Source organism: Crocuta crocuta, unplaced genomic scaffold, assembly GCF_008692635.1.
Source record: "Crocuta crocuta isolate KB4526 unplaced genomic scaffold, BGI_CrCroc_1.0 scaffold267, whole genome shotgun sequence".
NCBI lineage: Eukaryota > Metazoa > Chordata > Mammalia > Carnivora > Hyaenidae > Crocuta > Crocuta crocuta.
The window spans coordinates 2707682-2851860 of NW_027531899.1; the positions used below are offsets into that span (position 1 = coordinate 2707682).

The following is a 144179-nucleotide window of genomic DNA, read 5'->3' on the forward strand; positions in this document are numbered from 1 at the left end:
GTTTCCTACATGATGAAGAAGACAAATGCATAAAATAATAATTCTAAATCTGTCAGTGGGCATGTGATATATAAAGATGTGATTTGTGAAATTTCAACAAAAATTTGGGATGGAGCTGGACAGGAGCAGAGGTAATGTGTTATCAAACTAATTTGGTATCAATTCAGTGTAGATTGGTATAAGTTAGAGTGTTAACTACCCAAAGTAACCTCTAAGTAAATAAAGAATAGACTAAAAAGAAATAAAAAGGAATAAAAATGGTACATTAGAAAAAAAGTATTAGAAGAGTTGAGGAACAAAGATCATATGACATATGGAAAATAGCAGAATGAGTCCTGCATTATCAGTAATCATTTTAAATGTAAACGAACTAAACTCACAAATTAAAAAACAGGAATGAGAGGGAGGAGCCAAGATGGCAGAACAGCATGGAAGTATTTTTTTGCATCTCTTGTCCCTTGAAACACAGCCAGATCAACACTAAACCATCCTGCACACCTAGAAAACTGATTTGATTAACTCAACAATCTGCACAACCTGAACCACAGAACTCAACAGGTACTTGGTATGGAGAGGTGAACCGGGGGAGAGAGAAGCTGTGGAGGGCAGGGAGCTGTTTTTGCTTGTGGAGAGAGGATGGAGATGGGGGAGCAGAGAGTATGGGAAAAGCACCCCCCCCAAAAGCAGCTGGAGACAAAGTAGAAAAGTGGAAACAGTCACAGGGACTGAACTAAAAAGGGAGAAAGGAGAGGGTTTAAATTCCATTAAGACTCTATAAATGGGGATCGCAGAGTCTGAAACTCCACAGCTCGATACCTGGTGGTGCTCTGGTGGGAAGAGTGAATCCCCAGGAGCAGAGTGAAGTCCAGGGACTCCTCAGGCCACATGGGGAGAGGCGGTTCCCCTACTGGGAGGACATTTGGTAGAGGGTGTGAAGCCACCCCACAGGCAAAGGTCCCAGCAGACCCCAGAGAACAACCATATTCTTCTGGTGCTGGAACAAGATTGTTAAGGGTGAAGCCTGGGGCCAGATGTGTGTTGTGATTTTTCATAATCCCTGAACTGCTGTTGCTACATTATCATGTGTACTTTTCTGGGTTTAGCTGGCACCCAGCTGCAGTCTTTTGGGTATTGGCAGCAGCACAGTCCCATGAACATTCCTGGGTATGGCCGGCACCCAGCCATTGCTCAGTGAGACCCTCCCACAGAGGGTCAGAAGGGGTCAAAGCTGCAGCTCCTCAGAAGTGAGGGATTGGGAAACACAGCCACATCTGAGATAAAACTCAGGAGGGAAGTGCCGCCTGGTGACCTGATGGCTTGATCATGGACAGTGTAAAAATGGGGAGTGGATGGAAGCCAGAGACAAAGGATGGGTGCACAAATGCTGATCAGGGAGAAGAGAGTTGTGATACTATAGACTGGAGAGTTGGGTGATGCCATTTTCACCCCTCCCACACATACACATAAACACCTACAAGTACCACAACAATCCACCACAGTAAGCTAAGTAGCACCATCTAGTGGAGAATAGAGCCATTACACTAAGCCCCACCCAACTGGGCCAACCCTGCTCTACAGGAACAAGTCTGTCTGCCTGCTTAGTTTATGGACTATAGAGTGCTTCATAGTTTGACTTCTAGGGGAAAACGATGTACTTTCAATTATATTTCAGGCTGTTCACTGGTCCATCTATTCAATTATCTTCTTTTTTGTTTCTTTTTCTTGAATACAGAGAAAAAACTTATTTTCAGTTTTCATTGAAAATATTTTTAATTTTTTAAATTTTTTTCTACTACGTTTTTGTGAAATTTTCAAATTTTATTTCACTTCATTTTATTGTATTCCATTGTATTCATTTTTTCAAGTTTTGAAAAATTTTTTTTCTTATCTCTTTTTCCCTTTTTTCTCTATCAAGCTCCTTTCCATACCCAGACCAAAACACACGTAGGATCTAGCATCATTTATTTGACTTTTTTGGGTGTGTGTTGTTTTTAATTTTTTTAATTTTATTTTTTTACCTTATGAATTCCTTTTCTTCCCTCAAAATGATGAAACAAAGGAATTCACCCCAAAAGAAAGAATAGGAAGGAACAACAGGCAGGTACTTAACACAGATACAAGGAAGATGTCTGAACCAGAATTTAGAATCATGATAATAAGAATACTAGCTGGGGTCCCATATAGATTAGAATTCTTTTCTGTGGAGATAAAAGAAGTAAAACCTAGTCAGGGTGAAATAAATATGCTATAAGTGAGCTGCAATATCTAATGGATGTCACGGTTGCAAAGATGGATGAGGCAGAGCAGTGAATCAGTGATATAGAAGACAAACTTATGGAGAATAATGAAGCAGAAAAAAAGCGGGAGACTAAAGCAAAAGAGCATGATTTAAGAATAAGAAAAATCAGTGATTCATTAAAAAGGAACAACATCAGAATCATAGGGGTCCCAGAAGATGAAGAGAGACAAAAAGGGGTAGAATGGTTATGTGAGCAAATAATAGCAGAAGACTTTCCTAACCTGGAGAAAAACACAGACATCAAAACCCAGGAAGCCCAGAAGACTCCCACAAGATTTAACAAAAACCCACCATCAACAAGGCATATCACAGTCAAATTCACAAAATACTCAGGCAAGGAAAGAATTATGAAAGCAGCAAGGGAAAAAAAGTCCTTAACCTACAAGGGAAGACAGATCAGGTTTGCAGCAGACCTATCCACAGAAACTTGGCAGACCAGAAAGGAGTGGCAGGATATATTCAATGTTCTGAGTTGGAAAACTATGCAGCCAAGAATCTTTATCCAGCAAAGCTGTCATTCAAAATAGGAGAGATTAAAAGTTTCCCAGACAAATAAAAATTAAAGGAGTTTGTGACCACTAAACCAGCCCTGCAAGAAATTTTAAAGGGGACTCTCTGAGGAGAGAAAAGATGGGGGGGAAAAAAAAGAAGAAGAAGAAGGGTAAAAAAGGCTAAAAGCAACAAAGACTAGAAAGGACCAGAGAACACCACCAGAAACTCTAACTGTACAAGAAACATAATGGCAATACACTCATTTCTTTCAGTACTCACNTCTGAGTTGGAAAACTATGCAGCCAAGAATCTTTATCCAGCAAAGCTGTCATTCAAAATAGGAGAGATTAAAAGTTTCCCAGACAAATAAAAATTAAAGGAGTTTGTGACCACTAAACCAGCCCTGCAAGAAATTTTAAAGGGGACTCTCTGAGGAGAGAAAAGATGGGGGAAAAAAAAAGAAGAAGAAGAAGGAAAAAAAAGGCTAAAAGCAACAAAGACTAGAAAGGACCAGAGAACACCACCAGAAACTCTAACTATACAAGAAACATAATGGCAATACACTCATATCTTTCAGTACTCACTCTAAATGTCAATGGCCTAAATACTCCAATCAAAAGACATAGGGTAACAGAACGGATAAGAAAACAAGATCGATCTATATGCTGTTTACAAGATATCCACTTTAGACCTAAAGACACCTTCAGATTGAAAGGAAGGGGATGGAGAAAATCTATCATGCTAGTGGCTGCCAAAAGAAAGCTGAAGTAGCCATACTTATATCAGACAATCTAGACTTTTATTAAAATAAAGACTGTAATAATAGGGCATTATAATTAAGGGGTCTATCCACCAAGACCTAACACTTGTAAACATTTATGCTCCAAATGTGGAAGAACCCAAATAAAGAAATCCATCACAAACATAAACTCATTGATAATAATACCATAATAGTAGGGGACTTCAACACCCCACTTACAGCAATGGACAGATCATCTAAACAGAAAATCAACAAGGAAACAATGACTTTGAATGACACATTGGACCAGATGGACTTAACAGATATATTAAGAACATTTCATCCTAAAGCAGTGAAATATACAATCTTCTTCAGTGCACATGGAATGTTCTTGAGAACAGATCACATACTGGGACACAAATCAGCCCTCAATAAGTACAAAAAGATAGTGATCATACTGTGCATATTTTCAGACTACAATGCTGTGAAACTCGAAATCAACCACAATAAAAAATTGGGAAAGGTAACAAATACTTGGAGACTAAAGAACATCCTACTAAAGAATGAATATGCTAACCAAGAAGTTAAAGAGGAAATTAAAAAGCACATGGAAGCCAATGAAAATGATAACACCACAGCCCAAAACCTCTGGGACGCAGCAAAGGCAGTCATAAGAGGAAAGTATATATGATTCCAAGCCTTCCTAAAGAAGGAAGAAAAGTCTCAGATACACAACCTAACCTTACACCTTAAAAAGCTGGAAAAGGAACAGCAAATAAAACCCCAAACCAGTGGAAGACAGGAAATACTAAAGATTAGAGCAGAAATCAGTGCTATTGAAACAAAAACAAAAACAAAACAAAACAACAACAACAAAACACCAGCAGAACAGATGAGAACAGGAGCTGGTTCTTTGAAAGAATTAACAAAATTGATAAGCCACTAGTCAGTTTGATCAAAAAGAAAAAGGAAAGGACCCAAATAAAATCATGAAAGGGGAGAGATCACAACCAACACAGCAGAAATGAAAACAATAATAAGAGAATACTATGAGCAGTTATACGCCAATAAAATGGGCAGTCTGGAAGAAATGGACAAATTCCTAGAAACATATACACTACCAAAACTGAAACATGAAGAAACAGAAATTTGAACAGACTCATAACCAGTAATCAAATCAAATTAGTGATCAAAAATCTCCCAAAAAACAAGAGTCCAGGGCCAGATGGGCTTTCCAGGGTAATTCTACCAAACATTTAAGGAAGAGTTAACACCTATTCTCTTGAAGCTGTTCCAAAATATAGAAATGGAAGGACAACTTCCAAACTCTGTCTATGAAGGACAACTTTCCAAACAGCATTACCTTGATTACAAAACCAGACAAAGACCTCACTAAAAAGAACTACAGACCAATTTCTCTGATGATTATTGATGCAAAAATCCTCAACAAGATATTAGCCAACTGGATCCGACAATACATTTAAAAAAATTATTCACCACGACCAAGTGGGATTTATACCTGGGATGCAGGCTGGTTCAATATCCACAAAGCAATCAATATGATTCATTGCATCAATAAAAGAAAGGACAAGAACCACCTGATTCTATCAATAGATGCAGAGAAAGCATTTGACAAAATACAGCATCCTTTCTTGATAAAAGCTCTCAAGAAAGTAGGGATAGAAGGATCATACCTCGAGATCATAAAAGCCATATATGAAAGTCCCAACACTAATATCATCCTCAATGGAGAAACACTTAGAGCTTTCCCCCTAAAGTCAGGAACAAGACAGGGATGACCACTCTTGCCACTGTTATTCAACATAGTATTGGAAGTCTTAGCCTCAGCAATCAGACAACACAAAGAATTAAAAGGCATCCAAATTGGCCAGGAGGAGGTCAAACTTTCACCCTTTGCATATGACATGATACTCTATATGGAAAACCCAAAAGATTCCACCAAAAAACTGCTAGAACTGATCCAGGAATTCAGCAAAGTGGCAGGATATAAAATCAATGCACCGAAATTGGTTGCATTCCTATACGTCATCAGTGAAGCAATAGAGAAATCAAGGAATCGATCCCATTTACAATTACACCAAAAACGATAAAATACCTAGGAACAAACATAACCAAAGAAGTGAAAAATCTGTATACTGAAAACAAGAGAAAGGTGATGAAGGAAATTGAAGACCACACAAAAAAGTGGAAAAATATTCCATGTTTCTAGATAGGAAGAACAAATCCTGTTAAAATGTCAATACTACCCAAAGCAATCTACATATTCAATGCAATTCCTATCAAAATAACAACAGCTTTCTTTGCAGAGCTAAAATAAAGAAATTAAACAGTCACTACTTGCATATGACATGATAGTGTACATGAAAATCCCAAAGATGCCACAAAAAATTACTAGAAATAAGTGAATTCAGTAAAGTTGCAGGATACAAAGTTAAAACCTGGAAATTGGTTGTGTGTCTATATGCTCATAACAAAATAGATTGAAAAGTTAAGAAAATAATCCCATTTATAGTTGTACCAAAAAGAGTAAAACAGAAATAAATGTAACCAGGAAGATGAAAGACCTATACTCTGAAAACCCTAAAACACTGATGAAAGAAATTGAAGATGACACAAATGGAAAGTTATCCCATGCTTAAGGATTGAAAGAATTAATACTGTTAAAATGTCCATACTACACAAAGGAAACTACAGATTGAATGTATTCACTATCAAAATGCCAACAGCATTTTTCACAGAATTAGAACAAATGCTAAAATTTATATGGGGCCACAAAAGACCAAGAATAGCCAAAGCAATCTTGAAAAAGAACAAACCTGAAGGTATCACAATCCCAGGTTTCAAGATATGATACAAAACTATGATAATCAAAACCATATGAAACTGGCACAAAAATAGATCAATGGAACAGAGAGCCCAGAAATAAACCCACACTTATATGGCCAATTAATCTATGATGAAGGTGGCAAGTATATACACTAGAGGAAAAGACAATCTCTTCAATAAATGGTGTTAAGAAAACTGGACACCTACCTGCAAAAAAATTGTACCTGGACCATTTTCTAAAATCATACACAAACTAAATGAGTTAAAGACTAAAATGTAAGACTTGAGGCACCTGGGTGGCTCAATTGGTTAAGTGTCCATCTCTTGGTCTTGGCTCAGGTCATAATCTCACGACTTTGTAGGTTTGAGCCTGTGTTGAGCTCTGTGCTGATGGTGTGGAGCCTGCTTCGGATTCTCTCTCCATCTCTGGATCTCCCTCATTTAGGTTGTCTCAGTCTCTCTCAAAAATAAAGTTAAAATAAATGTAAGACTTATAAAAATTATAGAAAAGTACACAGGCAGTAATTTCTCTGACATTAGGCATTGTAACATTTTTCTAGATATATCTGATAAGGCAAGGGAAACAAAAGTAAAATAAACAACTGGGAGTACACCAAATAAAAGTTTTGCGCAGTGAAGGAAACCATTAACAAAATGAAAAGGCAACCTAATGAACTGGAGATGATACTTACAAATGATATATCTGATAAGGGGTTTATAGCCAAAATATATAAAGGACTTTGATAACTCAACAACCTAAGAACAAATAATATGATGAAAAAATAGGCAGATGACCTGAATAGACATTATCAAAAGAATACTTATAGATGGTCAAGAGACACATGAAAAGATGCTAATCGTCACTAATTATCAGGGAAATGCAAATCAAAACCACAATAAGCAATCATACACCTGTCAGAATGGCTAAATTTTAAAAAGATAAAAACAAGTATTGGTAAGGATGTGGAGAAAAAGGAATCTTCATGCACTGCTGGTGGGAATGTACATTAGTACAGCCACTGTGGAAATGTGGCCACACTATAGCTGTGGTATGGTGGTTCCTCGAAAAATTAGAAATACTGTATGATCCAATATTTTCACTATTGAATATTTACTGAAACATGAAAACAGTAATTCAAAAAGATATATGTATCCCTACGTTTATGGCAGCATTATTTAGAACTGCTAAAATGTGGAAGATGTGGAACATATATACAATGGAATATTATGTAGCCACGAAAAAGATAAGATCTTGCCATTTGCAACAACATGGAAGGAACTAGAAGATATTATGCTGTGAAATAAGTCACATTAAGAAACAGAAATGCCATATAATTTCACTTATCTGTGGAATCTAAAAAACAAAAGAGGGGCGACTGGGTGGCTTAGTCGGTTAGGCGTCTGACTTTTGCTTAGGTCATAATCTCGCGGTTCGTGGGTTTGAGCCCTGCGTCGGGCTCTGTGGTGACTGCCAGCTCAGAGCCTGGAGCCTGTTTCAGTCTGTGACTCCCTCTCTCTGACCCTCCCCTGCTCACGCTGTCTCTCTCTCTCTCTCCTAGAAATAAATAAAAAACATTAAAAAAATAAAATAAAAAACAAAAGAAATGAATAAAGAACAAAAATAGATTCATACCCATGAATACAGAGAACACAGTGATGAATACAGAGAACAAAGTGACAGTTTCCAGAGGGGAGGTGGGTTGGGGATATGCGAAAAAATAGGTGAAGGGGTGTGGTGGGAGATACAGGCTTTCAGTTATGGAATGAATAAGTCATGGGAAGAAAAAGCATAGTATAGGGAATGTAGTCAGTGATCATGTAATACCGTTGTATGGTGACAGATGGTAGCTCCGTTTCAGATGAGTATAGCATAACAGGGAAGTTGAATCAGTATGTTGTACACCTGAACATAATGTAACATTGTGTGTCAACTATAGTTAAATAAGAAAAGTATAAAAGTAATTGTAGAGTCAATAATGAGTTTCCCAGAGATGCAAAAGCTAAAGGAATTGTTTACCACTAAACGAGCTTCACAAGAAATATTAAGGGGACTTCTTTAATCAGGAAAGGAAAGGCCATATCTAGAAATAAGAAAATATATGAAAGAGAAAATGTCATTGACAAAGGTATTTAAGGTACACACACACACACACACACACACAAAGCCATCAAATATGACATAAAAACAATATATGGGGTGGTGTGTAAAAAAATGTAGTACTTATAGAATATGTTTGAATATAAGTGATCACCAACCTAAAATATACATAGGTCGTTATATGAAATAAACACAGCACTGCATCTTCTGGAAAACTCCTCATCACTAGAGATGTTTCACATGGTACAGAGGAGATAGTACCAGAGCACCGGAGTTGCCTTGATGAGGCCCAGTCTCCGTGAGGTAAAGTGCCTCCTTAAAGTGGAAAGAGTTTTGAGAAACCATATACCTGTGTAACCAACATTAGAATAAAGAGTAACATTTTTATCACAGAGCATTGTTCCATTTGCCCTTTCCCAGTTAATCCTACCCTAGTCCCAAGTAACCGCTTTCTGTTGTGTAGATTAGCTTTGCTTGTTGTAGGGCTTCACGTTAAATGGACCCATATGGTATATAATACTGCGTGTCTTAACTTACTTTGCTTTGGCATGTTTTACAGACTCACCCAAGTAGGTCTGTGTTTCGGTATCTCTGCTGAGTAGTGTCCGTTGTATGGACAAGCCATTTGTTATCCAATCGCCTGTTCATAGAAATTTGGGTTTCCAGGTTTGGACCTTACGAATAAAACTGCTATGAGCATTTGTGTAAAAGTAAAAAAAAAAAAACAACAACAACTCATGGTAATCACAAACCAAAAACATATTCTAGATATACAAAACTAAAGAGAAAGGAATCCAAACATAACACACAAGAAAGTCATTAAAAGAGGTGCCTGGATGGCTCAGTCAGCTAAGCATCTGACTCTTGATTTTGGCTCAGGTCAGGATCTCAGTCCCAACACTGGATTCTGCACTGCAGCCTGCTTGGGATTCTCTTCCTTTTCCTCTCCCTTCTTCCCCACTCATGCTCTCTCTCTCTCTCTCTCAAAACGAACAAGTCATTAAATCAGAAGGGAAGAGAGAGAAGAAATGAACTACTAAAACAACCAAAAACAAACAAACCCACACAACAAAATGGCAATAAATACAAAGTNAACAACTCATGGTAATCACAAACCAAAAACATATTCTAGATATACAAAACTAAAGAGAAAGGAATCCAAACATAACACACAAGAAAGTCATTAAAAGAGGTGCCTGGATGGCTCAGTCAGCTAAGCATCTGACTCTTGATTTTGGCTCAGGTCAGGATCTCAGTCCCAACACTGGATTCTGCACTGCAGCCTGCTTGGGATTCTCTTCCTTTTCCTCTCCCTTCTTCCCCACTCATGCTCTCTCTCTCTCTCTCAAAACAAACAAGTCATTAAATCAGAAGGGAAGAGAGAGAAGAAATGAACTACTAAAACAACCAAAAACAAACAAACCCACACAACAAAATGGCAATAAATACAAAGTTGTCAATAATTACTTTAAATGTAAATGGAATAAATGCTCCAATCAAGAGATAAGGTGGCTAAATGGATTAAAAATCAAGACCAACCTACATGCTGCCTACAAGAGACTTACTTCAGATCTAAAAGTTACAGACTAAAGCAGAATGGATAGAAAAGATTATGTGAATGGAAATGAAAATAATACTGGGGTAGCAATATTTATTAAACAAAATAGTCTTTAAAACCAAGGTGTGACAAGAGACGAAGAAGAGCATTATATGTAACAAATAGATCAATCCAACAAGATATTACACTTGTATATATTTGTGTGTTCAACATCGGAGTACCTAAATATATAAAGCTAATATTAAACAGACACAATGAGAGAAACTGATAACCATACAATAATAGTAGGGGTCTTTACCATCCTACTTATATCAGTGGATAGATCATCCATTTAGAAAATAATTTTTTTAAAAAAGCATTGGCCTTAAACACATTAGAACAGATGGATTGGCTTAAACACATTAGAACAGATATATACAGGACATTCCACTCCAGAATACATATTCTTCTCAAGTGCACATGGAACATTCTCCAGGATAAATCACATGTTAGGTCAGAAAACAAGTCTCAATACATTTAGAAGATTGAAGTCATATGAAGCATGACTTACCAACCACAATGGTATGAAACTAGGAATCAAGTAGAAAAGAAAACAGAAAAAACAAATACGTGGAGATAAAACAACATGGCCACTAAACAACCAATGGATCAACAAAGAAATCAAAGAAGAAATTTAAAAATACATTAAGGCAAATAAAAATGAAAACACAATATTCAAAATCTGTGGAATGCAGCAAAAACTGTTGTAAGACATCAATACAGGCCACCTCAGAAAACAAAAGGAAGGAAATCTTCCCAACTCATTCTATGAAGCCAGGATTATACTGATACCTAAACCAGACAAGAGGGAAAGGGGAAGGGAGGGAGGAAGGAAGGGAGGGAAGGGAGGGAAGGGAGGGAGGGAGGGATGGAGAAATGTTAGCAGTAATTATCCCTGATGAGCAAGGATGCTAAAGTCCTCAATAAAATATTGGCAAACAGAATTCAAAAATACATTATAAGAATCATAAACCATGAACAAGTGGATGGTTCCATATGTGTAAATTTATGTGATATACCATATAAGAAAACAAAGGATAAAAATGAGATTGTCAACAGATCCAGAAAAAACATCTGACAAAATTCATCATACATTTATGATAAAAACTCTCAACCAAGTGTTTATTAAACAGGGAATGGACATCAACATAATAAAGGCTATATATGACAGACCACAGCTAACACCATACTTAGTGGTGAAAAGCTAAAAGCTTTCCTCTGAGATCAGGAAAGACAAAAATGCCTCCTCTCACTTTAATTCATGATAATATTGGAAATCCTAGCCACAGTAATTAGGCAAGAAAAATCCATAGAAGGCATCCAAATCAGGAAGGAAGAAGTTAAACCATCATTACTTGCAGATGACATTATGCTATATATAGAAAACCCTAAAATTCCATCAAAAAATTAATAGAATAAGTGAATTCAGTGAAATTGCAGGATACAAATGAATATACAAAAATCTAAAAAAGAGGAGTATACAAAAATCTGTTACCTATCTATATGCTAATTATCAGAAAGAGAAATTAAGAATATAGTCTCATTTACAATTGCATGAAAAAGAATAAAGTACCTAGGAATAAATTTAACCAAGGAGGTGAAAGACCTGTACTCTGAAAACTGTAAAACAATGATGAAGGAAATTGAAGATGACACAAACAAGGGGAAAATACTGTGCTCATTGATTAGAAGAATCTATACCCAAATGTCAATGGCAGTTTTCACAAAACTGAAAGAAATCATTCTAACATTTGAAGAGAACCCCAAAACACCCCAAAACATCCAAAGCAATCTTGAGAAAGCTGGAAGTCTGCTGATTTCAAGCTATACTACCAAGCTATAGTAATCAAAATAGAATGGCACTGGCACAAAAAAAGACATATACATCAGTGGAATAATATATATATGTATATATATATATAGCCCAGAAATATACCCAAGCTAACATGGTCTAGGATAAAGGAGGCAAGAATATACAATGGCAAAACCTCTTTTATAAATAATGTGGGGGAAAACTGGACCAGTTTCTTATATCATATACAGGATAAAATCAAAATGGATTAAAGACTTAAATTTGAGGCCTGATACCATAAAATTCCTAGAAGAAAACATAGGCAGTAAACTCTGAGTCTTAGCAATCCCTTTTTGGCTCTCCTTAGGCAAGGACAGCAAAAACAATACACAAATGGACTACATCAAAGCAAAAAGCTACTGCATTGCAAAAGAAACCATCAATAAAAAGAAAAAGCAATCCACTGAATGGAAGAAGTTAAATTTTCCAGTAGTATATCCATTAAGAATCCGTTAACATTCAAAATATTTAAAAATCTCATACAACTCAATACAAAAATAATCTGATTAAAAGAGAACAGAAAATCTGAATAGACATTTTCCCAAGGAAGATGACACATGAAAACTTGCTCAACACCACTTAACCATCAGAGAAATGCAAATAAAAACCACAATATTATTTTGTATGTATCTATCAGAAAGGCTTTTGTTAAAAAATAAAAAATAAAAAAGACAAGTGTTGACAAAGATGTGGAGAAAAGGGAGCCCTTGTGAACTGTTGGTGGGAATGTGAGTTGGTGTAGTCGCTATGCGAAATACTGTGTAGGTCCTCTAAAAATTAAAAATAGAAATACCATAAAATCTAGTAATTCTACTTGTAGGTAATCACTTGGAAGAAAATATACCAATCCAAAAACACGTTTTGTATCCCTATGCTCATCACAGAATTATCTACAATAGCCATAATATGGAAACAACCTAAATGTCTATGGATAGATGAATGGATAAAGAAAATCATGGTTTGTATCAACAGAATATTATTTGGCCATGAAAAAGGACAAAATTGCCAATTGTGACAACATGGACGAACCTAGATGGTATCATGCTATGAGAAATAAGTCAAGACGAAAAAATATTATTTCACTTCTGTGTGAAATATAAAAAACAAATTAAAAAAATTGAAACACTCAGAGAACAAACTGATGGTTAGTGGGCAGTATGTAGTTTGGACAAAATAGTGAAGGGTCTTAGGTACAGTCAGTTATAAAATAAGACGGGATGTAATGTACAGCATAGGGAATATAGTCAATAATACTTACTGAAAGAATTTTGTATTGTGAGAGATAATAACTAGATAACCGTGGTGACCATTTTGTTATGCATATATTGACTCACTATGTTGTACATCTGAAACTAATATTGTATGTCAGTTATTCCTCAATTTAATCAGAAGGGGAAAAAAGAATGAAAATATAAAACTAATCTTAGAAAACAGAAGTAAATCTTCCTGATGTTGGATCTGTCCATGGATTTTTATATCTGACACCAGAAGCAAAAGAAAGAAAAGACAAATTGGAGTTCATAAAAACTATAAACTTTTGTCTATGAAAGGACCTTATCAAAATGAAAAGAACATACATATTGGGAGATAATGTTTGCAAATCATGCATTTGGTTTGTCTTCTGGTTATCTTTTTGATTTTGATAATGAACAGGAAAATGAAGATGAATTAAAAGTATCTACTGAATGGGGCGCCTGGGTGGCTTAGTCGGTTAAGCGTCCGACTTTCGCTTAGGTCATGATCTCGCGGTTTGTGGGTTCAAGCCCTGCATCGGGCTCCGTGCTGACAGCTGGCTCAGAGCCTGGAGCCTGTTTCAGTCTGTGACTCCCCCTCTCTCTGACCCTCCCCTGCTCACGCTGTCTCTCTCTCTCTCCTAGAAATAAATTAAAAAAAAAAAAAGAAAAAGAAGATGGAAATTCTTCCCCCTCCTCCATTTTATTGAGATACAGTCAACATACTGCACTGTATTAGTTTAAGATATAAAGCATAATGATTTGACTTACCTGTGTTGTAAAACAACACTTCTATAGGTATGAAAAAAAGAACTGTGATAAGAACTTTTAGGATCTACTCTCTTGACTTTAAAATAAACCATATAACAGGGGCACCTGGATGGCTCTGTTGGTTAACTGACTTTGGCTCAGGTCATCATTTCATAGTTCACGAATTTGAGCCCCACATCAGGTTCTGTACTGACAGTGTGGAGCTTACTTGGGATTCTCTCTCCCATCTCTTTCTGCCCCTCTCCCACTCTCTCAAACTAAACGAAACGAAACGAAATGAAACCATACAGCAGTGTTAACCATAGTCCTCATGTACATNAAATTTGAGCCCCACATCAGGTTCTGCACTGACAGTGTGGAGCTTACTTGGGATTCTCTCTCCCATCTCTTTCTGCCCCTCTCCCACTCTCTCAAACGAAACGAAACGAAACGAAATGAAACCATACAGCAGTGTTAACCATAGTCCTCATGTACATTATATCTCTAGTATTTATAACTGGAAGTTTGTATTTTTGTCCCCCTTTATTCAATTTCCCTTTTCCCTATTTCTCTCCTCTGGTAACCACAAAATTGACCTCCTTTTCTAGGAGTTAGTGTGATCACAAAGTATTTGTCTTTCTCATTTGACTTCACTTAGCATAATGCTCTCAAGTTCCAGCCATGTTGTCGCAAACGGCAGGATTTCTCTCTTTTGGATTTCCTTTCTTATGGCTGAATATTCCACTGTATTCTTTATCCAATTCATCCATCTAATCTGTAGACACTTAGCTTGTCCCCTTACCCTAGCTACATAAATAATCTTTGTACGAACACAGAAGTGCAGATACCTCTTCAACACAGTGTTTTTGTTTCTTTTGGATATATTTCCAGAAATAGAATTGCTGGATTATATAGTTTTTGTTTTTTAAAGGAAACTGCATACTATTTTGCATAGTGGCTGCTCCAATTATGATATCACCAACAGTGCACAACTGTTGCCCTTTCTCCACATCCTTGCCAGCATTTATCTGTCTTTTTGATGATAGCCATTCTAACAAGAGTGAAGTATTATCTCATTGTGGTTTTGATTTACATTTCCTTAATTACTAGTATGTTGAGCATCTTTTCAGGTACCTGTTGGGGCATTCATGTATCTTCTGCTCAAGGGATTCAAAGCCTAACACAATTCAGCTTGGTTGTAGCTCTGCTCACTTCAATTAAGAAAAAAAAGCAATCAGCTTTTCACCCTCCCCTTTATCAGAGCCCAGTGAGGAACTAAATTTCTATTCCTACCCAACAAACTATAGCAACAAGGTGTGGTGCTAGCTATCACTGTTTCCTCTCCATCCTCCACACCTCTGATTTAGCTAGGCTGAATAAGGAGCTTAACTTCTATCCCTACCCACTGAAAATGAGGTATCAGTGTTCCACTTTTGCTTGGGTTGAGTCAGTGGGGCTCAGCGGGAACATCCACACCCACCTGTGCCCTCAAGCTATGCCTAAACTTACCTGCAGAAAGGAGGTTAAGTAGGAACTAGAGTCTCAGCACACAACACACAAAATATCCAGGAGAAAAATGAAAATCATTCATACATCATATTAAAGAACAGGAAAATCTAAACTTAATGAGAAGATGATTTCAAGACACGTCAATACTAAGGTAATTGTAGTTATCTGGCAAGGAATTTAAAGCAACCATCATAAAATGGCTCCAAATGAACAAAACATGTACATACTTGAAACAAATTTAAAAAAAAAACCTCAACAAAGAAAAATATAAAGATGAAATATTTTGAAAATTACAGTAACCAAAAGACTAAGTGTCCATCAACAGATGAATGGATCAAGAAGATGTGGTTTATCTATACCATGGAATACTTACTACATGGCAATGAGAAACAATGAAATCTGGCCATGTGTAGCAACATGGATGGACCTTGAGGGTGTTATGCTGAGCGAAATAAGTCAGGCAGAGAAGGACAAATATCATCTGTTTGCACGTATAGGAGGATTAGGAGGAACTTGACGGAGGAACAAGGGGGAGAAGAAGGGCGGAAATGGTGGGGGAAAGGGAGAGAGGCAAACCATGAGAGACTCTTGAATGCTGACAAAAACTGAGGACTGATGGATGTGGGGGGAGGGGGGGATGGGCATGGAGGAGGACACTTGTGGGGATGAGCACTGAGTGTTACGTGGAAACTAATTTGACAATAAACTATTCGAAAAAAAGAAAATTACAGTAACCAAAAGACTCAATGGATGTGCTCAGGAATAGAATGGAGAGTACAGGTTAAAGTATCAGTGAACTAGGGGCGCCTGGGTGGCTTAGTCGGTTAATCGTCCAACTTTCGCTTAGGTCATTATCTTGCGGTTCGTGGGTTCGAGCCCCGCGTTGGGCTCTGTGCTGACTGCCAGCTCAGAGCCTGGAGCCTGTTTCAGTCTGTGACTCCCTCTCTCTNGAAATAAATAAAAATATTTAAAAAAAGGTTATATAGTGTAGGTTCCATTTATAAAAAACTCTTGATATATTATAGAATATATATCATAATCTTGAGATTATATATTAGTGCTTGCCAAAGGTAAGGAGTGGGAAGCATGGAGGGGAAAAGGGTTATTGGTGTGACTACAAATGGATAGAACAAGGGGTTTTGTGGTGTTGGAAGTTCTGTACGTTGATTGTGGTGGTAGTAAGAGAAATCTACAGGAGATAAAACTTTAAAGAACTACACTGACACATAGAAGTACATGTAAACCAGTGAAATCTGATAACATGTACAGATTGTGCCACTGTAAAATTTAATATTGTACTATAGCTATGTACAATTTAACATTAGGGGAAATTGGACCTACGGTACACAAACTAAACAGTACTATAGGGTATTATTTCTGAAACTTCCTATAAACCTATAATTATTTCCAAATAAAAATACCTTTGGAAGTCCCAGTAGAAAATAAAAGACAAAATATATGAATGAGCTATTCACAGAAAAGTAAATTTGAGTTCCATATATATTTGAAAGGTCTGAATATATAACGTCTTATATATGTGGTACAGTAAGCTTTCACACCCACTGGGCACATACCCCACACATATAAAATCACCAGCATCTGCATGGCCATTTAAGGATTCAGAAACCAAATAAAGCTTTGTTGAGATACGCTAAAACTCCCTCTGGTCTGATGCAGGCATCTATCTTTGGCTTGACATGTCAGAACACTATTCACATTTCACAGTATATATGAATGGTCTCTACTCAATATGAAACCAAGCCAAACATAGGGGTTTCCCCCCAAGGGGAGAGCCAATTATTCCAACAATTAACTGGGGTTTTTTGTTTTAGCTTCTTCACTGCTTTCAGCTGAGGGAGAATTTGTGTTTGAAATAAACAATCTTAAGACTGGTATCCATACATACACACACACACACACACACACACACACACACAGGTTTTTATTACCTGAATTAACACTATGAGGAGAGGGTAAGCAAAGTATCATCTTAATTCAGGTTTGATTTGTGTATTAATAAAGAGAATTTCCTATAAATTTTAGTATTTGATCATAAAGAATCCATTTTTAAGTTGTTTCTATAGGTCGTGTTCCCATTTGATTTTTATTTTAGAGAAATTAGGAAAATAAGGAAAGGCAAGAAATACAAAAATAGCAACATAATCTTGACAACCTGATTTGTTGCCACCATTGTATATGCTTTCATTCTTTTTATTATAAAGAAATGTTACAGGTAAATATAACAATTCCATTTAAACCTCTCCCATTTCCTGAAAGGCAACCAATGTTGTAGGTAGATTTATGACCAATACACAGTACTGTTCTTTGCATTATTTTATTAAACTTATAGAAATGTTACATCTTTTCATTGTACATTTTCTCTCAATATTATATACTGTGATCTACGTAACTATATGTAACATTTGTACCCTCTAAATATTGTATTCTATCATAGCAGTAATTACATGGTATTAATTTATCATTCTACTGACGAGAACTTATGTCCAATTTAGTGTAATACAAACCACGATGCAGTGAACAGAGATGTATATCTCGTGCCCGTATGTGTGTGCCTCTGAAGCCAATACACCAAAAGAGAAATGACAGCTTCATATTTGTGTGTTCTTAGAGTAATCCTGTTACTCTAAAATAATAAATCTATTTTACTTTTGTCATAGTTTTAGAATTTTGCTTTTTATATTCTGGCCTTCAATCTATCTGGACTTTATTTTTGTATATGGTATAGAGAGCTATCATTTTTTGTTCATTTGAATCTTCCATTTATTGAATAGGCCATTCTTTCCAATGACTTCAGTAGCACTATCATACACAAAATTTCCATATCGCCCTTCTCCAATCCTTGTATCTAATTTACTTATCAAGAACACATTGTTCAGACACCAGCTTTAAATAAAGTGTGCAATGCTATCTAGCAGACCGTCTTCTCTTTTTTCACTGTTGTTTCTGCTATTTGTGGTCCTTTATATTCCTATGTAAAACCTTAAATCAGTTCGTGAAATTCCTAAAATTAGTGAAAACTCTGAGTGGAAGTACCTTAGAGATCTATGAGAGAATTTATGTTTTTAAAAATGTCACCTTTTCAGATAATGTTATTTTTTTCAAAATTTCAGGTGTTATAATGTGCCCTTAAAAACATTTTATAATTTTATATATATTCATGCCTTGTAATTCTGTGTTGTGTTTATCCTTAGACATTTTATATCAACACAATTTTGAATCAAATATTTCTTGTATAAGAGGTTATTTTTATAGTTTCTCTTCCCCCCGATCTTCTTAATACATTGGCTAGGAGCTCAACTGTAAATATTGATATGCTAATAGTAGATATCTTGTTTCAATTTTAGTAAGAATTCTGAGTAAGTATCAATAGATGTCTGTGAAGGTTTTTGATGTTCAGCTTATTCATTTCACAATTTGTCACCTTGGTAAAAATTCTCGTTTCACAAATGTGTGACTTCTTCAAAAAAGGCTTCCACAGTCATAGTTTTCTGTACTAGAACTGATTATGTGAAAGGAGGTGCTGAGTCTTTCTGAAGGCTCTTCCATATTCACAATATTCATAGTGTTCTACTGAGTATGAATTCTCTGGTGTCTAACAAGGTGTGACTTTTGGCTAAAAGCCTTACCACACTCATAACAATGATAGGGCTTCTCACCCGTATGTTTTCTCATATGAAGTGTAAGAGAAGAGATTTGAGAGAAGGCTTTTCCACATTTACTACAGTCAAAGGGCTTCTCACCTGTATGACCTCGTATATGTATAGTAAGGGATGAGCTTTGGGAGAAGGCTTTTCCACATTTATTACATTCATAGGGTTTCTCACCTGTATGGCCTCTCATGTGCACAATAAGAGAAGTTCTTTGAGAGAAAGCTTTTCCACATTCATTACATACATAGGGCTTCTCACCAGTATGACTCCTCATATGTAAGTTGAGCAACGAGCACTGAGAGAAGGCTTTCCCACATTTATCACATTCATAAGGCTTTTCTCCTGTGTGACTTCTCAGATGAAGAGTAAGGGATGCAATTTGAGAAAAGGCTTTACCACATTCATTACAATCATAAGGTTTTTCTCCAGTGTGAACTTTCTGATGTGTAATAAAGTTTTGCTTTTGGCTGAAGGCTTTGCCACATTCATTACATTCATAGGGTTTCTCTCCAGAATGAATTTTTTCATGAGCAATGAGATTTGATTTCTGGCTAAAGGCTTTGCCACATTCCTTACATATGTAGGGTTTTTCTCCAGTATGAATTCTCTGGTGTCTAACGAGATTTGACATCTGAATGAAAGCTTTCCCACATTCATTACATTCATAAGGTTTCTCTCTAGTATGAATCTTCTGGTGTGTAATGAAGTTTTTCTTGTGGCTGAAGGCTTTTCTACATTCCTTACACTCATAAGGTTTTTCACCAGTATGACTTCTCATATGTACAGTAAGGGCTGAACTTTGAGAGAAGGATTTTCCACACTCATTACATTCATAGGGCTTCTCACCCGTATGAATTCTTACATGTATAATAAGCATGGAAAACTGAGAGAAGGCTTTTCCACATTTATCACATTTATAAGGTTTTTCTCCTGTATGACTTCTCATGTGAAGAGCAAGGGATGCAATTCGAGGGAAGGCTTTACCACATTCATTACATGCATAAGGTTTCTCCCCAGTATGAACTTTCTGATGTGCAGTGAGGCTTTGCTTCTGGCTGAATGCTTTTCCACACTCATTACATTCATAAGGTTTCTCTCCAGTATGAATTTTTTCATGATCAATAAGATTTGATTTCTGGCTGAAGGATTTCCCACATTCCTTACATGCGTAGGGTTTCTCCCCAGTATGAATTCTTTGATGCCTAATGAGATTTGACATTTTAATGAAAGCTTTCCCACATTCATTACATTCATAAGACTGCTCCCTACTATGAGTTTTATGATGTTTAATGAGTTTTTCCTTGTGGCTGAAGGCTTTTCTACAGTTTTTACATTCATAGGGTTTCTCTCCAGTATGAATTCTGAGGTGTCTGATGAGGTCCAAAGTTTGACTGAATCCTTTCCCACAGTGATTACACTTAAAGGGGGTTACTACAAGATGCGCTGGGCTAATGACAAATGATTTCATAGGTTCATTATATTCAGAATGTTCCTTTCTTATAAAGATTCTATCATTATTGTGACAGTCAAAATTATTATGTTCTAAACACTTTCCAAATAAGTCATATTCATAGAGATTGTGACTGGAAGGAAAAAAGTCCAAGTTAAGAGGAAATGCACTGGCAAATTTCTTATGACATTCATTGACTTTTTCTTCAGTCAGTGTTTTTGTGAATTTATCTTCAGATTGTGTCAAAAGTCTGTCCTGGATTTTCTGATGCTCATCAATTCCCCATACTTCTCCTAAAACAGATTGCAAATAAATATCACTTGAAATATTTTCCAGAATTGTAACGTGAAGAAAATTTCAGAAAATATGCTATTATGGGATCGATTCTCGGTTTAAGACCATTTCCCGTTATAAAGCAAATTTCATGTGCATGTATCTCATATTTTCTAAGCTTTAGGAAATTCCAGGAAAAATATGAGTGGAGAAAGATAGTTAGGAATACAAATAACTTTGATTGTGTTTAAAAATGGGATCCGAAACAAAACAGGTAAACCGTTGGGTAAATAAAAGGGAGAATGCAGATATACAAATAAAGTAAGAAGTGACAGAGGAAAAAACAAAAACAGGAAGTTAAAAATCATAAAACTATTTTGAGGGCTCTATTAAAATATAATTTTATAAAGAGCTTGACATAAATAATTTTCTGAAAAATGCAAATTACCAAAACTGTACCTGTAAGAGGTAGAAACCTATATAAACCAACTTCCGCAAAATGAACAGAAAAATACAAAAAAGCAATCCCTCAAAAACAAAACACATCAAAAGGCCCAGAGAGGTTCACATGGGCATTTGAATAAACACTTAAAGGACATTTCCTTTCATGCTCTGCAGAATGTTATAAAAGAAAAAAAAAGAAGAATTCTCATTTTTGTGTGTGCAAAACAAACTTAATATTAACACCAAAATCTGACAAAGATGACAACCATAAAAGCAAACTATACACCAATTTTACTTATGAATATCAATGTAAAAATTCTCCCTAAACTATCAAAGTGACCCAGAAGGAAAAAAAAAAAGTGACCTAGAGCACATTAAATATAAGATACATCATAATTGAGTAGGTTTTTTTCCAGGTACATCCATATGTTTTGCTATTGGATAAATCTGTATCTAATCAGCAAATATATTAATAGGTCAAAAGTAAAAAATCAAGTAATCATTTCCAAAGATATTTTTTAAAGTGATAAAACTAAACATTTATTTTCCATAAAGAAGCCTTCAAAAAATGGGACTTATTTAACTTGAGAAAAAGTACAGTACAACTTAAACACTTATATATACTTAAATCACCATTTTTAATAAGAAAAATCTGCTGCCCCAAAAAGAAAAATCCCAAAGCACTAACATTAAAGTTAGTACTGTCACCACTACAGTACTGGATAGCACATTAACAGAAGAAATTATAGGTATATAAACTTGGAAAGTATAAGATTAACATTTTGGTTAACAGTAAAACAATTTACCTGCAAAATCAAGAGTAAAAAATCATTATAAAAGATAAAAACTTCATTATATTCACTATAATAGGAAATTAATATTTATTTAGTTTCAATAACATTCATATATATAAAACTATTTAGAAAACGTAAGACTCATAATCACAACAAAAAATATGAAAAATATGAGAACAAATTAATAAATGTCACAAAATTACAGAAAACTAAATGCACGCACAGATTTGACCAAATGGATAGGTGTTATGGGCCAATTTGTATGTATCACAAAAAAGATAGGTTGAACTCTTAATCCCCATCACTACAGATGGAATTAGTTAAAATGAAGTCATACTGGAGTAGGGTAACTCCTAATCTACTATGACTGGTGTTATAAAAAGGAGGCAATGTGAAGAGACAGAAACGCAGAACACCATGTGAAAATAAAGACAGAGATTGGAGTTACAGTATCACCAGCCAAGGAATGTCTGGGGCTACTAGCAACTAAAAGAGGGGAAGGAAAGGTCCTTCCTCTACAGGCTTCAGATGGTGCATGGCCTGCCAACATCTTGATTTAATATTTTTAGCCTCCAGAACTGTGAGAATAAATTCCTGTTATTTAAAAACAATTTTTTTTTAATGTTTATTCATTCTTGAGAGACAGTGTGAGCAGGTGAGGGGCAGAAAGAGAGGAAGACAGAATCTGAAGCAGTCTCCAGGCTCTAAGCTGTCAGCACAGAGCCCGATGTGGGGCTTGAACTTGTGAACCATGAGATCATGACCTGAGCTGTACTCAGACACTTAAAGACGCTTAACTGACTGAGCCACACAGGTGCCCCTAAAGTCCTGTTATTCTAAGGCACTCAATTTGCTACACTTTGTTATGACAGTTCTAGAAAGCTAAGAATAAAGGAATTATCACATTGCTGGAAAAGAACATTCAATGGTAAAAATGGCACTTATTCACAAGCTAACCTAATTTCAATTAAATTTGTTTGAAAATATATGTAAGTAACAGCTCAAAGGAAAATGAAGATAGCAGTTGTCACCTTAGAAATGAGATGTGTAAGAGAAGAACTACTTTTCAATATGTACTCTAAGCATGTATATGTATCTTAAAAAGTACATAAAGTTGTTCTGAATACTGCAGTAATAAAGTGAGAAGAAACAATGGGCAGGCAAAAATTGGATCAAAGAGCTGGAACATAAAACTGGAAAAGCCATGATTGGATAGGGAAAACATATGTACTGTGAGCAAAAGGGAAAACAAAGAGTGAAAATTGAGCTTAAATATGGTAGAAGAAATACATGAATTTATCTCATCTCACCCCAAAGCACACCAATGTGAGGTAAAGAAAGAAAAATGTATAAACTAACAAAGACAAAGACCATTCTGCCCTAAAGGAGACAGAGGATATCTTAAGAAATGAAAGCAGAGGGGCGGCTGAGTGGCTCAGTCAGGTTAGGCGTCCAACTCTTGATTTAGGGTCAGGTCATAATCTCACTGTTGTGGGATCAAGTCCTGTATCAGGTTCCATGGTCAGTTTGGGATTCTCTGTCTCTGCCCCTCCCCTGTTTACTCACTCTCTCTCTCTTACAAAATAAACACTTAAAAGAGAAAAAAAAGGAAGCAGAAATGCTACAGAGTTGGGGACCTGAGGCAGAGGAATAGAGAGAAAAAGAACTGGCTCAGCATAGAGAGAATAAGTGCAACTCTACATACTGAAGGTTAAATTTAGTTCCTTGTTGCTTCTTAGTTCTGAGATGGGAAAATGGAGACTTTTCTCCCTCTCTGCCAGACTAAGAATAAAGGAAGGGAAAAATTACTGTGAAATTGTAAAGCAGATAAAGTTAGAAACTTGGTTGCAGATTACAAATATAGAAAAGAAGGCAGAATACTAAGCTTTTGGGCCACTTCAGTTAGGGGGAAAAAAAGCTTAATTAAGCAAAAGATTTTGAAGAAGGTATGACTAGGTTGCCAAAGTACTATACCAACAGACATGAAAGGGCCAAAAAGATGTAGGCAAAAAGGCAAAAACAAGGAAGAATTTCTAAAAGTACAAAATACTGCTACTGAATTTTTTTTAAAGCAAATGAGTTAAAATTTTGAGAGCTGAAGAGAGAATGAGTAAACTGGAAGATATATCTGAAGTAATTACTGAGAAGGCCACAAAGAGAAATAAGGAAGCAGAAAGTAGTAAAGGAAATGAAAAAAAATATGGAGGGAAAAAAGATCTAGCTTCCATCTTTAGGAGTCTTAGAAGGAGGGTGTTGAGAAAATGAACGAAAGCAAATATCTGATGATGTTGGCTTAGGAATGTGCAGATTTAATGAGTACAAAAATAAGAGAATACTATAGGTAATTTTATACCAACAGATTGGAAAATATGGATGAAACGAGTTGTTACAGACTACCTTGGAACATCAGTATATGGTAAACCTTTACAGATACAGAGAAAACTTAAATATTTATGGAAATGACATTGTTCAACTCTGTGAAAATTAATCTGAAAACCAGAATTAAGTAGTTTTCTAAAACAATATAACCTGTTATGTCAAAAATTAATGCCAAAAGAGACAAAACATCTGCATGAAATTCATAAAGTAATAATTGAAAAAAGTTGTCAATGCACTTTCCCTTGATAATCCACAAGGTCCAAATGGGCAAACAAGTAAGATAAACCAAAACTTTTTTTTTATGTTTAGTTTTTTGAGAGACAGAGCATGAGTGGAGGAGGGGCAGAGAGGGAGACAGAGAATCTGAAGCAGGCTCCAGGCTCTGAGCTGGCAGCACAGAGCCCGATGCAGGGCTTGAACTCATGGCCCACGAGATCATGACCTGGGCTGAAGTCGGAGGCTCAACTGACTGAGCTACCCAGGTGCCCCAGATAAACCAAAACTTTAAGGGAGTTATACACCAATACTACTGCAAGTATTCCAGAACAAGAAGAAATGCTTCTAAATTCTATTTAGGAAACCAGTGTAAAACTGACTTCAAAGCCTGAAAAAGTTGGAACAATTAATTAAATTCATGGCAAATATGTGAGGATGAGTAATTACTAAGAAATATGTAGACATAATTCGTACATATACACAAAAGGAAAAGATCATAGGATAATCTCCTGTAACAAAAGATTGTTGTTTTAACTAAATGAACATTAAAAAAAACTTAAGGTGGCAAAAACTACTTCAAAGAGGAATGACCAACTGTGAAAATATACCGGAAAAAACATACAACAGATAAAAGACTAATCACATCAATATATTCATAGAAATTAAGAATTCAACAGAAAAAAGGGTAGAGGACATAAACCATTTATAAAGAAATCATTTTTAGCATATGAAAACATCCTTGACAATACCATAATAAAGGAAATACAAATTCAAACTATAATAAATTGTTTTTTACCTATTGGCAAAATTTTTTAAATGCTAGGACTGTATTGGCAGAAATTGTTGGTAGAAATAAAAATGTTAGTTTCCTTGGAAGGCAAAAAAAGACTTGGCAATACCTACCAAACTAGAAATATACGTATAAATGTATATATATCTATTGTCTATAGGTGTATTCATATATATATAAGTATTATGTATATATGCGTGTAACAGAAATGTGTGCAGAAATACATGACAAATATAGCAGAAAATGGAAGCTAGGAGAAAAGTATCACAGGCTTTAAAACTTACTGAGTAAAAGGGTTGTAGCCATTACTAAAGTATGAGAGCAAAAGCTAAAAATACAGTGGCAAATGTGACTATGAGTACAAAATACAATGCTGAGGCATTTATAATGAAAGGAGTAAGATAAAGTAGAAAGGCCTATGAATGTCAACAGTTTATCCAAACAGCTACAATTCTGTGAATATGTGAATGCAAAAGGAAAGGATCTTATGTAACAAGGTGGGCAGAGAGACTGAAGATGCTAATAACAGAATGACTGTCAAAGTAAAGCTGGATATGAATTAGGAAATATTGATATCTAGCACGCAAGTAAAAAAGCCAACTGGTCCTTTAAGTTCTGTGGAAAGAAGAATGTTATCTAGAAAAGACATCTTAGGTTAGTAAAGAATTCACAAATTCACACAAATTATCACTATTAATGTCTACAATCTTTAGGAAAATATTTTTGAAGAATGTTTCAGAGAGCTCACAGGTCATGGATTAACCATTAAAGGGTCCTGGCCCCTCCTTACCTGTCTGGTTCCCTCCCTGACTAACCTGGACAGTGTCTCCTTAACACTTCTTCCTCCACCACCCAAGGTTCTTCTTCTTGTTCCAACTTGAAAATCACATCAGGTTTGGTAAATGGACAGCCTGTCAAAGGACAGTAACATAACATTTGGGCATAAATACCAGGAACAAAAAAATCATTCAAGAATTGAGGCTCACTCAGACAAACCAGGCTTTCTGAAGGACAAGAAGTGTGGTTTAGGGGATGCAGCCCCTGAAACATAAGCAAGGATGACCTTTTATTTTAAAAGCTGCAGCATGCACATTCTTGCGAGCAAAGGCACCTAAGGCCAAACTCACTCTAACATTGAAAGGTTCCACAAATTTTAGAAGTCTGAGGGAAAAAAGGTACTTTACTCCCAGAATTTGAGTTATACAGGACAATAGCCTTACCCACTGTGATTAAGTTGTTGTAGTTTTCTAGCATCACATTCCGGTACAGGTTCCTTTGAGCAGGATCCAACTGTTGCCACTCTTCCTGGGTGAAGTCAATAGCCACATCTCTGAACGTCACCGTCCCCTGTAACAACATACTCTTGCTCAATCTGAAATCATCCATCTTAAATGACAAAACAAATTGAACCATATAGTATGCAAAGGTAAGAGGTTATTTAAAATTTTTCCTGGTTTTGCTATTTTCTAAAAGAAAGAACATATTAGTAACATTCTGTCAGTTTATGTTCATTCACAAAATTAGCAAGCACGTATCTTTAAATTTTTTTAATGTTTATTTTTGAAAGAGAGAGAGAGAGAATGAGAATGAGTGCAAGAGCAGGGGAGGGTCAGAGAGAGAGAGGGAGACAGAATCTGAAGCAGGCTCTAGGCTCTGACTTGTCAGCACAGAGCCTGACACAGGGCTTGAACTCACAAACTCCAAGATCATAACTTGAGCTGAAGTCAGATGCTTAAGTACCCTGGCACCCCAATAAGCACATATCTTTAATACCTACCATGAGTTAAAGAGATCCAGGGCACCACTTTATAACTGAGTATGGAAAATGGGGGAATATAAAACTTTACTCAACTGGTCTGGGAACTCACTGGATGCCTGTGACTCACTGAGGCAGGAAAAAATGAAAATGAAAACTGGTTTGGACGGAAGCAGAAGCAGGTAGAGAATGGTATGCACAGTGTAAGTACAGTAGCAGTTGGAAGTATGGTTCATTAGAAGAAATCTAGGAAAATGAGGATTTATTGTTCATAAGCCTAAAATAAGGGCCTGCAGGAGTGAAAATAGGATATGATTGCTAACAAAGTTCACATATATTGAAAAAAGAGGACAAAAGACAGCATCATACAAATACCAGCAGATAAATTTAAAAATTCATTAACGGTTTTTTTAAAAGGTCTAAAGCCATGAGAAAATAGTATCAAGAAAGCTTTAGAAATACGTTCCAGATATGAGATACTGGTGACAAGTTTTTTGAGAGTAATATCTGAAATGTTCAAAAGAGTATAAACGTAAGAAAAACATCTTCAACAGCAATAGAACAAAGAGAGCTATCCAAACTTCCTGCCCTTTGAAGAGTTTATGAGAGACTGGGTAGGGTACAAAGGGAGCTAATTCACAATCAGTGTTTTTAGCAATTTATTTCTAGGTATAAAAGGACCCAGTGAATATGAACATCTACTAACACCAAGGGTTCAGAGTAGGCTGTGCGGCCGATAGAAATCCTCTTTTGGAATCCTTCCTAATAAATATTAAGGCCTTTGAAAAAAACAAGTTTAAGAAACCAAAGGCCATATGGCTGAATAAGACAGCCCTCATTTGTTTCCCTGCCTCAGCAACAATTTGGCCTCCACCTATGGACATGAGGTGCCTTTGTGGGAGCTGCTGGATAGAGCACCATATGTCAAGACACTCAGAGGGAGACTCGCCTACTTATGCAGTGGGTAACAGGCATGCAAGACCTCAGCCCCATATGTGGCCTCTGAAGTGACCCATAAACCAACGCTAGCCCCTCCTGGCTGTGGTCCAGGACTCCTGGAAAAAACTATCTTAAATCTGAGTGCCACTCTGAGTGCAGAACGAGGAGAGACCACAAACATGAGCTTTAGTGCTACCTTTTGGGAAAACAAAATAGAGGCTGTCAGCAAGCATCCTGCCTGGTGTGCGGACAGGGTCAAGAGAAGGCATCCAAACTTAAGAATTCTGCTACGAGAAGGAGCAAGAAGAGCGGAGCAAGTATATCCATAGAAGGTCTGAGAAAGCCTCAGAATCCCTAGCAGTGCTGACAGAAGTTGTATCTCTCCTGAAGGTAAAGACTGGAGAAGGTGACTGCTACTTCAAATGTGAAGACAGCAATGCAAAACTTTAAGGAACATGAAAAAACCAAGGACACATGATAGCCTAAAAGGATCAAACAATCTGCCAGAAACTGATCTCAAAGACATGGAAACATGCAATTTACCCAATAAAGAATTCAAAATAGCTGTTTCATTTTTATTTTTAAATTTTTTATTTAGTTTTGAGAGAGACAGAGTATGAGTGGGGGAGGGGGAGAGAGAGAGGGAGACACAGAATCTGAAGCAGGCTCCAGGCTCCGAGCTGTCAGCACAGAGCCTGACATGGAGCTCAAACCCACAAGCTGTGAGATCATGACCGGAGCCGGAGTCAGACGTTTAACAGACAGAGCCACCCAGATGCCCCATTATTGATTTATTTTTTAAATGTTCATTTATTTGAAGTGGGGAGAGAGAAAGAGAGGGGAAGGACACGAACATGAGGGAGAGGGAGAATCCCAAGCAAGCTCCATGCTCAGTGCAGAGTCTGACACAGGGCTCAATCTCAAGACTGTGAGATCATGACCTGAGCCGAAATCAAGAGTTGGACACTTAATTGACTAAGGTACCCAGACACCCCTCAAAATAGCTGTTTTTAGGAAACTCAAAGAGCTATAAGAAAACACAGAAACATAATGTCATATCAGAAAAACATACATGAACAAAATGATAAATTTCAGAGAGAAATCATAAAAAAGAACCAAACAAATTCCGGAGAAGAATACAAAATATGAAATAAAAAATGCACTAAAGAGCATCAACTTAATGAACGACATAAATGACAAGCCTACAAGTAACACACAATACTTAATGGTAAAAGGTCAGTAACAAGGTGAAGGTGCCCACTCTTACTACACCTATTCAACATAGTCCTGGAAGTCCTAACCAGAGCAATCAGGCAAAAAAAGGAAATAAAAGGTATAATGGGGCACCTGGGTGGCTCAGTCAGTTAAGCATCTGACTACCATCAGGTCATGCTCACAGTTTGTGAGTTCAAGCCCCACATCAGGCTCTGTGCTGACAGCTCAGAGACTGGAGACTGCCTCAGATTCTGTGTCTCTCCCTCTCTCTGCCCCTCCCTCACTTGTACTGTCTCAAAACTGAAAATAAAACATTAAGAAAAAAAAAAGAAATTAAAAGTATCCAAATAGAAAAGAAACAAATAAAACTGTCTTTGTTTGCAGATGATATGATCTTACATATAAAAAAATCTCCCAAAGATTCCACCAAAAAACTGTTAGAACTAATCAATCAATTCAGTAAAGTGCAGGATACAAAATCCACACACAGAAATCAGCTACATCTATACACTAACAACAAATATCTGTAGCAATATGAAAGAAAACCCCATTCATAATACCATCAAAAAACAATAAAATACTATGGAATAAATTCAACTGATGACATGAAGGATCTGTATAGTGAATATTACACTTTGATGAAAGAAATGGAAGAAGACACAAATGGAAAGCTATCCCATGTTCATGGATCAGAAGAATTAATATAGTTAAAGTGTCCATATTTCCCAAAACCATCAACAGATTCAATGAAATCCCTATCAAATTCCAATGGCTTTTTTCACAGAAATAGAAAAATAACCCGCTAACATTTGTATGGAGCCACAAAAGACCCCACATAACCCAAAGGAATCCTGAGAAAGAACAAAGCCAGAGACATCACCTTTCCTGATTTCAAACTTTAATACAAAGTTAGAATTATCAAAACAGCATAGTACTGGCACAAAAATAAACATATAGGCCAATGAGAATCAAGAATATAGAAATAAATGCATGCATACAAAGTCAATTAATATTTGACAAGGGAGTCAAAGGACAGTTTCTTCAACAAATGATGTTAGGAAAATTGGATAATCACATGCATAGAATGAAATTGAACCCCTAGTACAACATCCACTAAAAACGGGTTAAAAACTTATACATTAAGACCTGAAACTGTAAGTCTCCTAAAAGAGAACATAGGAAAAAACCAAAAACTACTTGACATTACTTTTGACAATGACTTTTTGGATATGACCTCCAAAGCACAAAAGCAAAAATAATTGAGACAACAATAAAATAAAAGCTTCTGGGGTGCCTGGGTGGCTCAGGCTGTTAAGTGTCCGACTTTGCCTCAGGTCATGATCTCACAGTTCATGGGTTCGAGCCCTGCGTCAGGCTCTGTGCTGACAGCTAGCTCAGAGCCTGGAGCCTGCTTCAGATTCTGTATCTCCCTCTCTCTCTGACCCTCCTCTGCCCATGCTGTCTCTCTCTCTCACAAATAAATAAAAACATTTAAAAAATTAAAAAAAAAAAACAAAGGAAACAAATAAAGTGAAAAGATGATCAGTAGAATATGGGAGAAATTATTTGCAAAACATATATCTGATATGGGGTTAATATCCAAAATAAATAGAACTCATACAACTCAATAGCAAAAAAATCAAACAATCTCTTGGGGCGCCTGGGTGGCTCAGTAGGTTGAAAGTCTGACTTTGGCTCAGGTCATGATCTCATGGTTCATGAGTTGAAGCTCTGCATTGGGTTCGCTGCTGTCAGTGTAGAGCCTGGTTTGAACTCTCTCAAAAATAAAAATAAACATTTAAAAAAATACACACACACACACGTATAAATAAAAATCAGACAATCTCATTAAAAAATGACTGGAGGACCTGAAAAGAGACTTTTCCAAAGAAAACCTATAAATGGCCAAAAGGTATGTGAAAAGATATATGACATCACTGGTCATAAGGGAAATGATGATTACCTCAAAACTACAATGAAGTATATCTCACAGCTGTTAGAATGGCTATTATCAAAAAGACAATAGATAAGAGTTGATGAGGATGTGGAGAAAAAGAAACTCTTATTCATTGTTGGTGGTAAAGCCATTATGCAAAAGAGAATAAAGTTTCCTTAAAAAATTAAAAATAGAACTGCCACATGACCCAGCATATATTGTTCTGAGCATACACCCAAAGGAAATGAAATCAGGATCTTGAAAAGATACCTACACTTCCATGTTCACTGCATTATTCACAACAGTCAAGATATACAAACAACCTATCTATGGATGAATAAAGAAGATGTGGTATACACACACACACACACACACACACACTGTAGTATTATTCAGCCATGAGAAAAGGAAATCCTGCCATTTGCAAAATGGGTAGACTCTGAGGGTATTATGCTAGACTCTGAAGGTGAAATAAGTAAGACAGAGAAAAACAAATACTCTATGATCTCACTTATATGTGAAATCTTAAAAAGCCAAACTCTTAGAAACAGAGTAGAGTGGTAGCACCAGGGACTGGGGAGTGGGGGAAATGGGAGGAGATGTTGGTCAATGTTAAGAATAGTGTATTATATACTTGGAAGTTGCTACTTGGAGGAGAGTAGGTCTTAATGTTCTCAACACAAAAAAGAAATAATTATGTAACAGAATGGAGAGGTTAGCTGATCCTGTGGTGGCATAATTTTGTAATATACAAGTATATCAAATCAACACTTTCGTATACTTTATTTTTTAAGGAAGCCCTGTGCCCAGTGTGGGGATTGAACTCACAACCCTGAGGTCAAGAGTTGCATGCTCTACAGATGGAGTCAGACAGCTGCCCTACCGCTGTACACTTTAAGCCTAAACACAGTATTATATATAAATTATAGCTCAATAAAGCTGAAGAAAGAAAGCAAAGTGTCAAATTTTTAACACCCTGAAATTCAGGGAGTTGTTGGCAATTCCCCTTAATTGGGATAAAGCCCTAACTAAGCTTGAACAAAACACCTGGTTAAGAAGTAGTGCTGAAGAGAAAACAAAATGTAGAAAGCTGGTCCTAATTACTTCAATAATCATATTGAAGCACAGGAGCATAGAGCATATAAGATGAATTCTTGCTAATACTGCCTCAGCCTCAGATTTCTCCTCAGGAAGATGGATCAATAAACTAGTAAATAAAATTTAAAAACCAAAAGATTTGGCAAGAAAATTCTAACTGCTCAAGAGTGAGAGAACTCAAAAAGTAATTATTAAAACTAAAAAATATTTAAGAAAAACAATGTAGTAAATATGAAAATATAAAGTCTTAAAATGAGAAATCTAGAACTTATATACATAAATCTCCGTATTTAAAAGTGATATTTTAAGCATAAATAATACAGGCAAATGTTTAACAATTTTAATGATGGAAAGTGAAATTAAAAACATACAGAATTAAAAAGTACATATAGAAACAATCTCAATGAAAAAGTTCAAGGAAATGAGTAATTTCGAAGGTAATATGGGAGGAAGGAGGAAAGATGGCAGAGTAGGATGATCTGAGCTCACCACTTTGTCACACAGACACACTGAGGTAACAGCTACATACATCTCTGCGACTAACCAAAAACAATCTGAAGACTGGTGGAGACAGACTGGTAGAATGAGCCTTCCACAGCTAATCATAGAGAAAGGGCCACTTTGCAAAGGGCCCTGGTGTGAGCTAACCACAAAATGGAGGGACATCATAAGCACGGAGAAGTGTGAGGATCAGACCCCACACCAGGCACACCAGGCACCGGAGACCTGCACTGAGAAGATGAGGCCCCATAAGGCCTGGATTTGAGCCAGGAAGGCTTATTTCCAGGATCTTTAAAAATCAGTGGGATTAACTCTAGCAGAGCTGAAGGGAAACAGGAAACTGCCCTGAAAGAGCCAGCATACTAAATAAGTTGGCCTGAGACAAAGCACAGAAACAGCAGTCTAAAAAGCAACTCAGGTATACGTGAAGAAGATTATTGACTAATCTTAGCAAGTGCTTGAGGGATAGGGAACAAAAGAGCTAGCGGGAGCCATTTCTTGTCTCCTTCCCCAATCCAGATAGCCAGGGGCTTGCAAAAGCCAACACTAACACGCTCCATCTACCTGCTAGCACTGGTGCCCCAATACAATGTTCCCCTACTGACCTCCTCCATCCAACTCATCTACCTCAGAAAGCATTCCTCCAAAGTAGCTCCTATTTCCTCACCCTAGTAGGCAGCTCTGGATAGACTGGTGCCACTCCAACTGATTCCTGCCCTGGGGACGGGGACAGATAACCCCACACACCCACGCACATCAGTTTCTGCAGCAGGGTCTCTCAGTTGTGTGTGCAGGGAGCAAACCCTGCCCTTTAGTGCACCTGCAGCTGTAGAGAGGCTTATTGTAGATAAGTAGGCTAAAAGCTGGCCCTATCCACCAATAAGCCCATGCTGGTGGCAGCCAGACCTCTCAACAAATCAGGGAGCAAACCCTGCCCGCTGTGCCCACAACAAGCAAAGCAGGTCACAGCAGCTGGCTTGGCTTAAGACAAATGCAGCAGCTCAGGCATCAGCATGAAGCATACACAGAGGACACCACTGGAGTACCTGGTTCTGGTCACCAGTGGGGACTGCATTATAGGGAACCACAGGACCTCTTCTACATAAGGCCTCATATTTCAAGTCCAGGAGATATAGGTCACCTACCTAATACACAAAAACATACACAGAAAATTAGACAAAATGAGACAGAAAAATATGTCTCAAGTGAAAGTGCAAGACAAAATCAGAGTAAAAAAGCTAAATTAAATGGAGATAAGCAATATGCCTGATAAAGAATTCATAGAAATTATCATAAAGATTCTGACCGGACACAAGAAAAGAGTGGATGAACTCAGAATTCAGCAAAGGGATAGAAAATATAAGAAAGAACCAATCAGAGCTGAAGAATTCAACAACTGATATTAAAAAAATACATTAGAGGAAATCAACAGCAGATTACAGGATGCAGAAGAACAGATGAGTGATCTGGAAGAAATGAAACAAGGTGAAAAGCAAAAGAAGGAGAAGAAGGAGAGGGAGGGGGAGAAGAGGAAGAAAGAAGAACGAAGAAGAATAAAGTAACAGCAGCAAAAGCAGAAGAATAGGTTAAGGGAACTCTGCATCATCATTAAGAGAAATAACATTTTGGGGAGCCTGGGTGGTTCAGTTGGTTAACCATCTGTTTGGCTAAGGTCATGATCTCACAGTTCTTGAATTTGAGCCCAGCATCGGGTTCTGTGCTGACAGCTGAGTCTGGCGCCTGCCTCAGATTCTGTGTCTCCCTCTCTCTGTGCCCATCCCCCACTCATGTTCTGTCTGTCTCCCTCTCAAAAATAAATAGACATTAAAAAATTTATATATTAAAAAAAGAGGAATAACATTTGTACGATAGAGATCTGAAAAGAAGAAAGAGAAGGGGGGGCAGAAAACATATTTGAAGAAACAGTAGCTGAAAACTTCCCTAACATGGGGGAGGAAAATAGACATCCAAGTCCAGAAGTCACAGAGAGCCCCAAACAAGATGAACCCAAGTAGGTCCAAACCAAGACACACAATTACAATGGCAAAAGTTGATAGAGAATTTTAAAGCAACAAAAGACAAGAAAAGTTATATACAAGGGAAACCTCCTAAGGTTATCAGCTGATATTTCAGCCGAAACTTCGTAGGCTACAAAAAACTGGCATGATATATTCAAAGTGCCAAAAGGGAAAAACCTGCAACCAAGACTACTCTACCCAACAAGATTATCATTCAGAATAAAAAGAGAGATAAAGAATTTCCCAGACAAAAAAAAGTTAAAGGAGTTCATCACCACTAAACCATCCTACCAAGAAATGCTCAAGAGAACTCTTTAAGTGGAAAGAAAAAACCAAAACTAGGAGTAAGGGAATTTTGTAAGGAAAAAACTTACATGTAAAAGCACACATATAGTAAAGGCAGTAAATTAATCACTAGGAAAGCCAGTATAGAAATTAAAGCACAAAAGCAGCAACAACAATTAAATCTACAAAAATTAGTCAAGGGACACTAAGAATAAAAAGATATAAAATATGACATCATATACATAAAATGTAGAGGATGAGTAAAAACTTAGTGCTTTTAGAATGTGTTCAAACTCAAGCAACCATCAACTTAATACAAACTGCTATATACATGTTACATATTGTCCCCAAATCAAAAACCTATAATACATACATAAAAAGGGGGAAAAATCCAAGCATAACATCAAAGAAAAGCATCAAACCACAAGGGAAGAGAGCAAGAGGAGAAAAAAACAGAAGAGCTACAAAAACCAGGATAACAAGTAACAAAATGGCATTAAGGACATAACTATTTCTAATTCTATTAAATGCATGTGAACTTAATGCTTCAATCAAAAGACACAGGGTACTAGAAGGATAAAAAATCCAACATCTATCTATATGCTGCCTATAAGAAACTCACTTCAGACCTAAGGAAACATACAGACTGTAACTGAACACATGGAAAATCATATACTATGAAAAAAATGCCAGGGTAGGAGTACTTATATCAAACAAAATAGACTTAAAGACTGTATCAAGAGGGGCACCTGGGTGGCTCAGTTGGTTAAGCACTGATTCCGTATTTTGGCTCAGGTCATGATTTCAAGGTTCATGAGATCTGCTCTGCTAGTGCAGAGCCCACTTAGGATTCTCTCTCTCCCTCTCTCTCTGCCCCTCTCCTGCTCACTCATACACGTGCTCTCTCTCAAAATAGATAAACATTTAAAAAAATGACTGTAGCAAGAGACAAGGAAAGATCCTACATAATTACAAGGGGATAAGTCCAATAGGAAGATATAACAATTGTAAGTATCTATGCACCCAATACAGAAGCACCTAAATATATAAAAGAAATTAATGGACATAAAGGGAGAAATTGATAATATAATGTAGTGAAAGGGTTTAACAGCCCACTTACATCAATGGATAGATCAGACAGAAAATCAACAAGGAAACAGTAGCTTTGAATGACATATTAGACCAGATGGGCTTAACAATATATACATAACATTACCTCCAGAAATACACATTATGTTCAAGTGGACATAAAAAATTCTCCAGGACAGATCACATTTAGGCCTCAAAAGAAGTCTCAATAAATTTAAGAAGACTGAAATCATGTTAAGCATCTTTTCCACCCTTAACAGTATGAAAGTAGAAAAAAAAAACTGGGAAAAACAAATACATGGAGGCTAAACAACATGTTATTAACCAACCAATGGGTCAACAAAGAAATTGATGAGGAAATTAAGCAATATATCGAGACAAATGAAAATGAAAACACAGTAGTCCAAAATTTGGGGGATGCTCCAAAAGCTGTTTTAAGTGGGAAGTTTACAGTAATACAGGCCTATTTCAAGAAACAAGAAAAATCTCAAATACATAACCTAACTATATACCTCAAGGAGCTAAAAAAGAACAAAAAAGGAAGCTTAAACGTTTATAGCAGTGCTATACATAGCCAAAGTATGGAAAGAGCCCAAATGTTTATCCACTGATGAATGGATAAAGATGATGTGATACAAACACACACACACACACACACACACACACACACACACACACGACTATTACTTGGTGATCAAAAAGAATGAAATCTCGCCATCTACAACAATGTGGATGGAACTAGAGGGCATTATGCTACGTGAAACAAGTCAGAGAAAGACAAAGATCATATGATTTCTCTCATATGTGGAATTTAAGATACAAAACAGATGAACATAAGGGAAAGGAAGCAAAAATAATATTAAAACAGAGAGGGAGATAAACCATAAGAGTCTCTTAAATACAGAGAACGAACTGAGGGTTGCTGGTGCTGTGCTGGGTGGGAGGAAGGGCTACAGGGGTGATGGGCATTAAGGAGGACACTTGGGATGAGCACTGGGTGTTATATGTAAGTGATGAGTCTTTAAATTCTATTCCTGAAATCATTATTACACCATATGTTAACTAGCTTGGATTTAAATTAAAAAAATAAATAATTTTCAATAACTGATTTTATATTCTGTGAATTTCACCTTAAAAATGAATATGAAATATATTTCCAGATAAACAAAAACAGAGAGTTCACTGTTGGCAGGCTGGCTCACCAGAAATAATAAAGGAAGCTCCTCAGATTCAAAGGAAGTGACACCAAACATAAATAAAAATCCTCATGAAGGAATGAGTAGCTCAAGGAAAGGACTGAGACTCATGCAGAGCACATGGTAGGCTTGTCAATTTAATTTTCCTAGACACTCTGCTCTATGTTTCTGGAGAAACGAGCCTATTAATTACAGATGAAAAACATATAATATGGCAAGAAAAGCACAAAATGGGGTATTCTTCCTCTAGTGGTTAATTTTCTTACTTTGTATAGATGCATCTTGTCATCAACAATATCCTGAGACTTTCTATGGCCTTCTTTTATACTATGTCAGGCCTCATACTGGCACTCACAGACTCCAAATATGTGTGACTTAGGTTTCCTTATTCCTCACGCCCTTTCTCCATTTTAGTTCTACTGAAAAGAGAGGGTAAGTTGGCAGAGGAAAACCACCTCCTTCCCCCTGGAAGTCTAGGATAGAGAAGAAAGACCATGGAGGTATGGAGGTAGGCAGTTAAGTGTGTGCTCAGAACTCCCCACACTCTAGAACATTAATGTGGAATGAGAGAGGCAGTAGTTAAGAAGGCAAAGTATCATGGTCAAGTTGGGAAAACTTTTAAGTAGCCTTTGGTTCCCACTGCAGCACAAATTATGAGTAGGGTGTGATAGAACTCTTACAGAAGACAAGGGGGTCCTAGAGATTGTGTGATATATGGAATCCAGACACTCTTTGAAGGACATGACAGAGACTCAAGAGATCTATGGAGGGAGCAAGATCCAAAGGAGGATGGTTGAAAAAGGGAGGACTTTGGGCTATGACTGAGCTGAAACATAACACAAATTCATCAGCTACAGAATGCCAAGAAAAAGGAGCCAGCTAAAGCAGATTCAGTGGATACCAGCCAGCACACATCCATGAATAATCACACGGGACCATCTTTTTCTCCAACTTATAAAGATCTTCTTCCATATTTCAGACACCACCTTAACAGACGACAGGGGTACAGAGGGGAATCTGAATGTGTAATTATTCAAAGGAACAATTTACTGATTGTGCTCAGTTTTGAACCAGATTGCTTTAAAACTGTTTTTTTCACTCTATTAAAAAGAACTCTTAAAGGACATCAGAACATACATTTTTTAAATTTTGTTTTTACTGTTTTTTTAATTTATTTCTTAGAGAGAGAGACTGCATGAGCAGGGGAGGATCAGTGAGAGAGGGAGACACAGAATCTGAAGCAGGCTCCAGGCTCTGAGCTGGCAGTCAGCACAGAGCCCGACGCAGGGCTCAAACCCACGAACTGTGTGATCATGACCTGAGCCGAAGTCGGACGCTTAACTGACTGAGCCACCCAGGCTCCCCTCAGAACATACATTTTTAAATAAAGTATAGTTTTAATGCACATCTTAGTGTAGTATGAGTAATTCTGTGATGCTTACACATACAAAATCGCTGAATAAAGTTAACAGACAAAATAATGGAATATGATGTGAGGAGGTAAATAAGTTTCAGACAATGTTCAAATTCTCTAAAGAATTTATAATCGCAAAATTTACTAGAATAGCACTGGCACTGGGAAAAATTCATCTTCATAGTTTTCGACAACAGCATTCACTGAGCACTTGTGATAAGCGCTAAAGAACTCTGCTAAATAACACAGATTTGCAAGGCACTATATCTTGGTTCCACCCTACCTTCTAATGCCAGAGGTCAACCTACAAAAATCCATTTACAATAAAATTCTAATGTCTTATTATAAAGAAATGTATTAACTCTCCAGAAAATAAAATACCCAAGTGGATATACCAGGGTTAAAGAGTTAGTTTAAAAGGGTTAGCTTTGTAATTGACCAAATTAAAAGAAAAACAGAGAAAAGTATATAAGAAAGTATTTGACAAAATATCAATTTATGACAAACACTCTTAGTGGGCTAGGAATAAAAGGAAATTTCCTTCAATCATAGAAGTATTTGGGGGGGCGCCTGGGTGGCTTAGTTGGTTAAGCGTCCGACTTTCGCTTAGGTCATGATCTCGCGGTTCGTGGGTTCGAGCCCCGCGTCAGGCTCTGTGTTGACTGCCAGCTCAGAGCTTGGAGCCTGTTTCAGAGTCTGTGACTCCCTCTCTCTCTGACCCTCCCTCCCCTGCTCACGTGGGCTCTCTCTCTCTCTCCTAGAAATAAATAAAACATTAAAAAAATAAAAAAAAAAAAAAGAAAAGTATTTGGGGTGCCTGGGTAGCTCAGTCAGTTAAGTGTCTGACTTCAGCTCAGGTCATGATTTCACGGTTTGTGGGTTCAAGCCCCGCATCGGGCTCTGTGCTGACAGCTAGCTCAGAGCCTGGAGACTGTCTTAGGATTCTGTGTCTCCTTCTCTCTCTTACCCTCCCCTGCTCATGCTGTCTCTCTCTCTCAAAAATAAAGAAAACATTTAAAAAAATTTTACAAAAATACCTATACCAAATATACTTACTCATGAACCCCTAAGACTTGAGAATGGGACAAAGATGACACACCACCACATCAATCCAACATTATAAACTGCATGTTTAGCAACTGTAATTAGGCAAGAAAAAAAGGGGGCATGAGGATTTAAAATGAAGAAACCTGGGGGCACCTGGGTGGCTCAGTCAGTTAAGCGTCCAACTTCAGCTCAGGTCATGATTTCACAGCTCATGGGTTCGAGCCCCGTGTCAGGCTCTGTGCTGATAGCTCAGAGCCTGGAGCCTGTTTCAGATTGTGTGTCTCCCTCTCTCTGCCCTCGCCCACATTGCACTCTCTCTTTCAAAGATAAATAAATGTTAAAAAAATTTCTTTTAAAAATTAAAAAAGCTGTTCATTTGCAGGTAATATATTTGTTAATTCAATTCAATGTAAAAATCTCAGTGGTTTTAATTATGGAAATAGACTAATTCTAAAGTTTACACAGAAAATATATATAGCTACAAGTAGCTAAAGCAATGCCAAAGAAGAACAAAGATGGAGGATTCACTTGCATTATCAGATCAAGATTTATAATACATAGTAATTAAGACAGAGTGGGATTGACATAAGGAAATCAAAACAATGGAAAAGGACATAAAGTCAAAGATACATATAACATGAATAGGTCTGAAAATACAATGTGGAGTGAAAAAAAGGAGCTGCAGAACTGTTAAGTCCATTATGTTCTCAGTTATTTAACAATCTAGAACACAGAGCAACATAGGTAGTGTTCACATATACAAATCTGTGTGGTAAGAATATAAAACCATGAACTCTATGGATATAGGTAACAATCAAGAGAGTGCATCTGGGGAAAAGTATCTATAATATTCTAATTATTCTGTTGAAAAAAATCTTGAGGCAAAAAGGACAAAATACTAAAATATGCTATTTGGGGAGCTGGATATGTGCCTGTTTATGCCACTTCTCCCTCCCTCTTCTAGATTTTTTTTTCGAAGAGAGAGAGAGAGAGTGCACACGAGTGAGGGGAAGGGACAGAGGGAGAGAGAGAATCTTAAGCAGGCTCCACACTCAGTGCGGAGCCTCAGGTGGGGCTTGATTCTATGACCCTAGGATCATGACCTGAACTGAAATCAAGAGCTGGACACTCAACCAATTGAGCCACCCCATTGATTTTCAAATAATAAAGGAAGGGAGGAAAAAGAGGCAGAGGAAGAAGCAGCTTTATTAATTATACCAGTTTGTGTTTTTCTAACTCACTGACTTGAATTTTATTCTTATCAATTCCTTTATTTTCTTACTTTGTTTCTAATTACCAGAACTGTGTATTTTGCTCAATTACTTTTATTCTTGTTTATTAACATACTGTTTTCAGCTTGTAGGTTTTCTTCTGTTCAGTGCTTTATTAAAAATTTTTAAAAAATTTTTAAATATTTAGTTTTGAGAGAGACACAGAGACAGAACATGAGCAAGGGAGGGGGAGGGGCAGAGAGCAAGGAAGACCCAGAATCCGAAGCAGGTTCCAGGCGCCAAGCTCTCAGCACAGAGCCCAATGTGGGGCTCGAACCCACAAGCCATGAGACCAAGACCTGGGTGGAAGTCAGACGCCCAATCAACTGAGCCAACCAGGCACCCCTAAAAAAATTTTTTTAAATGTTTTATTTTTGAGAGAGAGAGAGAGAGAGAGAGAGACAAAGAGAGAACGTGTGTGCACACACACAAGCAGGGGAGGGGCAGAGAGAGCCAGAGACACAGAATCTGAAGCAGGCTCCAGGCTCTGAGCTGTCAGACCAGAGCTCGATGCGGGGTTCTTACTCACAAGTGGTGAGATCATGACCTGAGCTGAAGTCGGACGCTCAACCAACTGAGCTATCTAGGCACCCCATGCACTGCTTTATTTTTTAAGGTGTTCTGTAACATAAGGTTTTATGCCTCTGTCGATTTGAGGTGCTTATCCTAGTTTAAAAATGTCCATGTAAATGTTTTTCTTTTTGAATCTTTTATTATTAACTTCATATTTAATTGCATTGTAGAACTATCACGTGTGTAGCTTCTACTTTGAAATTTATTAAATTTTACTCAGGCCTAATACATGGTCAGTTTTCAGGTTATTACATATCCAAATAAGGGATAGTAACTATTTCCAGGCTATAAGCTATCTTAATATAGTAGCCCAACCAATTTTTTTTTTTACCATTTTTAAAAAACTTTTTATTTATTTATTTTTTTGTGTGCACATGAGTGTGGGGAGGAAGACAGAGAGAGAGGGAGAGCAAGATCCTAAAGCAGGTTCTGTGCTGTCAGCACAGAGCCCAATCCGGGGCCCAAACCCGCGAACCATGAGATCATGACCTGAGCCAAAGTTATGCTCAACTGACTGAGCCACCCAGGTGAGGTGCCCCAACTCTATCAAATTACTATTGGTAAATACATTTTTTTCTTGGTCTAGTTTATCTAGCATGAGCTAAGACAGATCAATGAAAGTTTCCTACGGATACGTATTTTCTTATTTTCAGTGTTCTTTATAGTAAGTTTGCTGCAGGTTATATGATAAAGAAGCAGTCCTAAGCCATTTATCTTTATTAGCTATTGCACTCATCATTTTATTTTTTACAGTTTATTTATTTTGAGAGAGAGGGAGAGCATGTATGCGTGTGAGTGGGGCAGGGGCAGAGAGAGAGAGAGGGAGGGAGGGAGAAAGAGAATCCTAAGCAGGTTCTGTGCTGTTGGCACAGAGCCCAATGTGGGACTTGAACTCCTGAACCCTGAGGATCATTACCTGAGCTGAAATCAAGAGTCTGACACTTAACTGACTGAGTCACCCAGGCCCCCTGGACAACCACTTTGGAAAACTATTTGGCTGTATCAATAAAAGGTGACATATATATATAAAATAGCAATTCTAGTTTTGGTTTATATGCAAAGGACTGGGTACATATGTGCAAGGAAAGACATCTATAAGACAATTCTTGGCAATAGTATTTGTAAGTGTCCTGAAATAAGAACTACCTAAATGGCAATCAATAATAGAATGGATAAATAAAATGATGGCTTATTCACATAACAATAATATACAGCAATCTGAAATTAACCAAACTACAAATACATGCAATAATTCAACATGAAGCTGACAAACATAGTACTAGGCAAAAGAAGCCAGACACAAAGTTATACAGATTAACAATAGAACTAATCTGTGGTGATAGTAGTTGAATAGTGGTTACCACTAGGGTGGGAGTAATGACTTGGAAATGTAGGAAGCTCATGGTTTGTCAGATCTATTTCTTGACCTCTTGCTTATGCAGGTTACACAGTGTGTTCACTTTGAAAATTAACAGACTTTGAGGAAAAAACTAGATATACAGAGAAGCTGTGAGATAGGGGCACACAGTTAAAGAAAGGTGTATCTCAGTAGAAGAAAGCTTTGAGCTGCAGGTGAAAAGGCAGTAAAGTGAAATATGTTTAATAGCTAAGACTGCAGGATAAATCTGAAATAGAAAGATTCCAAAGGAAGCATAAAGAAAAGGATGAAGTTCTGAGGAAAAGGAATTATCCTTGAAGAGGAGGCAAACATCACTTATTCTAAGAGTAAAATAAAGAAAAAAAAAAAGGAACCATGGATTCAATTTACTAAAACCACAAATACTCACAAAAACAAGGTATACCAGGCACTGAATGATCTAGGGGCTGGAGATGTATCAGTAAACCAAATAAAACATACTCTCTGTTCACATTTCAGTGGACTAAAATTATAGGAATTTACCAGAAATTATTAGATTGTGGCCCAATCTATAGCAAATACTCATTGAAAAACATAATTGTGTAGGGTCATTTGAAAAACACACATCTTGTCTATTTCTTAGGATATTCTAGTATTCTTCTTTAACATTACATATGACACATAGAGAATAAATGGCAAAGTATACTAATCTTAAGTGCAAAGGCTGATTCATCTTTATACATTTATATATTTATAAATTTATATATACTCAGGTCAAAACAAGAACATTTTCAGCACTCCAGAAGATTCTATCCCTTCCTAGTAGATATCCTCTTAGGGGTAACTACTATTCTGATTTCTATCACAAGTAATTAGTTTTCCCAGCTTTTAAACCTCAAATAAATGGAACCATTATCTTTTGTTTGTGAATTTACCTATATTGTTGTGACTAACCAGTATCTGCCATTTTTTAAAATTGTTGTGTGGTCTCCCTTTGCATGAAAGAGATCATTTATCCTTTTTTCTGATAATCTTCCCTTCCATTCTTTCCAATGTTGGATATTTTAACATACATTCTTTGTTTTCTCTTTCATCAAAACAAACCATCAAAATAGCTCGGTTTCTCAACTACAAGAGGTCACACTATAATAAAAAAATAGATATATACTCACTGACCTATGACAATAGGTGCCAATGACAAGCATACTTCTAAGAAATGTTTAATTCTTATTTATAATGCAAATTATGTAAAGAGTTTCTGCTCTGGTTTGTTCACCCATAATAATGAAATTGAAATTGAAGCCCAACTTTAATCCCTCTAAATGAATGCATTTTGGTATTACCATATTTTAACTCTTTCTTGGTCTTAATCTTCCAACTCTGTTTCCTCTGAAAATGCCTTATGTATATAGGATTTTCCAATTTACTGTATAGATTACTGTATTCCCCTTAAACTACACTGTAGAATAAAGCAGAGAATAAATTATTTAAAATTTACCTGGGACTCAGTCATTTCCTCTTCTTTCTGGTAACAGACAGGGCTTAAAAAGGCAGAGCTGGGAAAGAGAAGAAAAGCCATTAGACCAGGTGTGCTTTGTGGTTTCAGAAACCTGTACCCACTAAGTGGATTCATGGTCAACCTGTAGCAAAATGATTCATGGATCCATCAGAAAGGCCAAGAATATTCACACCAGAGGTGCTGAGAAGTATAAGGATGACTGGTAAGATCATGTGTAGCTTAGGCATAAGGTGGGTAAGAATATGATTTCACATGTGGGAGATGTCCCATAAATCTGTCAATAGCTCTGTATTAGGAAATAAACAGTTCACACGAAGCAGGAAGACCTATAGCTTCATGAAAGCAAATAAACAAGGAAAATAGGAAACTGACAGAACACTTAAGGCATTCTAATGTATTGAGACATTACCAACTAAATGAGAATTTAACCAAAATGGTGATGTAATTATATCCTTTCAAGGAAGGAGTAAGAAGTTTGCATGTCTGAGTGATGTTTGTTGGAGATATTGGTGGTGGTAAGAGAGTTAAATTCTTATTTGCCATAGTAAAAAACATATATATATGAAATCACACTTAACAGCTGAAAGTGGTTTTTTTCTGGGAATAGGAATTAGAGATGGGGGAAAAACAGTATAGTTTTTCCTCTTTTTATTTCAAGTCTAGTAGCACTACTCCACTTTTTAAAATAAAATTCACATTAGGGTGCCTGGGTGGCTCAGTGAATTAACTGGGTGTCCAATTCTTGATTTCAACTCACGGTTGATGAGTTCGAGTCCTGCATCGGGCTCTGCACTCACAGCATGGAGCCTGCTCAGGATTCTCTCTCTCTCTCAAAATAAATAAACAAAAAAAGTAGAAGAGGACTAAATAAATAAAATTGAAGAGGACAGGAGAATAAGATGGTATCTCAGTAGTTCCCCAGCACCGACAGTACAAAATTCTGTGAATAAAATTTGATACTTCACTAAGGATAGAGAAGTAGCATACTCCTAAAGGCCAGATGTGGCAGATAATGTTATGAATAACAGCCATTGCTTTCACCTTATTCCTTGAAAAGTAAACCTTAATTTTTTCACATGGCAATATACCTTCTCCTAAGGATAAAATCATGATTGATCTAGGTCAATGAGGGTAATCTTATTTCCCTTTGCCAGTTACTAACTTTCCCAGCATCCTTTACAGCGATGAGTTACAATGTGACAAAATATTGACTAAGAGGAGATGAGTTATGGAAAAATTTGTGATATATGTATTTTTTTCTGCACGTATCTCTTGCACATAGCAGTCCCTTGGGCCTGAGGGTGGATACAAGCACATTCTGTTGTCAGGACTGTTCTGGCTCTGGTAGTGGGCATGGGTCTATGTGGGCACAGATTAAAAGAGGAATAATATTAAGAGCATTTGCTTAAGGTGAACTGAAGTCATCAACTAGCCAGACAGAAGATACCAATCAGGACTCCCCCTACTGTCTTTCTTCTTTCTCTGAATCATCAAATTTTTCAAGTACAGGCAAGAAATAGAAAATGGGGAGAAAACAACTCCATAATTTCTTTGAGGCACCTAATGATGGATTTCATCATAGAATTTCTAACAGTAGCAGTACATGAACTGGAAGGATGGTTCAACAAAAACGACTTTATATATTGTTAAAGACTTACAAAAGATAAAAAGAAATGAGAGCTATTTAAACAGGATTTTTTCCCCCATCGACTACAATGAAGTAGAGGTAAATACATTTGTCTCTTTCTGCCTTGCATTTTGGGTTCTACTTCCATCTTCACTGTTATCTATAAAAAAGATTGCTAAAAATTTGATTGAGATTATGTTTAACCTACAGATCAAATTAAAGAGACAGGAGTCTTCTGATCCATGAATGTAGTATATTTCTCCACTTATTTTTTTATTTCTTTCATCACTTTTTTTTTTTTTTTCATTTTCAGCATACAGTGCCTCCACATATTCTGTGAGATTTATTTTTAAGTATCTTTTTTGGGGGAGCGCTAATAAAATTTTTTACTTCAAACTCCCAACTGTTCATTGCTGGAATATAAAAATGATTTCACTTTATACACTGATTATATATCCTGCAACCATGCTAAATTCATGTAAGATATCTAGGAGCTTTTGCATAGATTCTTTGGGGTTTTTTTATTTAGATAATCTAGATTGTCTGCTAATAGAAACAGCTGTATTTCTTCCTTTCCGATTTATGTCTTTGTCTTTCTCTTTCTTTATTGCACTCACTAAGACTTCCAATACAATGGTGAATAACGGTTGTGATAGAGGACATCTTCACTTTCTTGCTAATCTTACAGGTAAAGCATTATTTCACCACTAAGTATGATGTAAGCGCCAGTATTCTGGGTTTTTGTTTTTAGATGAACTTCAGTAATGAACATTCCCTTCTGGGGGGCGCCTGGGTGGCTTAGTCGGTTAAGCGTCCGACTTTTGCTTAGGTCATGATCTCGCGGTTCGTGGGTTCAAGCCCCGCGTCGGGCTCTGTGCTGACTGCCAGCTCAGAGCCTGGAGCCTGTTTCAGTCTGTGACTCCCTCTCTCTCTGACCCTCCCCTGCTCACGCTCTCTCTCTCTCTCCTAGAAATAAATTTAAAAAAAAAAATGAACATTCCCTTCTGCTCCTAATTTGCTGAGACTTTTTTCATGAATAAACGTTGAATTTTGTCAACTGCTTTTTCTGCATCTATTGAGATAATCATACAATTCTTTTTTACTCTCTTTTGGTGAAGTAGAGTCACTGATTCTCCAATTATTTTCCAATAATGAACTTAAAATTCATCTTGCATTCCCAACATAAATCTATTTATCATGTTATATTATCCTTTTTATATTGCTAGATTCAATTTTTCAATTCAGTGTTGAGGATTTTTGTATCTAAGTCCATGAGAAATACTGGTCTGCAGTTTTCTTGTCATGTCTTTGTCTGGTTTTGGTATCAGGGTAAGGCTGGTCTCATAAAATGAGTTGGAAAGTGCTCAGCTTCTTCTACTTCCTGGGAGGGTTTATACAGAATTGTTATAATTTCTTTCTTAGATGTTTGCTATTTCACTTGTGAAATTATTTGTGTGTATAGTTTCCTTTTTTAGAAAGTATTTTTACTGAGGTATAACTGACATATAACATGTTGGTTTCAGGTGTACAATATGATGATTTGATATTTGGGTACACTGTGAAAAGGTCATCAAAATAAGTCTAGTTAATATACATCATCTTACATTGTTACAAGAATTTTTTTTTGTAATAAAAACTTTAAAGATCTTTTCCCTTAGCAAATGTCACAAATGCAATACAGTATTGTTAACTATAGTCATTCTGCTATACATTATATCCCCAGGACTTGTAAATAGAAATTTGTACCTTTTGACCACCTTCACTTATCTGTCTTATCCCCTCCAATCTGGCAACCTCCAATCTGTTCTCTTTACCTATGACCTTGGTATTGAGGGGGGCATTTATTGTTTTAGATTTCATGTATAAATGTAATTATACAGTACTTGTCTTCCTCTGATATTTCACTCCCCCTAATATTTCACTTAGCATAATGCCCTTGAGGTCCATCCATGTTGTCACAAATGGCAAGATTTTATTCTTTCTTATGGCTAAATAATATCCTAATGCATGTATGTATGTACACGCACACACACACGCACACACGATTTTCTTTTTCCACTCATCCACAGATGGGACATTTAGGTTACAACCATATCTTGGTTATTATAAATAATGCTGCAAAGAACATGGGTGTACATATTTCTTTCTAAATGGGTATCTTTGTTTTCTTCAGAAAAACACCCAGAAGTGGTTTTGCTGGATCATATGGCATTTCTATTTTTAATTTATTGAGGAATCTCCATACTATTTTCCATAGGTGCTTTACCAATTTACATTCTGACCAACAATGCATAAGTGTTCCCTTTTCTCCCCATCTTTGTCGACATGTGTTATTTCTTATCTTTTCAAGAATAGCCATTACAATAGGTGTGAGGTGATACCTCATTGTGGCTTTCATCTGCATTTCCCTGATAAGTGATGCTTGAACATCTTTTCATGTATTCATTTACCATATGTATATCTTTTTTTGAAAAATGTCTATTCAGGTCTCCTGCTCATTTTATTTACTTTTTAAATGTTTTAAATGTTATTTTTGAGAGAGAAAGACAGAGTATGAAGTGGGGAGGGGCCGAGAGAGACAGACAGACAGACAAACAGAATCTGAAGCAGGCTCCAGGCACCGAGCTGTCAGCAGAGCTCGATGCAGGGCTCAAACCCATGAACTGTGAGGTCATGACCTGAGCTGAAGCTGCACACTTAACCAACTGAGCCACCCATTTTTTTTTTTTAATATTTTTATTTATTTCTAGGAGAGAGAGAGAGACAGACAGACAGACAAACAGAATCTGAAGCAGGCTCCAGGCACCGAGCTGTCAGCAGAGCTCGATGCAGGGCTCAAACCCATGAACTGTGAGGTCATGACCTGAGCTGAAGTCGGACGCTTAACCGACTAAGCCACCCAGGCACCCCTGAGCCACCCAGTTTTAAAACTGGATTGCTTTGGGTATTTTTACTATTGAGTTTTGAGTTCTTTATATATTCTGGATATTAACTCCTTATCTGGTATATAATTTGCAAATATTCTCTCATTTAGTAGATTTCCTTTTCATTTTGTTGATGGTTTCCTTTGCTGTGCATAACCTTTTTAGTTTTATGTAGTCCCACTAGTTTTAATTTTGTGGTTTTGCTTTTGGTATCATAGGTTTTTAAACACAAATTCAATTTCATTAATAAATATATAACTATTCAGGTTATTAATTATTGAGTAAATATTGGTAGTTTGTGTCTTTCAAAAAATTTACCCATTTATATAAGCTGGAGAATTCATGGACTTTGAGCATTTGTAATATTCCTTTACTATCCTTTCAAGATCTGTAGGATGAGTGTGATACCCCATCTTTCAATTCTAGTATTGGCAATTCCTATCTTGTCTCTTTTTCTCATGGTCAGACTGTCCAGAGGTTTAACAATTTTATTGATCTGTTCAGAACACTAGTTTTGGCTCATGGATTTTCTCCATTATTTGTTTGTTTACAGTTTTATTGAATTCTGCTCTAGTCTTTAATATCCATTTATTTTTATTTGATTTGGTGTTAATTTGCTCCTTTTCTCCCACAGTTCCTTAAAGCAGAAGTTAATACTGATTTGAGCTTTTTCTATTTACTTATAGCATTTTAGTGCTATGAATTTCCCTGTAATTACTGAGTTAGCTGCATCCCACATGATATATATTGCATTTTTGTTCAAAGTATCTTTATTTATATTTATTTATTTTTTTACTTTTGTTGGGAGAGGGGAGAGAATGAGAATGAATCCTTAGCAGGCTCCACATCTAGTGCAGAGCCCAAGGCAGGGTTCAATATCAGGAGTGAGATCATGACCTGAGCTGAAAGCAAGGTTCGGACAATTTAACCAACTGAGCCACCCAGGTACTCCCAAAGTATTTTTTAATTTCCTATGAGATTTCCTCTTTGACTCATGGGCTATTTAGAAGTATGTTGTTTAATATCCAAGTATTTGAAAATTACCCAGATAGCTTTCTTTTTTTGATTTCTAGTTTTATTCTGGTATGATCTGAGAGCATATTTTAAAATACTTCTATTGCTTTGAAATTGCTAAAGTTTGTTTTATGGCCCAGAGTATGATCTATCTTGGTGAATGTCCATGTGTACTTGAGGAAGACACATATTTTACTGTTGGTGGGTAGAGTGTTCCATAAAGGTCATTAACATTTGAATACCAAAAAATTGACATTAAACACTTGACTGTAGGCTGATAAATGTTTTTTCAGGTTTTCAAAAACCTTACTGACTTTTTGCCTCTTTTCTTCATCAATTACTGAGAAAGGAACTTTATAGTCCCCAATTATAACTGTGCATTTGTCTATTTCTCCTTTCAGTTCTATCAGGTTTTGTTTCATATGTTTTGAAGCTCTGTTGTTAGCTGCATATACATTTTGGAACTGTTATAGCTTCTTAGAGAACTGATCACTTTATCATGATATAATGTCTTTCTTCATCCCTGATAATATTCCTTGTTTGAAGTCTACTTGTTTAATATTAAAATTGCTACTCTTTTTTTGGTTCATATTTCTGCAAGATATTTTTCTCTATCATCTACTCTCAAGGCATCAATCTTTATATTTAATTTTTTTTTTTGTAAATAGCATTCAGGAGATCCTTTATCCAATGGGGGTAAACATCTTTATCTTTTAACTGGTATGTTTAGATCAATAATATTTAATATAATTACTGATATAGTTGGATTAAAATCTACCATCTTCTTAGCTGTTTTCTATTTGCTCCACTTGTACTGTTTCTTTGTCCCCTACCCACCCTCACCCCTCACCTTTTCGGCTTTGGCTTGATTTAACTAAGTACTTTTTATTATTCCTTTTTTTCTCCTGCATTAAATTATTATTTCTACCTCTTTAAAAAAAAAGTTAGTGGTTTCCCTAGGTTTTACAATATACCACACAGCTTTACTTGTACTAGGGGGAACTTACAATAATATATTCCAAATTCCTCCCTCCCATCCTTTGTGCTACATTTGTCATAACATCTCAGACTAGATGTTCTATTCATTGCAAATGTTATTTTTCTCCCCCTATTTGCAAAGAACTTACTGTGATATATATATATCAATTTGTTCAATTTCTAAACTACTATGTGTTATTACCTCCTAAAATGAACTCTAATATACTTAAAATACACATAACAACTTTGGCATTTCCACCACCACAACCACCACCACCACCACCATCATCATCATCTCTGCCTGCTTGAATCCAAAGTTTGCCAAAACCCCCAAAAATCACTGAGAGCCCTATCCTTGGCTTCAAATACATAGCAAATCTCTAGATTGCCTGAGCTAACTTACCCCCTAGAATTCGGCTCTATGGTAGATAACTGAGCTTTTTTTGTTTTTTTTTTTTTCACCACCATTCCAACTCTTCCCCAGTCTTCTCTCCCACTACTCCCATGTGTCTGTGGATTCCAGGTCTACTACCTCACTTGGCAACAAATGTTCAAATCACAAAATGGCACAGGATGTGCCATTTATGTCCTTCTTTAAAAGCAAAGAGTACTTATCAACCATATTCACATAAAATTTTTTTTAATTAAAAACCTAAAATCAGAGCACCTGTTCCTTTAAAAGACACTGCAGAAGTGCCTAAATGGCTCAGTTGGTTAAGCATCCGACTCTTGGTTTCAGCTTAGTCATGATCTTATATTTGTGGGTTTGAGCCCCACATCGGGCTTCATGCTGGCACTGCAGAGTTTGCTTGGGATTCTCTCTCTGCCCCTCCCCTGCCTGCACTCTCTCTCTCTCAAAATATATAAATTTTTTAAAAAACCTAAAAAGAAAATAAAGACACTGCATACCCCACTACCTGGAAACCATCTCCTTAGTAGTGATCAGCTCCATCAGACCACTGCCTTCTTGTCCTTAAAGAAGTCAAATTAAGAAACTACTTTATCTCTGATTGAGATATGTCTCTGTTTGGATCTACTTTACTCCCAAATTCAGGATATTCAGAAAACATCAAGCAGGGTAAATACCAAGAAATCCATACATAGGGATATCATACTCAAGGGAAGTCAAAAAAAGAAAAAACTTAAAAGAAGCCAGGAAAAAAGAACACCTTATGGATAAAGCCACACGGATAAGAATTACAATAGGATTCTTATCAGAAACCATACAAACAAAAAGACAGTGGAGTGAAATATTTTAAAGTATTAAAAGAAAATCCTACCAACCTAGAATTCTCTAACCTGGAAAATTATCCTTCAAAAACAAAGGAGACTAATATTGTATGTTAACTAAATGGAATTTAAATTAACACTTAAAAAAAAAAGTTTCTCAAATGAACAAAAACTGAATTCTATCACCAGTAGACCTGACTTGCAAAATGTTAAAAGTTCTTCAGGAAGAAGAAAAATGATATAGGTCAGAAACTTGGACCTACACAGAGAAAAGTAGCATAACAGAAAAGCACAATGAAGGTAAAATAAAATCTTCTGGCTCTTTCATTCTTAATTTATCTAAAAGAGAAATGTTTATTTAAGAAATAATTGTATTAGGTGATTTTATGTATTGGGTGATTTTATAGCACATGCACGAGTGAAATGAATGACAAGAATGTCACAGGAATGAGAGGGAGGACTTGGGAATACAGTTGACCCTTGAACATCACAGGTTTGAACTATGTGGGTCTACTTATACGGGTATTTTTTTCAATAAATACAGTACAATACTGTAAATATATTTTCTCTTCCTCATGCTTTTCTTAATAACCTACTTTTCTCTAGCTTACTTTCCTATAAGAATCAGTGGCGCCTGGGGGGGCTCAGTCGGTTAAGCGTCCGACTTCAGCTCAGGTCATGATCTCACGGTTCGTGGTTTGAGCCCCGCGTCGGGCTCTGTGCTGACTGCCAGCTCAGAGCCTGGAGCCTGCTTCAGAGTCTGTATCTCCCTCTCTCTCTGACCCTCCCCTGCTCATGCTGTCTCTCTCTCTCTCACAAGTAAATAAAAACGTTAAAAAAAATTTGTTTTTAAATGTGTTAATTGACAGTTTACATTATCAGTAAGGCTTCCAGTTAACAGCAGGCTATTAGTAGTTAAGTTTTGGGGGAATTTACAGTTATAGGTGGATTTTCATTTCATAATGGTTGACATCCCTAACTTCCATATTGTTCAAGGGTCAACTGTTCTGTTATAAAGTTCCTTGCACTTTATCTGAAGCACTATAGCATTTTTTGAGAGTGAACTCAGATTAGTTACAAATATAAATTGTAGGGCTGCCTGGGTGGCTCAGTCGATTAAGCATCTGACTTCAGCTCAGGTCATGATCTCACAGTTCTTGCGTCTGAGCCCCACATCGGGGGCTGGCGCCTGCTTCGGATTCTATGTCTCCCTTTCTCTCTCACTCTCTCTGCCTCTCCCTTGCTTGTGCTCTCTCTCTCTCAAAAATAAAAAAAATATATTTAAAAAATTGGACAAAAAAGCATTAAAATATATATATATTGTAAACTCAAGAGTAATACCAATTTTTTTTTTTACAAGGATATGATACAGTAAAAGAGTGGACAAAATGGAAACATACGAAATGCTCAATGAGAAACAGAAGTCCAGAAGGGAAAAAAAGAAACAGATGGAACAAACAGAAAAGAGTTACAAAAGATGACTGATATTAATTCAACCATATAAATAATTGCATTAAGTATAAATGGTCAAAACATAAAAATGGAAAAATAAGTTGTTACAGTGGGTAAAAACATCAAGACCCAACTATATGTGCCTACAAGAAACACATTTCAGATAGGTTAAAAGTAAAGCCAAAATGTAATAGTAAGAAATTCTAGGGGTCCATGTCTGCCCAGAAACTGGAAAAGCTGTCAAAACCAGTCAGAATCAGCCTGACAGTAACTCTGGAAGATAGTCAAAGGATACAAACTGTAAGTGCTTAACCAGGAGAGAGGTGAATTAAACATAGTAGGAGATCTGTGTGGCATTTTAACTAACCTATTCACAATCACAAAAGCAAGAAAAACACTAAGGTACTAAGAATAAGGCAAACAAAAGCTGTGTAAGAGCCATTTATTCGATTTACTGATAAAACGGGCTTAAATAAAGATCATGCTTAAGAATAGAAGTGAGCATGGTAAAGATGACACTTTTCCCAATATTATCTATAAAATTAATAACATTCCAGTAACAACTCAAAAAACATTTTCATTCAACTTGTCAAGTCAATCTTCAAATTTATAAGATGACCTGAGAAAAGTGAGATTAAAAAAAGGAACATGGAAATGGTAAGCTACAATATATCTAAGGATGGCATGAATATACACGTCAAGCATAATTGCTCATATTAAAAACTGGAATGGAACCCCAAAAGACTAAAAAAAAAATTTTAAAGTTACTAATAGGTGTAGAGAGAAAAAGGTGATAGAAGCACAAACAGAATATAAACAAGACTTCTTTATCTTTTCTGACCACAATGCTATCAAACTAGAAATTGATCACAAGAAAAAATCTGGAAAGACCACAAATTCAGGGAGGTTAAACAACATGGTGCTAAACAATGAATGGGTGAACCAGGAAATCAAAGAGGAAATACAGAAAAAAATACAGGGAAACAAATGAAAATGAAAACATGGCAGTTTAAAACCTTTGGGATGCAGCAAAAGCAGTCCTAAGAGGGAAGTAGATAGCAATACAGGCCTACCTTAAGAAGTTAGAAAACTCTAAAATAAATGGCCCAGGGGTGGCTGGGTGGCGCAGTTAGTTAAGGGTCCAACTTCGGCTCAGGTCATGGTATCACGGTTCATGGGTTTGAGCCTTGTGTCGGGCTCTGTGCTGATAGCTAGCTCAGAGCCTGGAGCCTGCTTCAGATTCTTTGTCTCCCTCTCTCTCTGACCCTCTCCTGCTCCCGTTGTCTCTCTCCCTCTCTCTCAGAAATAAATTTAAAAAATTTTAAAAACTTAAAAAAAAATAAAATAAACAGCCCAATCTTACACCTAAGGAGCTAGAGAAAGAAAAACAAATGAAGCATAAAGCAAGCAGAAGGAAGGAAATAATAAAGATTAGAGCAGAAACAAATGATCTAGAAACTCTACTCCTGAAACTAATATTGCACAGTATATTAAGTAACTAGAATTTAAATAAATAAAAATTAAAAACAAAAACCAAAAATCAAACAATAGAAAAGACCAATGAAACCAGGAGCTGGTTCTTTGAAAATTTGTAAAATTGTAAACCTCCAGCCAGACTTATCAAGAAAAAGAGAGAAAGGACTCAAATAAATAAAATCACAAATGAGAAAAATAACTAACATCACAGAAATACAAATATGGATGAATAAATGAGCAAACAGAAGATACATGAATAAAACCAAAGTAAAAACTGGGTATTTCTGAATTTTTAAAATTGGAAATAGCAATATGAACTCATGAAGCCCATTCTGTTAAGAATATACTTCCCGGGGCGCCTGGGTGGCTCAGTCAGTTGGGCATCCAACTTCGGCTCAGGTCATGATCTCACAGTTCGTGGGTTCGAGCCCCACGTGGGGCTCTGTGCTGACAGCTAGCTCAAAGCCTAGAGCCTGTTTTCAGATTCTGTATCTCCCTCTCTCTCTGACCCTCCCCTGCTCACACTCTCTCTCTCTTTCTCAAAAATAAATAAAACATTAAAAAGTATATATATACTTCCTGCTACAATGTTAATAAACACTGAAAACCTGCCAAGGGAAGGAAGCCAGTCACAAAAGATAATATATTGTATGATTTCATTTACATAAAATGTCTGGAATAGGCAAATTTATAGAGACAGAAAGCTGATTAGTGGGTTGATTGGACTGGGATGAGGGAGGGGAATAGAAGACTGATTGCTAATAGGTATTTCTTTTAGGAGGGACAAAAATGCTCTAAAATTACATTATGGTGATGGGTATGCCTGTGAATATAGTAAAAAAACAAACATTGAATTGTACACTTTTAATGGATAAAATATATCAAGCTATTAAAAAAATAAAAGAGTGTATTTCCTAGCTCTGTCCATCAAAAAGGAAAAAAAAAAAATCTAGAAACAATGACCATGGCAGTAACAATAAGCACTCTAACAGTGGTCTCAAAATATCATTTCCTTATCATGCCCCTATCAGGGCACCAGGAAATGTTCAAAATGATCTTGGAATAACCTTTCACACAGAAATGTAGGACACTATCAAAGACTTCCAGAGATGTGTTAAAAAGACTTAGAAGACATCTTGAAAAGATAACCAAAGATGGGAAAATTTGAGTTTCACAGAGAAAATAAGCACAATGGTTTGAATCACATCAAATATGCTAAAATCTATTAGTATATAACAGTAAAATAATAACTCCTTGGGAAATGCTAAGGAACCAATTCAATAGCCTGAAAACTTATAAAGGGAAAGAATCAATTTATTTTGCTTTTCCTATAAAATCTTTCATCAAGGTAACCAAAGAGTTGATAAAGGAAATTTTTTTCTTTACAAAAATATTCCAGCTAGTAAATGAAGAAGGAATGTAGAACTCAAATACCATTTATACCAAGTATCATTTTGTAATCCCTACTGGAACATAGCTGATAATCTCCCACGTTTTCCTGAACTGGTATGGTGGTAAAAAGAGGGATTGTTCTATTGTGAAAACATATGACAACAAAAGGAATAATATACCCCTATCTCTCTACCTTACTTTCTCTAGTATTTCAACCCAACAGTCCTTCAACCCCATCAGGAACTTCATTCATTCCACCAATTTTTCACTGTCCCTCATTCCTATCCTCACTTTTCTACTTACCAGGCCTAAAGTTCACAGTCAATTCATATAATTAATTCCTGCCAACTTAGACACCTTTGTCTCACATTAGTCCTAATTAGTTCATGATACCAACACTCTGGTTAAATCCAACTCCATCTATCCCTTTATTTCACTCCTTCTTCCATTTAAGGAAAAACTTGAAGAATTATCTATAATAGGGTACCTCTAATTTTTTTTCTCCATTTCTCTCTTTAGCTCCATACTCCACTGAAACTGCTCTTCAAGGTCACCAATGACTTTCATGTTGCTAAAGTCAACATTCTTTTCTCAGTCTTCATTTCACTTGGCCTATCAGCGGCACTGACACAGTTCTTGTTAACACACATTTTCCCTTTGGTTTCTAGGGTATCAAACCCACCCAGTTTCCCTCTAACCATTCTAGCTAGTCCTTTGCAGTCCTTTTTGTTGGTTGCTTCTCATTTCCCAGGCTTTGTCGGAGTGACCCATAGATAAGTCCTTTATCTCTACCTTTTTCTATCTACCCTATCCTTTAAGTGAGCTCATTCAGTCTATTCACTTTAAACATCATCTACATACTGACAATTCCCAAATTTATGCTCTAGCCTAGATGTTACATAATGTTTTTTAAACATGTTTCCTTTTTGAGAGAAAGGGAGAGAGAGCGTGCACATGTGAGCACACAGCCATGCACGAGAGCAACAGTGGAGCAGAGAGAGACAAAAAGAGGGAAATCCCAAGCAGGCTCCATGCTCACTTAACCAAGTGAGCCACCCAGGCACTCCTCTTAGATCCTTCTTTTGAACTTCATAGTTGTATATCCCACTGCCAACTTATGATCTCCACTTGAATGTCCAGAGGGCGTCTCATGCTTCATATACTATATTCCAAATTGAAATCTCACTATGTCCCTATGCCCCAAGTCAGTTTTTCCTACTCTCTTTTCTTTCTCAGTTAATAACTCTGTTCTTCAAGTTTCCCAGATTGAAAAATACTGTGTCATCTTGTCACACTTACACTCCACATAAGTTCCTTCAGAAAATCCCACCAGCTCTATTTTTAAATTATATCCATGACTACTATCACCATTTTTACTACTCTGTTCCAGGTGATGGACATCTTTTCCCTAGATTATTGTAAAGGTTTCTTATATGGTCTCTGTTGCCCTTACCCCCCAACCCCCAATCCTTCCTCCTATAGTTCTCTTATCAAGAGCAGTCAAAGTGTGATCCTCTTACACTGCAGGCAAGATAATATCACTCCCATGATCAAAACTCTCCAACAGCTTCCCACCTCATTCACAGTGAAAGCCAAATCATAATATGGCCCACATTATGAACCTGATCTGCCCTCCTTCCCTCCAATTACCTTTCTTCTCTCATTCCCCACTAGTCCCCATCTCATTTGCTCTATTTCAGCCACATCAGTCTCTCTGCTGGAACAGGCATCTTCCCACCCCAACTCAGCGAACTGTTGTTCACTCTGCCTGGAATAACCTTCCCTCAATCACGTGCATATATAGCTCCTTTACTTTCTTCATGTCTTTTGTTTTTTAAGTTTATTTATTTTGAGAGAGAGAGAGAGCACATGCGCGTGAGTAGGGGAAAGGCAGAAAGAGAAGGAGAGAGATGATCCCAAGTAGGATCCGAAATGCCATCATGGAGCCTGACTTGGGGCTCAAACCCATGAATCAGAGATCATGACTTCAGCCAAGTGAGCTGGATGCTCAACTGACTAAGACACCCCGGCGTCCCCCTTCCATCATATCTTTATTATAACCTTTTTAAGATGCCTTCCCTAGCTACCCTATCTAAAACTCGAATTCCCTTCTCTCTCTATATCTTTCTGTTTTGCTTTTTCTCTTAATACTTTTCACTACTGAATGTATGTTATATTTAACTCACTTATCTCACTTATTATCTGGCTCACGACAATGTAAGTACCATGACAGCAGAGAATTTCTTTTGTTCAGTGCTATATCCCAAGCATCTAGAATTATTCCTGTCACATAGACAGCATTCGGTAAAGGGAGTGTTGATGAATAAATGAATTAATAGCTGAAGAATCTAGAAAATAAATTTGAAAACAATACTGCTTCAGAAAAATATTTTAGGAAACACATAACTCACAAAGATTTTTAAAATGCTTGACTTCAATAGTAACAAAACTGCAAATTAAAGAGATTTTACATCTATGAGGTTAGCAAAGATTACTAATAGTGGATAACCTTTGTTATCAAGGGTGTATGAATACAGCAATCTTAAACTATGTCAATAATACTGTAAATTATTGGAACCTTACAAGAGAATAATTGGATAGATTAAAGGAGCCTTTAATAACCACATATATTTTGACCTATCAGTTCCCCTTCTAGAAGCCTACCCCTTTGCCTCCCCCCCCCCATTAGGAAGTGCATTATAATATATGACAACTAACTGTGATAAACACATTGTTCATAATGGCAAGAAGCTGGAAAAAACAAATTACCCATCAGCAGGAGTAAATGTACTAAAATATAGAGCATGAAAAACTTTAAAATGACGACATAAATTTATAAATGTTTAACTGGGAAGATACTGTGTACTGTTAAACGACAAAAGTAGGTTACAGAATTGTATGTGTAGTATTATATCAATTTCTAAGCTACTATGCACATATATAATAATATAGCAACGCCTGTATGTATTCACAGAGGGGTGAAAGGATGGGAAGTAAATTTTGATAGTGGCTGGCAGAATTATGAATGTTGTCTTCCATGACCTTTTCTGTATTTCGCCACTTGGGGCGGGGAGTCGGGGGCAAGGGGCATGAAGTTAGTATGCACATAAGACAATGTGGCTGTGACACAAAAATAAAATTTAAGATAAATAAATACTAAAAGTGTTGGGGCTATTGCCATCTCACTTAAAGATACATTTCCAATTATCATAACCAAAGAAATGAGGCACTGGTGGGGCGCCTGGGTGGCTTAGTCGGTTAAGCGTCCGACTTTCGCTTAGGTCATGATCTCGCGGTTCGTGGGTTCGAGCCCCGCGTCGGGCTCTGTGCTGACTGCCAGCTCAGAGTCTGGAGCCTATTTCAGAGTCTGTGACTCCCTCTCTCTCTGACCCTCCCCTGCTCACGCTGTCTCTCTCTCTCTCTCCTAGAAATAAATAAAAATATTAAAAAAAAAAAAGAAAAAAAGAAATGAGGCACTGGTACAGTCGCACAAACCTACACACACAAACCGTGCTCTACCACCTTTCATCCACCGAGTTTATCATTCACTCCCGATCCCACAATCACGCACGTTCGCACCCACACTCATACTGAAACGTAAAAGGAAAAGCACACCCACAAAATCCGCTTACACACACGTTCTCACGGCCACAGTCCGTCACAGACAAATGTCTGGCAAACAGTTCCATCACGCGCCACTCCCACGGCCTCGGGAAACCACTCGCACCGGCACAGCCCTGCCGGCATCCTCCTCCGACACACAGGCACCGGGTCCGCAGGCCCCTACTCCCAACCAGCACAAAGGGTCCAGACTCCGAGCTCGCGGCCTCCCGAGGACTCACCAACGAGCCCGCGGATACAGGCCCAATTCCACAACTCAACGCCGCCCAAGTGGCACAACCGGTGCGGGCAGAGTCGCAGGCGTCTGTAAGGTCAGCGTCGGCTCTAACTGAGGGCAGCACGAGCCTCGGTCCGTTAGACGCCGGACAACACTTCCCAGAGGCCCCTGCGGCTCACGGGAGGGGCGGGCCCGCTTTCTTGCTGTCGAGTAGCGGGAATAACCTACTGCGTTTAAGGGCGCCCAGATCTGCCCAGGAGGCTCAAATGAGTTTTGCTGAAGCTGCTTCTCCTGAGCCCGGCACTCCACTAGGAGCCTGGAAGTGCAACTTGGTGCTGACAAGAATCTGAAAAGGCTGGCAACTTTTCAGCCAAGGACTACGTTTCCCAGAGGCCTTCATGGCCAAGTCTATTTTCTGCGCAAAGTCTCTTCCTCCTTTCGGTTGGCTGGGTGTCCGGGTTCCCGGTGTTATATTGCCTGATCCGTGACGGAAGCACCGCTGAGTGGGTTTAGTTCCGTCTGATACCGGCCTCGCACGGACTTCAGTGGGGTGACGGCGGGGAAAAGTCAGGGGCTCGTAGCGGGACGAGATGGGGCAGCTTGAGCCTCAAGGTCCTGGCAGGCAGGCAGAAACGAGAGGAGTGGTGTTGTGGGGGGGAGATTTAGGCCGTGGAACTAGGGGTGGGGGGTCTATGGAGTGGAGAGACTGAGGTCCAGTGACTGAGGGTCGTGCGACTTTGCGACCATTTGTATGACCATGGGCACGTTGTATGTTCTTGTGGACTTCTGATTCTGACCCTGCGGTTTTTTCAGATACTGTGTGCTTTTGTCAGTTCTGTGTGTTTCTGCTTTTCGGACCCGATTCCGTTACAATATTGAAACTTACAAGGTTGCGTCTATAAACCAGTCACCAAGATATTAAATGGGAGGAACTTTAGAGGTTTGTGAATCCGTGTAACTGAAACACTTTTTTATTCTGTTACTCCACTACTGCCCTAAAGATTTTTCCTTTTTTCCAGCATTTCATATGGGTTCAGCTCTGACTTAAGAATTTAAAAAAAACATTGACAAAGTTGAAGACTGCAATAATTCTGCAGAAGAGACTAAAATGGAGAAAATGCCTATGAAAAACACTAGCCCGATGCTTTTCTACTATGATATGATGACAATGAGAACAAAATGCTGCAGACTACAGGATGCTAAATATCAGGAACTTGTACTTGTTGGAAATTATCAGAGAGGCTTCTGACTCCTAAGCTTACCATGAAGCTATATAAAGCCAGTAAGGACTATGGTACCTTTAGGATTCAGTAGAGGTCTTCCTTTCACTAGATGATAATGGGCACTGTTTCAGAGTAGTGTGACTCTACGTCTGGGAAGGGACAAGAGACTCCCAGTCAAACACTACATGAGAGAACATTCCCTCCAAATAAGTTTTGCTTGTATTTTGTCTTTACCAATAGTAATTTTTTTTTTGTCTACTGTAAGAATTATTTTTGCTTATCATTTTGTTAAGAGATGATAAAAGAACAGAGTTGCTTGTTCTATGTCAGGCCAGCTTCCTGATTTTTTATACTTGGAGATTTGTGTAGATTTCTTTTTATTTCTGTTAACTTTGCTTTATATATTTTGAAGCTCTCTTATTGGATATTTTGAGTTGTGATAACTTCCTGTTGGATCAATCCTGTTGGAATTTACTCTTTATAATAATTGCTTTTTTTAAAAAAATCTTGATATTACTATAGTTTCACCATCCTTCTTTTGGTTAGTGCATGGTTTATCTCTTTCTATCCTTTTGTTTCTAACCTGTTTTATTTTTAAAGTGTATCTGTTGTTAAACAGCATTATTTTAAAATCAACAATGACGATCTTACTCTTTAGTTTGACATATTTAGTGAATTTACATTTAGTGTAGTTGGATTTTGGTCTACCACCTAACAATGTACTTTCTTTTTGTCCTAGCTTTTTAAATTTTTAAATTTTTTTATTTTGAGATAATTCTAGATTTGCATGCAGTTGTAAGAAATAATTCAGAGATCCCATGTGCCCTTTATCTAGTTTCCTCCAATGGTAACATTTTCCAAAATTATATATAGTGTTACAACCTGTATATTTACATTGATACAGTCAAGGCTTAGAATACTTAAATCATCACAAAGATAGTTCCTATGTTTTTTTGTAGCCACAGCCTTTTCCTTTCTGCCCACAGCCCCCTGTTTAAGTCCCCACAACCCTAATCTCTTCTCCCATCTCTGTAGTTTTAACTTTCAAGAACATATAAATGGAATGATAAAATTTATAATTTAGGCATTGGCTTTTTCATGCAGCATAATTCCCTGGAAATTCACATATGTTGTTACATGTGTAAGTAATTCATTCCTTTTTATTACTGAATAGTATTCCATGTAGATATATCACACATTGTTTAGTCACTCACTGAAGAACATGAGTTGTTTCCAACTTTCGGCGGTACACATTCATGTACAGTTTTTTGTATGAACATAAATTTTAATTTCTTTTAGGTAAACACCTAGGAAAGATTTTGGAAGGAATCTGTCAATATATACCCAAAACACTAATTAAAAAAAAAGAAACAACCTATCTGGGATTTTGATTAGCATTGTGTTTAAAATACAGATCAATCTAGGGAGAATTGAAATCTTTCAAATTGTGAATCTTGTAACCCATGAAATACAGTATGTGGCAAACAGCACCACCATGACCACAGGCACATATTCATTTAAGCTCCAAGATCTCTGAGACAACTGGAGATCCCAGGTTTAAAAATAACCCAAGAGGTCTTGAGTGAAATGCCCTTGGGAATGTGACCTGTTCTTTAGTACACAAATAAGGATGTTTTGCATAAGGGAAGCCAGCAGTAAATAGCACAGTGCTTCACTCCCCTCTTTGTGTTTCATCCTCCGGTAAACATTCCTATTGTATATTGTTTTTTTCTGCTGAGACCACTCCTGCTAGGTGTTCCTGCGTAGTGTTTACATACTGCAGCAATACCAGATGTACATTGTTGCCATACTTCACTAAGCTCTTGTAGTTAATCATTGTTGATTCATATCTCTGTGAAGGTATATATGAAGATGCATAATAAAGTTCTAGACCTCAGGCTGTTGGCTCAGGGTCCCCTGTGCTTCACTATACTGTCATCTCTTTTTCTCAGTCCTTCACCGCCTGGGTCCCCAATCCACTGAGGTCAACAACAGTATATATCTCCATTTATTTAGATCTTGATTCATGTCTCTCAGCAATATTCTGTAGTTTTTGACATAAAAGTAATTAAATCTTTTGTCAGATTTACCCATGTACTTCAGAGTTTTTGATGCTATTATAAATGGAATTTTTTTAGATTTCATTTTCCAATTGGTCCTTGCCAATTTCTGATTGTTCCTTGTATTTCATATAAAAGTACAACTGATTTTTGTACCTTGATCTTGGAGCCTATTAATTTGCTAAAGTCGCTTAGTGTTTCTACTAGAATTTTGGAGGTTCCATTGGATTTTCTACATTAGATGATCATGTCACCTGTGAAAAAAGACATTGGTACTTTTTTCCATCTGTTGTGAATTGTGATACCCATTTCTTTTCCAACATGCAGATACCACCCACAAAATTGGGTTGGGATGTTGAGACTCATGATGCCATGCCCTCACACGAAGAGGGTATGAAAAGTTTTATTACTCATATAATGAAGCTTCCTAGGAAAAGCAGGACAGGCTTCTCAAGAAAGTCTGCAAATTTAAAAAAAAAAACAACTTTTTTTAAATGTTTTATTTATTTCTGAGAGAGACAGCATGAGCAGGGGAGGGTCAGAGAGGGAGGGAGACACAGAATCTGAAACAGGCTCCAAGCTCTGAGCTGGCTGTCAGCACAGAGCTCAACACGGGGCTTGAACCCATGAACTGTTAGATCATGACCTGAGCTGAAGTCAGACGCTTAACCGACTGAGCCACCCAGGTGCCCCAAGAATTTCTGCAAATTGTTAGCAAGAGGAAGAAAAGGAAATGTCAGGGAGGTGTTTGTTTTTTTTTTAAATGTTTATTTATTTTCTTGAGAGAGAGAAAGAACGGGGGGGGGNGGCTCTGTGTTTATGGGATTAAGGTAGGTATGAAATAGTTTGTTATCCTTTTAATATTTGTAGAATCTGTAGAGATGTCACTTCACTCATTCCTGATATGGGTAGTTTATGTTATTTCCCTTTCTTTCCTCATCATCCTGGATAGTTTTATCATATTTATTATTCTCAAAGAATCAGCTTTTTGGTTCCATTGATTTATTTTATTTGTCAGTTTTCTATTTTATTGATTTCTGCTCTGCTCTTCATTATTTCCTTTGTTTTACTTACATTGTGTTTTATTTGCTCTTATTTTTCTAGTGTGTCAAAATGGAAAAGTCTTTGATTTGAGTCTTTGATTTCTTCTTTGCTAATATAGTATTTGGTTCTATAAATTTCTCCCTGAATACTGCTTCAGTGGCATTCCATAATTTTTGTATAGTTTTCATTTTCTTTTGGTTCAAAATGCTTTCTAATTTCTTTTTTGATTTCTTCTACAATCCATGGGTTATTTAGAAATGTATATGTTTCTGGGCTGCGTTGGTGACTCAGTAAGTTAAACATTTGAATTCTGACTTCGGCTCAGGTCATGATCTTGTGGTTCATGAGTTTAAGCCCCACATGGGGCTGTCTGCTATCAGCACAGAACCTGCTTTGATTCTCTGTCCTCCTCTCTCTCTGTCCCTCCTCCCCTGCTTGCACACTCTCTCTCAAAAATAAACATTAAAATATTTTAATGTATATGTTTCCAAATATTAGAGAATTATCCATATATTTTTCAGTTATTGATTTCTAATTCAATTTCATTGTGGAAAAAGCCTTGTTTTCTGGTCCAGTATATGTTCTACCTTTGTAAATGCTCCATGTACACTTGAAAAAAAAAATGAGTTTTTTTTTTTGCTGTTGTTGGTTGTGCTCTGTAAATATCAATTAGCTCAATGACAGTATTTTTCAAATCTATATTTTAGCTTATTTTTTTGTCTAGCAATTACTGAGAGTGGCATTAGAATCTCTGACTTTCCATTGTGGATTTTTCTCTCTCTTCCAGTTTTATCAGTTGTTTCATGTATTTTGAAACTATTGTTAGGTGCATAAACATTTAGAATTGTTATTTCCTCTTGGTGAGCTAACCACTTTAGTATTATGAAATGATCTTTATCCCTATTTTTTGTTCTGAAATCTACTTTTTAGATATCAATACACCTACTCCAGTTTCTTTTTTTTTTAACAGCTCTATTGAGATATAATTCACATGTCATATAATCCATCCATTTAAAGTGTACACTTCCATTTTTGGTATGTTACATTATTAAATTTTTATATTACCATAAAATGTATGGTAATATACATAAAATGTACACAAAATTGCCATTTTAAGAATTTTTAAGTGTATGATTCAGTGGCATTAAATATATTTGCAATATTGTACAATCACCAATACTATCTATTTCCAAAATTTTTATCAACTGAAACGAAAACTCTGTAATCACTAAGCACTCTAGGCAATTAACTCTCAGTTCCTCCCTCCCCACATTCCCTGGTAACGTCTTATTTTCTTTCTCTGTGTATTTGTCTAATACAAATATTTCATATAAGCAGAATACAATATTTGTCCTTTTGTGCAGACTTAGTTCACTTTGCATATTTTTTTCAAGATTCATCCATGTAGTACCATATTATCAGAATTTTATTCCTTTTTATGGCTGAATAACATTCCATTGTGTGTGTATATATATATACATATATATGTGTATATATATATGTGTATATGTGTGTGTGTGTGTATATATATATATACACATACTATATTTTGTTTGTCCGTCCATCTCTTGATGGACACTTGGGTTGTTTCCACCTAGTGGCTATTTTGAATAATGCTGTAATGAACATTAGAATACAAGTATTTATTTTTTCAAGTCCCTGCTTTCACTTCCTTTAGGAGTGGAATTGCTGGGTCATATGGTAAACTACGCTAAGCTTTTGAAGAATTGCCAAACTGTTTTCTTCAAAAAAATTTTTTAACATTTATTCATTTTTGAGAGACTGAGACAAAATGCATGCAGAAGAGGGGCAGAGAGAGAGAGGGAGACACAGAATCCAAAGCAGCTCCAGGCTCTGAGCTGTCAGCACAGAGCCTGGTGCGGGGCTCAAATCCATAAACCATGAGATCATGACCTGAGTTGAAATCAAGAGTTGGGTGCTTAACTGGCTGAGGCACCCAGGCACCCCTATTTTTTATTTTGATGAAGTCCAATATATCTAGTTTTTTCTTTGGTGGTTTGTGCTAAGAATCCATTGCCAAATCCAAGGTCATTCCAGCTTTCTCTATACAGCATTAGCATGGTGTATCTTTTTCCATCTTTGTACCTTTAACCTATTGGTAGAGTTATATTTAATTTCTCATAGGCAGTATATGGTTGAGTCATGCTTTTTTTTTTAATCTCATCTGACACTGTTGGATTTTCACTCTTTACTCTTAAATTTTCAGATAAATTATATTTAATTTGATTAAACCTTCCATCTTGCAATTTGTTTCCCGTCTGTTTTTTGTTCCTTTCTTTTTGACTTCTTTTGAATTGAGTGATTTATGATAATTTATGATTCCATTCTATCTCCCTTGTTGGATTATTAACTATAACTTTTTGTTTTCTTAGTTTAGTAGTTGCTATAGGGCTTAGAGTATACATCTTATAGTGTTTGTTCAGGTGATATTATATTACTTTACACAGAATGGAGGAAACTTAGCAATAGTTTATTTCCATTTACTTCTCTTCTCCTGATCTTTGTGCTATTGTTGGCATATGATTTACATACACATCCTAAACTACATTGTTTATATTTTTATTTAAACAGTAATTTATCTTTTGGTGAGATTTAAATAATAAAAAATGTCTTACATATTTACCTTGTATTTGTTTTCTCTGATGCTCTTCATTCCTTGTGTAGATCCAGATTTTTATTCTTAAGTATTTATTTTTGAGAGAGTGGGTACAAGTGGGGGAAGAGCAGAAAGAGAGGGGGACAGAGGATCTGAAGTGGGCTCTACGATGACAGCAGAGAGCCTGATGCAGGACTTGAACTCACAAACCCTAACATCATGACCTGAGCCAAAGTCGGTTGCTTAACCAACTGAGACACCCAGGCACCCCTGAATCCAGATTTCTGTTTGTTATTCAAGGACACATGTAGGGACCCATAGGTAGCTAAGTCAGTTAAGCCTCAGTTAAGCTGAAACTCTTGGTTTCAGCTCAGGTCATGGTTTCATGGTTCTTGGTTTCAGGGTTCTGCACTGGTGGCATGGAGTCTGCTTGGGATTCTCTCTCTGCCCCCTCTCTCAAAATAAACCATTTTTTAAAAAAGAAAAAAATTACATATGTATTAAGCCTTTTGAGGTTACTCTTCTGCTCACTTTCTATTTGCTATTTTTAAAAGTTTATTTCAGGGGCGCCTGGGTGGCATTAAGCATCCAACTTCAGCTCGTGGGTTCGAGCCCCACATTGGGCTCTGTGCTGACAGCTAGCTTAGAGCCTGGAGCCTGTTTCAGATTCTGTATCTCTCTGTCTCTCCCCTGCTCATGCTCTCTTTCTCTCTCAGAAATAAAATATTTTTTAAAAAGTAAAAGTTTATTTTATGTCTATCCCAGAACCCCCAAGAGCATCTGACACCCACTAGATGCTTTCTAATTTGATACCAAAGGGAATAATTCCACAATCCACAACCATTAGTCTAATCCTCAGGATCTGTCACACACATGATCATATCCCACTTCTCCACTTTACACCAGTCAGTCCCTTTCTATTAATAGCACATTCTCACACACAATCTCACACGCACACAGAAAACGAGCATGCCCATGCCAACACCTAGGGTTTTACACAGACACACAATGACAGAATCAGAGGGTCGTGGCACCACGCACAAAATTAGGTGACAGAACTTGTTCAAATTTAAACCCCATTCTAAAGGAGTATAGAGTCAGATTAAGGTGGTCTGAGTGGTGTCATTGGGGAAGGCATTTCTGGAGATATGACATTTGTATCTGGACAGAATAAGGGAACTTTGGAGACACCCGGCAGAAACGCCATTTTAGGAAGGGGGGACACATTCACACCCATCATCAAATCACAAGTACAAGAACGGTATGCAAAGGAAGACACTTTCTACCCTGACCCTTTCCCTCCGGTCTTCGAGGTAACTCATTCCCGAAGCCCAAACGCCCTAGGGACGGCGGGACCTGCGCACTCCCTTCTTTCCCTATCCCACACACTCTTTTCGGGTGTCCCTGCACAACCGTTGGTGAGCGCCCCTCACTCCATTTGTGTGGGCGCGCGCACCCGAACCGCATCCCTTGCGGCTATTCCGCTCCTCTTAAGTTCTGCGCCTGATTGCTAAGGGAGGCGGCCGGAGCACTTGCTCCTGCTCACTTCAACCCCAATCCATCTAGTTGACGCTCGACCCTGGTCCCGTGACGGACCCAGGCCCCGAGGTGAGATCTGAGCTCTCTCGGTAGAGCCAGGAAGAGGTCGGCGTGGGAGGACCCGGGGCAGAGGGGCGGTGTTCCGAAACCCCCGGCGGAGACACGCCAGTGCAGTCGGACTCTGCAGCGCCGCTTTTTCTGGTCTGGACTACATTTCCCAGTGGCCCCTGCGATTACTGGGCCGGCGGCCCCTTTGTGTCCTCCGGAGGCCCAGTCGTTTCTATCCGGGCCCGCGGGGGTGGGTTCCATCAGACTCTTAGGGCAGGAGGTGGGCCGGAGTAGAGATTGCCCGAGCATTCGGGGCGGGGACGGTATCTTGCCGCAGTTCACTACTGCAGGTAGGGAAGGGGCTGAGGTGGGTCACCCGGACGTCGGTTTCCGGGCCCGCGGCGTGAGTCTAGGTGCGAGATCGTGGTTGGATGTCATACAGTGTGAGACTCAGCCGATGTGCCTGTGCACGTCGTGTCTGTGACTGTGGGTGCGAGTGAGTCGATGGTTGGTGCTATAGAGTGTGAGACTGTGAGTGGGGGTGGCAGGGTATGGTGTCCCCCGTTTGTTCCAGTACCCTCGGCCTCTTTGTGACTGGGGTTGTGAGTGTGAACGTCGGTTGCGATACCCTAGTGCTTGAGACTTCGGGCTTTGGGAGAGCGTGATGGTTGTTGGGAGAGCTGACTGTTCTGTGTGTAAGACGGTGGTTGGAGCTATAGTTTTTAAGAATGAGTATGTGGGGGGACTAGTTGAGACTATGAAGCCAGCGAGGTGATGCCTGTGTGCCACCAAGTTTCAGAACTACAGGTCTATTGGAGAGGAGAAAGAGTGTGGAGTCAAGAAGACCTTTCTTTGATCTTGGTACTGTAAGTCATTTGTTGTGTGTCTTTATGTAAATGATTACATTCCTCAGAGTCTTTATTTGTAAAAATTGAGAAAATCTACTGTTAAAATAATAAGGAAGTGATTTAGTCATGGGTTAACATGTATGCAAACAAATTACTAGGTCTCCAGTATGCTTTCTCTCTATTGGAAGGAAGGGTGCAAGAGGAGGAAAGAGAAGCCAAAAAATTCTAGTCTGATGATTCTGGATGCTATAGGGAAACCCTAGCTTTTCATGTTCTCTTCCCCATCTCAGTCATCCAAGAACACTGCCATTTCCTAAGAGAAGAGCCAAGAGGAAGAAACAATGGCTGTTGGACTTCTTAAAGCCATGTACCAGGTGAGTTGGTGTTTTCTATTTCCTGAAATATTTTCCTGCTCTTCAAATGTCAAAGCAGACATTAACTTTGCTTATGCTGACTCTTTATTGGGTGAATAATCTCATGTCACTTATTAAAAGTCTCCAGCAGTTGATTCCCACCTCATTCAGGATACATGCTGAACTCCTTGCCTTGCCCTGCAAGACCATACATAATCTGGTCCCTGACTATCCTTCTGACCTCATCCTCTCATTCTGTAACTCACTCAGTTCTAGCCACACTAGCTAGCTTCCTTGTAGTGAACGGAGTACATGCTTTTTTTTTTTTTTAAACTGAGCACATTCTTAACTCATGGCCTTGCACTTGCTGTTTCCTCTGCCTGGAATGCTGTTCCCCCCAATACAGACCAACTTCTTCATTATAGTCTTTGCCCAAACATTATTAAGCACCTATTAAGTAAGAGGGCTGAGTCTTTGGTCCTCTATCATCTTTTCTCTATCTACACTCACTCTTTTGGAGATCTCATTCTGTCTCATGGCTTTAAATGCCATCTATAGCGACAACTACCAAATTATATACAGCCCAGTCCTCTCTCCTGAAATCCAGACTTGTATATTCAACTAACTAGACTTAGCATCTTCATTTAGTCATATAATAAATACCTCCAACTCAAATATCTCAAGCTTGGTGAAACAAGCCATTGTAAGTTTGCAGACATAGAAGTGACATATCTAATTCTAATTTAATAAAATCACTCTGGTTGCTATTGAGAATAAACTGAATGGGCCAAGGATAGAAACAAGGAAGAGTTTCCAATTAGGAAACTCATACATACTTCCCCATCTCAGATGCTCAACCTAAAAGTCTTCCATTGTGAAGTTCTGTTTGTTCTGTGTTCAAAATATATCCAGAAGTTGACGATTTTTATTACCACTGCTGCTTCCATTCTGGTCTGAACTGTCATCTCTCACCTAGATTACTGCTATAGTCTAATAACTTTTCTGTCTACTTCCACCCTTCCTCTCTTTTAGTCTATTCTCAACAGAGCAGTCAAAGTGATTGTTACCCATGTCCTATTATGTGATTCTTCATGGCAGGAATAGAAATTATGGAAAATACAGACAACTCTTTCAGATAATTTAGCTGTAAGGGAATAAAACAAATGGGTAGTAACTGAAGGATAAAATGGTCAACAGTGTTTTTAATTTCAATTTTTAATGTTTATTTATTTTGAGAGAGAGAGCATGTGTGTGCATGTACAAGTGAGTTGGAGAGAGGCAGAGAGAGAGGAGAGAGAGAATCCCATACAGGCTCCATGTTCAGCATGGAGCCCAAAATGGGGTTCTATCCCATGTCCATGAGATAACAACCTGAGCTAAAACCAAGAGGTGGTTGCTCAACCAAATGAACCACCCAGGCGCTTCAACAACAAGGTTTTTTAAAGATAGGTTTATATCTGTATGCTGATGTTCAAGATTCAGTAGAAAGGGAAATTTGAAGATGAAGAGAAGCAAAGAGGGGTTGGTTGGAATATCACTTGAGTAGGTGAGAGGAGCTGAGGTCTAGCAGACAAGTGGAAGGAGTGGCCTTTGCGAGGAGAGCGGCCGTTCATTTAGAGTAGTAATAGGAGCAAGTTAGAATATGTAGGACAAATGCAGAAAGATGAGTAGATGTTGGTGGGAGTTTCTGGAAATTCTCTTTGAATGGCTTTTGTTTTTTCAGTGAAACAGCAAGATCTTTAGTAAGGATGAGGAGAGAGATAATGAAGACTTGAGGAGAGAGGGAAAAGTATGTAATGGTCATTTAGGAGAGTGGGGAAATGACTGGACAAGAGAAATGTATCATATAAGTAGCATTTTGGTACACTTGAGGTTAGTGTCATGAATTTAAAGTGAAATCAGCTAGCATGATTGGTATGACTTTCGCCAGCAAAGTTCAGCTGTTCAGGGTACAGAAATAGAGTATGCTAGGGATGGCTGTTGTTTAACCAGGTGACTAAGGGCAGGGAAATTGAGGGTATATCCGTAACAAATGGTTGAAGTAGGAAGTGAGGGAATGTGGGGTTGAGAAACATTGAAAATGTGGTAAGTAGAATGTGATTTGTAGGTTCTAGAGGGGTAAAAGAATTATCCTGATTGGGGTATTGGAGGGCAAAAGTTGCAATAGAGGAGGAAGAAGTCAGAGTAGGAGAGTTGGGATTATGGAGGGTTTGCTACTTATTGGTAATGACAAAGTCTGGGGCATGGCAGTGGAAGTGAATGACTATACAAGTGTGGAAGACAAGGCTGCTGGAGGAGGGAATCGACACAGAACTGAGAACCCTGGATATTGGGACGATTATTTATAAGATATTGAAATGCCCAAAGATTATATATGATAGGAGTAGTGTTGGAGAGAGTGACAGTGAGTCAGGTGCTAAGATGTTCAAGGAATGACAGAGTATTGGTATCTACCGGGAATTAATAGGTAACTAAAAGGGGGATGACAGAGTATGATTTCATGAATGTTTAAAACTAGGTGTCTTTTAGGGAGGTAAGAAAGGTAATTGCCTAGAAACAAATGTAAGGAGCAAAGAGGTCTCCAGGTGGTGTGGTACAATAAGTATTGGAAATAAGACATGAGAGGGCTTCAGGGGAAGCAATCAGTCCTCTCAGCTGGGAGCCATGTTTCTATGAAGGCAAAAAGATGAAGGGAACTGTTGACTTTCTTCATACTGACTTGATTATAATTACGACCAGATTTTAAAACCAAGTATTTGGTTAGAGGTCACATTTATTTATTTTCATTTATTTTTTTTAATTCCATTGTAGTTAACTTACAGTGCTTAATTTCAGGTGTACAGTGATCCAACCATTCCACATATTACTCAGTCCTCATCAAGACAAGTATACTGCTAATCCCCTTCACCTATTTCCCCTATCCCCCCACTCCACATACCCCCTGGTAACCATCTTTTTGTTTTCTATAGTTAAGAATCTGTTTTCCTTAAGAGACTCTTAAATACAGAGAACAAACTGAAGGTTGCTGGAGGGTTACTGGGTGGAGGGACAGGCTAAGTGGGTGATGGGCATTAAGGAAGGCATTTGTTGGGATGAGCCCTGGGTGTTTAGTGATGAATCACTAAATTTTACTCCTGAAATCATTATTACACTATATGTTAACTAACTTGGATTTAAATAAAATAAATAAAATAAAATAAATGAAATAAAATAAAAGAATATGTTTTTTGGTTTGTCTTTTTCCTTTTGTTTGTTTGCTTTGTTTCTTAAATTTCACATATGAGTGAAATCATATGGTATTTGTCTTTCTCTGACTGGCTTATTTTGCTTTGTATTATATTCTCTAGATCCATCATGTTGCTGCACATGGCAAGATTTCATTCTTTTTTATGGTTGAATAATATTCCATTGTATATATAGAGGTCAAATATTTTAAGAGATCATTTGTTAGAAGTCGGATATTTGAAAGTAGTACTTTAAGCTCATTATTTTGACATTGTCATTATTTTCATTAAATTTCATTAAAAGAATTATTGAGGGGTACCTGGATGTCTCAGTTGGTTGAGCATCTGACTATTAATTTTGCCTCAGGCCATGATCCCAGGTTATGTGATCGAGCCCTCTGTTAGGCTCTGCGTGGATCCTGCTTAAGTTTCTCTCTCTCTCTCTCTCTCTCTCTCTCCCTCCCCTGCTCCTGTGCCCTCCTTCTAAATTTAAAAATAAGAAATAGAATCATTGAAAAAATATATGTAATATATTAAAAAATAGTTATACATTTATTATATATATTTATATATAATTATGTGAGGTAAGGAAAACATTTTTGGAAGCATTTGNTATATATATATATATAAGTATATACATACACGCACACAAACACGCATGTTAGTTTTCATCAGCAGGTGGTCACATAATAGAAATCTAGAATCCAGCTTAATCACAGCATAGCCCAAGTTTTGAAGAACTTTACCCAGCCCCTGTAGGTAGAACCAGTATTATAAGCAGAACACCCATTTCTTTACACAAAATTTTAAGTACTCTGGATTAAAGTATTTGAATTTTAATGAAATTGGTGATTTGCTCTGCTTGGTCTAACACAATATTCGGAGACATAGCAAGCACTCTGGTCTCATTTTTGATCCTTTCATAGTCTCTTCAACCTTTCAAACCAGTCTTTCATTAATTCAGTTTATTCAGCAAATATATGAATGCCTCATGTGAGCCAAATACTGTTCTATAACTAGGAATATAGCAGTGAGCAAAGGAAAAATGTACTCTACCCCCATGGTCTTCACATGTTAGTGGAGGCTGGGGACAGACAATAACAAAATAATTAGGTGCCATGGAGAACAATAAAGAAAGGTTTGGGAAATAGGGAACAGGGTAAGACTTTGCTATTTTTAAAATTTTTTTTAATGTTTTATTTATTTCTAAGAGAGCGAGAGAGACAGCGTGAGCAGGGGAGGGTCAGAGAGAGAGGGAGTCACAGACTGAAACAGGCTCCAGGCTCTGAGCTGGCAGTCAGCACAGAGCCCGACGCGGGGCTCGAACCCACGAACCGCGAGATCATGACCTAAGCGAAAGTCGGACGCTTAACCGACTAAGCCACCCAGGCGCCCCAAGAGTTTGCTATTTTTAAACAGAATGATCTGAGAAGTATAAAAGGCCTGAGGGGGAACATGCTTGCCATACAGTTGAGGATGTAATATCAGGGAGAGCCCATTATGCTTGGGAAAGAACAAATAAGGTGAGCCATGTTAAGAATGAGCTTATTTCACTTCATTTATTGATTTCATTTCAGGAGTTGGTGACCTTCAGAGATGTGGCTGTGGACTTCTCCCGAGAAGAGTGGGACTGTCTAAATTCTTCTCAAAGGCATCTGTACAGTAATGTGATGTTGGAGAACTACAGGATCTTGGTGTCCTTAGGTAAGAATACCTTCTCCTTTCAAAATTGAGCTTCTACTCATAATGGCCTCTTTGCTACCACCATTGTGAATCTTTGGATAGCATCCTCAGTGCTTTGCAGAATGTCTGTTGCTATGCCAAAGTAATGGTTTAATATTTGTGGAGTTGGGTCTATTGTTGATCTGTGTTGGAAGCTTCGGCTTTCCTGTACTTTGAATACATGTCTTTACACATTTGTCTCCAGCTCCCTCTTACCCGTTGAATAAAGGATTGGTTATGAGTTCTGGGATATCCACAGCATGAACAAATACTGTTTCTTTCCCATATATGCAGGACTTTGCTTTTCTAAGCCAAGCGTGATATTATTATTGGAACAAGGGAAAGAGCCCTGGATGGTGAAGAGAGAGCTGGCAAAAGGCTTGTGCTCAGGTGAGTGAAGAGGAAATAGAAATAGGCAGCCAAAAACTTCTGCAGGTGACAGCTCAGCTGGACATAGAGGTGTCACCCCTTCACTCTTCTTCGTTGGCATATTCTTGGATGTTCTAGGTTTTACTAGACACTGGGGCCTTTTAGAGCATTTCCCCAAATTTCTTTTTCCTTTTTTTTAATATTTATTTATTTTGAGGGAGAGAGATAGAGAAAGAGAAAAAGAGCATGTGTGCAAGACCCTGGGGGGGGGTGGTGGGCAGAGAGAGAGGGAGAGTGAATTCCAAGTAGGCTCTGCCCTGTCAGCACAGAGCCTGACATGGGGCTGGATCTCACAAACTGTGAGATCATAGCCTGAGCCAAAATCAGGAGTTGGATGTTTAACTGACTGAGCCACCCAGGTGCCCCCCAAATTTGTTACTCTTAACTATCTTTCCTTTAATACTTTGCTGCCTTCTAAGAACTCATTTATCTATTCTCTGAAACCCTTCCTACCCAGTTTCATAAGGGTCTTCCAGTCTTTAAAAAATCTTTTGCTAACGTGATAAACTTTTGAACTTTACAGACAGCCCTAACTCAAGTGCCAGATTCAGATCTTGACACTTACAGGCAGTAAAATTTTAGGCAAGTTACTTAACCTTTCTGTAAAATAGGATAATACTTTTTTTTTTAGGATAATACTTTTAAAGTGCTTTAAGAGTTCCTTTCTCATATTGTGAACTCAAAGGCTATTACTTGCTATTATTATAGCAGTAGTGAATCTCCAAATGCCTCATTTTTTGTCAGTGGTCAGTTCATTCATTGTGTCTTCAACATTTATTGAATTAAAAAATGTTCTTTAATTTTTTTTTTTTTTTTTTTTTTGAGAGAGAGAGAGAAACACAGAATCTGAAGCAGGCTCCAGGCTCTATGCTGTCAGCACAGAGCCTGACACAGGGCTGGGACTCACGGACCGTGAGATTGACCTGAGCTTAACCAGCTGAGCTACCCAGGCATCCCAACATTTATTGAATTTTTAAACAGAGTACATGCAAGATGTTAGAGCTCTACATATTTGTGTAAGTAGTCAAACAATTGATAGACTAGTACCAGAGATACAGTATTAGCTATAAATGGCATATTTGAAAAGAAAGCTGGTATAAAGACGCTTAAAGAGGTGAGAGGCCAAGGAGTCTGGGTAACTGAGATGATAGTCTCTAACGAAAACACAGGTCAGGAGTATCTGAGTGGCTCATTCAGTTAAGCGTCTGACTTTGGCTCAGGTCATGATCTCACCACAGCTGGTGAGTTTAAACCCCACCTTGGGCTCTGTGCTGACAGCTCGGAACCTGGAGCCTGTTTCGGATTCTGTGTCTTTCTTTCTCTCTACCCCAACCCCACTCATGCTCTCTGTCTCTCAAAAAATAAATAAACATTAAAAAAATAAAAAAAAAAAGGGGCGCCTGGGTGGCTTAGTCGGTTAAGCGTCCAACTTTNAAAAACAAAGCCAAAAACACAGGTCAGAAGCTAGAAAACATTTCAAAGAGAAGAGACTGAAGAGTTTAGGTTTGTGGCATAGGAAGGACTTTTAGGGCACCTGGGTGGCTCAGTCTATTGAATGTCCAACTCTGGTTTTGGCTGGGGTCATGACCTGGCGGTTTCGTGGGTTTGAGGCCCCCATTGAGCTCTGTTCTAGCAGTGAGGAGCCTGCTTGGGATTCTCTCCCTCCCTCTATATCCCTCCCCTGCTTACACTGTCTCTGTCTCTCTCAAAATAAGTAAGTAAAAACTTAAAAAAGAAAAAAAAAAAGGAAGGATTTTTAGATAGACATAGGAAGCATTAAGGTAAAATGGAAAACTAAAGTTCAAAAGAAAATTAGGGACATTGTAAACATCTCTGTCAGTACCACTCCCCAACTCACCCCACCCCCCACTACCTCTCTCCAGTCTTTTATGTCCTTGTTCATTCAGTTTTTTAAGAAAAACATTTGATGTGGAACTGTAGTTTCAAGGAATAATATGGTTAAATTTTATTATTATTAAATAAATCATACACACAGGAGTGTATATTAGTATATATATATATAGTTAATAATAAAACAAAAACCCATGTACTTATTTCTTAAGAAATAGAAAATTGTTGGGGCACCTGGCTGGCTCAGTAAAAAACCAGAAAATTGTAAATGCTATTATAGACCCATGAGGGCCCCTGCCTAATGGTACATACTATTCTCTACCCATGATCCATCCCCACCCCTCACAGGAGAAACCATTATTCTACAACTTTGCTATCTTTTCTTGCCTTTTCTTTCTTTTTCTTTTCTTTCCTTTTTTTTTGAGAGAGAGTGATTGAGACAAAACATGGGGGAGGGGTGGAGGGTAAGGGAGAGAGAGAATTTTAAGCAGACTCCATGCCCAGCCTGGAGCCCTATTCAGGGCTTGATCTCACAACTGTGAGGTCATGACTTGAGTCAGAATCAAGAACTGGACGCTTAACTGACTAAGCCACCAGGCACCCCATTCTTGCCTTTTCTTTAGTTGTACCATATACTCCTAAACAAAATATTTTATTTTTGTGTTTTCAGCTTTTTACATGTGGAAATATATTGTGCATGTAATTCTGATTTTTTTAAACTCAAAATTCCTGAGATTCATCCATGTTAATTTTAGTAGCTGTGGTTTACTGAATTTGTGTCTGCTCAAATATAATGTATTCCACCATGTAAACCACAGTTTATCCATTGAAGGTCATTTGAGTTGCTTCCATTTTGTGCTATAATAAATGTTAACTGCTGTGAACCTTATATGTGATTATTGGTGCACAAATGCTGGAGTTTTTACAGAGAACATAGCCAGGTATTTACTAAATAATGCTATTTACTTTCCAAAGTGCTTGTATTAATTTACACTTCTCATAGCTGTGTGTGAGAGTACTCATTGCTCTATACTCAAAATTGACCAGTTTAAAAAATTTTTACAATTTGATGAGTGTGAAATATTATCTCCTATACTAGCCATCTGAATTTCTTTGATTACAGAATAAATTGGGCATCTTTTAGGTTTCGATTTCCTCTTTTGTGAGGTGCCTGTTCAAGTCTTTTGCTCATTTTGGGGATGTATATGTGTTTACAATACAATACATATTGTAATAATATAAAATACAATATATATGTATTTTATATGTATGCTTGTAGTTTATATTTTTGATTCTGATATTTAGTTTTAAGTAAACTTTGTATTCTAAAGTCATATAGATATTCTCAAATTGTCTTCTAAAGATTTTCCATTCATATTTAGGACTGTAATCCAATTGAAACTGATTTTTGAGATTAAAGAAAGAATTTAATTTCTGTGCCTTAATGGAAAACCAGATGTCCTAGAGTTACTGAAGAAGTGAGCTCTCTTTGTTCATCATTGAGAATATTACATGACTTGAGGCAATATCAAGAATTGGGCACTTAACTGACTAAGCATCTTAATGTATCAGGTTATATAGTATATTTATGGGTCTGATTTTGAGGTCTGTTCCATTTCATTGATCTCTATTTCCTTATGCCAGTACTACACTGTGTTTTAATTAAAATACTTATAAGATGGGGTAGCTGGGGCACCTGGGTGGTTCAGTCAGATAAGCGTCTGACTCTTGATTTCAGCTCATGTAGTGATCTTAACAATTCACGAGATGGAGCCCCATGTCTGGCTCTATGCTGAGCTTGGAGTCTGCTTGGGATTCCCCCCCCCCCCCATCTCTGTCCCTCCCTTACTCACGTGTACTCTCCCTCTCTCTCAAATAAATAAGCATTAAAAAAAAAAAAAGACAGGATATCTGTTAGGGCAAGTTTCCTATACCTTGTTTATATTCTTCAGAATTTCTTCTTTGCCTGTTAGCCATCTGAATAGTTTAGAGCCAACTTGTCAATTTCCACCAGAAAACAAAAAAAAAAAAAAAAGTGATTGGCTTGTAATTGAAATTTTACTTATACTCTCTGTCAGTTTTGTAAATTTTTCTATTTGTAAATTTTTTATTCAGTGGTTTAACTCTCCATTTATTTAGGTTTTAGAATTTCCTTTGGTATGTTTTATAATTTTCTTCATAAAGTCTATGCATATCTTCTGTTAGATTAATTCCTAGGCATCTTAGTTTTGTTACTATGTTAAAGTGTTATATATGTTTTCTATTTGTTGCTCATGTTTTGAAATGAACTTTTATACATTGACCTTATATCCAGCAATACTGCCAAGCTTTCCCATTAATGCTAATAGTTTTTAGACTTATTTGGATTTTTCTCTGTGGGCAGGCATATCTGTGAATAATTTTAAATTCTTATGCTTTTAATTTCTCTTTTCTATTGCCCTTAGATCTCCAGTATAGTATGAAATGAAATAATGATAGCAGGCATTCTTTTTAAGTTTTTATTTTGATTCCAGTTAGTTAACCCAGCATGTTGTATTAGTTTCAGGTGTACAGTATAGTGATTCAAAAATTTCATATATCACCTGGTGCTCATTACAAGTGCAGTCTTTAATCTCCATCACCTATTTAACCCATTCACCAACCCTACCATCAGTTCTCGGTAATTAAGTCTATTTCTTGGTTTGTCTCTCTTTTTTCCTCTTTGCTTGTTTGTTTTGTTTCTTAAATTCTATGTGAGTGAATCATATCGTATTTGTCCTTGTCTGATTTACTCCACTTAGAATAATACTGTCTAACTCCATCCATGTCATTGCAAATGGCAAGATTTCATTACTGAATAATATTCCATTGTATATGTATACCACATCTTCTTTATCTGTTCATCAATCAATGAACATTTGGGCTGCTTCCATAATTTGGTTATTGTGAATGATACTGCTATAAACATAGGGGTGCATGTATCCTTTTGAATTAGTGTTTTTGTATTCTTGGTAAATACAAGTAATGCAATTGCTGGACCATAAGGTAGTTCTATATTTAACTTTTTGAGGAACCTCTATACTGTTTCCACAGTGGCTACAACAGTTTGCATTCCCAACAGTGCATGAGGGATCCTTTTTCTCCACATCTTTGTCAATACCTGTTGTTTCTTGTGCTGGTGATTTTAGCCATCCTGGCAGGTGTAAGAAGTGATATCTCATTGTAGTTTTCATTGCATTTCCCTGATCATGAGTGATGATGAGCATTCTTTTTATGTGTCTGTTGGCCACCTGTTCTTTGTAGAAAATCTGTTCATGTCTTCTGCCCGTTTTTTAAAATGGATTATTTGGGGTTTGGCTATTGAGTTGTAGAAGTTCTTTATATATGTTATTTGCAAATATCTTCTCCCATTCCATAGGTTGTCTTTTAGTTTTGTTAATTGTTTCCTTCACTGTGCAGAAGGTTTTTATTTTGATGTAGTCCCAGTAGTTTATTTTTGCTTTTATTTCCTTTCCCTATGGGAACCTATCTAGAAAAAAAGTTGCTATAGCTGATTGACAGAGAAATACCTGCTTGTGTTCTCTTCTAGGATTTTAGTGGTTTCCTGTCTCACATTTGGGTCTTTAATCCATTTTGAATTTATTTTTGTGTATGGTGTAAGAAAGTGGTCCAATTTCATTCTTTTGCATGTTGCTGTCCAGTTTTCCCAACACCATTTGTTGAGGAGACTATCTTTTTTCCATTGGATATGCTTTCTTATTGTGTTGAAGATTAGATGACCATATAATTGTGAGTTTATCTCTGGGTTTTCTATTCTAGTCTGTTGATCTATATGTCTGTATTTTGTACCAGTACCATACTGGTTTTTTTAAAGAATTTATTTTTAAGTAATCTCTACACCAAATGTGGAGCTCAAACTCACAACCCCAAGATCAAGAGTCATACACTCCACTACCTGAGCCAGCCAGGCACCCCTGGTACCATACTGTGCTTTGTAATGTAACTTAAGTCTGGAATTACAATGCCTTCAGCTCTGCTTTGTTTTTTTCAAGGTTGCTTTCACTATTTGGGGTCTTTTGTGGTTCCATATACAAATTTTAGGATTATCTGCTCTAGTTCTCTGAAAAATGTTGGTATTTTGCTAGGGATCGCATTAAATGTGTACATTAAAAGTGCTTTGGGTAGTATAGACATTTAAACAACATTTGTTCTTCCAGTCCATGAGCATAGAATGTCTTTCTATTTCTTTGTGTTATCTTTGCTTTCTTTCATCAGTGTTTTATAGTTTTCAGAGTACAGGTCTTTTACCTCTTAGATTAGGTTTATTCCTATGTATGTTACTGGTTTTGGTACAGTTGTAAATGGGATTGTTTTATTAATTTCTCTTTCTGCTGCTTCATAATTGATGTATAGAAATGCAACAGATTTTTGTACATTGATTTTGTATCCTGTGACTTTACTGAATTCATGTATCAGTTCTAGCAATTTTTTGGTGGAGTCTTTGGATTTTCTGTATAGAATATCATGTCATCTACAAATAGTGAAAGTTTGAGTTCTTCCTTGACAATTTGGATGCCTTTTATTTCTTTTTGTTGTGTGATGATAGCAGGAATTCTTGTCCCCTTTGGTCTTAATGAGAGTGCTTTCAGATTTTGTTATTAATAATTCTGATATTTAAATATTTTGGTAGGTAACCTTTTTGTTCCTACTTGCTAGAGTTTCATTGTGGAAAGCTTTTGAGTTTCAACAAATGTTTTTCTTTATCCATAGATGATTAGATAGTTTTTAGTTTTTCATCTGTTAATGTGAATTACATATTACACTTTTAATGTTGAACCAACTTTGTAGTCCTGAGACAAATCCATTTTTATATCTTTTTCATTTGTGGCTACTTGCTGTTTGCCAATATATTTAGTATTTTTTGCATCTATGTTAATCAGTGAGGTTGACCTTCAGTTTTTCATTCATGAGCTCTTGTTAGATTTTAGAATCAAGATACTAGTCTCATAAAATCTATTGGTGAGCATTCCTCTTTTTCTTCCTTAGAATAATTTGTGTAAAATCAAAATTCTTTGTTTTTTGAATGTTTGGTAGAACTGTGTTCATCTTGGCTTGTGATTTTCCTGTGAAAAGACTTTAAACTACTAATTCAATCTGTACTAAGATTCTGTTTCTCCTATAATCATAGAGTTATATATAGCATTTTTTTCTAAGAACTTTTATGTCCTATGTAAAATTTCAAATTTATTAAAGTTCTCTATTATCTTCTCTTACCTAAAGTTGGTAGTATATGTAATTATGACCTCTTTTTCCTCCCAAAAAGGGAGAAACTAATTTTTCCAGGGATTTATCATTTTCTTAGTATTTTTAGTCATTTTTCTCTTCACTGATCCTCTCTAATGTATGTTTTTTAAAATTTCATTTATTTCTCTTTATTATGTAATGCCTCCTACATGTATTTATGCTGTTCTCTTTTGTTAAGTTTAAAAAAAATTTTTTTTAGTGTTTATTATTTATTTTTGAGAGAAAGAGCACAAGTGGGGGAGGAGCCGAGAGTGAGACACACATAGAGTCTGAAGCAGGCTCCAGGCTCTGAGCTGTCAGCACAGAGCCTCACATGGGTCTCAAACCCATGAACTATGAGATCATGACCTGAGCCAAAGTCGGATGCTTAATTGACTAAGCCACCCATGCACCCCTCTCTTTTTAAGATTTAAAGTTAGATAATTCATTATTTTTGAGGCTTTCTTTTTTCTATTATGAGCACTTAAGACTATATTAGGAATGTATTCCACATGTTTTGATATGTCATATTTTTTGTTAATCATGTATAATCACTTTCTAATTTCCATTGATTTCTTCTGACCCATGAATTAATTGGAAGTTTTAAGTTCCAAATTAAATTTTCTTTCTTTAACTGCACTGTGGTTAGAGAAGATGGTCTATTTAATTGAAATTCTTTGAAACTTATTTTATGTGTTAGTGGTTAAATAGTTATTGTGTTCTAAAAAATATTATCTGTTTCTGGTTGTGGTGTGTACAACATTTGATATATGTTCATTGGATTAAGCTCATTAATTTTGCTGATCAAATCTTCTGTGTCTTTATTGATTTAAAAAAATCTCTGAGGGGCACCTGGATGGCTCAGTTGGCTAAGCGTCCATCTCTTGATTTTGTCTCAGGTCATGATTTCATGGTTTCATGGGTTCAAGCCCCATGTGAAGCTCTGTGCACTGACCCTGTGGAGCCTGCTTGGGATTCTCTCTCTCTCCCTCTCCCTCTGGCCCTCTGCCATGCATGCATACACTCTCTCTCTCTCTCTCAAAATAAATAAATAAACATTAAAAATTATTTTAAAAATTCTGATGATTAATATATACTTTTTTGGTAATTCTGACAATTGGTTACTTATGTTTTGAAAGTATTTTATTAAGTCCTATGTTTTTGGATTGTTTTATCTTTCTGGTAAATTCTTCCATATATTATTGTTACCTTCTTTAACTCTAGAGATGATTTTTCTCTTAACTATTTTTGCTTAATGTTAGTGTAGGTATATTAGTCTTCTTTTGTTAATACTTGCTTGGTGTAGCTTTTCTATCCCTTTATTCTCTTACTTTCTGTGTTTCTCTTGTGAACAGTATATATAGCTAAACAGTTTTTTATTCTGCTCTGATAACGTATATGTTTTAAGTAAATTATGGCAGTCAATTACATGTCTTAGTATTACTAATAGAATTGGACTTATTTCTACCATCTTATTTTTTTTATAAATTCTTTTTCCATTTTTCTTATTTCTTGACTTTTTCTTCATCTGCTAATCTGAAAGTTATACAGTCTTTCTGTTCTTGTATTGATTAGCTTAGAAAATTTAACATTTATGGGGCGCCTGGGTGGCTTAGTCAGTTAAGTGTCCAATTTCGGCCCAGGTCATGATCCCACAGTTCGTGGGTTCAAGCCCCACGTTGGGATCTGTGCTCACAGCTAGCTCAGAGCCTGGAGCCTGCTTCAGATTCTGTATCTCCCTCTCTCTCTGACCCACCTCTGCTCACGCTCTCTCTCTCTCTCTCTCTCTCTCAGAAATAAATAAGTTTATAAGAAAATTTAACATTTATGAGGCACCTGGCCAGCTCAGTGAGCTGAGCCTTCAACTCTTGATCTTGGAGTTGTAAGTTAGAGTCCTACATTGGGTTAGCAATTACTTAAAAATAAAATCTTTAAAAATTTTTAACTTTTATAATCACCTTAACAAAATCTAAAATTATTCTTTACCTTTATTTTTTCCTCCCTTAAAAAAATATAAGAACCTTAGAATGTTTTAACTTCACTTACCCTCATTTCAGTTATTTCTTTTAATCCTATAAATGATTACTTTGTTTTATAAAGTTACAAAAGTAGACCATTATTTTTGTGTTGTTTAGATTTGCCTACATTTCATTTTCTTCATTCACCATTCTTTTCTATATACCAGAACTTTTTCCTGAATCAAAGCCTTTATCAATAAATGTACTACTTATATAAACTATTTTGTTATTATTATTCATTTGTTTTGTATATTTATTTGATACCATGCATGTAAGAATCTTTATGTATATGCACTCATAAGTTGACAGTTATTTTTCTCAGCACCGTAAAGATAACACTCTATACTTTTCTGGCTTCTATTGTTGCCTCATTAATATTTTCTTCCTTGCTTCTTTTAAAAACTACCTTCTCTTTGCTCATGTTACTCTATATTTTCACTATGGTGTATCTAAATGTAATTTTTTTTTAAGTTTATTGATTTATTTTGAGAGAGAGAGACAGAGAGGGGGAAGGGCCAGAGAGAGAGGGAGAGAGAGAGAATCCCAAGCTGGCTCTGTACCATCAGTGCGGAGCCCTATCTGGGGCTCAGACCCACAAATCGTGAGATCATGACCTGAGCCAAAGTCATATGCTTAACCTAATGAGCTACCTAAGCACCCCTAAATGTAAATTTCATTAAAAAATTTCTTAATGTATTTATTTATTTTTGAGTGAGAGATAGAGACAGAGCATGAACAGGGGAAGAACAGAGAGAGAGGGAGACATAGAATCTGAAGCAGGCTTCAGGTTCTGAGCTGTAAGCACAGAACCTGACATGGGACTTGAACTTGTGAACCACGAGATCATGACCTGGGTTGAGATCAGATGCTCAACCAACTGAGCCACCCAGGTGCCTCATATTTCATTTTAATTGCTCTAATTAAGATTTATTCTGTTTCTTGTATCTGAACATTCTGGTCTTAACAGTTTTTAGGCAATGGTCAGTGGTTATTTCTTCACATATTACTACTCCCCTTTTCTCTGTACTTTCTTTTCCTAAAACTCCAGTTAGATGTTAATATGACCTTCTTTCTCATCTGTGTTAAACTGATGTTCTTAGCTTCAGTTGCCCCTTACTTACTCAAAAGTACCTTCTGGAGTCTTTTTGACCTCTAGGAGTTTACCTTAATTTCTTGCTAGCTTTGCAACATATCTAAAAAGGTATTTTCTATGTTTTACATAACATCTTAAGTTGTTACTTTGTTTATTTTAATCTTCTGGTTTGTCATTTTAACTAGTCTGCTCTATTGCTGGACAGGGATCCTGTGTATTGTTAAAGGATCTAGTTACTCACTATCATGTTGCTCTCTCTAATTTTATATCCTATACACTCCCTCTGAATGAGAATGAATGAATCTACACCTTTTGGTAATGTGGTAGATTAAATATAATATCATAATGTGTTTTCTTAATTTACATTTTTTTGAACACAGGAGATTGATTTTGTTACATGCATTTATTACCCAGTTATTTTTAAAATTTTCTCTTCACATCAGTTGTCTATTTTTAATGGGCTATTAATTCTTTTTACTTATCTATAAGGTCTCTTCCTTATTCAGGATTTTATTCTTTTGTCTCACATTAAAAACAGATTAGGGGCACCTGGATGGCTCAGTCGGTTAAGTGTCTGACTCCGGCTCAGGTCATGATCTCAGTTTGTTGGTTCAAGCCCCACGTCCGGCTCTGCGCTGACAGCTAGCTCAGAGCCTGGAGCCTGTTTCAGGTTCTGTATCTCCCTTTCTCTCTGACCCTCCCTGCTCATGCTGTCTCTCTGTTTCTAAGAAATAAATAAAACACAAAAAATTTAAAAAAAAAAAACAAAAAAAAACATTAAAAAATTTTTTAAATTATAGTAAGATACATATAATGAAATTTACTCTAAACTGTTTTTAAAGTACTGTCTCTTCAGTAGCATTAAGTACTTTCATATTTTTGTGCTTCTGTCACCAGCACCTTACCATAGAATTCTTTTTATCTTGTAAGACTGAAACTATACACATTAAATAGTAATTCTCCATTCTCCCTTTCCCCAGTCTCTGGTAACCATCATTCCACCTTCTCTCTGTGAATTGCACTGCTCTAAGTACCTTATATAAGTGGAATCATACAGCATTTGTCTCCTTTTGACTGGAGTATTTCACATGGGGATAATGTCTTCAAAGTTCAGTCATGTTGTAGCGTGTATCACAGTTTCCTTTTTCTTTAATGTTTATATATTTGTTTTGAAAGAGAGAGAGAGAGAGCGTGTGCCAGGGAGGGGGAGAGGAGAGAGAGAATCCCAAGCAGGCTCCACACTGTCAGCACAGAGCCTAACATGGGGCTTGAACTCACAAACCACGAGATCATAACCTGAGCCCAAAATCAAGAGTCTGATGCTTAACTAACTGAGCCACCCAGGTGCCCCACAATTTCCTCCTTTTTAAAAGTAGAATAGTATTCTATTGTATGTATATACCACATTTTGTTTATCCATTTAATGACATGTTTTGGTTGCTTCCATCTTTTGGCTATTGTAAATAATGCTACTATGAACATAGGGGTAGAAATTCCTGTTTGATACCTTGCTTTCAGTTCATTTAGGTATATACCTAAAAGTGGAATTGCTGAATCTTCTGGTAATTTTATTTTTAACTTTTGAGGAACTGCTATACTATTTTCCATAGACCCTCTCCCATTTTACATTCTCACCAACAGTGCCACGGGTTCCAGTTTCCCCACATTTTCACCAACACCTGTTCTTTTCTTTTTTTTTTTTTTAATCTTTTTTCCCTTTTTTATTTTATAGAGAGTGCAAGCAGGGGAGAAGGGCAGAGGGAGACAATCTTGAGCAGGCTCCACGCTCAGTGCACAGCCCAGCATGGGGCTTGATCCCACACCCTGGGATCATGACCTGAGCTGAAATCAAGAGTTGGATGCTTACCCAACTGAGCCGCCCAGGCTCCCGTTTTCTTTCTTTCTTTCTTTTTTTTTTTTTTAATGTTTTATTTATTTCTAGGAGAGAGAGAGAGACCGCGTGAGCAGGGGAGGGTCAGAGAGAGGAAGTCACAGACTCTGAAACAGGCTCCAGGCTCTGAGGTGGCTGTCAGCACAGAGCCCGACACGGGGCTTGAACCCACGAACCGCGAGATCATGACCTAAGCGAAAGTTGGACGCTTAACCGACTAAGCCACCCAGGCGCCCCTCTTTCTTTCTTTTTAACAGTAGCCATCCTAATGAGTATGAAGTGGCATCTTGTGGTTTTGATTTGCATTTCCCTAATGATTAGTAATGTGGAACATCTTTTCACGCTTGTTGGCCATTTGTATCTCTTCTTTGGAAAAATGTGTATCCAAAATCCTTGTCTATTTTTAAATTGTGTTCTTTTTGAGTTGTAGGAGTTCTTTATATATTCTGGATGTATATGCATTTTCAGATGCATGATTTGCAGATGTTTTCCCCCATTTTGTGGGATGCCTTTTTATTTTGTTGATTATGACTTTTAATGCATAAAAGTTTTTAAGTTTCATGAAATTCAGTTTGTTTACTTTCTCTTTTGTTGTCTATGCTTTATGGTATTATAACCTAGGAATCTTTGGTAAATTCAATGTTATGATGATTTTTTTCCCTATGTTTGCAACTAAAAATATTTTAGTTTTAGGTCTTATATTTAGCTCTTTGATCCATTTGGGGTTAACTTTTGTGTATGATATAAAGCAAGCCCAGCTTTATTGTTTTGTATGTGGACATCCAATTTTCTCAGCACCATTTGTTAAAAGCCTGTGTCCGTTCCCCATTGAATGCTCTTGGCACCCTTATCATCTATATGTCTTCTTTGGGAAAATGTCTATTCATGTTTTCTGCCCATTTCTTCACTGGATTATTTGTTTTCTGGTTGTTGAGTTGTATACATTCTTTATAGATTTTGGATACCAACTCTTTATCAGATATGTCATTTGCAAATCTCTTCTCTCATTTTATAGGTTCCCTTTTAGTTTTGTTGATTGTTTCCTTCACTGTGCAGAAGCTTCTTATTTTTGATGAAGTCTTAATAGTTTATTTTTGCTTTTGTTTCTCTAGCTTCAGAAGACCTATCTAGTAAGTTGCTAGCCAATGTCAAAGAGGTTGTTGTCAGCCAATGTCAAAGAGGTTACTGCTTGTGTTCTCCTCTAGGGTTTCTTGTCTCACACTGAGGTCTTTAATCCATTTTGAATTTACTTTTGTGTATGGTGTAAGAAAGTATTCCAGTTTCATTCTCTTGCATGTTGTTGTCCAGTTTTCCCAATACCATTTGTTGAAGAAACTTTTTTTCTGTATAGTTATGAGTTCATTCCTGGGTTTTCTTTTTCATTCCATTGAATATATGTGTCTGTGTATGTGTCTGTTTTGGGGCCAGTACCATTTTGTCTTGATCACTACAGCTTTGTAATATAATATGAAGTCCAGAATTGTGATGTCTCCAGCTTTGCCTTTCTTTTTCAAGACTGGTTTGGCTATTCGGGGTCTTTTGTGGTTCTATACAAATTTTAGGATTTTTTGTTCTAGCTCTGTGAACAATGCAATTGGTATTTTGATATGGATTGCATTAAATGTTTAGATTGCTTTGGGTAGTATAGACATTTTAACGATATTTGTTCTTCCAATCCATAAGTATGGAATGTTTTTCCATTTCTTTGTGTTGTCTTCAATTTCTTTCATCAGTGTTATAATACAGTTTTCAAAGTATAGGTCTTTTCATCTCTTTGGTTACATTTATTCCTAGGTATCTTATTGTTTTGGGTGCAGTTGTAAATGGGATTCCTTGATTTCTCTTTCTGCTGCTTCATTATTGGTGTATACAAATGCAACAGATTTTTGTACATTGATTTTGTGTCCTACGACTTTACTGAATTCATGTATCAATTTTAGCAATTTTTTGGTGGAGTCTTTTGGATTTTCTGTATAGAGTACCATTGTCATCTACAAATAGTAGATCCTTGCCAGTTTGGATGCTTTTTATTTTTTGTGGTTTCTGATGGCTGTGGCTTGGACTTCCAGTACTATGTTAAATATCTGTGGTAAGAGTGGACATCCCTGTCTTATTCTTGACCATAGTGGTAGAGTGCTTAGTTTTTAGTCAGTGAGAGTAAGATTAGTTGTGGGTTTTTCCTATTTGTTGGCACCCTTATCAAAAGTCATTTGATTATATATGTGAGGGTTTATTTTTGGGCTTTCTGTTTTCTGTTTCATTAGTCTGTATGTCTGTCTTTATGCCAGTACCACACTGTTTTGATTACTATAGAATTTTGAAGAAAGTTCTGAAATCAGGAAGTGTGAGATTTCTAACTTTGCTCTTCCTTTTCAAGATTGTCTTCACTGTTCAGGGTCCATTGAGATCCCATATGAATTTTTCTTATTTCTAGGGAAAAAAACCTAATTGGGATTTCAATGGATTGCACTGAATCTGTAGGTAGCTTTCAATAGTATGGCTCTCTTAGTGATGTTAATGTTGTAATCATGAATTCAGGATTATCTCCATTTATTTACATCTTCTTTAATTTCTTTCAGCAATGTTTTGTAGTTTTTTCATTGTACAAGTTTTTCATCTCCTTAATTCCTATTTTATTCTTTTTCATGCTATTGTAAATAGAGTTGTTTTCTTAATTTCCTTTTCAGATTGTTCATTGTGCATAGAAATACAACTGATTTGGGTGTGCTGACTTTGTATCTCACTACTATGCTGAACTCATTTATTAGTTCTCATAGGGGTGGGAGGTGATGTAGAATCTTTAGTGTTTGTACATAGAAGAGCATATCATCTACAAATTTTACTTTTTCCTTTGTAATTTGAAATGTTAAAATTTATTTTTCTTGACTGATTGCTCTGGCTAGAACCTCTAGTACTATATTGGCTAGAAGTGGTGAAAGTGGGCATTCTTGCCTTTTTCGTGATCTTTGAGGAGACGTTTCAGTCTTTCACCATTGAATATGATGTTAGCTGTGGGCTTTTCATATATAGCTTCTATTATGTTGAAGTAGTTTCCTTCTGTTGCCAGTTAAGTGTTTTTATCATGAAAGGGTGTTGAATTTTGTAATATGCTCTTTCTACATCATTTGAAATGATCATTTGAGGTTTTGCCTTCTCTCTGTTAATGTGTGTTATATTAATTTTTGCTGAACCATCCTTGCATCCCAGCAACAAATTCTACTTGGTCATGGTGTATAATCATTATAATATGATGTTGAATTCAGTTTGCTAGTATTTGTTGATGAGGTTTACATCAATGCTCATAAGGGATATTGATTGGTCTCTAGTTTTCTTATGGTATCTTAGTCTGGCTTTGGTGTCAGAGTAATGCTAGCCACATAGAATGAGTCTGGAAGTCTTCACTCCTCATCGTTTCTTTGGAAGAGTTTGAGGAGGATTCATGTGAATTCTTAAATGTGTGATAGAATTCACAACAGACACTATCTGGTCCTTGGCCTTTACTTGTTGGAAGGTTTTAGATTACAGATTCAGTCAGCTTAGTTATGGGTCTGTTCAGGTTTTCTATTTCTTTAAGATTCAGTCTTAGTAGGTTGTGTGTTTCTTAGAATTTGTCCATTTATCCAGTTTGTTGGTATGCAGTTGTCCATACTAATCTCTTATAATCCTTTTTATTTTTCTATAATTGATAGTAATGTGGCGCCTTTCATTTCTGATTTTAGTTACTTGAATCTTTTGTTTTACCCCTAGTCAACCCAATTAAAAGTTTTTCAGTTTTGTCAATCTTTTTTTTTTTTTTAACATTTATTCATTTTTGAGAAACAGAGAGAGACAGAGCATGAGCAGGTGAGGGCAGAGAGAGAGAGGGAGACACAGAATCCGAAGCAGGCTCCAGGCTCTGAGCTGCCAGCCCAGAGCCCGACACAGAACTCGAACCCATGGACTGGACTGTAAGATCATGACCTGAGCCAAAGTCAGACACTCAACCGACTGAGCTACCCAGGCACTCCAGTTTTGTCAATCTTTTTGAAAAACTACTCTTGGTTTTATTGATTGTATTATTTTTCCATTTATTTGGTTTACCTCTACTTCATTATATTCTTTCTCCTAGCTTTGGTTTTAGTTTGCTCTTTTTCTAGTTTGTTCAGATGTAAAGTTAGGTTTTTGATTTGCCATCTTTTTTTTTTTTTTTTTTTTTATGGGGGAGGGGGNGCTCGAACCCACAAACTGCGAGATCATGACCTAAGCGAAAGTCGGACGCTTTAACCGACTAAGCCACCCAGGCGCCCCGTTTAGCATTAATAGCTTTACATTTCCCTTTTAGACGGCTTTTGATGCATCCCATAATTTTTGGTATGTTATATTTTTCTTTTCATTGGTTTCAAGATACTTTGTGATTTCTTCTTTGACCTGTTGGCTGTTTAAGTGTGTGTTGTTTAATTTCCACATATTTGTGGATTTTTTCCAGTTTTTATTTTGCTATTGATTTCTAGTTTCATTTAATTATGATTGAGAAATATAATTTATATGATTTCAATCTTTTAAAATTTATTAATGCATGGGGCACCTGGGTGGCTCAGTTGGTTGAGGGTCCAACTTCAGCTTAGGTCATGATCTCGCAATTCATGGGTTCGAGCCCCGAACTGGGCTCTGTGCTGATAGCTCAGAGCCTAGAGCCTTCTTTAGATTCTGTGTCTCCCTCTCTCTGCCCCTCCTCCTCTCGTGCTCTGTGTCTCTCTCTCAAAAACAAATAATAACATTAAAAAAATTTTAACTTATTAATGCATGTTCATGGATAGCATATAATATATCCTAGATTCATGTTTACTATTTTGATAAACTTTAGATTTAAAAAAAAAATTCTTGAAGTCAGTTTGCCAAACTGCAAAATCTGAGAGAATGGTGCTCCACAAGACTGTACTTATTTCAGACAGCAGCTGCAAGTTTGGGGATCTTCAGGGCCACCCTCATTCCTGATTAGCCAGCTACAGATAAGGGGGTACCTACAGTCACCCTCAGGTTTGATAATTCACAACAGTGATCTCCAGAGGTCAGGAAAGAACCATATATTATGATTACAGTTTTATTGTAACAAAAGATAACAAAGAACCAGCCAAAAGCAGAGACACCAAGGGCAAGGTCTGGGAGAGTTACAAATATGAAAGGGTCCTCCAGACATCTCAACATTCAAAAGAATAAGCTTTCAAGAGATGAAACTCTTGTACAGAGTTATTTGTTTGTTTGTATTTTGGTTTTACTATGTAAGTATCATTGAGTGAATCCTTGCCCAATGCCCAATGTGTTTCAATCTCCAGCCTCCTTCCCTTCCCAGACTGATATGATAGCTCAAAGCACCAACTGTTTAATCACATAATTGGTCTTTCTGGCATGGCTAGCCTCCATCCTAAGTCATCACATTAGCAAAAACTATCTAGAGACATGTCATGAGTCATAAACTATAGCTGTAAACTATCAGGTATGGTCCAAGGGGCACACCATGAATCACAATGACACTCCTTCTAGTAACTTAAGAGTGTTTTAGAGGGTTACCTCTTGGGAACTATGGACAAAAGCCTGCCAAATTCTTTATTACACAAGTTTTTTAAAAAATTCACTATAAGGCTCTGACTGTAATTGAATGAAAGTAAAAGATTAATTTTAGAATTAATGGCTTTACATTTTGGTTCTTCATATAGAAAAACAAAGTATGCATCTTTCCCCTTTATGCAAGTTTAAGTGTGTGGGGAGGTCAGGTCCCTCATTAAATTGTAAAGCTTTTTGCTCATTTCTTGTAAAGTTTATTTTTAGGGTATTTTCCCTCTTCATTGTTGTTGTCAATGTTAAAGTTATCTTCTGAGATTATTTTCTTTATGCCTGCTTCTATTGCTTTTTAAAATTAATTCAGGAATTGCAAAACGATACATTCTTATTTGAAAAAATACGTGTAAATGGTATGGTAATCTCCCTTCTTTTACATAGCTTCTACGTTCTATTTGCCTTTTATTTATGGTATGATTCATTTCTGGTGTTTTGTAAGTCACAACATATACATGATTCTTTGTAATGGTCACTATTATTAGCTGTTGTTATTACTACTTTTGTGACATTTCTTGACTAATATTCCAGTACTCTGTGTGTTTTGTGATACTGTATTTTATTCTTTTTCAGTTAAATCATTGAACAAGTTGATTATCAAAGAAAATTTTTTTTTAACATTTATTCATTTTTGAGAGATGGAGAGGGATAGAGCATGAGTGGGGTAGGGGCAGAGAGAGAGGGAGACACAGAATCTGAAGCAGCCTCCAAACTCTGAGCTATCAGCACAGAGCCTGATGCAGGGCTTGAACCTGCAGACTGTGAGATCATGACCTGAGCTGAAGTTGGATGCTTAACCGACTGCGCCACAAGTTGATTTTCATTACAACCTTTAATTTCATATCATGTGATATTAATGTTTTTAGCCATGACTTTTTGGTTTACATTTGTTCCTTCTTAATCTCTTTTGGTTTGTTCTCTTTTCCCAAATATCTTAATGTTGGAGTACTCTAGGGTTCATTACTTGCTGCTTTCTCTCCTCTTTATCTATACTCATTCTCTTTAACTGGCAATTTCTAGTTTAAAATCTTTAGTCCTGAACTCTATCTTAAACTCAGTCTTATGGGTCCATAATGATGTCTTCTTAGCATTTCCATTTCAATGTCTAAAAAAACAACTTAGAGTGTCTGGGTGGCTTAGTCGGTTAAGCAGCCAACTCTTTTTTTTTTTTTTTTTAATGTTTTATTTATTTCTATGAGAGAGAGAGAGAGACAGCGTGAGCAGGGGAGGGTCAGAGAGAGAGGGAGTCACAGACTGAAACAGGCTCCAGGTTCTGAGCTGGCAGTCAGCACAGAGCGTGACGTGGGGCTCGAACCCACAAACCGCGAGATCATGACCTAAGCGAAAGTCGGATGCTTAACCGACTAAGCCACCCAGGTGCCCCATGCATCCGACTCTTGATTTTGGCTCGGGTCATAATCTTGCGGTTCATGAGTTTGAGCCCTGGATCAGGCTCTGTGCTGACAGTGTGGAGCCTGCTTGGGATTTATTCTCTCCCCCCCGCCACTCATGTTCTCTCTCTTTTTCAAAATAAATAAATATTTAAAAAAATAAAAAACACCTTAAGTTTCTTATGTTCAAACCTGAACTCCAGATCTTCCATATATCCCCACCCAAACCTGCTGTGCCCATGGCCTTTCCCATCACTGTTAATGGCTAATCCATCCTTCCACGGCCCAGACATAAACTTTGAAGGCTTGCTTTTTTCATTTTTCTGTTACTTTTATTATCCAATCTGTCAGGATATCCTCTTGGCATTTCCTACAAAATACACCTAGAATCTGGCCACCTCACTATACTTCCATTGATAGCCCTCTGGTCTGGATCCTCATCATCTTCACCTGGATTACTACAATCATAGGTCTCCTGGCTTCTTCCATTATTTGCCACAATTCAGTATTTTCATTGAACTGTAAATAAGTATCACTCCTCTACTCCACAAACTTTAGTGGCTCTCCAGATCCCACTCAGGATAAGAGCCAAATTCCTTAGAAAGTGTACAAACCTTAAATAATCTTATCTTTTATTTCCTGACTTCATCTCCTACAACACCTCTCCAGCTACACTGGCCTTCTTACTATTCACCAAACATATCAAATGTGCTTCTACTTTTAGGCTGTTTCTTCTGCCCAGAATGATCTTTCAAATATCCAAGTGACTAACTTCTTCACTTTCTTCAAATCTTTGCTTGAATGTTAACTTATTAATTATTCCTACCTCTGACTTCACCAGCATTCCTAATCTCTTTTACCCTGCTTTTCTTTTTCTGAAGCACTTAGTACCTTCTGACATACAGTAAAATTTACTCATTTACATTTATTTCCCATCTCCCCCAAGAATATAAGGTCAATAAAGGTAAGGATCTTTCTTTAGTGTAGTATCAAAAGCATTGGGAGACTTTGGCACAGGGTTCGATAAATATTCTTGCAAGAAACAACTATAATAATGGATGTTATTTCAGTGCCTTTATTATTCATACATGTATGAAATTATAACCAAGTCCGTCTACCTCCATAATTCCTTTTTGACATGAGATTTACGTTTCTGATTAAAAAAAATATGTTCATTTATTTTGAAAGAGAGAGAAAGCACAAGGGAGGGGCAGAGAAGGGGGCAGGGACAGAGGATCCAAAGCAGGTTCCATGGGGCGCCTGGGTGGCTCAGTTGGTTAAGCATTCGACTTCGGCTCAGGTCATGATCTCCACGGTTCATGGGTTTGAGCCCTGCGTCGGGCTCTGTGCTGACAGCTAGCTCAGAGCGTGGAGCCTGCTTCAGATTCTGTATTTCCCTCTCTCTCTGACCCTCCCCTGCTCACTCTGTCTCTCTCTTGCTTTCAGAAATAAATAAAACATTAAAAAAACAAAAAACCAAAGCGGGTTCCTTGCTGTCAGCGTAGAGCCCGATGCAGGGCTTGAACTCACGAACCATGACATCATGACCTGAGCCGAAGTCGGATGCTTAACTGACTGAGCCACCCAGGCGCCCCTACCTTACTGATTTTCTTATAATTTCTTTTCATTCCTCTTCACATTTCTGTATGATCTATTTTCAGTTTCTTGCAAACATCAGAACTACAAAAGCCAATGTTTTTGTGGGTTTTGTTATTAAATTCACATACTTCATTTTATGAATGTACATTCAGAAATGTTCCTTCTGGTACATGATAGAGGAGACATGTTTTTACATTATTTTTCAGGCTGGGAATCTATGTGTGAGACTGAAGAGTTAACCTCAAAGCAGGATATTTATGAAGCACAATCATCTCAGATGATACTAGAAAAACTTACAAGCTGCAGCCTTGAGTATTCCAGTTTAAGAGAAGAATGGAAATGTGAGGACCATTTTGAGAGACAGCCAGTAAATCAGAAGGGATGTTTCAAGGAAGAGACAATCACTCATGAAGAAGCCCTTGTTAATAAAAGAGCACAAGAATATAACAAATCTTGGGGAAGGTTCCATCCAAACACACTGCTTCATACACAACAGATAACCACCAAAGAGGAGAAAGTACATAAACATGATACACATAAGAAAAGCTTTAAAAAGAATTTAATGGCCATTAAGCCCAAGAGTATCTACACAGAGAAAAAACTTTTGAAATGTAATGACTGTGAAAAAGTCTTTAGCCAGAGCTCATCTCTTACTCTTCATCAAAGAATTCATACTGGAGAGAAACCATATAAATGTGTAGAATGTGGAAAAGCCTTTAGCCAGAGATCAAATCTTGTTCAACATCAGAGGATTCATACTGGAGAGAAACCCTATGAATGTAAGGAATGTAGGAAAGCGTTCAGTCAGAATGCACACCTAGTTCAACATCTGAGAGTTCATACTGGAGAAAAACCTTATGAATGCAAAGTGTGTAGGAAAGCCTTTAGCCAGTTTGCATACCTTGCTCAACACCAGAGAGTTCATACTGGAGAGAAACCTTATGAATGTATTGAATGTGGAAAAGCATTTAGCAATAGATCATCTATTGCTCAACACCAGAGAGTTCATACTGGTGAGAAACCTTATGAATGTAATGTCTGTGGGAAAGCATTTAGCCTTCGTGCATACCTTACTGTACACCAGAGAATACATACTGGAGAAAGACCCTATGAATGTAAGGAATGTGGGAAGGCTTTCAGCCAGAATTCACATCTTGCTCAACATCAGCGAATTCATACTGGAGAAAAACCTTATAAATGTCAAGAATGTAGGAAAGCATTCAGCCAGATTGCCTACCTTGCCCAACATCAACGAGTTCATACTGGAGAGAAACCCTATGAATGTATTAAGTGTGGGAAGGCTTTTAGCAATGACTCATCCCTTACTCAACATCAGAGAGTTCATACTGGAGAGAAGCCTTATGAATGTAATGTTTGTGGAAAGGCTTTTAGTTACTGTGGATCCCTTGCCCAACATCAGAGAATTCATACTGGAGAAAGACCCTATGAATGTAAGGAATGCAAGAAAACTTTCAGACAGCATGCACACCTTGCTCATCATCAGAGAATCCATCTTGGGGAGTCACTCTCACCACCCAATCCAGTCAATCACCAAGTTCTCTAGACACTATCTCATAAATATTTCCAGAATTTATACCTTTTGTTTTTCTATCTCTAATGTCATCCTACTCTAAGATTCATCTCACCTCGATCACCATACTGTAGCTTTCTAATAGGTCTTCCTCTATCAACTTTTGATCCCCTTAAATTCATTTCCCACCATGCCCCAAACTGATTTTTTTTTTTAGTGTAAGAATACATCACTGCTTCCAATTAAAACTTTTTTTTTTTTTTTTTTGGTTTACTATTGTTCTTAAGCTAATATCCTCAGTCTTTAAATTGTCCATGAGGTGCTTCATTATCTGGTTCTTACATACTTTTCAGTCTTATTTTATTCCAGTCTCCTTCACTGAGCACTAGGCACTTCCCAGGACTAAGAGCTTAGATTCTGGAAAATCAGCTCTGCAACTGCTGTGGCATTGTATGACTTTGAGTAATTTGTTGGACTTTTCTAAACCTCAGGGTTTTCTTTAATTCTTAAAATAGGGATAATAAAAGACACTGTATTGTAGAACTGTAATTATTAAATGATATAGTGTCTGTTGTAAATTGATGCATATAAAGGAATAAATTTGCATGTAGAGTGCTTCACATAGCATATCAATTATAGCAGATATTCAATAAATCATAATAGCTTATGTGTATTGAGTGCCTACTCTGCACCAGGCACTGTTCTACATACTCAGCATATATTAACTTACTTACTCCTCACAGCTAGAACAAAACTCCTCAATGGACAAAGTAGAACATCCCTGGGAAGCAGCAGGTCAGAACTGAGAAAACCTGAAAATTTTAGAAACATAAGTGGGAGTCTTTGTACTCTAGATACGTAATCAGTATAGGCAATAAGTAGTAGAACTATTGACACCTATAACCAGTTTTAGGAAGTTTCTAAAGAGAATTGGATAAACCAATTAATATAAGGAAAATGAAGATTGACTTAGAAGAATAACTGAGTATCATAACTCCAAATAACCAATAAACAGAAGTTCTTACTGCCCCATAAAAATGTACCAGTCCCACGCAACTGTATGGGCGAATCTGGGTAATTTAAAAAGCATTTAAATTGTTCCATACCACAGAAAAAGTATAAAGTTTGTAAATGTTTTAGCCAGTGGTTGTAAAATTTAAACCAAACCAATTGAGGGTAGAAAAATACAGACAAATCNTAGGTTTTCATATATATATTTCTCCTTCAGTGAATATTGAGTACCTACTGTTTGCTGAACATGGTTTTAGACACAAGGAGGCAATAGTGATCAATACTAAGACTGTGTCTTCATGGAGTTAAATTTCAAGGGCTAAAATCATTAATACTTAAATATAAAACAATAGGTTTTCTTGACCCAGCAAAATGAAGAATAATAAACTGAGGAGTAGTATATGGTCTAGGCTGAAGAGACTCAGCATAATAAAATTGTCAGTTATTCCTAATTCACAAATTCACTCCAATTAGAACCAAAATTCCTCAGGTATTTTTTCCTTTTAATTTCACAGCTTTGTTCTAAATTCATCTATGGAGTGTGAATTCTTAAGAAAAGCAAGACAGCTGTCGAATCTGGAAATAGGTCATATGATAAAGATGGTTTAGACCCATAGAGAAAAGATGGATTTGCGGTATTAGAATTGTTTATATCCATTACAGTAAGGGAAAAGCAAATAGGACCACAGTGAACTATTTCAAAACTATCACATTGGCAAAAGCATCATAGTACCAATTACTGGAAAGATGTAGAGCAGTAGGAATGTTCATACAGTGCTATTGGAAGTAGTTGTTGTTTAGGATAATTAGCAATATCTAGTAAAGTTGAAAATGCAGATACTCTCTGATCCAGCAGTTCCACACTTCAACCTCATGGTCTCTCCTCTCCTCATGTGTCTAGGCAGATGTACATGAAAGTCTATTTCAGTATTATTTAAGAATGAAAAGCTTAAAGCAATCAAATTACCATTAGGGTTAATGTTAAGTTAGAGTTCAAGTTAAAAAGAATGAAGTAGAGATATTTCTGTCAACATGGATAAATCTTAAAACAATATTAATGAAATTGAACTAGGCAGTACTTTGTATGATATGGTACCATTTATATAAAGTTTGAAAGTATGCAAATTGATGCTATGTGTATTTTCCATGACTAAATACCATATAGATTTAGTGTAACAACATTCATGGAAATAGTAATTCCAAAACAGTGGTGACCTTTAGAGGGGGAGAAAATGAGCTTGAGAAAATGATGCAAAGGAAGATATCTGTTAATCACTTCTTTAAAAAATAAGCAAATATGGCCAATTCTTATAAATTGATAAAGCTGGTTGGTTTATAGGTAGATTCTTATTCTCTATATCTTTCTGTATATTTAAACTTTCATAATAAAGTAAATAACATTTAAGTATTTGCTTTTGTCAGATTACTTCCTTACTAGATCTCAGGCATGCCACTGGTGTTCGCAGCCATATTCACCATTCTTTTCAGAAAGACGCTGACACATAATTTATTTCAGATGCAATCACTGTTAACAATTTGGTATATCAGTGTTTTGACAATGACTGTATGCTTATGCTGATGGTTTTATGGCCTACTTATTACATGCTTTTCCCCATCAGTCTTTTTCTCCTTCCCCAGCTTTACTGAGGTGTGACTGACAACACTGTATGTATATAGGTGGACAATGTGATGTTTTTATATATATATTGTGAAATGATTACTACAGTCAAGCTAATTAACATATCCATCACCTCACATGTTATCATTTGTGTGTGTGTGTGTGTGTGTTGAAAACACTTGAAGTCTCTGCAAATTTCAATATACAATACATTGTAAGTCACCATGCTTTACATTAGGTCTTCAGAACTTACCCTCATAACTGAAAGTTTGTACCTCTTGATCAATATCCCCCTTTCCCCCTCTCCTCAGCCTCTCATCACCAGCATTCTATGTCACTGTGAGTTCAACTTATTTTTTTATAGTCTACATGTAAGTGAGATCATACAATATTTGTTTTTCCATGTCTGGCTTATTTCACTTAGCATAATGCCCTCCAGGTACATCCATGTTTTTGTGAATGGCAGGATTTCCTTTGTTGTTTTTTTTTTTTTTAAATTTTTTTTTTAATGTTTTATTTATTTCTAGGAGAGAGAGAGAGACAGCATGAGCAGGGGAGGGCCAGAGAGAGAGGGAGTCACAGACTGAAACAGGCTCCAGGCTCCGAGCTGGCAGTCAGCACAGAGCCCGACGCGGGGCTCGAACCCACAAACCGCAAGATCATGACCTAAGCGAAAGTCGGACGCTTAACCGACTAAGCCACCCAGGCGCCCCGGATTTCCTTTGTTTTTAAGGCTGAATAACATTCCAGGGTGTGTGTGTGTGTGTTTTCCTTATCCATCTGTCTACAGACACGAAAGGTTTTTCCCCCCCATATCTTGGCTACTGTAAATAATGCTGCAGTGAAGATGGGCATGCAGATAAGTTTGAGATCTTGATTTCATTTCTTTTGAATATATATGCAGAAGTGGGGTCATATAGCAGCTCTATTTTTAATTTTTTGAGGATGCTACATACTGTTTTCCATAATGCCTGTACCAATTCAGATTGACCAAAAGTGCACAAAGGTTTCCTTTTCTCCATATCCTCACCAACAGATATCTTTTGACTTTGATAATAGCCATCCTAACAGATGTGAGGTGCTAACTTGTTGACATTTTTGTGGTTTTGATTTGCATTTCTCTTATAATTAATGATGTTGAGCATTTTTCATGTACTTGTATATGTTCTTTTGAAAAATGTTTATTTGGGTGCTTTGCCCATTTTTGTTATTGTGGGTTGTTTGTTTGTTTGTTTTTTGCCATTAAGTTACATTAGTTCCTTATATATTTTGGATATATACCAGACATACAGAATCAGATTTTATGTATCTGGTAAGGCGTTAATGTTTTCTCCCATTTCATAGATTGCCTTTAATTTTGGTGATTGATTCCTCTGCTGTGAATAAGCTTTTTAGTTTTTTGTAGTTCCGTTTGTTTATTTTTGCTTTGTGTTGCCTGTGCTTTGATGTTAAATACAAAAAGTCATTGCCAAGACCAATATCAGTGAGCTTATTCCCTATGTTTTCTTATAGGAGTTTAATGATTCCAGGTCCAAATGGAAGTCTAATACATTCTGCATTAATGTTGGGGTATGGTATAAGATAAAGACCTAATTTTAATCTTTTGTATGTGGGTAACCAGTTTCCCCAATACCATTTATGAAAAAGATGATCCATTCCCCATTGCATTATTGGTGATTTTGTCAAAACCTAGTTGACTGTATATGCAGAAATAAATCCGTCATCATTCTTAACATTTACAGAGCACCCTTCTGTATGCACCATGATTTATTACTTCCCTGTTCTTTCCAACATTTTTAAATGTCTAGATTTCTCATAGGCCGATTACTATCCTTTTGGGCCTTTTTCTCAGATGGGAAAGGGAGATAATAATAATTTCTTTTTCATAGAATTGTTGTATGAATTATCATCACACATATTAGTGCCTGGCAATGCTTAACGTTAGCTGTTATTATTGTTCTATAAAATGTATGGGGGCAGCGGAAAAGGAACTGGAGAAGGGAAATGATGTGAAGTCATTATGGTAGAAACAGGAGATTGAAATTCACTTAAGACAGGTATGTAGCACTTAGGAACACTGACTCTGTAGTAACTCTGGATTAAAAGATGTATGACTAAATTAACTTGGTCACTATGTTTATAATCACTGTCCAGCATAATTTTTATTTTTGGTGACTTAGATTTTTTCACTATACTTTTCTTATGTATAAGTCAAATGTAAACATAAGCAATTAAAATATCAAAGAGTTTATTTGCCACTGTCAGAACTTAAAAGAAGCCCCAGACCTATATGCCTGCATGATTGAGAATATTAACAGGGGATATGATGGAAGAATGAAGCAGAGCACTTATCTACCACACTCTGGGGAATGAAAATTAGTAAAAGCTGTTTTAAAAAAAGTTATTGCCCTCCTTTCATGTCTATTACCTCATTAATAGCCTTTAGATGGAGATGTATAGAAGTATAGCTCAATCCCTCATAGTAGTTTAGGAAATAAATACTGTACTTAAATACTTTTGTCATAGGTCCCTAGGATCTGGAATGTCACTGTGCTTCTTATATTCTGTGCTCATAAACAGCTCTGAAGTGGGCTATGTTCACCACGCAGCCAGGTATTGAACAGGAAGCCACAGTTGTTAGACTGACAAGTGGATACAAAAGAGAGTCTGAACTTAAACTTCCCAGTTCCTAAAGCAATTCTCCATGTCTCTAGCCCTGCTGAATTAAAAAAGAAAATACTGCATTAATTGTCAGAGAATACTTAAAATAACTTTAAGCTCTTGCCATTTTTTATCTGGAGTCTTTTCAATTTCTGATGGTTCCTTCTCAGCTATACTGAAGTAACTAGATCAGCACTTCCCAATAAAAATGTATTATGAGCAATAGAGTAATATATGTAATGTCAATTTTTCTAGTTGCCACATTAAAAAAGTAAAAAGAAATAGGTGAACTTGAGATATTTTACAAACTATCTCATTATTTCAACACATAATAAATACAAAAATACTGTGACATTTTACAGTCTTTAATTCACACTGACCACCTTTCAAGTGCTCAGTAACTGTACAAGACCAGTAGGAACCATATTGGATAGCTAGAACTAGACCTTTATCAGAAGGAACAGGCAGGTAGAGAAAAACTGCTAAATATATAAAAACACTCCAGAAATCTAACAGAAGGTGACCAAATAGAACAAATGATACTCAATGAAACAGAATTCAAAGAAAAAAAGGAGACAATTTTTCTAAAGCTCTACTTGTATTCTCAGTGTAGTAAAACGGGAGAGTTCTGGGACTTTAAAAAAAAAAAAAACAACAAAGATATGATTCAAAGAAAGAAAATGATTATCAGAATGGATATTGTAGCCATTTTAAATAACTTTCTGGAAAACCACAAATCATATGACAGGAGTACCAACAACCTCATTTGAAGAAGTAGAATGTCAGATACTCCCCAGAAGGGAAGGAGGGACACACACTCACCAATAATGGTGCAGGATCCTTGCGTTTCCCTCTCTTTCACTGTTTCTCTGGATGCCTTAATATTTATTGTGTGGGGAAACCAATAAAAAAACTAAAACCAGGAACAGGTAAAATATACTGTCCCTCAAAGGGGAAAGTGTAAATAAAACCTCTTTGAGGAGAAATTTGGCAAGATCTTCAAAAATATAAAATGCAAATACCCCAATTCATGCCCATATCTTGTATATTACAAATAAACATAAAAATTCACCCTGAATGGTGAAAATGAAATATAAGTTGATATAAAAGGCATGGAAAGAAAGGTGGATAGGAAACAAAATATGATTAAAATATTATTTTTTAAAAATAAAGCTTTTTCACTAATACATTATTTCTCAAAGAAGAAACCTTCAATCAGTCCTGCCTGCACTCTTAACTTCTGTTCTTGTCACTTTACTTTGAAATATTTGTCACCAAGGACCATTTATTTTGTAATTCCATAGGTCTAGGCTTTCCCTTTCTGAGTTTGGTACTTTTCTAACTCTCTTTCATATGCTATTCTCCTTTTCTTAATAGCTAAAATCATATTGTCCTAGTTCTTCTATTTTATTTAGACACCCATAAGTCTTTTCTCTCAGTATTCATTCTTCATAGCTGATCTCATTACCTCCCAAAATGTCAAGCATGTGGTTGATGCCACAATCATATCCATAATCCTGAGGATGTTTTGATATTCAGTCTCAATATCCACTTCAATTTTGCACCTAAATCTCAAACACTCAAACCTTAAATCTCCCAAGCCATTTACATCATGCGTGTGTGCATGTGTGTGTAGGTATTTACCAAACCATCACTTCTGACTTCCCTTTATATGTAAATGCCACAGTTTCCCTTCTAATCAAGCTTAAAGCTAAAATTTCAAATGTTTTCAAAGTCTCATCTATAGTATCCTTTACTGTGGAACCTTATGTGAATAATAATATAATATTCTATTATTCCCCATTACTTTATGCATTATTTGAAATGTATCAAGCTTAATGTTCTCCATAAAGATCAAGCACAATTTTGCTCCATTTGTTTCTGTTGTAAATTGTGGATTTTTAAAGTTTATTTGTTTTGAGAGAGAAAGAGAGCCCAAGTGGGGCAGGGGCAGAGAGGGAAGGAGAGAATCCACACTCTCAGGTGGGTTGAACCCATGAACTGTGAGATCATGACCTGAGCTAAAAATCAAGATTCAAAGGCTCAACCAATTGAGCCACCCAGGCAGGCACTCCTGTAAATTGTGTTTTTATGCTGATACATAAAAATACAGTGGATTTTTGTTTAGTACTATATTCTATATAATTCTATATTATATTCACCTCTCTTAGTTCTAATATTTTTTCTATTGGTTTAGATTCTTTTGGGCTTTCTATATCTTTTCTAAATAGTAACTTCTTTTATAGTAATCTTTTCATTGTGTCTTCTGGCCTTCCCTTCCCTTCCTTCCTTTTTACTTTCCTTCCTTTCTTCCTTTTATATATCTATTTAATTTGCTTTGCTAGAACTTCAGTATAATGGTGAATAGAAGTAGTATTGCTAAATATCCTTGTCTTATTTTGAAATTTTAAGAAAAAATAATTCTATGTTACACTAAGTATGATGTTTACGTTTTTTAAGGTAGACATCCTTTATCAGATTAAGGAATTTACACTCCTTCTGGTTTAATTAAAAAAAAAAAGAATAGTTTTGAACTTCAACAAATATTTCTTCTGAGATTCTTAAGATAATATGGTTTTTATTCTTTAAGCAATTAATATGGTTAATTCTGTTAACAGATTTTTCTAATGTTAAGCTAGCCTTGCACTCCTGGGATAAACCAACTTGGTTGTAACATATGTATATAAGGGTGTATAAGTATATGCGTGTGTATAAAAGTCATATTTTCTAATATTTGGTTATTATTTTTGAGTTTATAATCATATGACTGATTTAATTTTCCTTTACTTTTCTATCCATTTTTGCCTTTATGGTACAATTGGTTTTCTACAATGAGTTAGCCGCTGGGCATTTACTCCTATTCTCTGGAAAATTTGGAACATAAATGTAATTATTTGTTTTTTGAAAGCTTGGGGAAACTCAACAGTAAAACTGTTTGGCCTGATGTTTCTTTTTGGAGGTAAGTGTTAAAGTAGTTTTTCAAATTCTTTGTGATCTATTTAAATGTTCTATTTTTTGTAGCTTTGGTAAGTTATTTTTCTAAAAAATTTTTCATAACTATATTTTCCAACTTATTAGCATGGAGTTTTTCATAAACTCTCTTATGTTGTATATCTCTACAGTATCTCTTGTTGTGTCCCTACTTTTGCTTCTAAAAATTTGTAGCTTTGTTCTAATTTATAAAATCAATCCTGTCAACAGATCTTATATAGTTGACCCTAGAACAACACAGAATTAAGAGTGCCAACCGCTCTGTGTAGAAAGAAATCTGTGTATAACTTTCGACTCTCCAAAAACTTAATTACTAATAGCCTACGACTGACCAGAAGACTTACTCATTACAAAATCAACTAACATATTTTTTATAATATTTTAAAACAATTTTAAATGTTTATGTTTTGAGAGAGAGCACAAGCAGGGGAGGGGCAGAGAGAGAGGGAGACACAGAACCCTAAGCAGGCTCTAGGCTCTGAGCCATCAGCACAGAGCCCCATGTGAGGCTTGAACTCACAAGATCATGACCTGAGCCACCCTGGCACTCTTCAACTAAATTTTTTGTGTTATATATATTACACAGTATATTCTTACAATGAAATAAGCTCAGGAATATTTATTTTATTTTATTTTTAATTTTAATGTTTTATTTCTGAGAGAGAGAGACAGCATGAGCAGGGAAAGGTCAGAAAGAGAGAGGGAGACACAGAATCTGAAATAGGCTCCAGGCTCTGAGCCAGCCATCAGCACAGAGCCCGACATGGGGCTCGAACCCACGAACCGTGAGATCATGGCCTGAGCCGAAGTCAGACGCTTAACCGACTGAGCTACCCAGGCGCCCCTAAGGAATATTTATTTATTTTTGAAAGAGAGAGCACGTGCATGCACGTGAGTGGGGAAGGGGCAAAGAGAGAGGGAGAGAGAGAATCCCAAACAGGATTCATGCTAACAGTGCAGGACTCAAACTCATGAACCGTGAGATGATGACCTGAGCCAAAATCATGAGTTGGACACTCTACTGACTGAGCCACACAGGTGCCCCAAGGGAAAAAAAAAATCATAAGGAAGGGAAAATATTTTAACAGTACTCTACCCTAGTTACTGAAAAGATCTGTGTATAAGTGGACCCATGCAGTTCAAACCCATTTCGTACAAGGGTCAACTGTGCTTCATTAGTCTCTTAATGAAAAAGCTTTTGTCTGTATTGGTCCATTCTTGTAGCTATGCTTTCTAGTTCATTAATTTTTAAACTTATTTTTATTTCCTTCTATTTTTCATTTTCTATAACTCTTTGGGAAGAGACACTTCTGTCAATTCTGAGTGGGCTGCTATCTATATTTAAGTGTGTTTGTGAACAGATATATACACTGAGGTCAGCAGGCCAAGGTACACCTGCTGGGCTTTCCAAATTAATCCTTTCCTTGATTTTGGACTGAGCCACCTCCTACTTCAGTCTCCATTCATTCTGGTTATGGGATACTCTTGAGGGCCTGCCTTTTGTGGTGTTAATATAGTATGGTGGAAGATAGTCTGAGCTGCCATTTACCTCTTTAATTTTATAAAAATTTTAAAAAGTTTATTTATTTATTTTGAGAGAGACAGAGACTGCATGAGTGGGGGAGGGACAGAGAGAAGGAGAGAGAGAGACTCCCAAGCAGGCTCTGCGCTGCCAACACAGAGCCCAGTGCAAGGCTTGAACCCGTGAAATTGTGAGATCATGACCTGAGCTGAATCCAACAGTCAGATGCTTAACCAACTGAGCCATCCAGGCACTCCTTTCTTCAATCTAATTTTATATTTATTCAATCTCTCAAACACTTCTCAGTTTTGTGAGTGGTGATACTTTGTCTTCTTGTTTTTGAGCATGACTATAATTCTAAATCACTGGCCTTTACTTTCTCAAAAAAAAAAAAAAACACAACAGTTTTATTTTCTGACCAGTTATTATTCCCACTATTTTTCTAATTTGTTATTATTCCACTATTTATTAGGCATCATATTTATTTCCTTCAGAGCACTTCAAAAGTTGTATTTTAAATATATTTATTTGTTTATGAGAACCTGGCCTGAAACTGAAGCTTTCTCCCTCCCTCTCTCTTTCTTTCTCTTAGATGGAAAAAGACCTTTGTGTATTCATTAAGTCTACAGTCTTCTCACCCCACGGTGAATTTTTTTTTTTTATATTGAATAAGGGTAAATCATGTTTAAAAACCTCCAGTAAATGACGATCAGCATCTGTCTCCTGATCTGAGTAGATTCTCATGAAGAAACATACACTGAAAATCATCCATCCTCTAACACACAGACAATTATATAGGTCATATATGATAAACCTGTGCAGCAAGGGAAGTGATGTGCCATTACCAGTCTGATTTGTGAGTTTCAACACATTGGTGCTGTTGAGAAGAGATAAGCAAACGCATATTCTCATTTAGTGTTTACAGTAATACTGTGAGAAAGGGATTTCATTCACACCCGTATTATACAAAGAAAAATCTGAGGCTTAAAGCTGTTCATAAAGCTTTAATACCAGTCTTCAAAATGAAATACTAGAAGTCTGATGGAAAATACAAGAACAAAATTATTTTACTGCTACCATTATTTTTTGTGAATGGGATGGGATCATGTCAAGGATACCTGAGGATACTGGAGTAAGGGGAAAAGATTATATAATTCTTTGAGCTGTGTTTTTATAGATAGATAATTAGTAAACTGCTGTAAGACTTTTAAAAATGTTTTTATTTATTTTTGAGAAAGAGAGACAGGGCATGAGTGAGGGAGGTCAAAGAAAGAGAGGAGTCACACAGAACCTGAAGCAGGCTCCAGGCTCTAAACTGTCAGCACAAAGCATGACAGAGTTCGAATTCATGAACTGCAAGATCATGACCCAAGCCAAAGTCGGACGCTTAACCAACTAACCCACCCAGGCACCCGTGTAAGACTTTTAAATGAGGCACACTGTTTTCTTCTAATCTATTTTTATTAAGATATAATCCACACACAACAAAACTCACCCTTAAAAAGGACAATTCAGGGGGCTCTTGGGTGGCTCAGTCAGTTAAGTATCTCTTTGGCTCAGGTCATGATCTCAGGGTTCATGAGTTTAGTGCTGTGTGGGGCTCTCTGCTGCCCACTTTGGTTTTTTTTTGTTTTTTTATTTCTAGGAGAGAGAGAGAGACAGTGTGAGCAGGGGAGGGTCAGAGAGAGAGGGAGTCACAGACTCTGAAACAGGCTCCAGGCTCCGAGCTGGCAGTCAGCACAGAGCCCGACGCGGGGCTCGAACCCACGAACCGCGAGATCATGACCCAAGCGAAAGTCGGACGCTTAACCGACTAAGCCACCCAGGCGCCCCTCTCTGCTGCCCACTTTGGATCCTCTGTCGCCCTCTCTTTGCCCCTACCTCATGCTCTCTCTCTTTCTCTCAAAAATAAACATTAAAAAAATACAATCCAGCATTTCAAACACACACACACACACACACACACACACACACACACACACACACACACTCAGTTTGGCAGCCAGGCCCTGGCAACCACTAATCTACTTTCTTTTTGTTGTTGTTGTTGTTGTTGTTGCCAGAGAACCTCTTTTTTTTTTTTTTTTTTANTCAATTAAGTTCCTCCTAATCCTCCTATACGTGCAAACATATGGTATTTGTCCTTCTCTGCCTGACTTATTTCGCTCAGCATTACACCTTCAAGGTCCATCCATGTTGCTACACATGGCCAGATTTCATTGTTTCTCATTGCCATATAGTATTCCATGGTATAGATAAACCACATCTTCTTGATCCATTCGTCCGTTGATGGACACTTAGGCTCTTTCCATGTATTAGTTATTGTTGAGAGTGCTGCTATGAACTAATCTACTTTCTGAGTCTATGAATCTGCCTATTCTGGATACACATGGAATCACAGAATATGTTGTCTTTTATGACCGGCTTCTTTCCACTAGCATAATGTATTCAAAATCCATCCATGTTGTAGCATGTAACAGGTAGCATTTAAATTCATTTTTCTTTTTATACAAAAATACTTTATGTTTTAGAGAAGTTTTAGGTTCACAGCAAGATTGATTGAAAGATACAAAGATATCCCATATATGCCCTGCCCCCAAACACATGTACCTCCCCCATTATCAGCATCTCCCACTAGAGTGGTACATTTGTTACAGTTTATGAATCTTCACTGACATATCATTATCACCCCAAGAACATAATTTACATTAGGGTTCACTTTTGGTATTGTTTATTCTGTGTGTTTGAATACATTTATGACGACATTTTTTACCATTATAATATTATACAGAGTAGTTTCACTGCCCTAAAACTTCCCTGTGTTCCTTTTATTTATCCATCCCTGCTCACTGACCACTGGCAACCACAGATCTTTTTACTGTGTACAAAGTTTTGCCTTTTCCAAAATGTTATGTAATCGAAATAATATAGTATATTGTTTCTTTTCAGACTGATTTCTTTCCTTAGTAACATGCATTTAAGTTTCCTCCATGTCTTTTCAAGGCTTGATACGTCATTTCTGTTTATCATTGAATAATATTCCATTGTTGGACATATGACAGTTTATTTATTCAGCTGCTGAAGGACATCTTGTACACTTCCAAGTCTTGGCATTAATGAATAAAGCTCCTATAAACATTGTAAGCTGGCTTTTGTGTGTACATAAGTTTTTAATTCCTTTGGGTAAACACTAAGCATGATTGCTGAGTCATATGGTAAAAGCTTCATGCCTTTTTATTGCCAAAAAATATTCCATTGTATGGCTATGACACATTTTATCTATCCATTCATCAATAGATGGACATTTGAATTAATTCCACATTTTCAATATGAATATTTCTGCTATGAACATTTGTGTATGAAGCTCTGCAGGGACATATGTTTTCATTTCTTTTGTATATGTATCATAGAGTAGACTTGCTAAGTCATATGGTAATTCCATGTCTAATTATTTGAGGAACTGCCAAGTGTTTTCCAAAGTGACCTCATCATTCTCAACACCAGGCTATGATGGTTCCAACTTCCCCATATCTTCACCAACACTTGTTATTGTACATCATTCAGAGTATATCCATCCCAGTGGGTGTGAAGTACTACTACTTATGGTTTTGATTTGCATTTCCTTAATGACTAATGATGGTGACCATCCTTTCATGTGATCCTTTCATCCTTTTTCTTTATTGGCAAAAAAAGGGGGGATGCCTGGGTGGCTAGGTTGGTTGAGCATCTGACTCTTGATTTTGGCTCAGGTATGATCCCAGTGTCATGGGACCCAGCCCTACTTCAGACTCAGCAATGAGCATGGACATGGCTTAAGATTCTCTCCCTCTCCCCCCGCCCCCCACTACTCCTCCCTCTAAAACAAACAAACAAACAAACAAATCATGTGTTTATTGGCCATTTGTATATTTGGAGAAATGCCTGTTCAAATCTTTTTTCCAATTTTTATTTTTTATTTATTTTTATTTTTTAGCAAACCACCAGTTACTTCTTTATTTTAGTCATGCTGAAATGGGCTTCAGGGTTCAATATGGGCATCCTGTTTCAAAACTAACATAGTTCACCTATACATTTATGAATTCAGTGTTTTTCATCCAGTATCCAATCACTATGGTACTTTTTGGTTTAAAGATTAGTTTTGGTTGCGGAGAAACTTAATTTAGTACTTGAGTCACGTGTGTCACAGATTCTTGATCTGGGGTGGGTGCCGATCAGTCCAATTATTGAGCAAAACACAACACACGTGGCATATTTTAATCCACTCTGATATTCTTGCTGGTACTCAACTGAGAAGAAACACGGGTGATTTAAAGCAAAACAGAACAGAGGATGGAGGAAAGGAGAAATATGTTGGTGTCGTTTGAGGCAAGTCTGTCCATTTGAGCTACTTCTTGATTTTTTGGAGACTCCTGGCTAATACTTGAAAGGCTCGCATCAAGTTTGCTGGCACATGATCTATCCCTTAGTTTGAAGGCTGGTTCAGAGGAGTGTACAGGAGAGAAAAGAGGGTAGGGACTGAAAAGGCATGGAGCAGAGTGTGTTGCCTGACAGTCAGGTTAACTGCAGAACCACAATCATCTGAGAGACTGTCCACCAAGGCCCTTCCTGAGACCTCCAGAGATGGGTCTGTTTTCTTCAGGCAGCAGCACTGAAAACTTCCTCAGAGAGGCAGGGTCCATGTTTATTGCACAGGAACCAAAATTATTTCCCTTCCTCCCTTTCCTGAGCTGGAGACCTCCAAGTGCAAACACGGTGGGGGACGCCCGTCAGCTCGCTCTTCTGGCCATCAGGGGCTGCTCCACCACACTGACTAAGGGAGCACCTTCTTCAAACAGAAGCTCGAGGTATCATGTTGGTCCATACAACGTGGTCCGTCAGTCACCATTCTCAAGCAGCTTCTGTAGGTTGTTTTGTATCTTTTCTAATTTCATTATGTTAGCTCTAAGCTCTTGCAAAGGACCTCCACATTTAATTGTACTTGTGACCCCAGGCCAGACGGTGCTGTCTGTTCATTAGTGGAGGTTAGTGACCCCAGCCTCCCCTCCAGAGTATTAATTATGTATCTCATGTAGAAGGTCAAAATGATTAGTGCACAGACCACAATTGCATAAAATATAAGAATATGGTGGAGAGTCGAACATGTCTGAGGCTTTACTTTAAGATTCCAATGGTTTCTGACTGACCATGTACAGGGAGACTCTTGACTTTTCCTTCAGGCACTCTATTCACATGGGCATCTCCCTGAGTTGGTTTAGTTTCTCCCCTGGAGACATTCAGAACTGTCTGGGATTCTGTCACGTGGAAATCTTGAGAGTTCTCAGATTCAGGAGTCTGGGAACCAGAACTGCTGTATCCTTCCATGTCTTGCCTTCTTTGTCGAACTACTCCACCCAGATCTGAGAATACTTCATTGAAATCCAGAGGCAGAGATGAAGGGCAGTCTGCCCGGAAACTTTTCAAGAGAAGACAGGTTGGGACTGTTCCAACACTTGTGTTTTTTAAGTGTCCACATACAGATTTTAGTAGTTTATAAGTGCAATCTCTTGAGAGTAAGGAGACAAATATGTACCGTCTGTGACTGTTGCTATAATCAGGGCATCTGGCACCGGAAGGGCAGTTTTGGTTTTATTAGGGTGACAGAGAAAGCTGGAATAGAGAACTTAGTGTCTNGTTTTTTGAGATCTTAGTGTCTTTTCTGAAGACCTTGGAATGAAAACAAATCCAGTTTTCTGATACGAAAAGCTTCCCTTGGTATAATATCTCTTTCTGTAGAGCACAGGTAAAACTCTGCCTCAATGGTTCCTCAGTTGGGACATTAAGAAACAGCTTGTGGAAGTGCATGTTGGCATTATACTGGCTGGAAGATGAAGACTTTTTCCTGTCCATCTTAGATTCATTTTTGCTTTCTGTTTTACAGTCGTTCTTATCACTTGCTACAGAGGCACCATCAAAACTGGATTTTGACGGCAAGGAAATGATTCTCTTCTGGTCTGCGGTCTCGGCCTCGCAGGATGGGATATAGGGGGCTGGGCTGTTGGCGACTTGCAGATCTTTTTCTCCTCCAAACCATTCTCAGCCTCTGAGTGGGCTGAGCCAACTTTGCTTCCTCTCTCCAGCGAGCATTTTGGCAGATTTTGCATCTTCCACATCTTGCTGTAGTTTGGTCACGGGGGAGGCGTGTGGAGGGCACCTTCAGAGGCCCCCTCGTGGCTCCCAGCATCCTGGGCGCAGGCCCCGTGAGCCATGCCTTGCCCCGCGTCTTCCGGGCGCCCTCCCTGTGCCCTCTCCACCATTCAGCGCGCATCCAGGCCAGCTAGGAGCCACCGGGCTGCCAACCTGGACACGTCCGGGCACCCTTTTCTCCAATTTTTAAATTGATGTCTCAGTCGGTTCAGATTGCTATAATACCATAGATTGGGTGACTTAAATATTTGCAGTTATGGAGGCTAGAAGTCCAAGACCAAGGCCCTGGTTTGCAGATGACCATCTTCTTGTTGTATCCATATGGTCAAGAAAGAAATCATCTCCGTGCTTCTTTTTATTTGTTTTTTTAATAGTAATTTTTTAAAATGTTTTATTTATTTCTCAGAGAGACAGAGGGACAGCGTGAGCAGGGGAGGATCAAAGAGGGAGACACAGAATCGGAAACAGGCTCCAGGCTCTGAGCTGTCAGCACAGAGCCTGATGTGGGGCTCGAACCCACAAACAGTGAGATCATGATCTGAGCCAAAGTCAGACGCTTAACCGACTGCGCCACCTAGGCGCACCTCCATGCTTCTTTTTATAAAAGCACTATCACATTCATGAGGGATCCACCTTTGTGATCTAAATATCTCACAAATGCTGCACATGGAGCATCACATTGGAGGTTAGGATTTCAACAGATGAATTTGGGGAGAACACAAATATTCACTATAATGATTGGGTTATCATATTGTTGAGCTTCATGTATTCATTCTTTATATATCCTGAACACAATTTCTGCTATGGTTTGAAGTTTGTATTGCCTCCCCTCATCCCAGCCAACCCAAATTCACACTTCAAATCCTAAAGCCCAATGTGATTGGGGGGGGAGGGAGGGAACGGGGATGCTTTGAGAAATGATTAGGTCATGAGGGCAAGCTTTCATGAATGAAATTAGTGCCCTTATTATAGAGGCCCCAGAGTGACCCCTTGCCTCTAACTATAATCAGAAAGCAGGCCCTACTAGACATGCATCTGTAGACACCTTGATATTGAACCTCCCAGCCTCCAGAACTACAATAAATTTCTGTTGTTTATAAGCCACCCAGCTATGGTAATTATTTATTTTTATATTTTGATTTTAAGTAGACTCTATACCCAGAGTGGAGTCCAACATGGGGCTTAGGCTCACAACTCTGAGATCAAGATGTGAGCTGAGATTAGGACTTGGATGCTTAACCAATGAGCCACCCAGGCACCCCTGCTACAGTAATTCTTTTTTTTTTTTTTACGTTTTTATTTATATCTGACAGAAAGAGAGACAGCGTGAGCAGGGAAGGGTCAGAGAGAGAGAGGAAGATACAGAATCTGAAGCAGGCTCTAGGCTCTGAGCTAGCTAGCCGCACAGAGCCCGATGCGGGGCTCGAACCCACAAAGCATGAGATCATGACCTGAGCCAAAGTCAGATGCTTAACTGACTGAGCCACCCAGCCACCCCTACAGTAATTCTTATATTAGCCTAGAAGGACTAAGATAAGTCCCTTATGAGATATGTTATTTGCAGATATTTTCTCCCATTTTGTAGGTTGTCTCTTGTAAACAAAAAATTTAATTTAAAAAATTCCTAATGTATCTATTTTATCTTTTGTTGCTTATGTTTTTGGTATCAGATCTAAGAAACCATTAATCAAAGGTCACAAAGATTTACACTTATATTTTATTCTAAAAGATTCATAATTTTTATTCTGACACATTTCTGTATGTATAAATTGATATGATCATATAGTTTTTCTCTTCATTGTATGAATGTAGCACATTACATTGATTTTTATAGGTTCAATCAACCTCACAGGACTGGGATAAATTCCATTTGATCATAGTGTATAATTCTTTTACTAGGCTGCTGAATTTACTAGAATATTATTATTGCTAGGATTATGTTCAGAATCTTTGCATCTATATTCACAAAGGATTCTGGCCTATAGTTTTTTTCTTATGGTGGTGTTTTTTGTTTTTTTGTTTTATTTTTTGGCTTTTAGTAGATAGGTAATATTCACCTATAGAATGAGTTTGGAAGTGATCCTTCTAATTCAAATTTTGGGAAGAGTTTGAGGAGTATTGGTGTTAACTGTTTAAATGTTTGGAAAAATTCACCATGAAGCTACCTGGACCTGGGCTTTTCTTAGGAGGCTTTTGCTTACTGATTTAACTTCCTTTCTTGTTTATAGGTCTGTTCATATTTTTCTATTTCTTCCTGGGTTGTTTTTGTAGTTTATATATTTCTAGGAATGTATTTCTAAGAGTTTGTCCATTTCATTATTATCAGATTGCTTAGCCTACAACTATTTATAGCATTCTCTTATAATCCTTTTTATTTCCATAAAATTAGTAATGTCCCTACTTTCACTTCTGATTTTAGTACTTTGAGTGTTCTCTCTCTTCTCTGTTTTAACAGTCAATCTAGCCAAAAGTTTGTCAATTTTGCTGTTATTTTCAAGGAACTAACTTCTGGGTTGCTGATCTTTATTTTATATTGTTTTATCTGTGCTCTAATCTTTACTATTTCCATTCTTCTGACAGCTTTCAGATTAAATTATTCTTTTTTGCTAATTCCATATGGTGTAAAGTTAGATTATTGACTTGAGATCTTTCTTTTTTTTTTTTTTTAATGTAAATGTTTACAGCTATAAACTTCTCTTAGCACTCATCTGGATGTATTCTGTAAATTTCGGTACATTGTGTTTTTCAGTTTGTCTCAAGATATTTTGTGATTTTCTTTGTGATTTATTCTCTGATGCTTCCTGCTGTTGATTTCTAGTTTCATTCCACTGGGCCCACTACATTCTATAAGTTTTGGTATGTTGTGTTTTCATTTTCAATCATCTCAAGTTATTTTCTAATTTCAATTTTTGGAATTCTTATTTAATCCAGTGTTTTTTAAAGAATGTGTTGTTTCAAAAAAAAAAAAACAGACTCTTACAGAGAATGAACTTCTGGTTGCTAGAGTGGAGGTTGGTGTGAGGATGAGGGTGGATGAAATAGATAAAGGGAATTAAAAGGTACAAATTTTCAGTAATAAAATAAGTAAGTCACAATAGAGATGAAAAGTATAACATAAGGAATATAGTCAATACTATTATAATAATGTTATATGGTTACTATACTTACCATGGTAGGCACTAAGAAATGTATATAGTTGAATCCATGCTGCTGTACACATGAAACTAACAGAACTAACTGTATATTAGTTATACTTTAAAAACAGTGTATTGTTTAATTTCCACATATATATGAACTTTCCCACTGTCCTGTTATTTCTAGTTTCTTTCCATTGTGATTGGTAAAGATATGTGACACATTTTATTCTCTTAAAATGTATTAAGACTTGTTTTGTGGTTTATTATATGATCTATCCTGGAGGATGTTCCATGGGCACTTGAGAAAAAAATCAGTGTTCTGCTGTCAATGGGTGGAGTATTCTGTAGGTCTATTGACTCATAGTGTTGTTCAAGTCCTCTATTTCCTTATTGATCTTCTTTTTCATTGTTTTATTCATTGTTTTGCTTTCAAGTTTTCATTTAGACTTCAGTTACTTAACATACAGTGTAATATTAGCTTCAGTATAGAATTTAGTGACTCATTGTTTTATTTATTATTAAAAGTGGAGTATTCAAGGCTCTAGGTACTATTGTATAATTATTTGTGTGCTCAGTGCTGTCACTTTTTACTTCATAATATTTGGCAGTTCTGTTGTTAGATGCATATTATAGACTTGTGTGCCCCTCAAATTCATATTTTGAAGTCCTAACCTCTAATGTAATGGTATTTGGAGATGGGCCTTTGGAAGATAACTTGGATTAGAAAAAAGCATGAGGGACAAACCTTGATGATGGGATTGGTGGTCTTATTATAAGAGACATCAGAGAGCTTATATACTCTTTCTCTTCACTTGGACAAAGAAGTGGTCATGTGAGCACACAGCAAGAGGGCAGCCATCTGCAATCCAATAAAAGAGCTCTCATTACAAAAAAGAGCTCTAACCAGAAACTGACCATGTTGGGAACCTGGTCTCCAAATTCCAGCTTCTAGAACTGTTAAGAAAATTAATTTCTCTTGCTTAAGAAAACCAGTCTGGGGCACCTGGATGGCTCAGTCAGTTAAGCATCTGACTTCGGCTCAGGTCATGATCTCGTGTTTTGTGAGTTCGAGCCCCGCGTTGGGCTCTGTGCTGACAGCCCAGAGCCTGGAGCCTGCTTCAGATTCTGTGTGTCTCTCTCTCTGCCCCTCCCCTACTCACACTCTGTCTCTCTCTCTCTCAAAAATAAAGACTTAAAAACAAAAAACAAAAGAAAAACAGTCTATGGTATTGTTTTATAGAAACCCAACCTAAGACAGTGTATATGATTATAATTGTTTTATTAATACTTATCATATTTACATATCATATGACTTCACTCATATGAGGAATTTAAGATATGAAACAGAGGAACATAAGGGAAAGGAAGCAAAAATAATATAAAAACAAGATGGGACAAAACAGAAGAGACTCTTAAATACAGAAGAGACTCTTTAAATACAAATAAAGGGTTGCTGGAGGGTCTGTGGGGGCAGATGGGTTAAATGGGTAAGGGGAATTAAGGAATCTCCTCTTGAAATCATTATTGCACTATATGGTAACTAACTTGGATGTAAATTTAAAAATAAATTAATTTTAAAAATAAAATAAAATATAAAAAAATAATTGTTATATTTACTTAGATTTAAGCTTTTTTTTTTTTACTATGGATAGTGACTTTATTTAATTTAAATTTTAGCCAACATACAGAGCAATATTAGTTTCAGGAGTAGAATTCAGTGATTCATCACTTACATACAATACACAGTGCTCATCACAACAAGGGCCCTCCTTAATTCCCATTACCCATCCACCTCCGTCCATCTACCCTCAGTTTGTTCTCTATCATTAAGACTCTCTTGTGGTTTGTTTCTTTCTCTCCTCTTCCCCCACCTTCCCATATGTTCATCTATTTTGTTTCTCAAGTTTGATTTTTTTTTTGAGAGAGAGAGGGATCAAGTGAGCAAGGGGTAGAGAGAGAGAGAGAGAAAAGCAAGTCTCACCCAAGTGGGGCTTGAGTGCACCCGAAGCAGGGCTCGTGCTCACCTGAAGTGGGGCTCATGCTCCCCCGATACAGGGCACGAGCTCACCCTAAGCAAGTCTTGAGCTCTCCTGAAGCAAGGGTTGAGCTCCCCTGATGTGGGACTCGAACTCACAAACCATGAGATCATCACTGAGCCAAAATCAGATGCTTAACAACTGAGCCACCTAGGCACCCCTGGATTTCAATTTTAATCAATATCTCTGCCTGACCTCAGAGATAATATAACAGAAATTTCAGTGACAATATGGAAAACACACTTTGCAAAAATAATTTAGAGAAGTCCCTAAATAAATGGATGGCTTCAGTCCTCAACATATACAAATCAGAAATCCCCAAGAAGGGGAAGAAAACGATTTCCAGAGTTACAACATTATACTACTCAAAATGTCTAGATCTGAACAACAAATTACAAAGCATAAAAAAAAGGAAAGTCCCATTCATATATAAAAAAAAAAACTTAAAAAAAAAGGTTTATATTTGAGAGAACAACAGAAGGGAAAGAGAGAGAGAAGGACAGAGGATCTGAAGTGGGCTATATGCTGACAGCAACAAGCCTGATGTTGGGCTCGAAAACTCAGGAACCATGAGATCATGACCTGAGCTGAAGCTGGACACTCAACCAACTAAGCCACCCAGATACCCCAATAAAAAAAGAATTTGACAGAAACTATCACTGAAGAAACCCAGACATTGAAATTGCCTGTCAAATACATTAAAGGAGCTTTCCAAAATATGCTAAATGACCTCAGTAAAACACTGGACAAAAGTCTAAAGGAAATCAAGAAAATGACGGTTTTTAAAAATGTTTATATTTCTTTATTTTTGAGAGAAAGCACACATGCAAGTGGGTGAGGCACAGAGAGAGAGGAAGAGAGAGAATCTGAAGCACAGAGCCTGACATGGGGCTCAATCTCATGAACTGACCTGAGCCAAAATCAACAGCCAGGTGTCTAATGGACTGAGTCACCCAGGTGCCTCCAAAAATGAATGTTGATCAAAGAAATAGAAATTATAAAAAGGAACCAAAAAGAAATTCTGGAGCTGAGCAGTATGATAGCTGAGATGAAAAATTTACTAGAGGAGTTCAATGGCAGATCTGAGGAGGCAGAAAACTGAGTGAACTTAAAGATAAGGCAATTGAAATGATCTGGTCTGAAGTGTAGAAACAAAAAGAATGTGAAAAAAGAAAAGGAAAAAAAAAAAAAAAGAAAAGAAAAGGGCCTGAGAGGGCAATATGACACCATCAATCATATTAACATATGCATAATAGGAGCCCAGAAGGAGGAAGAGGCAGAAAAGATATTTGAAGAAATGTCTGCCAAAACCTTCCAAACTTAACGAAGACATGAAATATATACTTTGAAGACCCTCAATCCATTGCAAGCATGATAAATTTAAAGGGATCAACACTGAGACAAGTTACACAATTAAATTACTGAAGAGCAAATACTCATGAAAGCAGTAGGAGGTAATCAATTTGCTACATACAAAGGTGCTTCAATAAAATTAACAGCTGACTACTCATCAGAAACCGTGGAAGACAGAAGAAAATGAGATTATATATTTGACATTCTGAAAGAGGAAAAAAAAAACCTGACAGATGTTCTATATCTAGACAAACTAACCTTCAAAAATGAACAGAAATTAAGATATTCTAGGTAAATAAAAACTGGGAAAGTTACTAGCACACTTCTGTTTTAACTTTGTTAAATTAATTTTCATAAAGTAGAGCACTGCAATATTTGATGGTGAGCTGGAGTTCAATAAAAGGCCAAAAAGGAATTGAAACAGTGTTTACTACTCACAGGTCCAGGAAGAGTTACACAGCATGCCTCCAGGAGCCAAGCAGGGAGGTCCAGGCAGAATGCAGAGAATGCAGCAGGACCTAGGGCACATGTTTTTATTAGGGTCTGTAGGTGGTTTGTTTTAGGGTTCTAATGCTAACGCGATATTGGCTAATTCAAATCAAAAGGCGTGCATCTTGCATGAAATTCATGGGGTCTTATAGAAGGGCCACACAAAGGGAATGCTCTGGGAAGCAGGGGAAACTGCTTATTACAAGGGTCATTAGATAAGTCCTATCAAGAACTTATTTGTGAAGCTATAGGCTGTATTCTAAGGTATGCACCAATGAAGGGGCTAGTGTTAGTTTTAGGCCCTGGTTTCACTGATCTCTTCTATTTTTTTTTGTTTGTTTGTTTCTATTTATTTCGGCTCTAATATTATATCCTTCTTTCTACTGGTTTGGGGTTTTGTTTGTTCTTTATCTAGTTCCTTTAGGTGGAAGGTTAGGTTGTTTTGAGATTTTTCTTGCTTCTTGAAGTAGGCCTGTATTGTTATAACCTTCTGCCTTAGAACAACTTTTGCTGCATCTCAAAGATTTGTGGCTGTTGTATTTCATTTTCAGTTGTTTCCATGTATCTTTTAAAAATTTCCTCTTTGATTTGTTGGTTAACTCATTCATTGTTTAGTGGCATGTTATTTAACCTCCATATATTTTTGGCCTTTCCAGATTTTTCCTTGTGGTTGATATCTAATATCATAGTGTTGTGGCCAGAAAAGATGCATGGTAGTGACTTCAATGTTTTTGAATTTGTTGAAACTTGTTTTGTAGTCTGTGTGATCTATTCTGGAGAATATTCTTTGCGCACTTGAAAAGATGTGTATTCTGCTGTTTTAGGATGGAATGTTCTGAATAGATCAGTAGCTCCACCTGGTCCACTGTGTCTTTCAAAGCCATTGTTTCCTTGTTGATTTTCTGTTTGATTGATCTATCCATTGATATAGGTGGTATATTAAAGTCTCCTACTATTATTGTTGCAAGTTGATTGTGTTTCAAAGGTTTGCCTCCTGCTTGCTTAACAAGTATAGATTAGCCCTAGCCCTGGCACACCCACCAAAATTCTCCACCATTCAGTGGGACTGAAACCACACCTTCTGTGATACGGTCTGTACCCAAGACTTAGAGATAGGGTCCACTTTCAAAATTTATCCTTCCTTGGATACTCTCCAGACTTTGGGTACTCTTCAGAGTTCTCTTACATCTTACACTCTTTTACCATAGCTACATCTTACACTCTTTTACCATAGCTACATATTTCTTTGTACTCCATCTTGGTCCAGAACTGGAAGTAAACTATATCCTTTAATAGCCACATTAAATATTTATACTAACTGTAAATAATAGTATATTGGGAGTTATTTCTATACGCTTATGGAAATTGTTGAGCCAATGAGAGGGAAATTATTTATCACTTCTGATGTTTCACTTAGTCACAGGGCCACAACTGGCAAGAGAAAATGGGAGACTAGGTACGTAGCAGGGTAGCCAAGCACTCAAGAAAAAAATGAAAATTTTGGCAGTCTGCCAAAATTATGGCATATCATTAAAAGAATATATAGCTATAACAATAATATGCCACCATAAAAATGAAGCAACTTCATACAGGAGAGGATCTCTGGGACAGAATATATTTCCCCCCAATTCCCACCAAAATATATCCTACCCCATACGCTCTACTTACAACATGACACTCTCCCATCAAGATGTAGCTGACTAAACAGAGAATGGCAGAAGCAAGATTATGTAACTTCCCAGGCTAGGTATGGAAGCATTTTAAGGCATATTGCATTTTCCAAACACGGCCACAATATATCCTATCCTACAAGTTCTTCTTACAATGTGACACTTTCATAGAGCTGTAACTGCCTCAACTAATGGTATATGACACAAGTGAGGTTATATGATTTCTGAGGCTAGATCATTAAAATTACATGCACTTCTCCTTTGTTCTTTGGGACACACTCTTGGAACCCAAGATACCATGCTAAGCAGCCACATAGAAATATCACCTGTAGGTATTCTAGCTATGCACCCTAAGGTCCAGCACACAGATACAATCAATTTCCAGACATCTGAGCTTATAAGTCTTCACACAATTCCAGCCTTCAGTCATCAAACGACCCCCTACCTTTCAAGCCACCCCATCTGAGGCTATATATATCAGAGATGAGCTATTGCTGCCAAGCCCTGTCCAAATTTTTATAGATGTGTGAGTTAATAAATCATTGTATCTTAAGCCAAGTTTTGGAGTGATTGTTATGAAGCAATAGAGACTGGAATGATTACTAAAATATGTAAGTGCAAAAAACCTGCCTTACTTTTTCATTTACATATAGTGGCAATCATTCCAGTCTGTGTAAGAATCACTCTAAACCTTGGCTTAATATATATAAAAAATATTTTTAAAAAGCAAATGAAGAGAGAAAACTATACTCTAGTTATATAGATATGTGTATATAGATATATATGTACATAGATCTATATATGTATATAGGCATATGAACATACACAGTTTTAAATATATATCCTTGGAAATATTACACAAATGAGTCATTTTCTGATGGATTTGTTTCAAAGCTTGGGAATTGTTTGGGGATTTGAGTCATAGGCTGTTGCAAGCTAGGACTGGGTTTCATTAGCAGTAGTACATTTCTCTGAAAAACTCAAAAAGGCTTTCAAGTATTTGCTACTGTTTACTTACAATGTCAAAGATCTTGTGTGAGTAGTTCTAAGCCTGATTTCTTTTTGCTTACTGACACTTTTGTACTTTTCTATCCCTTTAATGTTGCAGGCAATCATAAAACACATTAAATATCTCACTTTGGTGACTATTTCCTACCTTATTTTCTTTTGAACCCTGAACTTCTCATCCCCCATATTTTCAGCTGACCGTGTTTACCACTCAAGGAATCACAAAAGTAATCAGAACAATTCCCAAAACTTTCCCCACCTTATCTACTTACTTCCCAGCAGCCCATATTCTGTGGTACTATTGCCAGGAATAAACTTTGCATGATATTACCCAAAGTGAATCCGTCATCTGCTAAATCTAGATCCTCTCTCACTGACATAAATAAGGTCATTGCTCCAGTAATTCCCACTTGTTATCAACTATTCCCCTCACCTGAATTATTCCAATGAGCATACATAAATGGTATTACTTCTCCCATTCTGCAAATAAACACACTCCTATTCCTATTGCCACACCAATTATTAACCTTTTATTTATTAAGCAAATTAAATTAAATTATTAATTTTTTGTTTCATTTTTCAGCAAAACACTTCCAAGCAGTTGCTTCTATATTCATGGTCTCCAATTTCTATTTTTTGTAAAAAGGTTTTTAATTCAACCAATCCAAAACAAACAAAAATACCCCTGCTCTACTCAAGATCAATAATAACACTGGTATTGCTAAGTTCAATAGGCAATTCTCAAGTCTAGTATTAGGTAAACTGCTAATGGTATCTGCAACCACTGATCATCTTTCCTTTGATTTTCATTTAGCTTCTGCAATGCCACACTATCTTGGTTTTTCTTCCATCTCACTGTCCTTAGCATCCTTTGCTAGTCTGTCCCTTTATCTGTGGACTCTTAATATTAGAAGGCATTGTGGATCCGTCTTTGTTCTTCTTTCCTTTATCTATACTCAGGTCCTTGATGATCTTATCCTGCCTTATGGTTTTATGTAAGTATAGGCAATATGTACCAAATTAATATAATCTCTAGAACAGCACAAGGTAAAACATCCAAGTACCTAATCAATATTATCATTTTGTCTAAAAGACATTTCAAACTCAACATATTCAAAATTGAACTCCTAACCTTCCCCAACAAACCTGATGGAATTTGCAGCTTTTCCCATCTCAACTGATAGGAATACCATCTTTCCATCTGTTTGAGACCAAAACTTGTGTATCAAAGTCACTCCAGACACCCCCCCTCACCTGACATCTAAATCTTAAATAAAACTTGCTTGCTCACATTTGTCATATATCTCGAGTCCAACCATTTCTTACCATTGTTACCACTGTGATGTGAGCCACCATCATCTTTCATCTGAATTAAGACCATAACCTCTTATCAACTTAGATATTATTGTTTTTAACAATTTTAACATTTATTGTTTTTATCTCACATTATTGTTAGACAATATCCTCTGCTCAATTTCCTACCCATTTCCCTCAGAATAAAATACAAGGTTCTCACAATGATTTACAAGGTGTTACAAGATATGGTGCTGTTATCTCTCCAACCTCCTCTATTAATCACCCCTTGCACAGACCTCAACAATAGCTTCCTTGATGTTACTCAAGTACAGCAGCATTATCTCATGGTAGGGCCACTGATCTAGCTTTTTCCTGTTTGGAATGCTGCTTAAATAACCACTGACTTACTCCTTCACATTTTCAAATCTTGACTCACATCTTTCTTTATCCATGGTCTACTTCATAAACTTTCATATCTTGCTCAAGTACTTTTGACTGACCTTTCTTCCATAACACTTATGTTCTAACATATTCTACAATTTTTATTATTCTACCTCTTCTGGCTACAATTTCTCATCACTATATCACAAACCCCTAAGACAGTGGCTGGAATACAGCAATTTAAGAATTTACAGTAATTGAGTATCTTTGAGTATCTTTCATAGGACATTATCAAAAGAACACCCAATACACATCGTGAATCACTTGTACCATTTCTACTAATATTATAGCCTTAACTGGTAAAAGATCTTCCTTTTAAAAATTTTTAATGTTTTTTAAAATTTATTTCTGAGAGAGAGAGAGGGAGACAGCATGAGCAGGGTAGTGTCAAAGAGAGAGGGAGACACAGAATCCAAAGCAAGCTCCAGGCTCTGAGCTAGCTGTCAGCACAGAGTCCAGCATGGGACTCGAACCCACAAACCGTGAGATCATGCCCTGAACTGAAGTCGGACACTTAACCGACTGAACCACCCAGGCGCCCCAAGATCTGCCTTTTAAGTCAGACTGGAGGAGTCTGACCAAATGTCCTGACTATAAAAGCAAAAATATTTAGTTTTCTAGCCTGAACTGGGTTGATTCTCATTACTGATGGCACCAAGTCAATGCCATACTTGAGATTTCTTTTACCCATAGCACTCTACTTCCAGGTACAAAATTTTATACACTTTATACATTTTAGTGTCAATAACAGAATGACAACAGTATGAACAAGTAAGTTTATTTTAATTTTGTATAAAGAAATACAGGAGGCAGGCAGACCAGAGTTGGTACAGCTAGTCCATAAAATCAGTACAGATACAGACTCATTCTGTATATCTGCTCTATCATCCTTAGTACCCAGATACCATTCTCAAATTCCCCATAAAATCATCAGAGATGTAAATTAGACGTCCACATTGTAGGCAGGAAAATAGAAATGCAGAGAGAAAATAAAAGGTATTCTTAAATGTCCTATATGTACAAACAAATACCACTTCCATCTTGTTGACCTGCAAGAGGGGCTAAGATAATTTTTCAGCCAAGAATTCTAAAGAAGGGAAAATGGATATTGGGTAGGGAAATAGCAATCTCTGACAGACTGTCATCATGTTCACCGCAAAATAGTAATGTCAGTTTACTTTTAGTTTAATTCAAAAGCTGTACATTCAAGTTTTAGAAATTTCATAGTAGTAAAAAATTTTATTTTGGCTGTCCACTTTTTTCATTTCCAAATAATATTCTTAAATTGTGGTCAAAAAATTATAGAAAATATGAGTTTTTAGACTTTGTTACAATTCACCTTACTCCTCTTCAACAATCTACTGATTAAATCTACAAGATATTTTTAACAGTATGAATTTCCTCTTCCAGCATATGGCATGAGAAGTAAGTGAAAGCTTTCTGATATTCATTATAGCATACAGTACTCCCCAAACAGTCAAGGTTAAGGGTTAATGAAAGATTTCTCAATATTCATTATAATCCTACTGTCCTCTTCTCATGCAAATTCTCTAAAATCATACTAGTAATAATGATAGCTAATACTTGTGATATGATATGTTCAAGGCACTGCTCTAAGAGCTTTACATGAAATGTCTCACATAATACATCCAAGAATCTTACAAGGAAGGTATTATTTCTAGGCTTATCTTACAAATGATTAAACAAAAGTAGAGGTTAATTATGATAAATATCACAAAGAAAAGTAGGTGGCAGAGTCAAGATAATGCTGAAAAAGACATATTCTACAGCTAATGGCCTTCCTATATTTTAGTATATTAACTGAACCCTATTATAATTTGCTTAAGTTTAATAGGTTTCCAGTAATGATAGATTTTTCTACATAGATTCCATTAACAGTATCTTTCTACCATTAGAATTCACTGATACTGAACTTTATGAGGCAAATATGCTCCCTTATTCAGATTTTAGGAATTCTTTGATGACAATGGATTAATGACCAGAGAAGGCTCTCTATTTTAATCACAAAGAACCAGATAATTCATATATAAACTTGTGAGCTATGACTAAAGTCTATCCCACATTCCTTATATTCAAAAGTTTTCTCACTGATATGAATTCTCTGATGCTGAGTTAGTTGTGAACCACGAGTAAAGGCCTTCCCACATTCCTTACATTGATATGGTTTCTCACCAGTATGAATTCTCTGATGTCGAGAAAGATGTGAGCTCTGAGTAAATGCTTTTCTGCATTCTTTGCATTCATAGGGCTTCTCACCAGTGTGAATTCTCTGATGTAGAGTAAGTTGAGAGCCATGACTAAAGGCCTTCCCACATTCCTTGCATTCATAGGGCTTTTCTCCAGTGTGAATTCGCTGATGTTGAGTAAGTTGTGAACCACGAATAAAGGCCTTCCCACATTCCTTACACTGATATGGTTTCTCACCTGTATGAATTCTCTGATGCTGTATAAGAAGTAAACCACGGGCAAAGGCCTTCCCACATTCATTACATACATAAGGTTTCTCACCAGTATGAAGTCTCTGATGTTGGGAAAGATGTGAACTCTGAGTGAAGGCCATTCTACATTCTTTACATTCATATGGTTTCTCACCAGTATGAATTCTCTGATGTTGAGTAAGTTGTGAGCCACGAATAAAAGACTTCCCACACTCCTTACATTCATATGGTTTCTCACCAGTATGAATCCTCTCATGTTGTGTAAGTTCTGAGCCACGACTAAAAGTCTTTCCACACTCTTTACATTCATAGGGTTTTTCACCAGTATGAATCCTCTGATGTCGAGTAAGGAGTGAGCCACGATTAAAAGCCTTTCCACATTCCTTACACTGATAGGGTTTCTCACCAGTATGAATTCTCTGATGCTGAGTAAGTTGTGAGCCATGACTAAAGGTCTTTCCACATTCCTTACATTCATAGGGCTTCTCATTGGTATGAATTCTCTGGTGCTGAGTAAGTTGTGAGCCACGGATAAAGGCTTTCCCACATTCTTCACATTTATAGGGTTTTTCACCAGTATGAATTCTCTGATGTTGCATAAGTAATGAGCCACGAATAAAGGCCTTTCCACATTCCTTACATTCATATGGCTTTTCCCCATTATGAATTTTCTGATGTTGAGAAAGCTGTGAGCCACAAATGAAAGCTTTCCCACATTCCTTACATTCGTAGGGTTTTTCACCAGTGTGAATTCTCTTATGAAGAATAAGTTGTGAGAGCTGAGTAAAGACCTTTCTACATTCTTTACATTCATAAAGTTTCTCACCAGTATGAAGCCTCTGGTGTAGAGTAAGTTGTGAGTTCTGAGTAAAGGCCTTCCCACATTCTTTACATTCATAAGGCTTCTCACCAGTATGGACTTTTTGATGTCGGGTGAGCTGTGAGCTACGGATGAAGGCTTTCCCACATTCTTCACATTTATATGGTTTTTCACCAGTATGAATTCTATGATGTAAAATAAGTTGTGAGCTCTGAGTAAAGGCCTTCCCACATTCCTTGCATGCATAGGGTTTCTCACCAGTATGAAGTCTCTGATGAAGAATAAGCTGTGAATCACGACTAAAGGCCTTCCCACATTGCTTACATTCATAGGGTTTTTCACCAGTATGAATACTATGATGTTGAGTTAGGTGTGAAGCTCGTCTAAAGGCCTTTCCACATTCCTTACATTTATAGGGTTTCTCAGTAGAATGACACCTAGGATACTGAGATAAGTAATTATGCTGATTGAAAATGGACATTTTTTCATATATGATCATCCCTTGCCTGAAATATTCCTCCTGATTTTCTTGTTGCTTTTCCAATGTGCCTCTGACTTCCAAATAATCTCTGGAATTGGACTTCTCAAGATCACAGTTTTCAAACCTGGCATTCATTTCCCATTGGGATAATTCTGTTTCATAAGTGTTCTTTTTTGGAGATAAGTCCTTATTTGCACTCCTTGAAGGCAAGTCTGAAAGATAAGAGAACATCAACAATTTCTGATGTCACTTCAGAAGGGGAGCTTAAATAGTAGAAAAGATTATATATGAAAATATATACAGATGAGAACCAAATAATGATGATTCATTCCACTTAAAATTTTTTATTTTATGATAGTACAAAAGCAATATACATTCAGTAGAAATTGTACTTCAAATTTTGAATTTTAATAATTTCTTGGGATAGCAATATACAGGAAGTATAGTACTCCCATGATCCTGGGCAGCAGCAGCAAGCTACAGTTCCCAGTCAGTCACATGATTATGAGGGTAAACAACTGATATAGTTGAAACCATTCTGTACCCATACAACCATCCTGTTTTTTTGTTTCAGAATTCAACAAATTACACGAGGTATTTGACACTTTATTATAAAATAGGCTTTATGTTAGATAATTTTGCTGAACTGTAGACTACCATTAAGTGTTATGAGCATGTTTAAGATAGAACTGACTAAGCTATGATGTTTGGTAAGTACATTATATGCATTTTAAACTTACGAAATTTTTAACTTGCAATGAGTTTATTGGGACAGGAGCTGTAAGCTGAGGAAGATTTAGTATAGGGAACCAATACCCATAAGAAATAACTGGCCTGGGGCGCCTGGGTGGCTTAGTCGGTTAAGTGTCCGACTTTCGCTTAGGTCATGATCTCGTGGTTCGTGGGTTCAAGCCCCGCGTCGGGCTCTGTGCTGACTGCCAGCTCAAGCCTGGAGCCTGTTTCAGTCTGTGACTCCCTCTCTCTCTGACCCTCCCCTGCTCACGCTGTCTATCCCTCTCTCCTAGAAATAAACAAAACATTAAAAAAAAAAAAAAAAGAAATAACTGGCCTACATCAATGTTTTTCAAATATTATTTAACTTATAGTAACATCTACTTACATTTCACAACATAATCGGACATATATAATTTCATTAAACCGAATTTACACTTTTATTTTTTCTATGCTATCCTAGTCTCTTCTTTGTCACACATACACAGTCACACACATACGCACTCACACACAGTCAAAACGTACTAAACTGATTTCATGCTGCAGTAATATGTTGCTGCCTACAGTTTCTGTTAGTGTAGAATGATCTTATATACCAATGTGTAAAAAAAAAACAACCCACTGGAGATCAAAGAATAATGAAAGTCTACTGAGAAAGTAAGGGAAGAGAAAACTTTTTTAAGCTAGTGGTTCTCAAACTGGTGGGGATCAAAATCACCTGGGTACCTTGGTAAAATTAAAGATGCTTCGATACTACACCAGACTAACTAAAACCAAATATAGTGCATCAAAAAAAAAGCATGGAGAGCTTTAGCTTTAATACTTTCTAAAATCTGACTCTGAGTCAGATCATGATTTGTTATCTCTGCCTAAAAGTTTTAAACACCTTCTAAATTAAACAATGAATAAAATCCAATATGCTTCTCATGACATTAACAAGCACTCCATGTCTGGTCCCAATTTATCTATGATTTCTCCATGAGCCTTCTTGGCTTTGCTGATTAGTATGTTTGCCAAACATACTAATTACTTTTAGCTCTGGAAAAACTACAGAGCCAATTTCAACTTACAACTAACACAGCCTGTTGGACATCTGTGGACCACTATGCATGAGATACTAACTTTTTCTCATCCTTCAGATTTCAATTTGAACGCCAGTTCATAAAGCTTACATATCCATTTCTGCTAACAGAAGACTAGGTAATTTAAACCAACCATTCTGATGAGAACAATTACACAAAATATTACAAGCATCTGGCTGAAGACATTGGAGAAATGCAATTGGAATAAAGAGTTGGTGGGCTAAAAGTTGAAAAACATACAAATTCACAGAAATAAGCTTATCATTTCAAGCCGCTTTTCCACTTACAAAGGTCCTACAGTTCAGGAAAAGACAACTGAGATGTGGAGAAACTATGCAGTGTTTTGGAGCATTTCATAAGGCTTGGGCAGTAAATGGAGAACAGGGCCCGCTATAAAGTTATACTTAGGGCTGGGAACCCTGAGGGCTACAAAAATGAGGAAGAAGGGAAAAACAATATACCAGTCTGGGTAGGGTTTGAAGCCTGAGCCACTCAACCAAGAAATCTAAACTAAAGTAATTCAAGATTGTTAGCCACAAAGCAAACCAAAACCTTTACTGAAGATTCACCCAAGGGTTCAAATTACTTTCATAATTTTTCTTTACAATGTCTAGCACTCAATAAAAAGTAACTAGGTTAATGAGGGTACAAGACAACTTAAGTGAGGGGTATCTGGGTGGCTCAGTCGGTTGGGTCTGACTTTGGCTTAGATCATGATCTCGCTGTTGGGAGTTCGAGCCCTGCATCAGGCTCAGAGCCTGCAGCATGTTTTGGATTCTGTGTCTCCCTCTCTCTCTGCCCCTCTCCCGCTCTCTCCCTCTCTTTCAAATACAAATAAACATTTAAAAATTGTTTAAAAAGGCAACTTAAATGCAAAACAGGAGAACAAAGATCTATAATGACTCAAATCATGTACCCACCACGAAAGTAATGATACACAACACTTCTAGCACTCCCAAATACTCTTGTGCTATTTCTTTGTAGTAAAACTCTTCTAATCCTAGGTGTATATGCCTGGAAACTACTGTTTTGTAGCTTTCCCAACACCTCCTTACAAATGGAAACAAAAGTACATCCATGGTAGGTCTAGGATTAAAATGAAAAGTGATCATACTTCTCCAATTGCCTTGCCTCTTACATATGCTTCCTAGGTACTAGCCATGGATATCTTCATTAGTTCTCCCTATCTTTTTCAACCAAGATACCAAGTTGTCTTTGTTTACTTGTCTTTACTTTACTTTATTTCACAGTTTGCTTTGTTTCTTTATACCCTGTCTCATGTCTTCTCATACTTACTCTTCTATCCAAAGCAAATACCAGGAAAATAACCTTAATAATCTTTTGGGCATTGCTACAGGTCAATGACATGATGGAAGGTTTCTGTAAACTTTTGGAATGTTGAGGATTTTGGAGAGGGAAAAAAAAGGGGAGGGGCAATTACTGAATATAAGGAAAGAAATCTGGAGTTATAAAGTTCCAGAAATTCTACTGAAAAAGAATATGCTGGTTGGAAACAAGATCCAGGAAAAGAAAACAATAAAATTTCATACTGCTAATGGAAATGTAAAACAGCACAACCATCATGAAGAGGTTTGGTTGTTTTGTATAGAGTTAAACACACACTTAGTATATGATCTAGCAGTCATACTTCTACATATTTACACTTGTGTCCAGGCAAACATCTGTACACCAAAGATTATAGCAGCTTAATTTACATTTTTCAAAAAATCAGAAACCCAGGATGTATTTATACTGGTAAAGAAGTTGAAATATCTGCAGATGACATGATACTATACATAGAAAATCCTAAAGAAGCCAAAAAACTACCAGAAATAACAAGTGAATCCAATAAAGCTGCAGTACAAAAAAATTTATACCCAAAAGTCAGTAGCATTTCTACACACTAATAAAACAGCAGAAAGAAAAATTAAGAAAACAATCCCATTTATAATTATATCAAAAAGAATAAAGTTCCTAGGAATAAAGTTAACCAAACAGGCAAAACCTGCACTCTGAAAACACTGATGAAAGAAATTCAAGATGACATAAACAAATGGAAAGGATTCTATGTTCACAGACTAGAAGAACAAATACTGTTAAAATGCTCATACTACCCAGAGCAATCTACAGATGTAATGCAATTGCTATCAAAATACAAACAACATTTTTCACGGAACTGGAACAAATAATTCTAAAATTTTATGTAATCACAAAAGACCCCAAATAGCCAAAGCAACCTTGAGAAAGACAAATTCGGATGGACATATCACCATTTCACATAGTCCAGATTGCTATGACACCACAGCAATCAAGAGAGTATGGTATTGGCATAAAAACAGGCACATATATCAATGGAACAGAATACAGAGGCAAGAAATAAACCTACACTTATATGGTCAATTAATCTATGACAAAGAAGGTAAGCATATATAATGGGGGAAAGACAAGTCTTTTCAACAAATGGAAAACTGGACAGCTATATGCAAAAGAATTAAACTGGAGAACCTTTAACACCATACACAAAAATTAAAAAATGGATTAAAGAGCTAAATTTGAGATCTGAATCCAGAAAAATCCTAGAAGAGAACACAGGCAGTAATTTCTCTGACATTATCCATAGCAACATTTTTTAAGATATGTCTCCTAAGGCAAGGGAAACAAAAATAAATTACTGGGACTACATTAAAATAAAAAGCTTTTGCACAGCAAAGGAAACCATCAACAAAACAAAAAGGCAACCTACTGAATGGGAGAAGGTATTTGCAAATAATATACTGAATAAGGGGTTAATATTCAAAATATAAAGAACTTGTACAACTCTATACAAAAAACAATCTGATTAAAAAATGGGCAGAGGACCTGAAAAGACATTTTTCCAAATAAGATATACAGATGGCTAATAGGTCTCATAATCAAGAAAATGTAAATCAAAACCACAATGAGCTACCATCTTACACCTGTTAGGATGGCTGAAATCAAAAAGACAAGAAATAACAAGAGTTGGTAAGGATGTGGAGAAAAAGAAATGAACCCTCATACATTGTTGATGGATGTGTAAATTGGTGCCAACTACTATGGAAAACAGTATGGAGTTTCCTCAAAGAATTAAAAAGAAGAGAGTGGGGGAAGATGGCAGCAGAGTAGGAGTACCCTAGGCTTACCTTGTCCCACAAATACAACTATATAACTATCAAGTCATCTTAAGTACCCCAAAAATTCATAAAGACTGGCAGAACACACTCTACATGTAAAAGCAGAGAAGAGGTCACATCAAGGAAGGTAGAGAGTGAGCCACAGTCATGGACAAGAGTGAAAGACAGACTAGTACACAGAGGAGTACATGGGGAATCCATGTACATGGGGAATCCCCATAGCAACTGGCTTGGAAAGCAAAAGGGCTCAGATTTCAAGAGTTATTGCAATCAGTAGGGGTTAATGCCTGGAGTTTAAAAGGTCAGTGTACATGACTCTGGGAGAGCTTGGAGGACACTGGGGCTGCTCTTGGAGAAAAGGCAGCACAAGCCAAAAGACAGAGTGTGGAAACTGCAACCTGAAAAGCACCTGGAGCACACAGTGGGGAAGTTAGTTGAGAGACAGTATTCAGGAGATCTCTCAAGGAACAAAGGAACTGGGAGGTGCCATTTCCCTCTCCCACCCCTCAGCATAAACACAAAACCACCTGTGGGGAACCAGCACAGCAACAACACTCACTACCCAACTTGCTTACACCAAGTCCTCCCACTATGCTAGAATGGAACCTCCCCTCCCAGTCATGCTTGCCTCAGTCTCCCTTGGTAGGCCCCCTCTCACAGAAGACCAGATCAAACCCCTGTCAACACTGTGTCTCCTGACCCAGGAAATTTGTGAGACCTTGGTTCCAGTAGCAGTGGTGACAGGTCTCATTTCACAAGCAGAGCAGAGCATACCTAGTTAAAATGTACCCCCACCCCATTCAAGCCAGGGATCAACACTGCCCACAACAGGCAAGGAAGAAGAGCCTCTGCAAATGAGTAGCCTGAAGGATAAAGCAGCCAAGACATGAAGGATAAAGCAGCCAAGACATGACAGCAGAGCACATGCAGCACACACTGGAGAAACTTCCGAAAGCACCAGACCCTGGGGAGCAGGAGACATTGCACTGCAGGGCATAAAAGAAACTTCTTCATAAAGCCATTAGCCTCAAGAACAGGAGATGTAGCTGACTTTCTTAACACAGAGAAACACGCACAGAGACTCAGACAAAATTAGAAGATAAAGGAATCTGTCCTAAATGAAAGAACAGGATAAGGCCACAATGCAATATAACAGATCAATAAAACAAGGAGCTAGTTCTTAGAAAAGAGCAACAAAATTGGCCAGACATTTTTTAGAAAGAGAGAAAAAGGACCCAAATAAATAAAAACCACAAATAAAGAGAAACAATCATAGAAACCACAGGAATACCAACAATTATAAAAGAATATTATGAAAAACTATATGCCAACAAATCAGGCAATCTAGAAGAAAGAGATAAATCCTTACAAACATACAAATTAACATATCAACTACCAAACATACAATCTACCAAAACTAAAACAGGGAGTAAAAGAAAATTGGAACAGACTGATTACCAACAATGAAATTGAATCAGTAAACAAAAAACTCCCCACAAACAAAAGACCTCCTGGACCAGATAGCTTCACAAGCGATTTCTACCACTCTTAAAAAAGAGTTAATACCTATTCTTCTCAAATTATTCCAAAAAACAGAAGAAGGAAAACTTCCAAATTCATCCTATGGGGCCAGTATTACCCTGATAGTAAAACCAAATAAAGATATCTCTCTCTCACTATTGAATACTGAGAACAAACTGAAGGCTGATGGGGGTGGGAGAGAGGGGAAGGGGGTATTGGGCATGGAGGAGGGCACTTGTTGGGATGAGCACTGGGTGTTATATGGAAACCAAACTGACAATAAACTATGAAAGAAAAAAAAGGATCTCTCTCTCACACAGACACGCAGAAGTAAACTACAGGTCAAAATCTCTACTGAACATAGATGCAAAAATCCTCAATAAAATCCTAGCAAACTGAATCTAACAATCCATTAAAAAAGTCATTCACTGTGACCAAGTGGAATTTATTCCTGGGTTGCAAATCAATCAATGTGATATATCACATCAACAGAAGAAAGAACAAGAACAAGAACTGTATGATCATTTCTGTAGATGCAGAAAAGGCACTTGACAAGTGCCATGATATTGGAATATCATGCAGCCGTAAGAAAGGATAATATTGTGGCATTTGCAACAATATCAGTGAACCTAGGGAGTATTATTCTAAGTGAAATAAGTAAGAGTGTGAAAGACAAATACCATGTGATTTTAGTAAGTGGTATCTTTAAAAAAATGAATAAACAAACAAAAAGCAGAATCAGACTTATAAATACAGAGAACAAACTGATGGTTGCCAGCAGTGAGGAAGGTGGAGGGTTGGGCAAAATGGGTGAAGGTGAGTAGGAGATCCAGGCTTCCAGTTAATGGAATGAATAAGTCATGTAACTAAAAAGCACAGCATAAGGAATATAACCAATGATACTGTAAAATAGTGATGTATCAGGACAAACGATAGCTCCACTTGTGGTGATCATAGCATAATATATAAGTTGTTATATCACGATGTTGTACACCTGCAACTAATGTAACATTGTGTCAACTATACACAAATTTGAAAAAAAAAAACTTGGAAACCAGATGTCCTTCAAAAGGTGAATGAATCAACAAACTCTGCCATTCCTATACAATGGAACAGTACTCGGGAATAAACAGAAAGTACTGATTTTTGGAGCAGTAGGGATAAATCTCAAATATAGTTTACTAATGAAAAAAGCCAGACCACAAAAGTTATATATTTTTATTCAATTTACATAATATTCTGGAAGGGCAAAATTGTAGGAATAGAAAATAGGTCACTGGTTGTCAAAGGTTAGAAAGGGGGAATGGGTTGACAAGAAAGGGACAGCATGAGGGAATCTGAAGGTATAATGGCACTGTTGTATGTTATAATTGTGTCAGTGGAATAAATGGTGCATGAGATTTCCTGAAGAACACCAATTAATATTGAATAAAACATGAGAAACAACTTTCTAAAAGTATGCCAAGCTTAAAAGAAAGTAAAGAAGATCCATAGGGCCCACAATAAAGAATCAGAAACTAGAAAGGTAAACATACTTTGAAGCCACAGCTACCCTTGGGACATGATATCTTCAACTGTCTACAGAAGAAACTTAACGGTCTAAAAAAAAATTGTCTGAGATAAGGCCTTGGACTTACAATATGTCAGGGATTAGAAATAAACCTCTTCACAAAACTGTAACCATCCAAAGCCTGCAGTTCAGAGGGAGAGAAAAAATATTCCCTGGTTTCAAAGAAAATGACAAGGAAATCTGAAGTCTTAGCCATTTAAAAAACTCTAACTTATTTGAGATGAGGAGCCACTGGAGAATTGTAAGAAGCAGCATGAAAATATCTGACTTTTGTTTAAAAAGCAATCATTCTGGTTGTTTTAAAACAACAGATAGTCAATGGGAAAGTACAGAAGCTGGGTGGATAGAAGCTAGGAGGCTACAGCAATAATCTACATGGCTTGGATCAGATGATTGTGGAAGAAGGGGTAGAGAAAGTGAGATGTCACTGAATTCTGGATATATTCCGAAGGCATGATGAAGAGGATTTGATGATGAATTGGGCATGTAATATGAGAGAAGTCTAAGAGCACTCTAAGTATTTTGCTTGGGCATCCAGAAGAATACAAGTGCCATTTACTAAGAACTTCTCACTGTAGTAGGAGTAGGCTAGAGAGAGAAGATCAAGAGTTTGGTTTTGAACTATTAGATATTATAAAGAAGATGTTGAGGAGGCAGGCATATGTAAAAGTATGGGGTTCTGAGGAGATATTTAGATGAGATATGTAAATTTGTGACAATGATGACTTTTAAAGCTATGGGATTTGATGAGATCACCCAGGGGGAGTCTTTGGATACAAAAGGTACAGGAAAGGAAGGAAAAAAAAAGAAAAAGGAAGTTTGAGGCTTGAGACCTGGGTCACTTGAATAGTTAGAGGTCAGGTAGATAAGAAGGAACCAGCGAAGGAGACTAAACAGGAGTAGCCAATGAGGAAGAAAAAAAATTAGGGGAATGTGGAATTCCAGAAGCCAAGTGAAGAAAGTGTTTTAAGGAGGAATAATCAATTCTGTCAAAATGTTGAGAGATGTGACTTTTAATTTAACAAAGGCTTTAACAATATGGAGGTTACTGCTGATCTTCACAAGATAGGTTTGGTGGAATAATGGGGATAAGTTCTTTTTTTTTTTTTTTTTCAAGTTTATTCTTGAGTGAGAGAGAGTCTGGGGGAGGGTGTATGGGCAGAGAGAGGGAGACACAGAATCTGAAGCAGGCTCCAGGCTCTGAGCTGGCAGCACAGAGCCCGACATGGTAGCTCAAACTCACAAGTCGTGAGATCATGACCTGAGCTGAAGTCGGACACTTAACTGACTGAGGCACCCAGGTGCCCCATAATGGGGTAAGTTCTGATTTAAGCAGATTTGAAAGATAACCTAGAAATATGGAGCATGGAAAATTCTTTTGACTTTTTCTGTAAAAAGTAGCAGAGAAATGGGGCCATATCAAGAGGAAAATATGTGTGTCAAGAGATCTGTTTATCCATTTAAGATGGGAGAAATTACATATTTGTGTGAAGATGAAAATTATTATAACAGATACTAACAAGTTGATGTTGCAGGAGGCTAACAGAACATTGCTCCAAGAATGTCCCTAAACAGGTGAGAAATGAGTGGCACTTAATACAAAAGTAGGGATACTGGCTTTAGATAAAGGCACATAAAGTTTATCTATCATAATAGGAAAAGAGGCCCAGTGAGAATAGAGCAGGACGACAGACTGCTGAGGCAACAGAAGGTTGTATAAGTTCTTCTCTAATTACTTCCATTACCTCAGTGAATTCATGAATTCAGCTCAGGGTAATCATCTTAGACTCAGATAAGAGAAATTATAAGTCATGACTATGTAACTGAAAACTTAGCACTGAAGTAAACAAAAATTGATAGACACAAAAAAAGGAACTAATAAATCCAAAGTCATAGTAGAGAACCTGTGATATTGTTATACAATAAGAAATATATAGGGGCGCCTAGGTGGCTTAGTCGGTTAAGCATCCGACTTTCGCTTAGGTCATGATCTCGCGGTTCATGGGTTCGGGCCCCGCGTCGGGCTCTGTGCTGACTGCCAGCTCAGAGCCTGGAGCCTATTTCAGAGTCTGTATCTCCCTCTCTCTCTGACCCTTCCCTGCTCATGCTGTCTCTCTCTCTCCTAGAAATAAATAAAAAATATTTTAAAAAAATATATAATTAGTTTTGGTTCCTGATCTCTGGTACAGAGCTCCTAAAACTCTTGGCAACAAGTCCCTTCCAACCACACCTAAGTTTATGCTAAGGAAATGGATTTTGGAAAGCCCCTAAGGAGGGGGCTGGTTGCCAGGGGAACCAACCATGTGATCAGTGGGTTAGAACTTTTTTTTTTTAATGTTTATTTATTTTTCAAAGAGAGAGACAGAGTGTGAGTGGTGGATGGGACAAAGTGAGAGGGAAACACAGAATCTGAAACAGGCTCCAGGCTCTGAGCTGTCAGTACAGCACCTGATATAGAGTCCGAACTCTGGAACAGTGAGATCATGACCGGAGCCAAAGTCGAACACTTAATCGACTGAGCCACTCACATGCCCCTCAGTGGGTTGGAACTTTTAGCCCTATCTCCCCATCTCTGGAGAGAGCAAAGATGCTGGACAATGAATAAATTACTAATGTCCAATGATTTCATCAATCATGCTCACATAAAGAAGCCTCCATGAAAAACCCTAACTGAAGGGGTTCAGAGAGCTTCTAGGCTAGTGAACGTATCAAGTGCTGGGAGTGTGGTATGCTGAGAGACAGCATGGAAGCTCCATACCCCTTCTCCATACCTTATGCTAGAGTATAAGTCTTGATAGGTTTTTGTTTTTGTTTGGAAGGCAATGCCTGACTTAAGCTTTGATTGCCAAGGCATCCACTTCAAAGAGGTATCCATTTCAAAGATTACTACCTCAAACATATTACAAGCCACGCTAAATAAAGGAGACAGGCTGCCTCCCCCCACTGAGATTCCTTTGTTTTAGAGATCTTGGTTGATTTCAGTAACTAATCATTTGGACCACTTGTTTTTCTTGCCACCTTTTAAGTTTCTGCTTTTATTTTAAATTCAACAACAAAGAGCTCAGAAACCCTAGACCCTCATTCTCAGCCTCAACAGAAACAAAACTAGGTCTGTGCACTCTCTATACCCATGCCATCACTTTGGGGCCCAGGGTATGTTGTGTAATTTCCAGGTCCTCTGAGTCATAAATCTTTACCTTTTCAAAGTCTCCCGATGGTTATTACTAAAGGACATCTTGCAATCATAATAAGAACCACAAGACCTGGTCCAGCCACAACACTGGTGGTTACTGATAGGCTGAGACCAGCACAAAAACACTTTCCCTGTGCATCCCTTCCATTTGGCTACCCTGAGTTGTATGTTTTATAATAACCTGGTAAATGTAAATGTTGCTGTAAGTTTTCTGAGCCCTTCTAGCAAATTAATAAAGCTGAGGAGGGTATTGAACCTCTGATTTACAGCCAGTCAGTCATAAATACAGAGACAACTTGGGATTTACAATTGGCTTCTGTAGTAAGAGGCTGTCCTGTGGGATTGAGCCCTTAACCAATGGTGTCTGTGTTAACTCTGGGCAGTTAGTATCAGAGTTAAGTTAAATTGTAAGATACCACACCAGCGTCTACTAGGAACTGGAGAACTACCTGGTATGGGAAAATCCACACACGTGGTGTCAGAAGTATCGTGTGAGTAAAAGGAAGTAGTTTCTTTCCTTTACTTTTTTAGGACAGTTATATAAACAGACTAAGAAGAAAGAATGGACTCAGAAGACTGGAACTTAATTAATAAGATAGGTATTAACTATTTAGATAGATAAATAAAACTAATAATAAAACTAGAAATTACAAAAACATCAAAAACAAATATATAATCCTAGAATTAAGTAATTAAGATACTTCTATATAATGTTTGACAGAAAAGGAAATAAAAATTAAACTTAAAATTTAGGGCAAAATACCAAGAGGAACTTGGTACGAAATCCCAAGATTCAGCTAATGAATCCTCAGAAAACATTCAGCTTTTAATGTACTTATTAGAGAACAAGAAATAATTAAAAACAAGAGAATTAAGATTTCAATTCAAGAAGAGGGAGGAATAAACAAAACAAAGAAAAGAATTAGCTAGCTAAATGAGAAAGTGAGAAATCAGATTTTAGAAAGAATAGAAATGGCTGAAAGTCCATTCATCCTTTCCAAAGCAAATAAATGATACAAAAAAATATGAATTATGAAAAAAATCAGATTGGGCACAAATCCAAAACATTGGAAAGGAAAAAGAATAGAAGAACATAAATCTAAGAAAAGTGTTTATCAGAAAAACTTATACATAACTGAACAGTAAATTAGAAAAACTAGTTGAAATGGATTAAAATAATAAAAAGTGATTCATGAAGAAAGAAAATCTGAGAATACATCAATAATTACAAAAGAATTTTATTAATGTCTATGCGCCTAAAAGGCCACAGATACAGATAACTGATGGTATGACTTGCAAGATTATCCAAACCATTCAATTCAATTCAATTCCTATATAATTGTTGCTGAACATACAAAAACATGGAAATCCACCAAAGTCATTTTACATAGTTAACTAAGGTAACAAACCTGGACAATGAGAGCTCAGGAAAACTAAATCAATCTCATGAACCAACATAGGTAAAATTTTAAAATAAACATTACCAATGTAGAATGTAGCTGTATCAAGGACTGATACATCATGATTAAATATGATTTATCCCACAAATGAAGGAGTAATAACATCAGAAAATCTACTTGAGACCCTGCATTAAAAATTCTCTAGGGATGCCTCGGTGGCTTAGTTGGTTAAGCATCCGACTTGGGCTCTGGTCATGATCTTGTGGTTTGAGTTCAAGCACCATGTCGGGTTCTGTGTTGACAGCTCAGAACTTGGAGCCTGCTTCAGATTCTGGGTCTCTCCCTCTCTCTTCCCCTCCCCCACTTGCACTCTGTCTCTGTCTCTCAAAAGTAAACATTAAAAAAATTTTTTTTTAATTCTCTAACACTAGAATGGCTCTTCTTTAACCTAATTAAGAGTATTTATCAGAAATCTATAGAAACATATTCAGTAAACACAGAAATACTTCCAATAAAGTTTAGATAAAGACAAGAATTGGTTTCAAATTGTGAGATAGTCAAATACCAGCTCCTACTGATTACAGTTTTTAAAAACTGGTACAAATAGAAAAGAATGAAATAATATATATATAATTCAACAGTATCTACCTAGAAATCTACTATTACCCACTGGAAAATTATTAGATATTTCTATAAGATAATCAACTTACAGATGTCAACATTTTGCTCTCCATATATAGATGTGTATTTTGTGTATATATATCTGTATTAACCATTCAGAAAATATCATACAAAATATTCCTATGCATAATATCAACCTTTATAAAGTACTGAGAAGATTGCTTAAGAAGAAATGCAAACGACCTTTTAAGAAAATACTATGAAATTTACAGGAGGACATAAAATGTAGATATAGAAAGTTCAAAGATAGAAGGATTTACAATTGTAAATATGTGAATGGTGCATCAGATTTCTTGAAAACACCATGAAATGCTGGATAAAATATGATCTATATTCTTTTTAAAGTATGCCATACTTATTTTTAAAAAAATAAAGAAGATCCAAAGGAGGTACAATGAAATGAGAACAACAAACTAGAGGTAAACATGCTCTGGACACAACTACCCTCAGGATATTTATTGACTTCAATTGTCAGTTTGTATCTATCTTAATGGTCTGATATAACCGAAGTGACAAAGCCACGGGCCCTCAAAATTCACACTGAACCATTTCACAAAATCAGAATTATCTAAGGCCTTCAGTTCAGATAAAGGAAAAAAAAAAACCCACGTGACCTCAAAAGAAATGACAAGAAACATTTCAGTCTTGGCCTAGACTCTCCAAGAAAATGAGGGGAAAAAATGATACTTCATCATTACACGAGAGCCCACATGAATATAAGAAGCTGCAGGATTAGGCCTGTTCTCTACAAACCAAATGCTATTTTTAATATAGCATTTATAAATGCCTGAAATATATGAAAATGTAAAGTATAAATTCAAAACCATGATAAAGGAACTAAATAGAAGAAAAAGATCTAGAGGAAGAAGAAAATATCAAAGTTCTAGAAATAAAGCAATATAATCAATTATCTTAAAATCTTAAGGAAAAAATCTTAAAAGCAGCCAGAGAGAAAATACAGATTACTTACAAAAGGAACAATAATGAGACAGAAGGCAGACTTCTCAAGAGCAACAACAGAAGCCAGAAGACAGTGGAATAATATCTTCAGAGTGCTGAGAAAAAAATAATTGTCAGTATAGAATTCTATACGCAGTTAAATCATCAGGAAGGAATAAAAGTGAAACAAAGTTACTTTGCAAAAAGAACAAAAATAAAAACAACATTTACTAACAACAGGCCTTGCCTAATGTATTTCATGGCAAATTAAATCATCTCAATGGGAAGGTAAAATGAAAAGGAATAGTGTGCAAATAAAAGGATAATCATGTGAATAAATCTACAAGAAAACAGTTATTATAAAACAAAAATAATGCCCATTTGGAGGGTTTGAAAGAAAACAAAACATCAGACTATAACATAATAGATGGGAAAGATTACCAAAGTTAAAAGCATTCTCAGATCCTTCATCTATCTTTTATATTGTTCTGGGGACAAAGGAAACATTAACTTTAGCCATTGTCACTGAAGTGACACAAAAATAATAATGATTAAAGGACCAAAAAAGGCAGAAATATTCCCAAAATATTTACACTCACCAGCAATCACAGGTATGTAGTGTTGGTAAAAGTATAGAAAAAGAATATAGTCATATAGTCCCACACTGCTGGTATGCTTCTGATTTTTGTGACAATGAAATATACATTTGACACAGAGATGTCAATATTTCATCTCTCTATAGAAGCTCAACTCATTGTCACAACAGCTTCCAATTTATTTCAAGGTAGACCCAATCCTTTCTGTTTTTAGGTCGGTTGCCT

General features: G+C 37.0%; 3 protein-coding genes and 1 pseudogene across 8 annotated transcripts in view; 1 reads left to right on the forward strand and 3 right to left on the reverse strand.

Annotated features, from left to right (window-relative positions):
- Positions 1-17672: 17672 nt before the first annotated feature.
- Positions 17673-60671, reverse strand: LOC144239602 (uncharacterized). Its single transcript, XM_077773692.1, is given in 7 exon segments — positions 17673-19009; positions 19012-20829; positions 26248-26343; positions 26653-26779; positions 44626-44683; positions 58930-59087; positions 60582-60671. Coding segments are annotated over 5 exon segments (2136 nt in total). The 5' UTR covers positions 44641-44683; positions 58930-59087; positions 60582-60671; the 3' UTR covers positions 17673-18929.
- Positions 60594-99096, forward strand: ZNF570 (zinc finger protein 570). 2 transcript variants are annotated; one of them, XM_077773755.1, is made up of 5 exons: positions 60594-60671; positions 70247-70330; positions 75111-75237; positions 75550-75645; positions 96588-99096. In XM_077773755.1, the coding sequence occupies exons 2-5, from the start codon at positions 70298-70300 to the stop codon at positions 97943-97945; spliced, it is 1614 nt and encodes a 537-aa protein (XP_077629881.1). In that variant the 5' UTR covers positions 60594-60671; positions 70247-70297; the 3' UTR covers positions 97946-99096. The 2 variants fall into 2 exon arrangements, with proteins under 2 accessions (XP_077629881.1, XP_077629880.1); XM_077773754.1 differs by lacking the exon at positions 60594-60671 and adding an exon at positions 69317-69458.
- A 12556-nt stretch (positions 99097-111652) lies between these two features.
- Positions 111653-114333, reverse strand: LOC144239635 (GRAM domain-containing protein 2B pseudogene; annotated as a pseudogene).
- Positions 114334-126092: 11759 nt separating this feature from the next.
- Positions 126093-144179, reverse strand: part of LOC144239603 (uncharacterized) — a 44108-nt gene continuing 26021 nt past the window's right edge. For 4 of the 5 annotated variants that reach the window (XM_077773697.1, XM_077773693.1, XM_077773694.1 and 1 more), the window contains one exon: positions 126093-129300. In XM_077773697.1, the coding sequence (XP_077629823.1) occupies positions 127370-129223 (1854 nt within the window). In that variant the 5' untranslated portion in view covers positions 129224-129300 and the 3' untranslated portion in view covers positions 126093-127369. Of the gene's footprint in view, positions 129301-143389; positions 143509-144179 lie in introns of those variants that run through there. The other variant, XM_077773698.1, reaches the window with a different exon arrangement.

Excerpts from the sequence above, each read along its gene's own strand:
- ZNF570 (XM_077773755.1), top strand. The coding sequence starts at position 70,298 with ATGGCTGTTGGACTTCTTAAAGCCATGTACCAG. Across the intron at positions 70,331-75,110 it reads TTCTTAAAGCCATGTACCAG|GAGTTGGTGACCTTCAGAGA; the intron begins GTGAGTTGGTGT and ends ATTTCATTTCAG. Across the intron at positions 75,238-75,549 it reads CAGGATCTTGGTGTCCTTAG|GACTTTGCTTTTCTAAGCCA; the intron begins GTAAGAATACCT and ends CCATATATGCAG.